This window comes from Equus przewalskii, chromosome 1 (genome assembly GCF_037783145.1).
Source record: "Equus przewalskii isolate Varuska chromosome 1, EquPr2, whole genome shotgun sequence".
In the NCBI taxonomy this organism is placed as follows: domain Eukaryota; kingdom Metazoa; phylum Chordata; class Mammalia; order Perissodactyla; family Equidae; genus Equus; species Equus przewalskii.
In genome coordinates this window covers 75741040-75885218 of record NC_091831.1, presented here as the reverse complement: position 1 = coordinate 75885218, position 144179 = coordinate 75741040, and the positions used below count along the sequence as shown (strand labels likewise).

The window sequence follows — 144179 nt, the reverse complement described above, 5'->3', positions numbered from 1 at the left end:
CTCATTCACTTTTGGATGCTGTTGATACTGACAAAGCCTCTTGGTAAGAGTCAAAACTCTCTCTGTCTCTGTGTCTCTATGTACACTTCACACACACCCCCCCCACCACACCATCGAGGGTTCTTTTGGTCTGACTCCCCCATAGGCATGTACCTGCTACTCTGAGAAGCTCTTCTGTTGGGGATGACGGGGTTCCCACGAGTCTGTGTGACCACCACCCCGGAGGAGAGAACAGGCACTCTGCTGTTCAAGGGCAGATAGGTTCAGTGGGCTATCTCTGACCACAGTTGTTTCCTTAGGGACATAAAAAGCTGAAGTTGGAAGTTATTTATGTATATACACATATCTATATGTTTATATATCGAGAGAGAAAGCCCTAACAACCTGGAAGTGAAAGTTTGACAAAAGTGATGACCAGCAAGCAGTGGTTGGGAAATTGAGGTCAAAGCTTCCACAGAAAGGGGAAAAGCTTAGAAAATCTGAAAACAGCTCTTGGAGCCCATCAACCAAAACTAGTTCAAACACTAGTCTGGACTAGGAACAGGTCATAGGAAAGCAAACTCAGGAATTCGGGCCTCTTTGACGCACCGACTTAGCTAACTGGGCTGTTTCCTGTTTCTCCTCAGAGCCTGGCTAGGCCAAAGGCTCAGCTTCCTGCCCAACCTGCTGGTGAGCAGTGGGGGGCGAGCTGGGTGGGCTGGCCTCAGGGAGGGGAGGGACTCAGATGTCCTGCAGAGGAGACGAAACTTTGAAAGGGAGTCTTCAGGTAACGAAATCCTCGGATCGCTTTAGCGTGGTTTAAGTTATTTTTAGGTGACTACCAGTGAAATGTGAAATGTCCTCTGGGCCTCGATCTAACACTATTTAGTTTAAATCTATCATTATATCCTTAGCTGTGCCTTGCCTCCACCTTGCCCATGAACTGTGGCCTCAACCTAGTCCAAATTCTCAAGATTTTCAAGGTGAACGATCAAATCCATGTAAACATCCAATCCACCCCAAAGTGCATTTATACATTTATGTCCAATGTACAATCACAACCCTTGTGTGTTATTGGACGGCCTGTGTTGAAAGAGAATGGTTTGTTGAGGAGGCTGAGTGCCCTGGAAGGAAGTTGCTCAAGCTAAGTGGAAACCAAACCCTAGCTTTGGTTTCCTCGGGAAATTTTGCAGTAACTGCTTTGCTATAATTAGTGAGCATGGGCTGGAGCAAGGCCTTAGCCTAGACCCACCCATGGCATGTATAGACATGAGTGGTACACAGACCTAGAGCCGTCAAACTGGTCATCTTTGCCACCCTAGAACCCCGGAGGTGTGTGAGTCTTGGAAGTTTGTCCTTTTTTTTTTTTTAAAGATTGGCACCTGAGCTAACATCTGTTGCCAATCTTCTTTCTTTTTCTTCTTCTCCCCAAAGCCCCCCAGTTCACAGTTGTATATTCTACTTGTGCTCCTTCTAGTTGTGCTATATGGGACGCCACCTCAGCATGGCCTGATGAGCGGTGCTAGGTCCGCACCCAGGATCCAAACCCTGGGCCACTGAAGTGGAGGACACAAACTTAACCACTTGGCCATGGGGCTGGCGCCGGAAGTTTACCTTTTAAGGGACCACCCAGTCTAGGGGTTTTCAAATTTGTTTCTAAGTCTGTTGTGGATGGAAGGGAAGGAGGAGGAGAAGGGAAGATGACGGTTTGGTCCACAGCAGCTTCTCTTTCATCTATTGCACATAAACAGGTCCGCATTTGAAAGGGGGTTCCAGTGCCTATAAAAAGTGAAAAGTATTTAGCAACCACAGATTAGTCCTTGCCATTTTGCTGATGAGGAAATGAGAACCCAGAGAGGTTATGACTGGCCGAAGGTTGTGAGTTTCCAGTAAAGGGCCAAGGCATCTGACTTCACGTCCAGGGCCCATTCTCACTGCCGCACACCACCCAGTAATGCTGAAGACAGCAGAGCTACGGTGCCGTGGATAAGCCTTCTGGTGGGCAGGTTGACAAGTGATCAATCAGTCAATGATCTATTGACTCCTACTGTGCAGGCAGCATTGTGCCGGCTTCCGTGAGTTACAGAAAAGTGTTTAAATCATGTCATCTCTCCCACAAAGAGCTCACTCTATACTTAAAAGACGTGACACGAGGTCAAAATGTGTAAATAACGGTGGAAAACAACGACGGTGGAGTGTGGAAATCAGTGCTATAGGAATCATGAGAGGGAGAGCACTCTTCGAGGAGCCTCCATGAGGAGGTCTCACAGAGGAGGTGAGCCTGACACTGACCCTTGGAGGATGCATTCCGGCCACACAGGTGGGAGGGCAGCCCCGGGGCCCCTGTGAGGACAGTGTCAGCTGCAGAAACAAATGGGTCCGTGAGGACGTAAGGGAGTATCCTGGCATTGCGGTGTGTTCACTAGGAAATCCTGGGAGAGAAGGCAAAGAGCCAGGAGCTGGGGGTTGAAGAGCACCCAGAAGCTGGTGCCAGCAGACAGAGGGCAGATGCTGGGAGATGGCTGCTCAAGACTGCCTGGACCCATTGGCCTTCCCCTGCCGACTGACCTGCAAGTCACAGCAACACAATATCCTGTCCACACCCACTGCTGGGTCCTTAGATCACACTTTCACCACCCCACCTGCGCCTGGCCTTCTCACCGCTCTTCTGGCCCTTGATCTGGCGTCCCTACCCTTCTTGCTAAAACACCAATGTTACCATGTCCTCACTCTGCTTTATGACTCAAGCAATGCGCTGTCTGTAGGATAATCCCACACTCTGCAGGGCAGTCCAGGCCCTTCCAAGTCTGACCACACCTACTTTGTGTCCCCTTCCCTCTGGCACCTTTGGCTCCAGGCTGGTGTCCTCACAGCCTCTTCATGTAAACAACATGCATTACCTTCCACAATTCTCTGAAACCTCCATGCCTATCTGGCAGAGTTCCTTGTTTGTAGAAAATCTGACTATATGTCTTCTAACTTTTCTTTGAGACTTGCCTCCAATGTATCACCTCCTCCAGGAAGCCTCCCCTCCTTGACGCTCAGGTTCCTAGCCCTGAGCTCCAAAATCATGTAATTGTTCCTGTTCTGTCCCCTTTTGTTTAAATATCTGTCTCCTCTACAAGCCAGAGCTGGAACCCTGGGCCTGATTCTCTTTCTGTTACGCTCAGGGCCCGATGTGGCTCATTTCTCACAGGAAGTTGCTTAATAAATATCTGACTAATGAATGAGTGGAAGAATAGGAGAGAGAGGAGTAAAAAATGAAGCCAAATTTTCAGGTCGTTGGGGCAAAATGAGTGACACCTTGGGCAGCTGTGGCTCCACAGAGAGGCTGACTCTGGCTCGAGTTGGCCCTTGCTGGGTCGTCCCCCCACCTCCTGACCCCCCCATCCTCTAAGACTGAGATTAGGTTTCCAGGAAGGGCCCAAGTTGATTGCACTGATCACAACAGCAGAGGTTTAACTTACTTTAAAAAACCTATTTTAATGTTAAAAGCCAAAAAGTAAAAAAGGAAGAAAAAATGAATTTAGCCAGAATCCCACAACCTCATTATAGTCAATTACCGTTATTTTTCAGTTTCCCTGCTAGTCATTTTCCTTACATCTTGTGATGGTTAATTTTATGTGTCACCTTGACAGGGCTGAGGGATGAACAGAGAGCTGGTGAAACCTTGCTCCAGGTGTGTCTGTTAGGGTGTTTCCGGAGAGAGATTAGCATGTGAATAGATAGACTGAGTGAAGGTCGCCCTCTCCAACGGAGGGGGCAGCATCCCATTGTTCAGGGCCTGAACAGAATAGGGGGCAGAAGAAGGTGAATTTTCTCTCTTTCCTCTCGAGCTGGGCCACGTTTTCTCTGGCCCTTGGACATCAGCGCTTCTGTGCTCAGGCCTCCGGCTTTGGACTCCAACTGCACTGCCAGCTTTCCTGGGCCTCCAGCTTGCAGGTGGCCCATTGTGGGACTTTCTAGGCCTCCATAATTGCTGAGTCAATCCCTCATAGTAAATCTCTTTCTCAGATCAGCACGTTATACACCTTAAACTTACACAATGTTATATGTCAATTATATCTCAGTAAAGCTAGAGGGAAAAACCCCTCTTTCTATGTATCTACGTATATCCCATTGGTTCTGTTTCTCTGGAGAACGCTGACTAATACATGTCTATAGTTGCTATTTTGGTTTTTTAAATATAACACATAAGCAGGAAATAGAAATTCCTGAGAAAACATCTTTTATTTGCCTCTCAATGTTTTGCATACGATGGGTACTTAATGAGTAATTTTAGGCAGACTGATGTGTCTCTTGACTGAAAGCTTTCCTCAAAGGCAGTGTCACCACCACAGCTACCTCTCCCGAAGGAAGCTAGTAATAATCTCTCTCCAGTACTTCCTGTCCTCTCTTTCTTGTCTGGAACACATTCTCCTCCCTGTAAATCGTATTTTTCATGCTTTCAATCAGTCATTCGGTCAACAAACATTTAGTGAGTGACAATTACAGAGTGGACCCTGGGCTAGGCCCTGTGCTGACTGCCCTGTGGCATTTACTGGCCTGCGGCCTGTGCGTCGACCCTCAGGAGAATCCTGCAGCCCCAGAGCCCCTTCGAGACCCTTTATTGGTGGCTCATGGTTCAGGACTTCTCTAGTTCAGATGAAAAGTCCGTGTGTCCCCAGGCCCCTCCTTTTGTGCATGCTGTGCCCAGAAGCAAAATAATTGTCCAGCTGTCCTGGGAACAGCCACCAGTTGAGACTGTCAGCAGCTCTTTGTTCAGTTCCCATAAAAGCAGGCCTATTAGGTAATAATCCATTCCAGACAGAAGGCCTGGAATTAACTCTTGCCACATCCTCCCTCAAGGCCACGAACAGTTCTTTCACTATGAAAGAACAAGCCTAACTAACCAGCAAGAGTCTCAAAATGTCTTCTCTAGCTTTACAAAAGAAAAAACTGGGGAATCTGGCCTCAGGGACACACACTGGGTGATAATGCAGGAGGCAGGCTCCCAGGGGCAGAGTCAAGCCAGGGAGCTGGCGCGAACACCACTGGCACTGTCCTCGAGGGGAAGCCACGTTGGTCAAGCCGTTCCTCTTCCACCACAGGGAACGTCAGCACGGGTGGGCTCGTGAAGGTGACATTGTCCCATGACGGCGCTTGAGGAAGGTGTGGCGTGGACAGAAGGCTAAACCGTGCACGAACTTGAGGAATTCATCTCAAATCTTGAGACCTGAAGAAGCGTGTTCACCTGTGACAGCTCGGAGCTCTTCAGCCTGGCCACAGACTCACAGACCGGGGATGAGGCGGGAAGGAGTCAGGTTCTTACACACCAGGGTTCCCACGGGACAGGCGGCTGGTCGGGGTGTCCCCGGAACTGCTGGGCTTTCTGCAAGTGCACACACACACGCTGTCACAGGCTGAATTGTGTCCCCGAATAGTCCCACGTTGATGTCTCACCCCCACTATCTCTGAATGTGACTGTATTTGGAGACAGAGCCTTTAAAGTGGGTTTAAGGTTAAATCTTTAACCTTAAAGATTAAGGTTAAATGAGGTCATTAGGGGGCCCTCATCCACTATGAGTGGTCTTCTTACAAGAAGAGGAGATTCAGACACAGACACACACAGAGAGAAGGCCACATGAGGAGGCAGGGGGAAGACGGCCACCGACAAGCTAAGGAGAGAGGCCTCAGAAGAAGCCAACCCTGCTGAAAGGCAGCAGAATATCCACCCCAAAATGTGCCACTCTGGCATGTGGATTATTTTGAGCTGAGGCGATCAAGACCCACAGATTCAGGAAAAACTTTTCTCTCTCCCTTAGCTGCCTAAAAGAATTAACAAAGGGGCCTGGCCCAGAAAGAGAGCAATTACCAGAGCTAATTTTCTCTCTTTTTTTTAATTGACGTCACATTGGTTTACAACATTATATAAATTTCAGATGTGCATTATTATATTTTGACTTCTGTATAGACTGCATCGTGTCCACCACCACAAGTCTAGTTGCCATCTGCCACCATATACATGTGCCCCTTTACGCCTTTTGCCCTCCCCCCACCCCCTTCCCTCTGGTAACCGCCAATCTGTTCTGCTATTTATGTGTTTGTTTATTTTTCTTCCACATATGAGTGAAATCGTACAGTATTTGACTCTCTCTGTCTGACTTAGTTTGCTTAGCACAATAACCTTAAGGTTTATCCATGTTGTAAATGGCAAGATTTCATCTTTTTTATGGCTGAGTAGTATTCCATTGTACATAGACCACATCTTCTGTACCCATTCCACCACTGATGGGCACTTAGGTTGCTTCCAAGACTTGGCTATGTGAATAATACTGCAATGAACATAGAGGGGCGTATATCTTTTCAAATTAATGTGTTCTTGTTTGGGGGATAAATACTAAGAAGTGAAATTGCTGGATCATATGGTGTATCTATTTGTAATTTTTTGAGGAACTTCCATACTGTTTTCCATAGTGGCTGCACCAACTTACATTCCCACTAGCAGTGTACAAGTGTTCCCTTTTCTCCACATCCTCTCCAACACTTATTATTTCTCGTCTTGTTAATTATAGACATTCTGATGGGCCTGAGGTGATATCTCATTGTAGTTTTGATTTGCATTTCCCTAATAATTAGTGATGCTGAACATCTTTTCCTGTGCCTGGTGGCCATCTGTATACCTTCTTTGGAAAAATGTCTCTTCAGATCCTCTGCCCATTTTTTCATTGGGTTGTTTATTCTTTTGTTCTTGAGTTATATGAGGTTTTTTGTTTGTTTGTTTGTTTTAATATATTTCGGATATTAACCCCTTATCAGATACATGATTTGGAAATATTTTCTTTCAATTAGTAGGTTGTCTTTTCGTTTTGTTGATGGCTTCCTTTGCTATGCAGAAGCTATTTAGTTTGTTGTAGTTTCGTTTGTCTAATTTTTTTTTTGTTTCCCTAAAGGTTACTTTGTTATCTGAAAGACGTGCCTGCATGGCTGGGTGAACATTTGAACCCCCAGGCCCCATCCCATTCCTTCACTCAGGACAGCACATAAGCCTCAATTGCCTGACTGCCTTTGGGTCTGACTTTTTTATGAGGCTCCTGTAAGTATGACATTAAATTTATTTTTCCCCTGTCAATCTGTCTTACGTCAATTTAATTATTAGACTAGCCCAAGAACCTAGAAAGGTAGAGAAAAATTTTTCCTTCCCTACACTGCCAATACCTTGCTCTTGGATTCCCAGCCTCCAGATCTGTGAGAAGACTAATTTCCGCTGTTTAAGCCACTCAGTCTGCGGAACTTTGCTATGGCGGCCTGAGCAGACTAATGCACCCGCTCACACAAAGTCACACACTCACACACACACATAAAAACACTTTCACACTCACTCACACACACGCTCTCACACAAAAATCACTCATACACATAGACACACAGACACACACACTTACACCCTGTCCACACAGACTTACACACCCAAACATCTCACTCACACTCATCCACAGACACACCCACAAACACTCATCTCCTATACCCAGCACCACCTATGCACTACTTGCTCTGCTCACACACCCACATCACCCACACACACACTTACTCCCCTCACACGTACTTCCTGAGCCCAGAGACCTGGGCTGCCGTGGTGACTCAGGCCGGCACTGAGGCCAGTTCCCCTCCTCGTGTAGTGGAGCTCTGCTCCCTGTGAAGCTCATTCCTCTCGCTAGAACCTTGGATCCGTCCTGGGCCCTCTGCCTGGAGTCTGACTTCCTGCGTCCTGATGGCCCCCGGGTGCTTCATTCTCCCGTCTCCCAACCTTGGCTGAGACAGGAGCTGGGAGGCCTAGATTCTACTGACCATGGGCAAGGAACAGACACCCTGAACCTCACAATTCTCCTCTCTAATATCACTAGTTCAAGCCAGCACAGTGATACTCAAAGCGTGTTCCCCACACCAGCCGCATCAGGACCACCTGGAACTTCTTAAAAACACACATTCTTGGGCCCCACCCAGACCTACTGAATCAGAACCTCTGGGGGTGGAGCCCAGAAGTCTGTTCTAACATGCCCTCTGGGTAGTTCTGATTCAGGCTAAGGTTTGAGAACCACTCAAAATCTCTAAAATTCCTGATAGGGAATAAACCTTCCAGACTTGCTGTAAGCATTATGTGCCTTCGATGTGCCTGGCCCTTTCCAAACATTATCTCTACAACAACCCTCTAAAGTAGATATCATTAAAAGTATTTTCCAGATGAGTGAAATGAGGCCCAGAGAGGTTAAGTAACTCACCAAGGGACACACAGCTGGAGATGAGCAGGAGGAGGATTTGAGCAGGGGCTACCTCACCATGCTATCTCCACTACCCCACATGGGCTACCTCAGTGACAAGCGCCTGCGCACAGTCAGCACTCAGTGAAGGTCATTTTCTGGTCCTAAACCTTTGGGTACCTGCCCCTCCCACCCTAACCAACTTCACAGCCTCCACCACTGCTCTACCTGCTCTACCTGCTCTCCCCCTCTCTGCAGTGCCTCCCAGCTCTCCCCTGCCCCCAGTCCAACGCCAAGCCCTGCTTTCCTCTGACTTCCACGGTAGTGAACAGCGCGGCATCACAACCGTTCCTCGGGTGATGCGACTATTGGAGCCAGCTTGGCTCCTGAAGGAAAGAGGTCAGTCCAAGTTCAAGACCCGTGATGGCCTGGAACATGCACGCGCACCCCTCACAACTTCCCCCTAAAAGGAAACCTCCTGCAGTGATGTTGAGACTTCAAGGCTTAGATCATCACAAAATGCAAACCCTGTGGGAGAAATGAAGCTTCTGCAGTGTTTCCAAGGATGGAGCCCGAGGCACAGATGCTGGGCGGAAGGAGAGTCCTCCACGGGACAGGTGTGAGGGGGACAGGGCCAGCCCAGGCACGCCCTGCCTCCTCCTGGTTTCAGAGACGTGGCCTGCCAGCCTCCCCAGTGCCATCACCCCGGTCTTGGCAGTGCACCGCTGGGCCGTTCCCACGAGGAAGAGGGAGATTCATCTTTTTCACTGCTATATGTGGTCCAGCACACAGGAAGTGCCTGATCAATGTTTGTTGATTGAATGAGTAAATTCTCATCCCATCTACCAGATTCTCTCTCAGGGTCGGCTGCACATACTCGCACGCATGCGCACACATGCTCCAGGCTGGTGGAGGAGAGGCTGAGAGGAGAACGTAAGGAGGTAGGAAGGAGGGAGGGTGGTAATGCTGCAAGAACAGAGCACAGACGGATTGACGGGGATGAGAACGGGTCTTCTCACAGCTGGGGCCTGTAAAAAAGAAACTGAGCTGAGGCTAAAAGAAAAGTATCGTCAACTGGAAATCAGGCCTGAGACATAAATAATTGATGTTTTCCAAACTATGGATAAGATGTGATTACAAAAATTATTATTTTTGTTGAGTGCACAAAGGTCGCTGACACGGCCAAAGATGGTCCCAAGCATGTGAATGTCCCTGTGAGTCCGGACTCAGCCCCAGGTGTCGGGCTGCCTTGTGGACAGGCTAGTTTGGCAGTGTGTGGAGGTATGCCAGGGGGCTTCTGTGGCTGGACCTTCACCCTAACTAGGTTTAGTTCCATTTTCCCTCTGCGGAGAAGTCCTTCATGGCTTTTCGTTTGGGGAAGTGTTTGGCATGATGTCACACAGTGCGCCTTGCACAAGATTTCATTGCAACGTGACCAGGCTGGGGACTCCAGGCCTCCTATGACCAGGTTAGGACTGAGTCCTCCTACTCCAGCCTCCTCCTCTTCACCTGGGCGTGGCCCCTCCATTTGAGTGCATCATCTGGTAGTTCCTGGTGATTCATGACTCAGGGCCCAGCGATTGGCCCCATGAGCTTGGCTCACCTTCGATTTCTGTGCTGCCCACTGTATTCTTCTTGGACGGTCTGCCATGTTGAATAGGTGTGTCACTACTGCCCGTTAGAGCCAGGTAATGGTTCCTGAGAGCAGCTCCCAGACAGTATCATTGCGGACAACACTTCAGTTAAGGCAGGCAGCAGAACACAGCGATCTGTAAGCTCCTTTGCAACGATAACCTTGCTTGTGAGGTTGACGAGCAGATGGTCATTGAGGGCCCACGTAGGCCCAGCCCTCGGCCAGCTGCCTCCCTCTGGGCAGGTCCAGCAGGGCTGTGGTTCACTGTTATAGAAGAAGCAGCTGAGACTTAGAGGGGGAGTGACACAGCCGGGAAAGAGGGAAAGCCAGGGCTTGAACCCACATCTTCTGACTCCAGAGCTGTGTTCTTTTGGCCATCCCCAAAAGCCCCAGTAATAAATGACAATGCATGGCTCCTGGACAAACTGCATGACTGGACTTCAGCCATGGAGAAGTGAGATTGTCCCACTGATGGATTTACTCGGTACTGGCAGAAGCCAGGTGACCAGGATGACCCAGGGTCGTGAACAGCCTTCCCCTTAGGGTTGTGCTCCCAGCGTAGGAGCATGTTTGGTGCCAGCAGAGGCTCCCCATTAAGCGCACCATGTAAACCTATAGACAGTAAACCCACAGGTGTCGGCTTCCTCCTGCTCAGCCAGCAAGGCGTGTGGATGCCTTCTTATCTTCTGGTAAAGCAAACAATACATTTTATTGGGAATTTAACAGCTGTGAAGGGGTGAAGGGGGTCAAAAAGTACAGATTGCCAGTTATAAATAAGTTCTGGGAGTGTAACGTACAGCATGGTGACTGTAGTTAATAATACTGTATTGCCTACTGTATTTGAAAGTTGGAAAGAAAGTACATCTTAAAAGTTAGCATCACGGGGCCGGCCCTGTGGCCGAGTGGTTAAGTTTGCGCGTTCCGCTGTGGCGGCCCAGGGTTCGGATCCTGGGTGCGGACATGGCGCCGCTTGTCAGGCCATGTTGAGGTGGCGTCCCATATGCCACAACTAAAAGGACCTGCAACTAAGATATACAACTATGTACCGGGGGGATTTGGGGAGATAAAGCAGGGGAAAAAAAATGTTACCATCACAAGGGGGAAAAAAAATTTAAAACTATGTGTGGTAATGGATTTTAACTAAACTTGTTGTGGTGATCATTTTGCAATACATGTAAATATCGAATCATTAAGTTGTATACCTGACACTAATATAATGTGATATGTCAGTTACATCTCAATAAAAAAATTTTTTTAAGCAGTCATGAAGTTTTGGCAGTAATATGTAACCACTGGGTGGATCTTTGAGTAGTAAATGAATAAAATAATAAGCCAATGGGATCTAATCACTAACTAAACCTGAGCCCAAATTCCTAATTGCCCGTGACGGTAGTCTTTCGCATTTTCAAAGGTCTTGTCAATGATGAGCTGATGATACACTGACCCGGGGGAGGAGGCCAGTCTCATCTTAGCTGAAACTCCAAATGTGAAAGGAAATTCTGTGATAACTAAATGTGTGACCAACAACTTGTAGCTCCTCCAAATAGAAGAATTCCTCAGTTGTATCACTGGGGTGTGTCAACGGCAGGCAGCACTTAGGAAGTGAAAACATTAAAGGACAAAGTTTGTAGCTGGGATGATCATAACGCCGGTGAAAGCATTGCTAAAATGTGGGCTCTAAACGGGGTGGCCAGCTTCTGGCCTTTGAAGGTGGCAGCTCAGTGATCTGACCTTCTTCCCAGAGCCGTGGGTCCCACGGGGGAGAGAGGCCAAGGCAGCCCTTTCCTCCCCAGCTCCTCAGGCACCCCAAGGCCTCTCTGAGACCGTTTACTTTGCTTAAGGCTGTTTTGTTTCATTTTCCTCTTTCCCTTTCAGGCCAAGGTCAAAGAACCTAGTATGAAAATGGTTACCAAGCCTTTGAATGAGGCATCCAGAACACAGAGCTCCTTAACATACGAAACCAATTTCCCTTAAGATACAGGCAGCTGTCTCAATTATTTTTTGGAGCGAGGTAAGGTATAAAATATTCATATTTATTAAATATAATTATTTGTCCTAAAATAGTATAAGTCAACTTACCTCTAGGCAGGAGGTCTCATTTGTAGATGAGCACACCCATCTGTTGACACTTAGGGCCACGGTGTCTGCCAAGCAAAATAATCCCCTCGGTGAACACAGGTCCAGTCACCCAAACAGAGTTCTCAACTCCCAACGGGCCCCCTGGCTTTCTTTTAGGTCTTCTGTTGCATTTTGTCTATTTAGCATCGTTCAGTGACAACATAGATGTGAGTCAGATACCGCTGGCACCACAGTGGACTCCCAATGCGCTGGGCAGGTACAGCCTAGAACGGTGGCCCATCTGTTTCCCATTTAGTGATGCCCTGTAAATAATGGCCAATAGCCCACCACTGGCACAGCAGCCAATAGTGCTCATGGCAGTGGTACTGTCATCCCATCCCCAAACCAGTCCTCAGCAGGACAAAGAAGGCTTATCCCTCTTGGTCTGGGGAGGGCCGGGGCGGTACAGCCCGCAGCTCTGCACCATCCCTGATGCAGACCAGGGGTTTTCTCAGAGACCTGCACCCGGCCCTGCACAGGCAAAGTGGCCTCTGCTACGATGGCCCTTGGGTGGCAGGTGTGGGTCCAGAGAATGACACTTATACTTCTTCCACTCATATAACCAATCCCCATCCATCTACAATTCAGTTAACTTACTTCAAACAACTTATTTACAGTGGCCAAACAGATTACCAGCCTCCCCAGAACTGCCACTGTGAGAAGCTTTAGAGTGCCGTCTGGGACACTGGCCACACTGGCTGATCACCCAGCCGCCCGCCACAGCCCCCGCTGCCCAGAGCAGCCATATTTTGTTATACTTGACCCTCCTCCTGTTCATTCCTGGACTCCAGCAGTTGCTGATCAGAGCAGGGGTGTGGGATGGCTGACCCAAAGGAGTAAGACAGAGTCATGGAGGCAGAAACCAGGTGGAAGCCCAGCACCAGCTGGAAGAGGGGAAGGGAGCGCTGAGTGGCCGCAGACCAAGTGAGCCTGGCTGAGAGCCAGGCGTTTTCTGAAACCATCCACCCTGGGCTCTGCTAATTTAACTTTCCTTGAGCACCAGGAGCCTTTTTCCTGAGGCGACTGAAGAATTTCTGTTCTCTTTGCATCGCTCAGGAGACGGGGGACCCAGCAGTTTCTTCACTGAAGAACCTCTCCCAGGGGCTGGTGTTATGAGTTGAACTGTGTCCCCCTAAATTCATCCGTTGAAGTTCTAACCCCCAGAATGTGACCTTATTTGGAGACATGGTCTTTTTAGAGGTCATCAAGTTAAAAGGAGGTCAATTAGGGTTGGCCCTAGGCCAATATATCTGGTGTCCGTATAAAAAGGGGACACAGACATGCACACAAGGAGAATGCCGTGTGAACACGAGGACGGCCATCTACCAGCCAAGGAGAGAGGCCTGGGACAGACATTTCCCTCACAGCCCTTGGAAGAAGCCATCCTGCCAACACCTTGATCTCACACATCTAGACTCCAGAACTGAGAGAAAATAAACTTCTGTTGTTAAAACTGCCCTGTTTGTGGTGCTTTGTTATGGCAGCCCCAGGACACTGACACAGGCGATGTGGTCCTCTGCCTGGCCCCGGGGCATCCTCCCTACCAGCACAATCCCACAGCTTCAACAACAATCCCACCACTTTAACCTCCAGTCCCAAAATGAAACCTTTGACCTTGTGTTTTATTTTACTTCGTTTTAAATACTTCAGGACAGTCATGTGCATAGTTTAAAAGTCAGTGCAGATAGAAAGGTTCATGCAAAAAAGGCAGCAGCTTCTGGTCTCTGGCCTCCCCAGCCCCGTCCCACTGCCCAGAGGCAAAGGTTTGCATCGTTCCTGTATTCAGCTCTTCAGGGGCCTGCACATCTGAGCACACGCAAAGGTCTCAGAGCAGAGCACTGACTTGCTCTCTGTCCCAGGAGCTCCCTCACCCAGAGCATCCCTGGAAACCCCAGGGAAGGTGAAAGGTGAAAGAGACGTATTCACAGGGAAGCAGGGCGGCTCACCAGCCCCCTGGTTTGCTAAAGGGGGTTCAAGAACTTTAGAACGGGACTGCTCAGTCCACAGCGTTCCTGTGGTTCCCCGTCACAGAGCAAGGGCAGGACCCAGAGCCTACCCTGAGCTGGCCAGACTGGAGATCGCAGGGCAGAAGTGACCATCCTGAAGATTGTCCTGCTGCACCTCTGTGCTACGTCCACTAGTGTGGCCTCGGGCCCAGAGAAGACCCGCGATTTGTAAGTATTTGATGCTAATGGTTGTAGCATCGAGAAGTTATTGTGGCGACCCTGACGCTTCCACGCACCAAACAAGTAGTTGGCAGGGGCTGCCCTCTTTCGCTCTTTTTTTTTCAGTGGACTTTATTTTCGTGAGCTGTTTTATGTTTATAAAAAAAATTGAGCAAAAACTACATAGTTCTCATATACCACCCCCCGCCCCGAGTTTCCCCTGTTATTAACATCTTGCATCAGTGTGGTACAGCTGTTACAATGGATGAGCCAATATGGAAACATTCTTCTTAACTAAAGTCCATAGTTTACATTACGGTTCGCTCCTGGTGTTGTACATTCTGTGGGTGTGTCCAGTGTGTAATGACATACATCCACCATTACAATATCACTCACAACAGTTTCCCAGCTCTGAAACCCTCTATTCATCCCCCGTCCCCCCAACCCCGAAACCAGAGATCTCGTTACTGTCCCTATAGTTTTGCCTTTTCCAGAATGTCATATAGTAAGAATCACACAGTATGTAGTCTTTTCAAATTAACCTCTTTCACTTAGTGATATGCATTTAAGGCTCCTCTGTGTCTTTTCATAGCTTGATAGCTTATTTCTTTTTAGCACTGAATAATATTCCGTTATCTGAATGTACCACAGTTTGTTTATCCATTCACCTGCTGAAGGACATCTTTGTTGCTTCTAAGTTTTGGCAATTATGAATAGGTGGGCACAAGCGTTCAACTCTTTTGAGTAAATACCAAGGAGTGTGATTACTGGATCCTATGGCAAGAGTAAGTCTAGTTTTGTAAGAAACTGCCAAACTGTCTTCCAAAGGGTCTATACTGTTTTGCATTCCCACCAGCAATGAATGAGAGTTCCTGTTGCTCCGCATCCTTGCCAGCATTTGGTGTTGTCAGTGTACTGGATTTGGGCCATTCTAGTAGGCGTTTAGCGGTATCTCATCATTGTTTTAATTTATAATTCCCTAATTATATATGATGTTCATATATAGGATCTTTTCATATGCTATTTGCCATTTGCATATCTTCTTGGTGAGATATCTGTTCAAATCTTTTGCCCATTTGTGTCCTTATTGTTGAGTTCTAAGAGTTCTTTGTGGAGCCAGACCTGATGGCCTAGTGGTTAAAGTTCAGTTCACTCCACTTCAGCGGCCCAGGTTTGGTTCCCAGGCGCAGAACCACACCACTCGTCTGGCAGTAGCCATGCTGTGGCAGCGGCTTACATAGAAGAAATAGAAGGACTCACAACTGAAATATACAACTATGTAGTGGGGCTTTGGGGAGAGGAAAAAAAAAAGAGAGAGGAAGATTGGCAACAGATGTCAGCTCAGAGTGAATCTTTCCCAGCAAAAAAAAAAAAAAAGATTTATCTTTTTTTAAAAAAAGAGAGTTCTTTGTGTATTTTGGATATAAGTCCTTTATCAGATGTGTGTTTTGCAAATATTTTCTTCACGTCTGTGGCTTCTCTCCTTCTTCTTGTAAGTGGCTCTCTTTTCAGCCACTCAGGAGGGCCAGGAAGGACAGACAGCGTCTCCCAGGGTATGCTGTGTGTGTACAGTGAGACACACCTCTTCTGGCCCACACTCACTGGGCAGCAGGCTGACCTTGGGGCCACATCGAGGCAGTGGGAGAGAGTTTGTGCTGGAGGAACATTTATTTTGGGTGGGAATATGTCAGCTTCCATTGCGTTAGCTCCATCCATCTGTCCATCCATCTGACATTTTAGGGGTATCTGCTATGTACCCTGAATGATAAAAACTCACAGGCCAGGCTGAGAAGTGGCCAAGAAAGTAGGTCATTTCAGTGCAATGTGAGAAGTGCACTGGCGGGAGGGTGGGTGCTGTGGGGGGGGGGGTTGGGAGGGGGGAGGCTGCTGGATGGGGGCAATGACGGAAGGGAGAAGGAAAATCAGAGTGAGGGTCTCCTCTGCTCTGTAGTCTCCAGGAACCCCCAAGGCAGCACAAGGGAATGCCCCTGTCCTGCTGAACCTTTTGCAGGGGTGCCCAGGTGCATGCCATCCCCAGAGGACAAAGGGCAGGTGGCCCTCCGCATACCCTACTCTCATTGTCACAGCCACAGCTTCCTCTTTGTCACTTTTACATGGTACCTTCATCCCCAGACAGGAACTGCTGCAAAGTCCGCAGCAGCATGGGTCTAACAGCCCTGGCGATGGGGTAAGTGGCCTGCGCACCCTGGAGGGACAACCTACAGCCTGGTCCTGAGAGCAGCTGCTTCAACTATGCTCACAGTCAGCTGAGCAGAGGACCCTGGAGGGTGACAGGTAGAGGCTTGTTCCCTCAGGTGTGTGGGTGTGTGCATCTTCCTCCCCCACCGTCACGCCTGCAAGGTACAGCCTGTACCAGTGGCCTTCAGAAGGATGGAATTACTCCACGGTCACTACAGTTGTGAAGGGGAACAAGGAAGTTCCCATTTTCAAGGTTCTGCAAATGGCAATGTGGGGAAAATGTTTCCCCATCTCTCTCAACCAGAAATTCTTTTCATTGTAAGGGGAATGCACGCTTCTAGCAAAACATTCTAATGACAACAGAGGAGAGGATAGACAAAAAGTTAAAATCCTGCTCCCCAACCCCACCACCACCCTCCTTCTCCCCAGGGAGAGCCGCTGTTGAGAATCTCTTCCCTAAGTGCAAACACACATGTCTTTGTGCAAAAAATAGGTTGTAGGATCCACAGTGTTCTGTGACTTCCCTATTCACTCATTTCTACGCTTTGCACATATTTTCATGTGACGATAGATAACCTGATCTTCCTTTTGTTTTTATCAATCCCTCTCTCTTTTTTCAGGCAACTGATTACACAAATGAAATGCCCTAAGCCAGAACTGGCTGGGTGGAGTGGGGTGGGGTGGGGAAGGGGGCTGTCAGCCACCTTAACAGTGAGAAGAGGCAACAGAATGAAGTGGAAACAGCGCAAGACAGATCAAGCCCGGAATTCCAGTGTGCTCGCTGTGTCATCTTCATGGGTTTCTTAACCTCTCTGGGCTCAGATGCCATATCAGGAAAACGCAGATTCTACACGATTTAGGGGAAGGGCCAGAGTGTAATAGTTGCTCAGGAATTTAGCTCTTCTTATATAAGTAGAGAGACATTCCATGTTGACGGAGTAGAAGCCTCAACATTATTAAGGTGGCAATTCTCCCCAAATTGATCGATAGGTGCAACTCAATCCCTATCAAAATCCCGTCAGGTTTTTATTCCCATAAACTTTTTCAGTGGTTCTCACCTTGCTGCACATTGGAATCACTCAACGAGAACACTGGTGCCTGATCCCACCTCAGCGGCTCTGATTTAAAACAGGGCTGCCACTGTCTAACTCACAGGGGAGGTCCCGAGTTCTGGATGACCTGAAGGACGTGAAAGTTCCTAGTTCGGGGCCCCGCACATTTCCAGTTAATGTTGGTTTCCTTTCTGAAACCCACATGTTCTTTGATTCCCGGGAACTCCCACATTGGTAAGAATCGAGAGAGAGCATGTCACACGTGTGTTAGTGAACAGATGGCAGGTGGATTAGTTCTTAGGGCTGCCTAACAAAGTCCCACTGACTGAGTGGCCTAAACCACAGACATGGATGGTCTCACAGTGCTGGAGTGGGGAGGTCCAAGATCAGGGCGTTGGCGGCGTTGGGGCCTTCTGAGGCTATGAGAAGGAATCTGTTCTTAGCTTCTGGTGGGTTGGTGGCAATCCTTGGCTTTCTTGGACTTGTAGACAGATCACCTCAATCTCTGCCTCCATTTCACATGGCGTTCTCCCAGTATGTGTGTCTGTCTCTGTGTCCATATGTCTCTTTTTTATAAAGATGTCAGATCATATTGGATCAAGGCCCACTGTAACGACCTTACCTGAGCCTAATACCTCTGTCCGGACCCTATCTCCAAACAAGGTCACATTCTGACGTACTGGGGGTTAGGACATCAACATATCTTTTTGAGGGGACAATTCAACCCATAACAGATGGTAAAGGAGTTAAAATGATGCTTCACATTTAAAACTTTACTGAGTGTAAAGCAAAATTTGTGCAGATTTTTAAAGACAAATTGGGAAGTGTCTCAGGAAGATCTAGGTTTCAGTAAGCAGCTCCTTCCACAGGCCGCCCCCAACCTCCTCACCACCAGCCTCCCCCAGGGGGTGCAACTCAGCCCTTTAGTCCTAAAGAGCATTTTTTTTTTTTAAAGATTGACACCTGAGCTAACATCTGTTGCCAATCTTCTTTTCTTCTTCTTCTTCTTCCTCTTCCCAACTCCCCCCGGTACATAGTTGTATATTCTAGTTGCAGGTCCTTCTAGTTGTGGCATGTAGGATGCCGCCTCAGCATGGCCTGATGAGCAGTGCCATGTCCACACCCAGGATCCGAACCGGTGAACCCTGGGCCGCCAAAGCAGAGCGCGTGAACTTAACCACCTGGCCACAGGGCCGGCCTCCTAAAGAGAATGTTGATGCCAAAGCCGGGTAAGGAAATTGAGGCCAGAAGAAGGGGCCAGGTGATGACTACCCCACAGTGGGCCCTCAAAAGGCATTTGTTCTCCTTTATTTTGCTTGACCAAAGCCATGAACAGAGCATAGCCCCAGGTCTCTAAGAGCTGATCACACCTAGCTTCTTCACTAAATGCCTCCCCATTCCCTCAACACCCCATCAAATGTGAACAAAACAGGATATATTAATACAGGTGACATCTAAGGCCTATAACCCTTCCATCTGTTTGACCCTTGGCCCTTTGCCTTATTTGGAAAAGTAAGGTTACGGTTATCAGCTGCCACCAAGTGTGTCTGGTGCCATGTCCCCAAAGGCTCCTTTGTGCCCCTCAGCGATGGCTTCTCGGGGGGCCAGAGGGCCAGTGTGGCAGCCCAGTGGTCTCCGCTGCTCTTGTTAGTAACCACACTGGGAAAAGCCCCAAAGATTCAGATGTAACTTCATTGCTGATAATCTGTTTCTCCCCAAAATTCTTGTTCACTGTCAAAAGTGACTCTACAGTGATATTCATTTTGGGAAAATTCACCCTTCTGACCTGTGCACTTTCAGTGTATATGTTACCCCTCGGGAGGACGTTTTCTTAAAAAACAACCTTATAACAGACAGGCCGTCATTACCACTGATGATCAGAGGATGGGCATTATTTTAGGGGACTGGGGTTAGCGATGACTTTTTTTCCTTGTGTCTAATTTCCAAATGTTCCGTAACATCATGAAATAACTTTTACTTAAAAATTGAAATGCTGGGGCCGGCCCCGTGGCCGAGTGGTTAAGTTCACGTACTCTACTTCGGCGGCCCAGGGTTTTGCTGGTTCGGATCCTGGGCCCGGACATGGCACCACTCGTCAGGCCATGCTGAGGTTGCATCCCACATGCCACAACCAGAGGCACTCACAACTACAATATACAACTATGTACTGTGGAACTTTGGGGAGAAGAAAAAAGAAAAAAGATTGGCAATAGATGTTAGCTCAAGTGCCAATCTTAAAAAAAAAAAATTAAAATGTTTTATCCTAGATGGAAATACCTATTTGTATCTGTGTCCTCAATTTGTCACAGGTGGGGCATGCATTTGAAAATGAGAGGGAAGTCTTACTTTAGGAAATTATCTAATGATGTATACATCCTTCTATTCCAATTGGCTAATGATGTGATCTCATATTCCAAGATTTTTTGTGACTTAAGAAAACTAATGTATTTTATTTTGCCTTCCACAAATCCTTGCTTCTGTAGCATGTAGATTTCAGCTGATATCTATGGACTCAGGACTTAGAACTCTGGGTTTCTATATTTGATCTTTAAAAAGGCTCTGGGATCATTGATGTTAATGGAGGTGAGGATAAATTTCAGAACTTCCCAGTTACTTCTGTTTTATGGTTGTGGGTGTGCTTTCTGGACCTTTGAGGCAGGAGCCACACTATGCACCTGGGTTTGGGCACCAAGAAAGGAAGGTGGGAACCCCAGAAGGCCAGGAGAAGCTACTGGCTCCGTACTGAGAACATCTCAGGGCTGTGCCCTCGGAGGGCTGGAGAAGTCCCCATGAGAGTCGTGACTGGATACCAGTCACTCTGGGAGGGAAGGACAGAGATGGCATGGCCTTTGGCACTGGAGAAAGGTAGTTTGAGTCCCAGAGCTGAAATTCACTAACTGTGAGACCTTAAGCAAGCGACTCCACCTTCCTGGGCCTCAGGGTCATCGCCCAGGAACCGGACAGCCGGATTTACCCTGCTTTCCCCACAGGCTTAATGAAGTGAAAGCATTTTGTGAATTTTTAAGTGCTGTACAATTGTAAGAAATAGCCATTTGCTGTGTTCTTGCTGTAGGCCAGGCACTTTCATTTGCCGTAAGACAGCGTAAGATGCAGCCCCACAGCGACTATGAGATGGACACTAATACCCTAATTCTGCAGAGAAGAACAAGATGGTTCAGAGAGGAGAAGGGCACACGTGGCGGACCCAGGACTCCCGCACGCGTCCCTGTCACTCCTACAGCGCACACGGGCTTGAGGCAACGCAGAAGGACCCCAAATAGCTCCTCCCAGTTCACCGTAACTGAAGGGCTGGCAAAGCAACGCTCACTTACGAATTGCTCAAGCCGTAACCCGATGGAACATCTAAACACACCAAATGTTGCTGTTTGTCTCAAACTTCACCAGTCGCTTTCTTTTTCCTCCTCTGAAGGATGCTACTCGTGTCTCAACACCTCGCAGGCGTTTCCTGCTCCAATCGGGTTATTTCCCAATAGGACCGAGTGAAGCAGGGCACAAGGCCGTTTCCAATCCGCTCACCTGCTAAGATGAATTCCATGACTGAGTAGAGACCAGGTGACTGCTCTTCCCCTCCTTCTGGTTTTTCCTGTTGAGCAGATGGAATCAAAGTTGTTTCTCAAGAGAGAAGAGGCCATATGTTGCTTACAAGTCACAGAGAAGATCCACTCTGTGTGTTAGCCGGCAGCGGCAGGATCAGGGTTAAAGTTCTGTGGCTGCGACTGGCTGCCCAGAGAGAGACCCTGCTCGTTTTGTCTACTCACATTTTCCAAATAAGAAAACTGAGTAAGGGCCAGGGAGATGTGTGGTTTCCGGGCATTTAATATCAATTGTCTCCAGCAAATGCCAGTTAGCCATGGCTGTGTAACAAACTATCCCCAAACACAGGACTGGAAACAACAACCATCCTTCGATTCTTTTCTCTCTCAGTCCTGGGCCTTGACAAGGGTCACCTGGGCTGTCCTTATGGGGTTGCCGTCAGACAGTGACCAGGCTGGAGTCACTGGGGGGTCTTCTTACCTGCGTGTCTGGTAGTTGATGTCTGCTGCAGGCCGGGACCTCAGTGGGGGCTCCCCAGGCAGCCTCCCCATGTGGCCTGAGCTTCCTCACATCATGGAGGGTGGGTTCCTAGAGAGAGAATCCCAAGAGGGCCAGGTGGCACTGTTTCACCTTGCATGGCCCTGCCTCAGAAGTCACACGGGAGCCCCTCTGTGGTCACAGGCCCCCCCTAGATCCAAAGAGAGGGAACAGAGGCCCTACTTCTCAATGGGAGGAATGTCAACATCACGTCTGCACAACATTGTAAGAATGTGGAATGGGAGACCAGGTGGAGGCCATCTTGGAAAATACGATCTGCCACAGGGTGGAACCTAGATGGGCCTGGCCTTCTAGGCCAGGGCTTTCATTCTGGGTCACGCTGCTTAGAGAGGCACATGACACAGCAGAAGCAGCAGGAACTGATGACATGTAGATTAAAACCTTCTGTATGATAAAGAAACCCAAAAAACAACTTCAAAAATCTCTAGGATGGGGCTGGCTTGTGGCTGAGTGGTTAAGTTTGCACACTCTGCTTTGGTGGCCCGGGGTTTGCAGGTTCAGATCCTGGGCGTGGACCTACGCACCACTTATCAGGCCATGCTGTGGCAGCATTCTGCATAGAAGAACTAGAATGACCTACAACTAGGATATACAACTACGTACTGGGGCTTTGGGGAGAGAAAAAAAAGAGGAAGATTGGCAACAGATGTTAACTCAGGGCCAATCTTCCTCACCAAAGAAAAAAAAAAAACCAAAAAACCCTGGGATATAATATTTGCAGCATATATGACAAAAGGCTAAATAACTTTAAAATGTATAGGGCTCTATACAATCAATAAGCCAATCAATAATATGGTCCTAATTAAAAAAAAAGAACTAAGGACTTGAAGAGGCAATTGACAAAAGAAATTAAAATGACAAGTATACATTTTAAAAGTTTAACTCAATTAAAAGGATGTGGGGGCCGGCCCCGTGGCCGAGTGGTTAAGTTCGTGCACTCCACTGTGGTGGTCCAGGGTTTCGCTGGTTCGGATCCTGGGCGTGGACATGGCACCACTTGTCAGGCCACGTTGAGGTGGCTTCCCACGTCCCACAACTAGAAGGACCCAAAACTAAAACATACAACTATGTACTGGGGGGATTTGGGGAGAAAAAGCAGGAAAAAAAAAAGGATGTGATGTAAGTTTTAATAAACAAACCCCACCTCCCACGTTTATCTTTCCAACTGGCAAAAGATGAAAATAACTGAACCATCCAAAGGCAAAAACACAGAGAGTGGGCACTCTCCAGCCCTCCTGCCGGTGGGAGTATCAATCGGGACAAACTTTCTGTAGGGCAGATGGGCCGTATCTACCAGAGCCTTAAAATGTTGAACACTAGTGAATAGAAACTTATCCTAGAGAGATGAATAAGGACATTTTGACATAAGTACGAGGGAGTTGATTAAGCGTTATTTACCACAGCCAAAAAAAGAAGAAAAAGAAAAGAAACATCCTAAATGTTCTTCACGAAGAGTTGGTGGGTTTATTGTCCATTCATATACTAGAATACAATACTATGCAGTCATTAAAAGTGATGTTCATATGCACATTTATTTCAATGGAAAACAAAAATACCAAAAAGTATGTTCAGCAGGATCCCATTTTTAGGGATAGATTTTCTATGTGTGTGTATTTACAACATTTCTGGGATAAGATATCAATGTATTAATGAGATGATTGCTGAATAATGAGATTTCTAGTGATTTCATTTCCTCGTATCTTACCTTTATTTTCCAGATTGCTAAATGCAAATGTGTTAAATACAAAGAAATAATAAAGTAATATAAAATAAAAGCACGATTCTATTTTAAGTGTTTTGTAGAAAGGGAGGTGGGAAGGCGTGTCAAGCTCGGCCTGTAGAGCAGGTCATGTCTGGAGCTGGACTCTGCTCTGACGCTCACTGCGTGACATCTGCCAATTTACTTCACTTTGGGCCATAGTTTCCTGATTTGCACAAGGGGCACAATAAATTCTGCTTCCCCTGTACGTTCGGCAAATGAGAGCTTCTCTCTCTGGGATCCCTACTGAGCCCTCTCCCCTCGCTCATCTCTTAAAGTCCTTAATATTGGAACCAGTCACTTAGCACCACCTGGCATTAAAATCTACTAAGCATCCAGAGTGAGGACCATGTCTTATTTGCAAAGGGGCTGCATTTTCTGGAATTAGCCTTGTGTTCTGCGTCATTCTCCACTTAGATACACTCAGAACCTGGTCCCTGAAGAGATGAGAACACACTTGGGTGTACACAGAAGTACACTTGGGAATACTTCTGTGTATTCCTCATAACGCTGGTCACACTGCTGTGGCCAGAGTGCCACCGATGTCTGTAAGTGTTTATTGAGTCAGAGATGACTTCGGAGGAAAAGCGCTGGGCTATTGGGGGAAATCTGCCTTAAAATGAAGAGGCTAGAACACTTTTGGGAAACTGTAACATTGGACTTCCTTTGGTAGCAGGTTAGGTAACCGACCAATATTAAGAAAGTTCTTGAGCAGGATGACGGGAAGGCCTGAACCCAGCTTCTTTTGGGGAAGTTGTCTGGGCAGCCAGGCCTGGGAGCCTCAACCTCCACCCTCACCCCTCCCACACCCCCCCTCCGGCCCCCGCCCCGCCCCAGCAGGCATTGAGAGGCTTTTCCTGCCCTCTAGTGGTCACTTCTGGAACTGCCTCTGAGCCCCAGAGTAAAACCTTGAATCACCCCCACTGGAACTTACAGCAAGCAGGAAGCCAATCTTAGAGCCCGTTTTTAAACCCTTTTGGCCCTTCCATCTCTTAACTCTGTGTTGTTTTAAAGGGACTCTAATCCTCTGGACGGCAGCTGCAGGCAGTGTCCCAAATCCTGACTCAAGCCGGGGCTGGGGGCGGTGGGGGGAGGCGGGTGGTGCGGGGTGCAGCCAGTGCTTGTGCTTGACTTCAGAGCCACAGCCCAGCAGTGATGGTTCAGCTAGGGAGGGCTCCTAGCCATCTCCTCCTCTTTCCACGTCCTAACCGTGCTTGCTCGAGTACCCACTAAAGGAATTTTGCAAAACCACGTTTCCTCTTACATATTTTATCGTCTTTGAAACATTTTTCATCACTGGTTTGCTTAGTTACAAAGAGATGTAACTTCAAGTGTACTGTCGGAATTGGCATTTAAAAAATAAAACTGTTCCATCACTCTTACAAGTGCATCCAGCGGAGCCCAAATACAATAGTGATTTCATACCCACCATCAGCTGTTTGAGACACGAATAATATCATCCTTTTTCTCTTTGTCATTCTATTCCATTCCCTATAAAATGTTCTCATAACCTGATATGTTTTTGTCTTTGAAAGTCTTTTGTTGACCAGCCTGGACTGAATAACCCAGACTTGAGGGAAAGGAATGGATCCTGGAGGGAGGTGCCCTGTGGGGGGAAGGGCAGAGGAGCCCCATCAGGGGTGGGGACTGAAGAGCAGGGTGCAGACAGGGCTGCAGGGCAGGCAGGTTTGGGGGCAGAGGAGCAAGGATGGGGGATGTGCAGGCTGCCTTCATAGGGACTACCTACCCTTGTTCCCAGTTCCCCTGCTTGCTTCAGGAGGGCCTGTCACCCTCATGCAGTACTGGGGGCGGTGCCGTGAAAAGAAGTAAGGGGATCAGGGAGGTGACATCTGCCCTGTGCTATGTCATCTCTTTGGAAGCCCTTCAGGTGCACGATGGCAGCTGAGGGCCCAGGGGGCTGCAGCTTACATGTGGGTGTCAGCACCAAGGACACTGGAGGCCCCTGTGGAGCAGTGAGGAGCACAGACCCACAGGATCAGCAGCTGGAGGACAACTTGGCACAGACGTGAGCCACCCTCCCTCCCCTGGGGTTGGAGATGCCAGAATCAGGGACTGTATTGGCACTTGCAGCAGCCCCTTCTCAGCACCGCGCTGGGCACCCGGAGGACTCAGCTCCTGAGAGAATGCGGGTGAACGGCCCTTACCTGCTTCTCTCGGGTCTGAGATGAAGACAGACTCCACATCTCTACCGTAACCTCCTGCCCTCCCATTCTTCAGAGGCTGCTGCAGCGGCCGCCACACGTTCTCTCTGTTTTACAGCACTGAACTTATCCAGGCCGCACACAGACCCTCTCATCCTCAGAAGGGGAAGTCTGTGTCTGCTCATTTCGTGCCTCTTGTAGTGGCAGAAATTCTACGTGTTAACGTTTAGGTTTTTTGAGTTGGGGAGCTCAGTGCATGGTGGTTGTTTTTTAAACTAAATCCGCGAGCGGATAAATGAAAGAGTGGCAGCCCTCCAGGGATTGATAATCAGATCCCAAAACTTTATTCCTCAGGTAAGGACATTTAGTTGCTGTAAGTATTGAAGTGAAATGGCGTAAGTAATAGACAAGGAGATTCATTTGGCTTTGGGACTGCTGATGGAAGCAAATACATTTGCACAACGTGTCCGTCTTTTAAAACACCCAACATCTCATTCTTTCTGAGAAGCTTTTTTAGAACAGTTATGCCCTTATTCTTTCTTTATTGGACTCTGTGTGTGTATGTGTGTGAAACTGACCATTTGAGGCATCAATCTATGGGGTGTCCTTTCTCTCTACACCCCGACCCGGGGATCTGCCTTTGGGACTACACCACCGGGCCTCCACCTGCTCCCAGGGGGACTGTTGTTGGAATGGCAGTGAACAAGGTGTGAGACAGAAAAGACTCACTGGGCCATGCGTGCAGGCAGGGGAGGCCCCCACCCCTCACTGCCCTGTAAGAGCTCAGAGCAGAGGAGGCCGGCAGAGGGGAGAAGGGAGGAAGGCAGGGGCTGTGGGGTCAGCCTGCTCTTGAATTCAGGGGGAGTGGAGGCTGCAGGTGGGGTGGAGGCTCCCCATCCCTGCATGGACCTCTGCAGGGGCAGCCCCCAAGAAAGGGGAGCGAGAGAGGGGGGCAGCCCACCGACGCCCATATCCCTCCGGGGAGGAAGGACGGCTGGACCCTGCCCTGACCCAGATCCGCTGGAGAAGGGCTGAAGGAGACGACGCGGTCCAGCTGGGCCAGGAGGCCGGGATGAGGAGGCTGTAGAGTGAGCTGTGAGAATAGGACATCAAGGACCCCGAGACCCGCGGAGGGAGACCCCCGTGGCGACAGAGCCATGAGTGCAGGCACCACCTTTGGCGGGTCGCTTGGAGTGGAAGGTCAGCCAGAGACGGGTGGAGCTGGGCTGGAAGGGTCCAAAGCAGCAGCACCACAAGCTCCAGGGAGTTTAGATTCGGGTCTGGAGGAGAACCCAAGGGAGGGCAGGGCAAGGCAATGACACACCTGAATACAATTGAGTTCGAACCCTGTGGGGACTGAGAAATCGCTGTATTGAACTAGAAATCCCCTAGTGTGAGCAGATTTAGTTGTCTGCCATTACAGGGCTCCGAGTCTGACAATCAAAAGGAGCTGTCAAAACAAACAGGACTTTTTGGATATATTTTTGTGTACGTCTCTATAATTTATACCTGCTAATTGTACTGTAATGAGCATGTATCCTAATTGGACATGAGTATATGTGAGATGTGATTGTAAGATAACTTTTTAATGTTTTTTTTTAAACTAAACTACAGACATTTTCAAACACACTCAGAAGTAGACATCATAGGGTTAGTAACTCCTGTGCCAGTTAAGTCTCAACAAAAAACAGAGGTAGTCACACTGGGTAATTTGAGGGAGGTTTAAAGTTATGGCTAGGGTGTGGGGAACCTCAGAGAAACAGAGCAGTCCTAGGGCAGAGTGCCGGGGGCTGTTACCTCCCTGAGGTCCACAGAGACTAGGGGATGGAATGGTTCCGGGGACCCTGGCAGAGAGAGTAGGCTAGGGGACACCTGGAGAGGGGCTGTGTCTTTCCGTCAAGGGGTACAGCCAGCCCTCTGCAACTCGGCAGAGAGGGAGTAGGGGGTAAACAGCTGGTCTCACTCTTCTTTCTCCCTCCATCGCCTCCTAGGAAGCTAAGGGGGCAAGGGAGACACAGATGTGCTCCATATGGATTGGCCTTTTGGGGTCCAGATCAGGATGGGAAGAGGAGATGGGTAAATGGAAAGTATCCAGCATAATCCCGTATACCAACATCCAGCTGCAACAAGTTTATTAGGTTTCTATTGCTGCTGTGAGAAATTAACACAAATTATGCAGCTTAAAATAACGCCCATTGATTACCTCCTAGTTCTGTAGGTAAGGTGGGCTCACACACAGTGTGGCTCAGCTGGGTCCTCTGCTCAGGGTGTCACAGGCCAAAATCAAGGCGTCAGCAGGCTGCGTCCCTTTCTGGAGGCTCTGGGAAAGAATCCACTTCCAGGCCCATTCAGGTTGTGGCAGAATCCGGTTCCTTGTGGTTGTAGGACTGAGGTCCCCATTCGCTGGTTGTCAGCCAGGACATGTTCCTCAGCTTCTAGAGGTGACCTTATTCTTAGGCTCATGACTTCTTCCTCTGTCTTCAAAGACAGCAATGGCTGGGTGAGTCCTTTTTACCCTTCATCTTCATCTTGTCTGCTTTTTTTTTTTGCCTTCTCTCTCTGACCCTTCTGCTTTCCTCTTTTGTTTTGAAGGGCCCACTTGGACAGTCCAGGATAAAGAATCTCCCTGTTTAAAGATGAGCTAATTAATAATAATCTTAATTCCATTTGCGAAGTCCCTTCATGGAAATACCTAGATTAGAATCTTGGAATCTTTAGAATTCAGCTGACTACAACAAACATCAGCATTTTGCCAATCTTAGGTAACAAGCTTCTTTTTTAAAAATTACAGTGATTTTTTAAAAAAAGCTTTATTGTGATATAACTCACATGCCATACAATCCACCCATTTAAAGTGCACATTCAATGGTTTTTAGTATATTACATTACTAATTTTTAAAAATTGTGGTAAAATAAATATAAAATTTGCCATTTTAACCATTTTTTTTAAAGATGGCACCTGAGCTAACATCTGTTGCCAATCTTCTTTTTTTTTCTTTCTTCTTCTTCTCCCCAAAGCTCCCGCCAGTACATAACTGTATATTCTAGTTGTAGGTCGTTCTGGTTGTGCTATTTTAACTTTTTTTTCTTTGAGGAAGATTAGCCCTGGGCTAACATCTGCTGCCAGTCCTCCTCTTTTCGCTGAGGAAGACTGGCCCTGAGCAAACATCCGTGCCCATCTTCCTCTACTTTATATGTGGGATGCCTACCACAGCATGGCTTGCCAAGCAGTGCCGTGTCTGCACCAGGGATCTGAACTGGTGAACCCTGGGACGCCGAAGCAGAATGTGCAAACTTAACCGCTGTGCCACCAGGCCAGCCCCCTATTTTAACTATTTTTAAGTGTACAATTCAGTGGCATTAAGTAGATTCGTAATGTTGTGCAACCATCACCACTATTTATATCCAAAACTTTTTCATTACCCTAAACAAAAACTCTGAAACTGTTAACTAATAATTCCCCATTTCCCCTGCCCTGGTCCCTGGTAACCTCTAACCCACTTTCAGTCTCTATAAATTTGCTTATTCTAGGTACCTCATATAAGTGGAATCATATAATATTTGTTCCTTTGTCTCTGGCTTATTTCACTTAGCATAATGTCTTCAAAGTTTATCCACATTGTAGCATATGTCAGAATGTCATTCTTTTTTATGGCTGAATAATAGTCCATCGTGTGTGTGTACCACATTTTGCTCATCCTTCCATCTGTTAATGGAAAATTTGGGTTGTTTTAACCTTTTGGCTATTATGAACAATGCTGCCAGGACCACTGGTGTACAGGTATCTGTTTGAGCCCCTGCTTTCAATTCCTTTGGGTATATTATGCCTAGGAGTTGAATTGCTGGATCATATGGTAATTCTATATTTAACTTTTTGAGGAACCACAAAACTGACTTTCATGGTGGCTGTCCCATCTTACACTCCCACCAGCAATGCATAAGTGTTCCAATTCTCCACATCCTCCTCAACACTTGTTATTTTCTGGGTTTTATCTTTTTTTTTTTTTTTAAAGATTTTATTTTTTCCTTTTTCTCCCCAAAGCCCCCCGGTAGATAGTTGTGTATTCTTCGTTGTGGGTTCCTCTAGTTGTGGCATGTGGGACGCTGCCTCAGCGTGGTCTGACAAGCAGTGCCATGTCCGCGCCCAGGATTCGAACCGACGAAACACTGGGCCGCCTGCAGCGGAGCGCGCGAACTTAACCACTCGGCCACGGGGCCAGCCCCTGGGTTTTATCTTTTTGATAGCCATCCTAATGGGTATGAAGTGACATCTAACTGTGGTTTTGATTTGCCTTTCCCTAATGATTAATGATCTTGAGCATCTTTTCATGTGCTTATTGGCCATTTGTATATATATCTTTTTTGCAGAAATCAAAATCCTTTTTTCAAATCCTTTATTCAAATCCTTTGCTCACTTCAGAATTGGGTTGTTTTTGTTATTGTTATTGTTAAATTGTAGTTCTTTATATATTCTGGATATTAACCCTTATCAGATACAAGATTTGCAAATATTTTCTCCCTTCCCATGGATTGGTTATCTTTTCATTCTCTTGATAGTGTCCTGTGGTGCACAAAAGTTTTTAATTCTGATGAAGACCAATTTGTCTATTTTTTTCTTTTGTTGCTGTGCACTTAGTATCATACGCAAGAAATCATTGCCAAATTCATTGGCATGAAGATTTTTTCCTATGTGCTGCCCCCCAACGATTAAAAGCAGCAATCAGCAATCAGAACCCACAAGACTGATTTTTGGAGAAGAAGGTCCTTACTGCCCAGCCTAGCTCCAGCAAGCCACACTAGGAACATGGGGGGCTGTCCTGATAGCTGACTGCATGGGGCTGGGGTCTCATAGCCACTCCCAAGGGAAAGCTGCAATTGACCGAAACTTACCAACCTCTACATTCAGCTCTCTCCCCGGTGCTCCAAGTGTCTACTAGACCTGGAGATCCAAAATGGCTTATTCAGACAGCTGCTGCCAGTTCAGTCACTGGTTTGATGGAGGGATAGATCCCTGGAGCATCCTACGTATGCCATCATCATCCCTGATATCAGCTTTAGGTAACTAAGTTTTAACCAAAACGCTGTAAGTTTTAGCCCTAATACAAGTTGTCCCCTTCAAGAAATTCACACTGGCAGGCTGTAACTGATTCCACTGATGGTGCCACTTCAAAGGAGGCCCTTATCACCAATTCCCTTCTCTACAACTGCAGCTCTGGGCACCTCATTCCTGCAACTCCTGAGCCCCCTTTACTCTGTCCAAGTCAGAGGCCCTTTCTCGTCCCGCCCAGGGGCCAGCATGGGTGGCACTGCCCACTGGCGGCAGCTTAGGACAGACCAGGGATCTCACTCCACGGCCAGTGTCAGGGACGTGTCTTTGTTCTTTCTAAAGGTGAGGAGGGGAAATAAACATAGCTCATCTTCAGAACTGAATCAGGAAACTCTCTCTATTGCCTGCAGCTAAGACACGTTTTTCTAAAAAATGAAAACAATGTCCAAAAGGGTGGTTTGGGGCCTCTGATAGCATTAATTTTTAAATCAATTGCAAGCCCCTAAGTCTTTCATGGACTCACTTGGGAAACAAACCACCCCTCCTTGTAATGCTGGGGGTTCCACAGATTCTTTTTTTTAATAAAGATCGGCACCTGACCTTACAACTGTTGCCAATCTTTTTTTTTTTCCTGCTTTATCTCCCCAAATTCCCCCGGTACATAGTTGTATATCTTAGTTGCAGGTCCTTTTAGTTGTGGCATGTGGCACGTCGCCTCAATGTGGCCTGACGAGTGGTGCCATGTCCAGGCCCAGGATCCGAACCGGCAAAACCCTGGGCCACCGCAGCAGAGCACGCAAACTTAACCACTCGGCCAGGGGGCCAGCCCCTGCAGATTCTTAAATGGCTATCTTTCCATTGTGAGTCAGCCTCCCGACAGTAACTCTTTTCATTCAAACAAGATAGAGGAAGATTTTCTTAACGAACAAAAAAATTTTTATTTTCTGTTCTAATATTTATACAGCTGTAAACTCAAGGAATCACCCAATACTTGTATAAATCTGGGAGAACAGTTAATAAGCACCTTCAGTGGTTTCCACAGTTTAAGGATTTACCATTTAAAAAATTTTAGAATGAATCTAGTAAAATGAATAAAGTAGTTATAAAAATTATACAAAACATGACAAATATTTGATATAAAAGGCTTGATATGGAATGATAAATATAAAAAGAAAGTGAAATTGACTTATGGGGTTGGGCTATATAAAAGACCCATGTGTTCCCCAAACCTTGTGTTCTTGGGGCTATATTTGCCTCTCAAAACAAACTCTAATTATTCAAGGAAAAGCTCTCTCCCGATTCAGGTTCCAGTGGGCTGGAGGGCTAAGTGTACTGAGGCTTGCAGGGGAGGGATCTCTCCCCTAAGGAGAAAGTCAGACAAATTCTTCCATGTCCTCAAGTATAACGGTTCTTTAGCAACATGGGCCATTTTCTCTTTGGAGTTATTTAAAAGTTTTTCTTATTGCTACTGTTAACCCTCCTCTAGCCTCTCTTCTTGGGTTTTCCATTCCTGCTCTTGATTAATCTCTTCGTGATGCTTTTCATTGACTCTTCTCTACCTTCTTACCCCAGTCTTCACTCACTCAAAATCCTTGTGCTCAGCTTTCAATCCAAAATTTCTATGTGTTAGGACTCCGGGAAGCAGTTGGTAAAAAGATAATACTAGCTATTCATATGGTCAGGAGATGTTTTCTAAACAAATGGTAGAAACATAAACATGAAATGTGGCCAATGGTCCCTTTAATCACACCAGTGAGCACACAAGGGTCTGGATCACGAGTGTAAGTCTTCAATTTGGCCCTCCTGGATTGTGTCTTCGGATGAGAATATAGCCAGCAAGGGCCACGGATAGAGGGAGAAACAAAGGAGAGGCAAGCTCATGGTTGACTGTAGACTGGCTCTCATGAGTGATCGCCAGAGGTGAGGGACTAGACGGGGGTCATCACTGGTACCATTCCCTGCCTGTGTCTCAGACGGGTCTTCATGAGGAGGCTGGACATGGGTGCCAGCAGTGGGGCCATGCTGCCCAGGAGACCAGATGCTGGGATCCAGGTGCTTTGGGGAAGAGGAATAACTTGGTAATCTTTGGCATAATTTAAGGCACATCAAAAGAATCCCTACCCTCAAACATCTGACTCTACACCTTGAGAGTCCTACCACTGGATACTCCTTCGATTGAAGCCTTTGACTACCAAAGGCTACAGCTGAAATGCCAATAAATCATTTGGGAGGGGCTACTCATTCTCATCTACCACACACCCATATGCCCCTAGGACGGGATGGATTGTGATCAAAAGGCAAGGCGCGCTTACTATAATGGGGACCTCGAGCAGGATGCAGGTGGTATGGAACTTGGGGGTAAAGAGCTACGGAAATCAGAGCACCAAGAGAAAAAGTGTGGGAGGGCTAACTCCCTCCTTCACTCACAGCCTTGCCTGGGTGGCCCTGGCTGGTGCGTTGAGCAGCTGACAGGACGGTAGCTCAGAGTGAGGCTGAGCTCATAAGGCCACAGAAGGGGGCAACTCAGGCCTGGGGGGGTTCTGCTCACCACTGGGGTGCTAAGGTTGGGGAAAGGTTCCAGAGCTCTGGGATGGGGCATATAACCCTCACTCGGGCTCTATAAGCTTATCTGAGAGCTGGGGTCAAGGGAGTTTTCTGTCTTTGTGTATGGGTAGAGACTCCCATTCCAGAAGCCCAGGGCATATGTTCTGGGGAACAGTGAGGGGAACGTTGTCGGGGCTCAAGCTGGGTTGACCAGGGCCTGGTGGCCACTCAGCCACCAGGTCAGACCGTTTTCAGTCTGGACCCTTTCAAGTAGGTGTTGCTGTGAAATACTTGGAGAGGGAACAAGGCACTTTTGTCTTCACTTCCGCTCGATACAGTCAACTCCCAGGGTGTTGTCAGGGCAACGGCAGGTCCTGCTTCCTGGGGTGGCCAAGCAGAGGTGGGTGCAGCCACCATTGTTCACTGAGCAGTAGTTGTGACCTGGAAAAGGCAGAAATCAGCTCAACAGCCATCTAAGTGTGTGGCCTCTGTATTAGCCCCCTTTTTGGTTTCTGTGAGGCCAGGCTTGTGAGGGCTCCAGGGGAGCAGGGAAGGCTGTACTAGGCACTCAGCTAAGCTTATCTACTGGCTGTTTCCTCGTCATTAAGGATTTGCCAGGTGGACAAAAACACTGATTTGGGGGCTATGCAGATTTACCACAAACACGACTAAACAGATCACAGGGAGGGCTGTCCAGCTCTGCTTCTAACAGCGAGGTGGAATTTTAAAGCACAAAGTACTCTCTATTTAGCTTGCCCACCTGGCTTCACACTTGACTTGGGGAGGAGGGAAGCCAAGAAGGGGAGCAGGTGGGAGGAGCGGTCTTGGAGAGGGAGCACACCACAGACTCCAGAGGCAGCTGCCCAGCTTCCCTCCGGCTCTGCCCCCACCAGCTGTATGACTTTGGGCAAGTGGCTTCAGTTTCCTTATTTATAAAATGAGCATAATAATGGCACCTACCTCCTAGGGTTGCCATGAGGATTAAATGAACTAACGAATACAAAGCTCTTAGTTAGTTAGCATAGGAGTTACCAGCTCACAGTAAGCACCCCATCCATGTTTGCAATTACTATTATTATTAATTATTGTTGTTGCTGTTAGGCCAAATGGATGGACTTTTAAAGTAGCAGAGATCCTGACACTGATGTCCCTATTTGGAACCTGAAGACCACATTCTTCTGGAATCAGCCCAAGAGTCAATCCTTTTCCTCTCTCATCCACCCACTTTCCACTTCATTCCCTAATGTCTTCTATTGAGTTATCTGGCTCGCCCACTAAATAATGAACACCCTGATGGAAGGGACTGTGTCTCACCTGCCATGTGATCAGCACTACTACAGGCTGTGGAGGTAGCAGCCTGGGTGTGGGCTCCGAGCCCCAGGGTGCCCTCAGCCCCTACCCAGGAAGAGCCTGGGTGAGTTACCTTGGGGACACTGAGACAGCGCGGTGGTGACGCCATACAGCCGGGTCTGCTTTTGGGGGTGGAAGGTATCCGTCTCTTTGGAAATAGCGAGATCTACAGCAACCACAGAATTCCTACAAAGCACCAAGGGGCAGAAGGTAAAAACACGTGTGATGCTTGGACTTTTCTCCCCAGGGCAGCCTCCTTTGTGGTTTTGGGGATAAACTGGAGGCCCTAAACAGATACACTGGCCTTGCTTCCTAGACACCCCTCCTGCCTCCCGGGCTGGATCAAGCCTGCATTTCTCTGGCTTCTTAAAAAAGGACAAAGATCAGCTAGCTCTCCCTGCCGGCTCGAAATTCCAAGCTGGGAAACCTGCCTTCTATACAGATGCCCCTGGCCACAGCTCTTGCTCGGTTTAACCACCCCCCGCCCCCCACCAGCCTGCACCTTTTGCAAGAAGGGGTGGGCAAGAAGGGGCTGTGGGAATATTGCAGTTTAAGAAATATAATGAAGTAGGGGCATGGAGAAGGCATGGAGCACACAGCCAAATGGCCCTGGGCCAGCTCCTGGGCGAAGAACAGATATGCTCAGGAAGTCCAACTTCACAGACTTGAAGCTGCCCATCTGGAAGCATCCAGATGATAGACGGCACCTCTGCTCCCCTGGGGGCCCTGCCCTCCCTCTCCTTCACCCTTGTCTCCCGTCTCCTGACAACCAGCAGGGTGAGGCAGACGGGGCATCTCTGGAGGTTGGAAGGTCAAGCCAAGAGGCCAGATGGGAAGGGCTCGGCCTCCAGAGACAGGGCGGCAGGGCGGGCCCCGGCCCCCACACTGCAGCAGCGAACGTACGTCTTCCAGTCTGTGTAATACAGATTCTTCCCATAGCTCGTAACAGCAAAAGGATACTGGAGCCCTTCAAGAACCTTGCGTCTGCTGGGCTGACTGGGACTCAGGCATTCCGCCCGATTGGTGCCTATGTGGAGAGAAAACAAGTCACTCATTGTTCATACAAGAAATGGCCCCTTTGTATCAAAAAACAAGAGTGACGAGGACGAGAATGAGAGAAATTCAGCGTTACAATGACAGATCCTAGAGAACACATGAGACTTGCTCTTCAAAATCCAAAAGTTGTCTCCTCATCCTCTCTTGCCCCTGTCACTGGTCACAGTCACCTCGGTTCAGGCACACACACCTGATTGTGAAGGGGAGGCGTGAACTAAGGCAGAGGAACCTCACGTCGCTTCACCCATTCCCGGGCCAGCGGGGGACTTAGTAGGAACTGCGTCGTCTTCCAGCTCTTGCTCAAGTCCCCGTTCCCTGAAGCTCCAGACCCTCCCTCCCAGAATTGAGAGCCCTTAAGAAGTGCTAAACTGCACCCCTGGTCTAGCAGCTGTGCACAGCCTCGCATCAATGCCTGCACTATGACTACCGTAAGACCTGTGTTTTCATTTAACTGTGCGCGCTCTACTCCTTGTCCTCCCCAAGGGTGAGATGCAGTCCCTGCATCCTGCAAGGGACCTGACAGTGACTGGAACAGAGCAGGTACTCAATAGAGACTTGACGGATGTGTGACGTTCCTCCGCGACTGAGCATCCTGCCCACATTCCTGGCCAAGGGATACCCCAAATCTGCCAGGGCAAGGGCACACATCAGGACTGCATTACTTTATCTTCTTTTGCTTCAAGTCCTGCTAAGCCCTAGGGGATAAGCGGGAGCTGCAGGAATGTAAGCCATGAATTGCTTAATAGGGTATCAGGATGAGGACAGGCTCTAGGGGTCAGCAAACTTTGCCTTAAAGGGTCAGATAGCAATTATTTTAGGTTTTGTGAGCCAAAAGACAAAATCAAGGACATTATGTAGGCATTAATACTACCTTTTAAAATGTGATATTTAAAAATGTAAAAGCCGTATATAGCTGCTGGGTTATACCAAAACCGACTGGGCAGCTTGGATGTGGCCCACGGGCTGTTGTCTGCTGACCCCTGACTTAGAAGATTGAGAACTCTCCCTGGACAGCATCAAGCCTACAGAAACAATACATTTCAGAGCAAAAATATGCAGCTATTTTTGTACAAGGAAGAAAAACAGTTGTCTTATGCCCTCTTCCCCGTAACAGATACGCCAGACATATAGGTTGGCGTAGCTCACAGTGGGTAACAATAATTGTTTGGTAAAAAAAAAAAAAAAAGCACTGCTCCAACCCCAGGAGTCAGGCCCGGGGCTCTGCGTCACCTGCATCCACCCAGCAGAGCTGAGACGAGTAGGCGTCAAAGGTCAGCCCGTTGGGCAAGCCCAGGTCATCCTGTACAAGAATCCTCCGGTTTGTGCCGTCCATGTAGGAAGTTTCAATTTTGGGGCTATCTCTGTTCCAATCTGTCCAATAAAGGTTCCTGGAGGAGGAAAAGGAAGGAAAAGAAGAAGAGAAATGATGAAGATGCATGAGAAAAAGTTCATTAAAAAAACACTTAAAAGAACCTGCAATGAAGACGTTAGCAGACACCGAAACAGAATGCTTAAAAAGGATCCGGAGGTGATAAGACACATTTTCCTTTACTAAGACACTTGAGTTTGGTTCTTCATTTGAATTTGTTTGTTCTGTTACTAATGAATTCACTCCCTTTAAACATAACTGACATATGATGTCTCCCCAAAGCTGTTAAAAAACCAAACAAAACAGAACAACACAACTGATATAAACACATGGGAACTCCCATATGCTGTCACCATACAGGGAGGCACAGCAGACCCAGGGGCTGAGGCACAGAAGGGGATGCTGGCAGAGGTGGTGGTCACAGTGCCTGCCCTCAGGGAGGTGGCCAAGTGGCCACAGAACAAGGGATGTGGTCTCAAAGGGAAGGAATCCAAGTGTCAAGGAGCCAAGGGCCTGGTGTGTACGATTTAGAGCTTGCAGTAAGGGAAAGAGAGAGAAAGCGTTGATGTGCTGACAAAACCCACAGGAAGGGGTCTCCAAGGTGTTCACACTGGGTTGGCCCCGAGGAAGAGTCCCAGGGGTACATTTGTGCTACTCTGATGATCTTCCAGGGTTGATACAACTTGGGTGTTGATTTCCATTCAACCCAATGGAAATACCCAATTTCTGAGCTGTCAACTAACAAAGTCTCTTGGTAAAAGATCTGAAAGTGGACCACGGCATGGACCAAGTCCATGATCACAGGGTATTATAATAAATGTTCTGGCATTTCACTGTGGATATCTATAAGCCACCAGCTGTAGATTCATTTATCCTGGACTCACTCATTTCAGGAGAGCAATGCCGGAGTTAGAACCTAACATTTGAGACTATCCAAACGGGCAGATGCAAACAGAGAAGATGCACACACAGATTTACACAAAGATACCCTCTCACGGAATCCGTTACGATGCCTCTGGGATTCACCAAATCAGTCTCAAACAGCACCCGGCGCTGGGTGCCATCCAGCTTTGCAACTTCTATTCGATCCAGGTAAGAATCTGTCCAGAAGATGTTGCGGCCAAGATGGTCAAGGGCAATGCCTTCTGGGCTTCCAAGATCTAGAAGCAAACACAGAACACTTCCATTTTTCAAGCAGGCAAGACTAGGTTTTTCTGATTACTTAGTGCTACTTCACATGGAGCCCAATCCTTGCACTTTGAGAAAACAAATGGGAATGTGAAATGCTTGTTGTCTATAAGAAAAGCAACACTCAAAGTGACAAATTAACCATCACCACTCATTCACTTGGTGGGCATCCACCTGTTCACCACATTGGGAACCAGGCCCATAACGGGGCCTAAGCTGTGGCCCCGCCTTCAACGAGTCCACAGCCAACCACAGTTCAGACTGAGTTCTGGGTTCTGTGGGAGCCTGGAGACGGGACACTGGACTCAGCCTGGGCAGACCAGGGAAGGATTCCTGGGGGAGGTGATACCTCGTGCAAGTGACTCCTGATGGACCAAGCAGAGTGTGTCAGGCAAAGATCGGATGAGAGTTTTCCAGGCAGTGAAACAAGCACATACGTATAAAGGAGGAGTGAACATGGCTTGAAGTGAACTGTATGTAATTCTGTATGGCTGGAGACCACGAAGGTGGGGGAGTGGCCAGAGATGAAGCTAGGATGCCCGTGTTAATGAGCTTTGAGTTTATCCCACAGGCAAAGAGGAGGCATAGGAAGATCTTAAGACAGGAAATGGAACAAATAGATTTACCCTATTTATTAATTATTGGGGAAAAAAGGTCATTTCAGAGAAATAATATATGCAAGAAATCATAGCTGTTATAACTTTTATACAAGTATTAAGTGTACAAAGAAAGGGTGTCAGTGATCACAAATAACACTCCCAGAAGTCTTTACTGGTTATAAGTAACTGATTGTCAAGCCAGGAGGGGTTGCCACAGGGTAAGCTGACTATGGTATGAACCTTCAGGGCCCAACTAACCTAGTGAGAAGTTCGAGATTGCAATGGTTTCTTGACTATAAATAAAATCAAATTAAAAATTAAAACCCCACCAGGGTTTTACTCTTGTCACTTGGGATTCTTTCCTCTCCACTGATTAGAGAACTGAAGGCCATTTAGCATGGCTGGAAGTGTAACTGGAAGGGGAGGAGGCTGAGGAGGAAGCTGCCCTGCCTGGGGGATCTGGGAAGGAGGAAATCATCCCAACACGTATACACAAGCAATTCAGGCCCTCAGCCTCCTTTCGCTATACTCCTAATACATCGTCACTGTGGATGCTGGAAATGTCAAAGTCCCCCCCGAAAGGACCCCCACGAGACGAAGCTTATTAAGGATTAGGAACAGCAGTTGAACAAAGTCCTTATTATTCAAACCAAAGTAGAGATTTATAAAGTATTAAAATATTTCCCATGTCCCTCGAGGTGAAGAGATGGCAAGACTGGCCTCCGAAGGCCCCTTCCAACTTTCTGACAAAGCCAGAATAAATCCGGCCGGCGTCTGTTTGGACACACACGGAAGAGGGGAGGAAGGGCTGTTCAGTGAGTCTCTTTACAAGACCCCAGGGGAACCCTGGAAGGAACTCCACGTCATGCTGTCTCCTGACAAATAGCCCTGGTCCCGACTTCAAACCCCAGAGCAACCAAACTTCTCCCCCAACCAGGAAAACGCTTCTCTGCGGGTGACGGGACCAAAGGAAGGGCCTGGGGAACTTCATCCTTTCCTGCACAGTCGGGGCAAGACGGGAAGATGGCAGGCACTATAGCCCATCCTGCTTATGTCGAAAGGCAATGGATTATGACGCTTTAAATTAAAGACACTTGGTTAGGACTTTAACTCAAGGAAAGAAAGAGAAGCCCAGGATTCAGACTGTACGAAACAAGGAAGAAAAGAAAAAGACGAGATAACTACTGCCGTTTTCTCTCACTAAGGGTGTCCCAACCTGTACCCTGATGAAGACTTAAGTGGAAGTTTCTTTCTCTCTTTTTAAATAAAAAAATTGACTCCCAGGGCTGACCCAGTGGCATAGTGGTTAAGTTCATGTACTCTGCTTCAGCAGCCCAGGGTTCAATCCCAGGCATGGACCTACACATCACTCATCAAGCCATGCTGTGATGGCATCTTACATACAAAAAATAGAGGAAGACTGACATGATGTTAGCTCAGGGCCAATCTTCCTCACCAAAAAAAAAAAAAAAAAGATTCCCAGTGATCTTTCTTCTACAAAGATCACATTCTGGTTTAATTCTGTGTTTTCACAGCAGGCTTTTGCCTGGAATGTTTCTTACTGTGCTTAAAGCTTTCTTGGATGGTTATCAGTGCCAAAAGCAACAGGAAATAGCAAACAGTGACCTACTCCCCTCTTCCACTGGATTTTGAAGTCAAATCATAGATAATAGCAACAACACTTTTAACAGAGAGAGAGAGGATGCGAAAAGATATTTTCAAACTTCTGTTCATTAAACCAAACCATGAGAACTAGCAGACATTATTTAAATAGCACACTGGCTTCTGGAAAAGGATTTGGGGTCTATGTCCAAAAGCAGACATATTTAACTCAACCTCAGTTTAATTCTTGCTGCATCATCCCTTGTGAAGGAGCCAAGGAAGGAAAAAAATGCCCCAGGGGCTGCTCCACAGGCACAGGGACCCTTTCAAAACATCACTTGTTAGGGAAACATTAAATTGGAAACTAGAAAAGCTACATTCAGCCCCAAGTGAAAAGAAACACCAAACAAGGCTCCTATATTTTAAAGATGAATCTTTGATTTGAGTATTTTGCAGAGGAAGCAAGATGATTTTACACAATAAATGTCATTGGCATGACAATATCTTTTGACTGAAAATATTTGCAAGTCAGCTGATGAGTCACTGAATAAGCAACATGTAATATTCGACCTTTTCTGTGCGAGGAATTTTCACAGGCCCTTGGATTTTGGTTGTAATGGTCTTTAATCTTGATCAAACGTAACCACATAAAACAGTCTTGACTTGTTGAATGCAGGCATTAAAATAACGTGGAGAGTCCTTGACTTAAATTGGCATCCAAAAATTAAGGAACTGAGGCTAAATGTTGAGGGGTAGGCTGTGCCAAAGTATCACGCACTTTGTCATCCGTAATGCAAGAAAATACTGAGAAATGTCTGTGAAAGTTCATCCTGATTTTCCGTGCTCCTCTGGCACAGGCAGTCTGAGCAAGTGCCAGTGGGGGTGAGGTAGAAAAGAGGAGACCCCTCCCACCACGATGTTACAGGTTGAAGTGACAACCCTTTAACTTGAAAGCTGTCTTGGGCATGGACTCAACTCTCAGGGACAATATTTGCCAATATGCTTGTGACCCTCCCAACTTTAGACTCACCTGCCGGTTGCCTTTGGGAAGACCCTAATGGAGCACACCGTGGGGCAGACACTCTGAGGGTCAATTCTAGGCTCAGCAGCCGGAGGGACAAATGTGTATCCAGACTGGATGGTTGAGTCTGGCTTTTACTGTTCATTAAAACCGACCACATAAGCTGTTAGAGAAAGGCATGGGCGCCTAACTCGTTTTAATTTTATCCTTCTTAAGCTAGCAACAATTCCCAGCTGGAGTGTTCATGATTTAATGATGAGTCCTAGGAAGACTCTTCAGAGAAGGTGGGAAAGGGCAGTGTCGGAGGCTGAGGACCAGCCTCTCTCAAATCACCACATCCTGTAAGCAACCATACACTCCGCTCCTTGGCTCTTCCCCAAGAGCCACTTGGCTGCTAGAAGCAAAATCAAAAAGGAAGAATGATATTGGCTTGCCCACCTTGTCGAATGATGGTGGTCGGCTCTCCACCATGCAGACTGGCTCTCCCAATGGACGGCTCACTGATGTCGGTCCAGTAAACCATCTTGTCCACACAGTCGAAGGCCAGTCCAATGATGACTTTATCCTGAAAGTTCAGACCAGTGGTGAGAGTGGTCCACCCACTAGCATCTGAGTAACTGACGATAGTGGACTCTTTCATGCGCTTACAGCCATTTGGATACCTTTTGTTATGAGGTGCCTTCAAGTCTTTTGTTCATTTTAAAATGTTTATAGTTGAGTTGTAGGAGGTTTTATATATTTCAGATAAAAATCTTTCGTCATATACGTATACATAGATATGTGTCTGTGGGTCTGTACGTTTATGTATATTTCCTCTCAGCGTGTAGCTTGCTTTTTCATTTCCTTCATGATGTTTTTGAAGAGCAAAAGTTTTTAATTTTTATTAAGCCCAATTTATTAGTTTTCCTCTTATGGCTAATCCTTTTTGCATATTGTCTAAGAAATCTTTGTCTACCTGAAGATCATAAAAAAAGAAATAAAAGACATAAATATTGGAAAGAATGAGATAAAATCACTCTATTCTAAGACAATATGATTGTTTATGTAGAAAATCCTGGGGAATCTATAAAACTATTATAACTAATAATTGAATCTAGCAAGGTTGCAGCATACAAGGTCAATATGAGATTGCATTTCGACATACTGGCAAAAAATAAAAAATTAAAACAATAAAGTTTATAATAGCATCAAAAACAAAGTATTTAAAGTAAATATTTTTAAATGTGCAAGATTCTACACTGCATACTGCAAAACATTGCAGAGTGAAATTAAAGAAGACCCAAATAAATGAAGAGATAAATTAGTTTAATAGATTGTAAGATTTAATATTGCTAAGATATTAATTCTCCCTGAATAGAGTTAAAGATTCAATGTCATCTATATAAAAATCCCAGCAGGCTTTTTTGGGGTTTTTTTTTGGCAGACACTTACAAGATTACTGTAAAATGTATGTGGAAGTGCAAATTGAGGCTCTGGGGACCATAGAAGTAGAGGACCAGGATGGTCTTTCACTGGGAAAATCAGGCTATCAGCAGACACTTCCCCCTCAAGAAGTCACAAAAGGACACAGAGATCCTTACCTCACACCATAGGCAAAAATTAACTCAAAATGAATCAAAGATCTAAATGTAAGAGCTAAAACTAAAAAACTCTTAGAAGAAAACATAGGGGAAGCCTGATAACATCAGATTTGGCAATGATTTCTTGGACATGACATCAAAAGCAAAAATAGATAAATTTGACTTTATCAAAATCAAAAACTTTTGTGCATAAAAGGACACAATCAACAGAGTGAAAGGCAACCCATGGAAGGGTAAAAAATATTTTGAAATCATCTATTTGATACGGGGTTAATATCCAGAATATATAAAGAACCCCTACAACTCAATAACAAGAACGAAAAACAATCTAATTGCAGAATGGGCAAAGGATATGAATAGACATTTTTCCAAAGAAGATATATAAATGGTCTACAAGTGCATGAGAAGATGCTAGCGTCACTAATCATTAGAGAAACACACATCAAAACCATAATGCGATACTACTTTACACATATTAGGATGGCTATTATTAAAAAAACAGAAAATAGTAAGTGTTGACAAGGTGGCAGAGAAATTGGAATGTTTGTGCTGTAATGGTAGAAATTTAAAATGGTGCAGCTGCTAAGGAAAACAGTATGGCAGTTCCTGAAAAAATTAAAAATAGAATTACCATATGATGCAGCAATTCCAGGTCTGGTTTCTATCCCAAAGAAGTGAAAGCAGGGACTCAAACAGATATTTTTACACCGATGTTCACAGGAGCGTTACACACAACAGCCAAAAGGTGGAAGCAATCCAAGTGTCCATTAATGGAAGAATGGATAAGGGAAATGTGGTCTATCCATACAATGGAATATTATTCAGCCTTAAAAAGGAAGGAAATTCTGACACATGCTACAACATGCATGAACCTTGAGGACATTATGCTAAGTGAAGTAATTCAGTTACAAAGGCCAAATACTGTATGATTCCGCTTATATGAGGTACCATATTAAATTCATGGAGATAGAAAGTAGAATGGAGGTTGCTAAGGGCTGCGGGGAGGGAGTTATTACTTAAGGGGTAGAGTTTCAGTTTGGGGTGATGAAAAAAGTTCTAGAGATGGATGGTGATGATGGTTGCACAACATGGTGAATGTACTTAATGCCACCGAATTGTACACTTAAAAATAGTTAAAATGGTAAAAATGAGTAAAGAAGTAAAAAGGACACAGTGAATATTTATCCTGTTGTTTCAGCACCCTCCCCTCCACCCATCCGCCCTCAATATTCCGCTTTCCATTGCCTCTCCTGACAGTTAGCCTTTCCCCTGGGTCTCGGGGGAAAATTACTTTCACAGGGAATGTAATTCATTGCCACTACCTGAGCGTGCGTGCTGGGGGACACAAAGGAGGAATGAGGATTGCTCTCTGAGGGCTTTATGTTTCCATGAGGCAACAGGAGAACACAAAGATCACTTATGCATTTGTTCAGCAAATAGTTTTTGAGTGCCAAGCACCATTTTGGGTCTAGGAACAGCACTGTGAAACAAACACCTCCATGAAATAGATGGGCAGTTTCTGGTCTTGTGGTGTGCTCATATTCTCGGAGGGAAGATATAATCAGATACAGGACATATACATTGATATACAATGTATCAAGGAGTGTTGAGTGCTGTGATGAAAGATGAGGAGCAGGATGAGGAGGCAGAGAGCAGTAGAGGTTGCCATCTGGACAGCGGGGCCGGGACTGGCCTCTCTGAGGCAGATGTACCAGCAGAAATGTTAATGAAGTGAGGCAGTGAAATGTGCAAGTGTCTGGGAGTAAGAGATAGCCAGGAAGGGGGGATAGCATGTGCAAAGGCCCTGAGGTGGAAACATGCATGGCATGTTGAGGACCAGCCAGACAGCCAGAGGGCTGAAGCCGGGGAGGGCAGGGGATGGTGGTAGGGAACAAGATGGGAGAGGTAGCCGGAGGTCACGGAAGGAACTAGATTTTATTCTGAGTGAAGGGGGAGCACATTGGAGGGTTGTGTGCAGGGAAAGAACATGAATCCAATCATGGTTGCTTTGCAAGAAGCTTTTGAAAAGCAATTTTATTTTGAAGATTCTTTTCTTCCTGTTTCCTCTCTGGTCACAAATAAGAAGGAGGTGTGGCGGTCTGTGTGTCTGTGATGTGGAAATCAGTGGAGGAAGAGAAAAATACGGCAAGTAGGAAGGACAGTGGAGTAGAGAAAGGAGGAAGGGAAGAAGAACTGGATGCTGGGTTTGTGGCAGAGAGGAAGGCACAAGCAGCATTTTTACCCCCAATTTTTAAGCAGGCTTTGCTACCAGCACTGATGAATGATAAGGATTTCTGCTAGACACTCCTCCACAAGAGCTCATGGGCCTGGCTCTCTGCTCCTTTGTCACTCCTTAGGGGACCCTGACGACGCCCCACTGCGGCAATCCTGACCGAATCCCGCAGCGGGGAGCCCCCAGGTCTCAGGTTTGGTTTCTTGGCAGAAGGTCAGGATTGCAGATAAAACAGAACGGCTTTTCAGAAGCGTCCAACCTCTATCTAATGGACAAAAATTCCCCAGCTCCCAGAATGCATCTCTGAAGCTTTGAAAAGCTCTAAGCCAAAGCTTGTTAACTGCCTCTGGGCAGATACGAGGCTTGAGTGGAGCAGCTGCCGAAAGATGAGTCACTACACTAATTTAGCAGGAACGGCAAGATCAAAGCCAGCAGATGCTCGCAGACGAGATACCAAACGCACATGACACCCCCACCCAAGGAGTCGGCTACCAAAGTGGACTCTGAAAGGCCTTACTGATTCTGCTCCCGTCCTCCTCGAGCTGCACAGGCAGCTCAGGAATCCAGGGGCCCCATCTAGAGATGGACCCTGGGGTCACACAGAACGAAGAGGCCCCTGGTTCCAGGGGTCAAGCCCTGGTCCCTGGTCTGACTATGCTCTGCTTGTTTCTCCAGGTCTTCGAAGCAGAAGTTGTCACCAAGTGCAGTAAGCCACCACTCACCGGGGCATGAAGCAATGCCTTGGCTTCTGTCTTCTTCATGGTGCTTCCCTCCAGGGGCAGGTGCTCTATCTTCCCAGTCTGGGCAAAGAGTAAGTGGGTCCCGGGTGGCAGGGGGATCACAGAGGTGGGAACTGAGGGTCCGTGGTCAATCGGGGGAGCCACTGTACTCAGACCTAGGGGGCAGGAGACGTCGGTGAGCAAGGCCTGCGTGCAGCAGGAAGGCACAAATGCATGCATGTGGGTGCACGCACACACACACATGCACATGCACCCACACACCAGGTCTCGTCACCTTCATGGCACCACAAACCGCACAGGCACATGATGCCCATTTTATATCTGAAAGCACGAGGAGCAGAAAGGCCTCAGTCAATAAAGGGAATGTGTGAAGAAGATAATGCAGGGCATGAGTTTAACATTAAAGGGCAAGTGAAAATAAAGGGTTAGCCTCCCCCGTAATAGAAATAGAAATAACCTAGCTATTTCTGCCCTGCTTGGACGTGGAGACAGCAGTGAACCAAAACACCAACTGCGGCAACCCTGAAGTGGCTCACGTGCCCGTGGAAAGGTGCTGAACTTTTCAGCACCAGAGGAGACAGTGAGAGCAGACTTGCCCCACATGCCCTGTCCCAGGGGGTGGGCGAGCCTCAGACCCCGACAAGCAGGAACAGGCCCCTTCCGGGCTTTCAAGAACAAAATGATGCTCAGGCTCATTCTCCCTCCGATTCAGCCTGGTCTCCTAACTGCTGGCCGTGACGCCTGGCACGGCTCCCTGGCTCACCTGGCAGGAGAATGTCCCAGGAGGCAGCCTGTACTGCAGGGTAAGGAGCGCAGAATGGGTGTCAGCAAACCTGGGTCCCAGAATAACCAATTTATGAATTAACGAAGTGTGTGAGTGACCACTTCTTACTCACTTAGCAGCTTTGGGAAAATATCTGGTAGGGATCAGTCTATGACTATGGGCTAAATTGAGAATGGAGATTCAAGGACTCATTGCATTAGATTTTGGTAACTTGTGACAATTACCATTTTCAACATTTATGACAGAAGCAGGATTTTAGAGCTGAGAACCATCCTAGAGATTACTTTGCTCATGTCTTATTGAGGCTGAGGAAGCTGAGACTGAGGAAAGTCTCTGTCCAGAGCCACACAGCCCGGCTGGGCCTCAGACAGGATGCCCAGCACGGCCCCTCCCCACGACCATGGCTGTCACAGACCAGCTCGCAGAAACCTTGGTGGCTGTTTGCTCCTTGCATTCTAAACGGACCTAAAACCTAAAAGTGCGAGGGCATGGCTGTGATGGAAGTAAGTATGCAAGGATGAGGACAGGCTCCACCGCCAGAGTAAACGAGACCTGGGGAAGGGTTTCCGTTGGTCTCCACCATCCCTGCAATGTCCCAGCACACAGACGTTCGAAGGCCAGGTGGCCCACTGCAGAGAGTTTACCCTGGGGACCCAGAGCACACACACCTCTCTGCTACTAACTGCAGGATTGGTGCAGCAGGTCGCACTGGTCATTTGCACAGAACAGGTCTGCACAGAAAAGGAAGAGAAGAGGGTAAGAGGAGAAAGAAGGTGAGGGGGGAGAGAGATGAGAGGAGTGGGGTGAATGATGAGGGAGACAGAGAAGAGAGAGGCAGGGGGAGAAGGGAACAGAGAAGGGGCTTTGAACCAGTGCAGCAGCTCAGGATGCAGGCACAAAGTACTACTGTGTCCTTGGTTGGGCCCCCAGCCTGGCTGGTGAGCATGGTCCTGGGATTCTGGTCCCTGAGGCCTTTCTCAGGCAGGAGCCCAAGCATGGCGCTGCCCTCTCACTTACAGGGGGGCCTCATCCCGGGCCTGGTCCTGGTGCCCTCCACCTCACGGCCGTCGCGATCCACGCACCAGCAGTAGCCAGTGCTGCCGTGGCACTGGGTGGGCGTGTAGTGCCCGTGCTCGTCACACTCGGGGACAAACAGCCCTGGTGGCCGGGGCCGCTGTGGGTCTGCTGCCCCAGCCGCTCCCAGGATGTGTTCTCGCTCATGCTGGCATCGGGTTTTCTCCGCTTCTACAGGAGAGACAAGCAAAAGGAGAGACCGTCAGCTGTGTCATCCCCCAGTGTTCGCTGGCTGTGGCTGCAGAAGTCCCCACACCTGACTCAGAACCCCAACAGGGGTTTTGTTTTATTAATTTTTTAAAATTTAAAACATCGTTACTATTTAACGGATTTGATGGTCAAGAAGATTATATTACACCATTTTCTTCTTTCTCCTAGGCAATTTTTTTTCAGTTTTTAAAAATTCAGACCAAACTGACAACATAAAATTAACCATTTTAAAGTGAATAATTCAGTGGCATTTGGTACAGTCACAATGCTGTGGGACCACTGCCTCTATCCAGTTCCAACACACGTTCCTCCCCGCAAAGGGAAAGCCCGGACCCTTTAAGTACTTGCCCCCACGTCCCCTCTTCCCAGTCCTGGCAACCACCAAGCCGCATTCTATCCCTACGGATCTACCTTTTCTGGTTATTTCATATCATCGTAATGATACAATGTGTGACCTTTTGCCTGTGGCTGCTTTCACTCAGAATGTTTTCAAGGTTCATCCACATTGTAGCATGTGCCAGCACTTCATTCCTTTCTATGGCTGAATAATACTCTATCGTATGGCTGCATCACATTTTGTTTATCCATTCATCAGTTGACGGACAGTTTGGAAATTTGTTTTAAGAAATTTTAAGTTTTTCTTAAACTTGTCCTTTTTATCATCTCCAGCTTCTTGATTATCCACATCGAGTCAAAGTCAATGATTTGGGGGACCAAAGCCCACAGGGCACATTTACCAACATTTGTGTGTTCCCCTTTAATTACGTGCTAGTGTTTGGCATGAAAAGTGGCCTCTTAACGGTGCAACTCAAAAAGCAGGGAAATACTGCTGTGTCCGTGGAGAATTGCTGATAAGAAGCTGCGGCCTGGGATAAACAGCTCCCAAAAATGCAGAGTTGTAGCCAGTTCCACACTAGCTGGAGTCCAGCCAGCATGGCATCCAGCCAGGCCAGTGTGGCTGTCACCTCTGCATTCATCTCCCACACAAGCGATGCCCAGACCCCGGCGGGAACCACACTGGCTGCGGAAAGCTCCACGCCAGCCAAACTGAATCACGTTGGCTGGCGCTCTCTTCCTGGCCTTTCCACTTGCTGCTCATTATGTGACCCCCTCCTCCTCTCCAGTTAATCCTTCAAGAATGAGCTCAGGCATTTCCTCTGCTCAGGAAGTCCTTCTGGGCCCTCCAAGGCCAGGCCTGGTGTGCCTCCCTGAGCTCCCAGGGCACTCTGGGCTCGGCCGCCCCATCACTCTTGTCACACAGATGCTCAGATTCTAAGGGGCTCTTCCTTGCCTGTCTCCCTGAGGAGAGTCAAGGCTCTGAAGGGCAAGGAGTGACTGCATCTCCTTAACCTTGACTTAGGAAGCAACTACTGGGTGGGAATGGGGATACACAAGGGAATAACGCACGGGGCCTGCCCTCAAAACGCTCCCAGTCTGGAGGGAAGGGAACGAGTAAGCACAGTTACAATCCAGTCAGGGAGTTGACAAAGGAGCCCAGGATACAGGAGACACATAGAAGAGAGCCCCTCCTTAGAGCTCGGAGAGCAGAGGAGCGCCAAGCGCTTCTTTTGACCTTCGCTGGAAGACTGTGTTTAGGTGGATCTAGGGTGGGGCTCCACCGACTTTTTGTTAAGGTGCAAAGAGTAAATATTTTTGGTTTTGTGGGCCACACGATCTCTGTCACAACTAATCAACTCTGCAGTTGTGGCACGAAAGCAACCAAGTTCGATGCATCAGTGAGTGAGTGTTCCAATAAGCTTTACTTACAAAAACAGGCCGTGGGCCAGCGCTGGCCTGTGGGGGCTGTAGTTGTCAGTCCCCGCTCTAGGAAAATTTTACATAAATTTGCTAATTAATGTATTAATATATGTCAATTAATATATTAATGTGTTCACAATAATATATATTGTAATGATAGAATGGATAATATATATTTCACAGAATTTTGTGTCTGAAAGTGTTTTTGATCCTCCGTTCCACTGCCTCTGGTGTTATCTCGGGCACGTCAACAATGCTGATGAAGCTGCACCCCTGAGCTGTGGAACGGTGCAGGCAGCAGCAGCTAATCTCAGCGCTATTTTGAGGAGAGAGCGGAATGTGAGGAGACAGTGCACACAGAGGGAGATTTCAGTTCTGCACTCAGGGTTCATCCGTGGCCGCATGTGCACACGGCCTCCGCCGTGACAGTCAGTGCATGCGCTGCTGGTTCTCGCATTAGCTGTTAGATGTGGCTGCTTCCTGATCAGAAGCAGTTAGCAGGCCAGGAAAGGGTCTGTCAAACCTGTCAAGGGAAAAGTGTGTGCTTTTTCTTTTGTCCCAGAGGCTAATATTAAAAAAACAAAACATTTGATTTAGGAAGAGCCAAACAAAGATACAAATAAGCCATCTGGTGCAGAATAAAAATGTTGGGCTGTGTTCACTCTTGGATGTAGAACTTGTTTACTTCCTTAATGTCTGACATTTGTACAGGATTTCAGAGTTTCTACATAAGCTGTCTCCATTCAGATGTTTCATTTAATTCTCACTATAATCCTATGCAACAGGCAGGCAACTCTGCTTTTTACATCAAACGAGAGAACGGAAGCTCAGATTGGTGAAGGGGCTCCCTCAGGCCACAGCACTTGAACGTGGTTCAGCTCAAGCTAGAACCTGGGTCTCTGGATTCCTAGCATGGCCCCTGCTCCTCTGCACCCACAGGCCCAGTGCCCAGGATGGCTCACACACACCGGACCTGTTACATCAACGGTGACATACACACAGTAGCATAACACATGCACCGAAATTATGTGTGGCCCACAGACTCATTTTCCTTCCATCAATGTCTGTATACAGTGCTGCCTTTCCAACTAGAAAACAGGCCTGGTATTCTGTGTACTGACAACTAAACCAAACTTTTAAGGGAAGAGGGGTGGCTCTGTTTTACGTGGCTGGAAGGGTTTTGTGTTGACATAGTATTTGGCCAATATACAAAATCTCAAGTGATCTAGAATTTACAGTGAAGCTTTTGGTTTTTGTCAAAGAGAGCCTTTCTTTTCTTTTCTATTCTTTGGTGAGGAAGATTGGCCCTGAGCTAACATCTGTTGCCAATCTTCCTCTTTTTTTCTTTTCTTTTTTTTCTCCCCAAAGCCCCAGTACATAGTTGTATATCCTAGTTGTAGGTCATTCTAGTTCTTCTATGTGGGATGCTGCCACAGCATGGCCTGATGAGTGGTGCATATGTCTGCGCCCAGGACCCAAACCGGCGAACCCTGGGCCACTCAAGCATAGCATGCAAACTTAACCACTATGCCACTGGGCTGGCCCCTACAGTGGAACTTTTAAGTGCTATGTCTTGAACTTACAAAAATGAGAGGAAACCTCAATTGTGACTCAGAAAATGGAATTTCAAGTGTGTTTATGGAAAGCTGTGTTATCATTGGATTTTTGGGATGGTTTCTTAGCCTGGCCAGCAGGCAGTGGGAGCAGTTCCAGTGGGAGCCCCTGCTGAGGGCCCCAGGCCCCCACAGGGCATTTTCCACTGTGGGTGGGGTGAGGATGGGGTAATAAAGACATATTTCCTGGCCTTGCTTCTGGTTGATAAAATGATAACTCAAGCAAAATTATTTTACTCATTCTAGTTTGATCTTCTCTGGGAAGGAAGCATTCAAGACCTGATTCTTATCTGGGGAACAGCAGGATGTCTGGAGTGACTTTTCTCGAGGTTGAGGACAAAGAGAATGAAAGAAAAATGAAACAGAGGGAGAAGTGAGAGAAAAACACACATTTTTTATCTCTTGATTTCCATTCTATCCCTTGTCTGATTAATCTCTCTCTGTGTTAATTTAAATAAACAACGATCGTAACCTCTGATATACTCAGTGGGATGGAGGAATGAGTTTGGGGAGGCGCCATTTATTCAACCTCTTCCTGCACAGTCCACCCCTAGTAGGGGCTGGCTGCCCCAAGTGGCACTTCCACACACACACATCTCAGGACGAGCTAAGACGGGTGTGGTGGACGATGCCTGGTCTCTGCTGGGTTTGACACTTTCTGGCTCATAGCCTGGCCTCATTAGCTGCCAAATGGACACTTGTTGGTCTGAGAATGCCATATTTCCAAGAATGAGAATCTACAAGTAAAGGAGACAATGTCATTCTGATGTGGTCTCTATCCTTGTGTTCCTAGGCGTTTATAAGAACACCACCACCACTAATAATAATGATAGTGATGACGAGGAGGAGGATAAAGATCTCTCTACTTATGAACTCTCTTCAAGTCCCTTCCCAGCATTTTTACCCCAGTCCTTACAGGACTGGAAAGGAAGGAGAATGCCCAGAGACGGGGAAATGAACTAGCAATTAAAAAGGGCAAAATGGGAGGGGAAAGCAGAAAGGTCATAAAACAGCAGGAAGAGAAAATGCATCTCCAGTCTGTGTCATCTCATGGTGTGAAACTGCCTCTTTGAGTTTCACTTGTCCCTGTCACCTAGAGCATCTCTCTGTGTCTGTCCTCTCTCAGTATCCTACTAGTATAGGCTTTTAAAATCACTGTATTTATTATATTTCTTCGATCAGGAACCCCATGGAGCCTTGAATCATTTATGGGTTTGGGTTATAAGCATTTACTGACACCTGCCGTGAGCCAGGGGCCCTGCCAGCAGTAGGGATCAGAGCTAAGTGAGAGGGCCCTGGGAGTTCACAGGACTCATCAGGCTGATGCAGTGTGAGTAGTGGCTGGCAGTGGGTCTGAAGAGGCTGCTGGGGAGCTGAGAGGAGGAGCGCCTAGTCCGTCTCAGTCAAGGGCTGCGCGACACCCAGTGTGATAAATCTACGGTGTCCCCAGTATGCACAGCGCATGGCTGAGCCCAGCAGCCTGGGTGTCGAGCTGACCGACCGCAGGCTGGATGTGTTCAGGCTGTGAGTGGAGGAAGGAAAAGAAGCCAAGAAATTCAGGGTCTTGGTGAGGGTGGTTGGCACGATGCTCCCTGGAGTTTAGGTGAGAAGACTGAGAAAAAGGAGGGATGAGGAGCCACAAGGCTCCGCGACGGCTCTGCTGATTTTGAAATGAGGCCACGAGAGAGCTACAAGGGGGGAGATGGAGGTCAGAGGGGACCATGGCCTCAAGACTAGGGGGGTTCTCAAGCCTCTGGGGGGCCTGGTTTTCGGGATCTGCCACTCCCCAACCTCACCTTAACTGCCTGACCACGTCTCCTCCTCATTATTTCCACCACTCCCTTCCCAGCCTGTCTCCTCACACTTCCCCTAACTTCTCTACCCACCCGGATCTCCAGCTGCTAGTTACCACTTACGGCTTCACTAGTACTTTCAAAGGGTCCCTTTTCCTGCCCAGTTACAGTGTAAACTCCTCCAGAGCGCAGGCGTTATTGTTCATGTGCCGAGCACAGTGGCGGGCACAGAGTAGGTGCTTAAGACACAAGTAGCGATTGATCCCAGCTATGCTACTAGTCATCCCGGTGCCCTGGGCAAGTTAGGTAGTCTCCCTAAGCTCTCATCCATTGAATGAGGCCAATCGTACCACCTGTGACACGGACCAGCCAGTGATGTAGAAAAGCAAGAGGTGTGGTGTCCTGGACATCAAATGATGACAGTGTTTCAGGCGGGAAGGCGAGACCAACTGTACCCGGCGATACAAGAAAGGCGATGCCTGAGTTCTCAGAGTGAGGGTCACTGTGCGCTTTGACAGGAGCAGGTCCGGGCTGGGGGTGTAGGGCAAGGGCTGAAAGTGTAGTTTGAGAGGGAATGGGGGACTCTGGGAAGAAGGAAACAGCCCAGTTTAGAATCTAATTACAGAGAGAGAAACAAGATAGCAAACCCCGAAATCCATGGATAACAGTTACAATGAAATGAGGTGACGAGTTAGTCCTGTGAAGAAGCCCCGAGACAAGCAGATGAGGACACACTGCCAGGGCCACAAGGCGCACCTGGAATCCGTGTCTGTGGGGAAAGGCGAGGGAAGCACAGGGCACGCAGCAGTCCTGGGAACAGGAGAACCCCAAAGAGCTGACAGGCTCTCGCTAGAAAGCACAGTGGGCCAATTTGCAAACAGCAGCTGAAACTGGGGGGGAGGTTTTCCTACTCCACACTGGGATGGATGCAAAGCCTAAGGGGGTGGAAGATCCAGCCCCTAGGAATTCTCAAAACTGACATGGCTGGCCGGACCCCACGCTGGGGAGAAAGTGCTGGGAACAGAATTAAAATGAAGCAGGATGGAGACGATAGAGACAAGGAAAGGGAAGGTCCAGATAAAGTAGGGGAGGGGAGCAGGCCAGGAAATCTCAAAGTAAGCTGAGATATTTTTATACACTTCACCAAAAGAATGGAAGAGGAAGCTCTGTGTAGTCAGAAAAGCTATCTGTACCAGGCCTCCTTCTGAAAGTTCAGGAAAACTAAAACACACATCAAAACAAGCGACAGGAAAGTACGGAGGTGGACCCCAATACCAAGTTGCTATAGAAGGGCTAACTGGAGTGGACAACAGCCCTGCAGACAGTGCAGGCTTGCCCGAAAGACGCACTAACGGAACAGATCACACTGGAATCTTCCATTTCAAAATAAGCAAAAAGACAATAACAAATGATACAACATAAAATAACAAAATGAATCAGAGTTCAAAAAACTCAGAAATGAGACAACAGAATTCAGGAAAGAAGTAGAAATCAAAGAAAAAAGTCATTTCAGAAATGAAGACTAAACTGGAAGGAACACAAAAGTGAATAAACAGAACAGATTACGGTTTAGGAGAAACAGAAGGTGGGGATGGCGAACTGTTTAAAGCCAAAAAGAAAGAAGACAAGTGGATTTGAGAGAAAGGGACAAACACTGGAGACGGGCAAAGAAGATTCGATATGTAAAATGGGAGCCCCTGAAGAAATAAACCAAAGCAAGGAAAGAGGACAAATACCAAAACTATAATTCAAGATAATTGTCCTGAAATTAAAAAAAAAAGATTTGAAATAATAAACTGAAAAAGCACACCATGTAGCTAAGACTATGGACCCAGAGCAACCAACACCAAGACAATTCTGGTAAAACTATTGGGCTTTTGAAGGGAACTATGGAAGAGAAAGAAAAAATCTTTTGGGCATCTAGGTAAAAAGGGGAAATCATCTTCAGATTATCATTTGCATTTCTGACAGCCATGCTTTATGTCAGAAGAATATTTGAGACAGTGAAGGAAAGAAAACGAGCCAAGGAATTTGTTTCCGTGAACCATTCCTTAGGAATCTGCTAAAGAACAAGCTTCTGGCAACCAAATAACTAGAGAAACTGACATACGGACTGGTAGCAAGTGATAAATATACAGATACTCCCGGAGCTAAGAATAAATGAGGGCAGAAAGGGAGAGAAGATACTATGTGACGATTACAAGTCAGGCAATGTACATACAACTAGAAAAATGGGGGAAGATGTGGAAAGCATAAGCCAAAAAATGTTTTAATTGTTCTCAGAAATTATATCGGTGGTGGTATTATTATTCTCAGCCTGTTATGTGTAACATGGGATAAAGCAAATAAGGAATTAGGGTCTATTCTAATTCTTATCATCACTGTGCCCTTGAGAACCAGTATCTTAGTGTGGAAGAAAGGAGATATGGAAATAATTTAGAAAAGGTTAAGGAAAATTCCAATCGTCATGAATTTGAATTGGGAATATTCCTATGAACTCAGAAGGCATTCCTAGCTCTGTGTGAGCATCCCAAGGACTTGGACTGTGGTCCTGAAACATTCATCTCCCACTAAAAGAAATCAGGCTTCGTGGAGAAATGGCTGGTTCTAGTTCTGAGGCAGGAAATATACACGGACTTAAAACATCTTGTCATACCAGAGAGCAAGGAAACTATTAAAGACTATGTACTAGGATCATGTCAAAAGGACCTGGGGCCAACTTGAAGAGGTTCCCACGGGCCAAAGATGGGACTCTCAGCTACAATAAGAAAAATAACTACAACCAATTGACGTCCACTAGTTTATAATGATATTAAAAATTAAAAATTAATTAGTCATCTTCAGTGGCTGATAAGGAATTAATCTGTTATCTTGTCAACTAGTAAATAAGGGAAAGATCCAAGCATTTATCCTGCCTTTCCTTTATGAAATGTACCACTGGGCATCCAAAGAGTAGATAAGGGGAAGCATTTCTTTGTAAGTATTCCGACCAAGAAATGAAAAAAAATACTATAATAGAATAGACTATCACCATTTTGCTTCCCACTATAAATTAAAGGACCCAAGCAATGAGCATCAATTCCAACTAATAAGTGAGAAAGAAATAACAGAGCTAGAATCTCACCATTTCCACTCCCTAGAAGTTAACAGATCTAGGCCATAATCATTAATGGCTCCTAACACCACCAAGAATGAGACAAGCAGACTTTATGTGTCCCTGATATAAGGTAATACCACCACCTATTGTCTTGCCAAAAGGATGAACCTGAGTCTGATCAAGCCTCTGGACCCAGCAACCGGTTTGCTGACAATACAGAGGACAGAGGAGCATGTTGAGTTGCACCATGAGTGCACAGTCAGCAAAATCCAGACCGTGGGAAACGCTACAGCTCAAAGTCTCGGGTTCTTTATAGTCAAACTACAAGGAAAAGCAAGGGATGGAAGAGGGAACTACAGACAGAAAAATGAGCAACACTGAATCTACAGTGTCTAGGAATGCACACGCGATGAAACTGTGAAGAAATGCAAGGAAGTGACTACTGTAAGGGTCAAGTTGGGGGCTGCTTTTGGGGAGAGGGAGGAGGCTATGACAGGGACAGGGCAGTGGAGGGGCTTCTGAGGCGGCTGGCAAAGTTCTACTTTCCATCTGGGTGGTAGTTACAAGGGGGTTCATCTTAGACTGACTCCTTGAGCTATACCTTTGTTCTACATGACTTTCTGTGTCTGTTTTATTTTATAATAAAAACGTAGGAAAGAAAGAGAGAATGGGAGAAGAGGAAGTGGAAGCATCACTCCAGACAGCCTTTATGAAGAATTAAACTGTAAGAGAGAGGAGGGAAATGGGACAGCAGCGAGAGAGGGTGTAGGCTCCAGGGAAGTCTTCACTTCTGTCTTTCAGATGAGAAATGTCACAGCTTCTCTGCAGGTCGATTGGAATTATCCAGTAAGACAGAAAGGGTGACCATGGCAGGGCGGGGGTGGGGGGCAACCATAGGAATGGCAATTTCATCTCAGACAAACAACATTCTGGCACATTAAATTGATGTTAATAGGAAATTTATGATTTATAATTTTATTTGTATTTAATTTGCAAATGTGTTTTAATTTTCTAGCTATAGAAGAAGTTGGTACCTAGATTTATCTATAGTAAAAATAATCTAAACCAACACTGGAGGCTTTAAGAATCTTTTTCTTTTGAAAGGAGTCTTACTCAATTTGGGGGAAAATTGCTATAGAAAATTCTTTTATATAAAGAGTTCAAGGAACATTTTTGTAAACCAAGAAATTATTCAGGGCTCATGTTCCTTATTTATAAAACAAAGGAGATGAATTACAGAATTTCTAGAGCCCCTTCCAGCTCCAACTGGGAAATTCAAGTTTTCTAACATTGGGTTTGTTTGAATCAAGGTGCAAGCTGCAACACAGACACAATAACAACAAGCGGACATTAAACTGTTCCTCAGTTTTCTTTCCTTTGGGTTGTATTTTCCAAACGTTTTCATCTCTCCTTGCAGCCCTACTTTCTGAACTCTTTAATTAACTTTCTCTCTAGAGATGTGCGGTGTGCATCTAGATGCAGGATGCTGGTGTGACTGGCGCCAAGCGTAATGGGAAATGATCAAACATCCGTAGGCTTGGTATTTGCCCTTAAGGACCAGGGTTTACATCTCCAGCCCAGGACTTTTTATACGCCTCTTTGATCCTCTAATAAGCTCTCTTATGTTCCAAAAATCTAGCCAGTTATATTCCCCCAGACATGGTCCAGGCAAGGCCAGCGGCTGCGGTGGCTGGCCTCCAAGATGGCTCCCAATCTCCCACCTCCTGGGAGTCTCACATGTACATACTTCCTTTTCAAGAGCTTGGCCTGTGACTAACAGTACCAGCAGAAGTGACAGCATTATCACTTCCAAGATTAGGTTAAAAAAGACTGTGCCACCTTCCATCGTGGGGGCTCTCTCTCTCTCACCACTTGCTCTGGAGGCAGCCAGCTGCCAGATCTTGAAGACACTTAGGCAGCCCTGGGGAGAGACCCATGCTGTGGGGAACTGAGGCCTGCCAACAACCATGTGGATTCTTCAACCCCAGATGAACCTCAGGGAAGACTGTAGCCTTGGCTAATGTCTTGACAACTACCTCATGGTCTCTGAACCAAGACCACCCGGCTAAGCTGCTCCTGAGTTCCTGACCCACAGAAACTGTGAGATAATAAGTGTATTGTTTTAAGCTGCTAACTTTGGGGATAATTAGTTACATAACAATAGATAACTAATTTGGTGGCTTTCAAATTTTCTCACTGTGAACCACAGAAATCCGTTTCACGCAGCAATTCAGTACAGATGCGCACACTTACGCACACACACTCATCCATGCACATATATTGTATGTGTACACAAGCATGTATACAAGTATTATTCATGAAACAATACTCACTCCTACTCCATATATTGTACATACTTCGATATTTTTTTCTATGACCTTAACTGACTCACCCTCAGCACAGCTCAGTTTTATTTTTTAAACTCGTCCCCTCTGATTAGAGCAGGGACCAAATAAGTGCCGACTGCTTGATTCCTGCCCTTCATTACGTTGGGCAAGAGGAGTCCAGATGACACTACGCGTTTTCTGTTAATATTTCATAAACTATTTTAGTCATACAAAATTTAGAAAAATATAATGAAAACCTCTGTGTTCATATTCTGACTGAAAAAAGAAAACATTAGAAATACAAATGCAGCCTTTGTGTGCCCTCCCTCCCACCAGAGAGGTAAGCTTTACCCTGCAGTTTTTGTTTCTCATTCCCATGCATGCATTGTATAGTTTTCTTGCATATGTACATGCATATGTAGCTTTATTTTCACGCAGGGTTATATTTTATATAAATGGGATCATACCATAGATATCTTTTCATGCCTTTTTTTTTGCTCAACATGTGTTTGAGATTTATCCATGAACTCTGGTTCCCCCATTCTAACTGCTGTATATTATTTCATTGTACAAATTGTACCAAAATTCATTTGTGCATTCCTCCTGTTGATAGCCATTTAGATTTTTTTCTGTTACAAACAATACTTAACGAACATTCTTATATATTTCTCGTGCACATTCTCTCTTGAGTATATCACTAGATGTTGAATTTCATTAGGGAATAGAATTAAACATATAAACTATCCTAGCAAATAGCTCTTATTGGTTTTATCCTTGTCTCATCTTCTTACCCCAGCCTACAAGTCTGGATTTGTTTCTGTTTAGTCAATAGCCTTTACAGAGAGGGCAAGGAGTCAGGTTAAAAAAAAAACCAAAATAATGAAACATCTGCTTCTTTTTGAACTGGAGTTGTGAAGCAAGCCTAAGGAAATAATGAATGTTAGTCATTTTTAATAGCTGCTGGAATGTCTTGACTCAAATTATCATGAACTTTTCTCTGCGTAACCTGCCTCTCAGAATCTATGGACAGTGCTACAGTTTTGACCCATAATTTCAGGAACAAAAAGTTGGCCCTGCCTGAGTTGATCTAGGCTGGAGCTTGGCAAAATTTTCGGTCAAGGGCCAGGTACTACATATTTTAGGCTTTGCGGGCCTTATGGTCTCTGCCACAACGACTGAACTCTAACTTAGCAGAAGGAAAGCAGCCATGGACTATATGTAAATTAACAAGCATGGTTATGTTCCAATAAAACTTTATTTACAAAAATAGACAGTGGGCCAGATTTGACCTGTGAGTTGTAGTTTGCTGACCCCTGTGCTAAGCAGAAGAAAACAATTTAGACCAGCAACATATAGTGTTATATATCAAAATGTAAACTTTAATTTGATATTTTTCTCCTTTTAGATGGGCAACTAGCCTACAATTGGTCACACTCAGTCCTGCTGAGTGTGGGTAAATAAACACTTCTATCTACTGCTGGTAGGAGTCGAAACTGGTGCATTCATTTATTTCTTCGACAACTATAAATAGTTGTGAGCCCCACCATGGGCCACATACTCCACTAGATACTGGGGACATAAAAATGAGATACACATGCAGCCTGTCCTCAAGGCACTCACAGGCTAGTGAAGGAGACAGATAGAAACACTGCTGTAAAAAGTGATGAAACAGAAATTTTCACTTCTCTCTTCTTGAAACATTTATAGTGGCATAAGTATATCTGGCCAACAACAACAGCAGTAATTAAAAACAAATATGACTGGCTAACTCCAGTCTGAGGTGTCAAATATATTCTTAATCTCATGACAGATACCATGTGGTTTAGATGACTGAATCCAGATTGGAGTCCATCCAACAGACCTGGGTTTGAGTCTTAGTTCTAGTACTTCCTACCCGTGGGAGCCTGATTGTGCCTTTATCTTGTTAAGTTACAGCATCCTCCGTGTAAATAGAGATTGTAAGTGACAGCACTCACTCTAAAAAGACGATGACGAACCTTCAATGAAATAGTGCAGGTCAAGCACCTAGCGCATAGTAGGTTCTATACAAGTGGCAGCCAATTATACTTACGCACTCACCAGCATTTGTTGAGAGACTCCTAAGTTCCTGGGCTCATTCCAGGTACTGACCTGGGGCTGGCATTATCCTTACGATCTAACGAGATGCCACTCAAGTGTCAGGTCAGCAGGCAGCTCTAGCAGCTGCACAGTCCAAGTATAATAGGTAATATGGACACTTCCGTGGTGTCCTCAGCCTGCATCTGTCCCCAGCCAGTGGTCTTTCACCTGCCACCCTCACCCTAGCTCTATTCCCCATGACTTTTAGGAAGCTGTGATGGTTAATTTTATGTATCAACTTGACTAGGCCACAGGGTGCCAAGATATTTGGTCAAACATTACTCTGGGTATTTCTGTGAAGGTGTGTGGGATGGGATTAAACTTTAGCTCCATAAACTGAGTAGAGCAGATTGCCCTCCCTAATGTGGGTGGGCCTCATCCAATCAGTGGAAGGCCAGAATAGAACAAAAGGTTGACCCTTCCCAGAGTAAGAGAGAATTCTTCCTTCTTGAAAACCTATGAACTGGATCCTGGGCTTTTTCCTGCCTTGGACTTGAATGGAAACATTGGCTCTTCCTAGGTCTCAAGCCTGCTGGCATTCAGACTAAAATGACACCATCGTCTCTCCTGGGTCTCCAGCTTGTGACTGCAGATCTGGGGACTTGCCAACCTCTATAATCGCATGAGCCAATTCCTTACAGTAAATCTCTTTATAGATAAATACATATATATACACACACACACATATCTTATTAGTTCTGTTTCTCTGGAGAACCCTGACTAATACAGACCAGGCTCTATAATCATGTGAGCCAATTCCTTATAGTAAACCTCTTTAAATATAAATATATATATGTATTTACACACATTTCTCTCTCTCTCTTCTCTCTCTCTCTCTCTCTCTCTCTATATATATATATATCTCCTATTGGTTCTGTTTCTCTGGTGAACTCTGACTAAAATAGACCAGCTCGTACCCTGCACGGCTTGCTCACATTACAAGGATGACCAGACTCCAGGCTGCCAGCACAGCTATGGTCCATGTGTGGCAACCCCCGGAATTGTGCATTGCACAACCTGCGTGACTTTACGCTGCCACCTGAGCTCTCATCTCCCAGCTCAACAACCTTTAGGACTGTCCATGGAGCCCCCCACTTCCCCACCTCACCTTCTCTCCGAGGGCCATGTCCTCAGTACTCACAGATATGGCAATGACCTACCAACTCCAAGTGTCCCCAACATCTTACCCCCAGGCACACAGTGGAAGCCGTCTCCCTGATATCCAGGTTTGCACTGGCAAGTGAAGGAACCTGGAGTGTTGTAGCAGAAGGCGTCAGGGTGACATCGGCTTGGCTGGCATTCGTCCACGTCTGCAAAACAGCCACCAAGCCCAGGGACAATGAGATTTCCTCTGGAGTTCATAGTTTACACAATAATTTAAGCCACTTGCTCAATGCTGTGGGACAGTGTTTCTGATCTTGGAACAGTGATTTAGAACTCACTAAACCTTAATTATCAAAATATTAACTCACTTCTTAATTTCTACCTCGTGCATTTACAAATGTGTTTCACTTTGATAATAATGTTCTCATAAAAAATCAAGCTTGCAAAAGGAAAACAGGATTCTTTTGCATCATAAAATGACCCTTCTCAGCATAAATGAGAGCTTTAAAATTGTCTGAGAGTTTGGAGACAGATTATTAACAGCTTGTCAGAAAAACCTCAGCGACAAGAGAAAATTCACATGTTCAGCAATGAAGACAAAGTATCAGAAATTATAATCTATCTTAGAAAAGCTTGGACTTTTCAGAAACAATCTATGGTATAATGTGAAGTAATTTTGCAAACCAAGGGACTGTGATACTGTGTTCACAGTTATCTTACCTAAAATCATTGTTAAGATCCTCCTGGCAGCCAATGATGGGCTGATCTCAGGCCTGGAAGAATTCTGTGGGCTCATTTATTCTCTGACTCTGCAATCACTTATTCACTAAGAGGACTTCACTTCTCTTGCAGCAGGTTAGAGCAGGCCAGGTGAATGACTAGATACACATATCTTGTTAAATAAAAGCCTGGACTTCAACCTTCATATATGCAAGGATCATTTGTCTTTTTGTGAAAATAGACACAAAAAGACAAATAGTCTCCTTGGTTCCCAGCAGACAGCTGGTGTTTAATTGTTGCTTGTATAAGCAAGTCACACGGCATCAAATAGTAGGGGGAGGCCAAGTGTCTTCCCCAATGAGAACAGCCCCCCAAAGGAAACCCAAAGTTCAAACTACTAGAGAGATACAAAATGCAGCCCCTTTACCCCGTAGAGTTGAGAGAATAATTCTCTTAAATTCGGTGGTGAGTGGGTAACATGCACGTGATAAGTACCACCTAGGGAATTTTTTCAGGCTACACAGAGAACACCCAGAGCAACTTCGCACCTTGGCAGGCTCGGCCATCCCCAGAGAAGCCTGGCAAACAGGAACAGGTGTAGGAGGAGCCGCCCGTGTAGATACACTGGGCCCGCTGGGGTATGTCACAGTCGTGGAGGCCACTCGCGCAGTAGTTGATGGGGCGTTCGTCCACGACAGCTTCAAACAAGAGAGTGACACAGTGTTTGGAAGGGAGTCCCCTGAACGGCCCCGGTGCCCTTCCAAACTCCCGCCACACCAGCAGTGTGGTCCACTGGGGCGACTGTACCTGGACCCCAACCTCCAGGCATCTCTTCAGGCTTCACCCCTGCTCCCCACTGGGCTGTACCCCAGGCTCCCCTCCCGTTTCCTCCCACCCAGATTCTGCCTCTGCATAGTCTCCACAGACTCACACCCGGTCGGTCATCCAGCCTGGCTTTCCACCTCAGTTTCACCCCAGGGCTCTGTCTCAGCCACTCTCCATACCAGGTCCCCATAACCCAACCGTCCCTTCATCTGCATGTGGATGTGGACCATCTGAAAGTGGACGTGCTTCCTACGGCAACTCTGTTGGTGGAGCGTTTGGAGCTAAGAATCTGAGACCTCTGCGGTGTCTTTAACCTTGGCCCACTGGGAAGGTGGAACAGCCACTACAAATGGCAAAGTCAAAGTCACCCACTTCCCACCAAAGAAGGAGAAATAAACCTTTCCAGGTCAATGAGACAGGCTTGGTAGAAAGGCTGTGGGCCTTTGGGGTAGGAAGCCCTGGGTTTCTACCAGGTATACGTGTCCCCCACGTGGCTTTGGGTAAATCATATAACTTCTTGGAGCCTCTCTGGAGAGTAAGAATTACTTCCAGCATGCCAAGCACAGGCAGGCCCAGTAAATGGGACTATTATTTTCTAAAGGGTCCTGATGATAGAATTCATGGAGTGAGGGCTTATGAAGCGGGGGAGTGACAGAGCTAGTCAATAATACCCCATCTTCTGCTTCAAGATGGAAGCCAAGGGCTGAAGTCTAGGAGGTGATTTCCAATGGCTGGTTCAGTTTCTCTGGGGTTCCAAGGTAGAACTCAACTGTTTGGAGTTGCAAAGGTGACTTTTAAAGCTTCTTTAAGAAGAAAATCATTTTGGCATGGAAAATGGTCTTATATAAGAAAAAGCATGGGGCTGGCCCTGTGGCTGAGTGCTTAAGTTCACACGCTCCACTTCAGTGGCCCAGGAATGGAGGGGCAAGTTTTGGAAAGGAGAGAAAACTGGGCTCAAAATACGAAGTAAAAATTAATGGGGGCAGTACTGTGGCCTATTGGTTAAATTTAGTGCACTCCATTTCAGTGGCCCAGGTTTGGCTCCCGGGCACAGACCGGGAGTCAGTGGCCATGCTGTGGTGGTGACCCACATACAAAATAGAGGAAGATCAGCACAGATGTTAGCTCAGGACCAATCTTCCTCAGGAAAAAAAAATCAATTACAATTACAATTAAATTGTAAGTTGGGGTTGCACTTTTCTAGCTCCTTCCCTTCTGAAGAGAACCTTGAAAAAGGATGGTGCCCTGAGCCAGAATGAGCAGAGCAGGGTGGCCAGCTCTGAGATGCTGCCACCCACCTGACGGTGGTCCCTGAGAGACACCTGTAGGCTGACTGGGCCAGGAAATGAGGCAACAAGGGAGAAGGAAGGAGATGTCAAGAGGGAAGGACAAACCAAGGGAGTGAAGTCACGCATCATAGGGAGAGAAGCGGGCAGGGAATAAAGAGTCGAGTGGTTTCATACAGCCTCTAATTACTTTAAGTTCTGAGAATAAGATCACAAAAATGAATGCTTTACAATGATTTCTCCTAACATTGTGACAGGCAAGGGAGGGGGAATGGGAACACTGGGGGAGGCACGACTAAAGCCTAGGCCCAGCCCTGTTCCTGCCCTGACAGATGGGCAGGTGCACGGTGTGTGCGCTGCACAAGGATGCCCATGTGAGGACTCAGTGGGATCTCAAATTTCCCCACGCTCCATCCACCAGGCCACGTATCATAGGGCCGTGTCCACTCAGAGAGAGTGTCTACGTCTTCACATAAAGGTGATTTACGGGCAAGCCGAGGCCGACTTTCCTTGGTGTAAACACACTTCGCACATTCCGATTAGCTGTAAAAGTTTCACCCAGTGGAAAAGAGAAAGTCACAGGCTTACAGAAAATGCCAAATATGGAAGTCCACAAAGCAGAGTTGGATATGTAGAAAACGAAAGGTGGGAGGTCGGGACAGAGGACAAGAGTCTGCCCACGTCTCCCTAATGTCCTCATTGGCAGTTCCTGAGGCATCTCCATGGGACACAGTAAACCCATGATCCAGTCTAATCACCCCATTTACAGGCGAGGAACTGAGGCCAGAGAGGTTAAGTGTCTTCCTCAAAATCAAATGCCTAGGAGTAGACATTTGCACACCACTTGTCTTGCACCCCACTCTGCCCCTCCAGTGAGTGTGGACATCAGGAATGGTTGGATACAGAAGCCCAGGACATCATGCCTCACACACATCTGACCCAGGACTGCACATTTCACCACCCAAAGGGTAAAGGATCCATTACCCAAATTTGAGCTGAAATGTAATGTAAATGGTGCTGCCCTGAAAAATAAACCTTTGAATCTCCTTCATCTCAAAAAGTAAAGAACACAGAAATTGTTATTCTCTACTAAAAAAAAAAAGGTAGGAGTAACTTTAGCAGAGCTGAAATCTCGACTCTGTGCAAAGGGGACTGGCTTCGCTAAATTCACAGATGTTTGGGTCATACTCAAAATATGAGAACTGCTTGTTCCCTCCCGCCCTCAAGGCACCACCTCACCCTGGGACCTCGGCGGCCTCATCTGAGCAAACAGATAGATGGAGCAAACAGAAAGTATGCTAGGGTTTAGTAAACAGCAAGGAAGGGGCAAGGAGACGGTTCACTATGCAGTAAAACAGGAATCTGATTGAAATTGGGAAGAAATGTGGAGTTCAGATGGCCCATTCAGCACGCTGCCCTCTAGACCTGGAAATCCACAAGAATCTTTGCACTTAAAACTCTTGCAACTAACAGGTCAAAGTGCAGCACTAGGAAAAAGTGGAAAAATTTAAACCATCTGGCTCTTTGTGGTTGGCCCGACATCATCACCACAAAAAGCATCATCATCCTAAAGCATAATTAGCCAATTTAATAGCCTCAACTCACTTAACTCCGGTAAGGCCAGGAAGTTATGCTGCTACTCGTGGCTTCTAAAATTGAAATCCATAAACAGAATGGACCAAAATGGAAATTTACATATAAATCAACAAAATTTTACTCTAAAGCAGGTAATGAGACAAGCGCATATAAGGTGGTTCCTCCACATGAACCCCAAGGCCACCAGCTATAAAGAGAAACAAGTCTAATTGTTTTAATAGCTATTAAAAGAATAACGAAAAGAATTAAAAAGTTTCATAAGAAGGAGATGTAATGCAAAAGCTCGTAATAGGCGAGGTGACGGTCTTACTAGTGTAGACGACGACATTCCTTATTCCTTGTCCATGTGACTTTCCAGGTAGTTGGAGGGAAGGAACAAAATCTGATTCATCTTGGTAAAGTGCCCTGCCCCACACAGAAGCCGGCACCTTCCATTGAAGCCAGGACAATCACCTGGGCAATGCCTTTTATACAGGCACTGACATGCACCCTGTGAATAAACGCTTTGAAAGGTCACCCAGAGAACTTACCCACACAGGTTCCCTCCTCTGAAAACCGATGGCCCTCCACACACTCACAGCGGAAGGTTCCCGGGTGGTTATTGCAGATCGCGTGGCTCCCACACACCGAGGGCTGTTCTAAACACTCATCGATATCTACAGCAAGTTTTCAAAAGATGCAGACTTTTAAAAAAACTTCTTCAAACATCACTAAGTAAAATAAAATAGAAAGCATTTTGGCCTGTGGATGGACACTTTTAAAACAAATGTTTCTATATTCCAAAAGTCGTGTTAAATAAGATTTTCTTTCTGTGCCTCACTTTAGAGAGTGGTCCCAGGCCCTCCTCCTAAGTACCCGTGTGCTCCCCCACCTCTCCCGGAGCCAGCTGCTGAGCCTGGGGCCCCCTAACATCCGACTGGCAAATACTTGTTAGGAAGATGTACAGACAAGTGTCCAGACTCTGAATAAGGTTCCGAAACTACACAGCATATTTAAACATGCCTTGTTCAGAAATATTACCTTTCTCCAATGACAGTTACAAAGAAAAGCTGAACAATTTAAAGCCTAAGTGTGAATTTTGGAATATCTGGAGCTGACTGCACTAAAAGGAAAGCCATTGAATCATAAGATTGTAAATGAGCTAGTGGGGTGATGTCCCCTCACAGAACAACACTACAGCCCCTATATGGGATATTATGGAACCCAAAAACCTATGCTTTGGAGCTGGACATAGCTAAATTCAAATCCTGCCTCCTTTAGTTACAGCTCGTGTGGTCTTGGGCAAGTTACCTAACTATTCAGCCTCAGTTTCCCTGTTGGTAAATACACATAATACTATTCATCTTGAGAGGTTCTTCTAAGGGTTACAAAATGGATGTAAGCCAGAGGAACACCTAGCATGCTCAAAAAATGTAGCTATTATTATAATTTTTAGGGATTCATCCTACACCACAAGCCATGGGGACAGATTTGGCCAATTCTAGAAACATGGCCCTCAGATGGCCACTAGGCATTGGGGCCAGTCTGTGGCTACCACTACAGGAAGGCTGGTGGCCCAGACAAGAAACCAAGCTAACCTGTCATTACCCTGGTTACCTGACCACTGATGGATGGTAAGTTGGTAAGGTCCTTCCTTGCCAAGCTTATTCTCAGAGTGTACACAGTTACTTCTGTCATTTCTAGAACTCTAAGACGCCGATAAGGAGGAGTTCATAATGGCTGAGACCACACAACTCCTCTCCCCATCTCAACCACCCCTCCTTAATGCCCTAATGGGAATCTTTCACATTCGGGAGACAAAAGCTCACGCGTACGCCTCCGATGGGCAATCTAGCCAGTCTCTCCACCGGTGAGACAAATGCCCTGCTGGCTTATTGGACAACACTGCACAAGACAAGCATTTTTGCCACACCAGCTGCATGGTTTGACCTATAGCCAGGCAAAACCCAAACCCAATGGTATCCAGCTTCTTGAAAATATACTGCAATGTACGTTTCTGTGAAATGTTTAAGATACAAGATCTCGCACAAGGAGACTGCTCCAGGCACAGCTGTAAGGTTATGGAACAAAGCCCTCCCAAGGCAGCCTCTTCCATGGGCTGGCGCTGCGGTGGGTGTGGGGGCTATTCAGCAAGCGTGGACTTTACACTCCATCCACCAGCTGCTGCTCCAACAGCATGCGAGAAAAAGATCATCTGGCTTCCACTGTCTCTGCGCCACAACTCTCAGAAGACACTCCCGGCACAGATGTCTGGACACGCCATGCAGACTGCAGGGCTCCACGGCTCACACTCAAGTGCCAGAGCACAGAGCACAGAGCAACAGTTTTCAGTCAAAGGGACAGAACAAAATCACCAGGGGAACTTTTCCGAATTCCATTCCCCCCGGAAGGTTTATGGAAAGGGAAGCTGTGTGTTTCAAAAAAGCTTCTTAGGTGACTAGAAGGGTGCGTGGCCCTCACACCCTACCTGGAGAGCCACTGGAAAATAGGACCTGGGGGCCCACGGGATCAGGGAGCGGATGGTCCCCTACCACAACCTCCACCTCCATGCAGGTCTACACATATAATCCAAGCTGGGCGACCCCTTTTCTTCAGAGCTAGACCTAGCAATTTCCCCGCTAAGATCTCATCGTGCTTACAGTTTGGAAATTCTTCCTAATGTCTTATTTAAATCCTCCCTTCCGTAAACTGAGGATAAGACTTTAATCCTTTCTTTGGTGGAAGTAGTGAATTGGTGATAACTGTTCCTCATAAAATATCACAATATCTGTTTGAAGATTATTGTTCTTATTATTCAACATCGAGTCAACCTCTTCTCTGGGGAGAGATTTCCTTTCATATAAATCATTCTCTACCCCAATAGGAAAATCCTGGATTATTCTTGTAATTACTGCTTCCTTTCTGATTGTTTTCCAGAGTGGCTACTTTTCACATATTTCCAACAACTCTTAAGTTTCTCCAATTTGTCCCTTTTCTAAAGATCAGGCTCTTTAAGAAGGAGAGTCTCATGGCTGAGTTGTTAAATGCCTTGTGTGTACTCAAAATTACTCAGCGAGAGATTATCCAAAACTCTCTCCACAGACTCCCAACTGAGAAATCTACGAAGCCATTCTGCCAGGCTCCAGAGCTCTGTGAGCCACCCGGAAGTCTTCTCCTAATTACCCTGGAGGCTCGCTCTGCGGTGTCTAACCAACACCGGCCTTGTTTGGGATGTCATCTATCATTATATCAGCGTCATGCACACTGAATTACAAAGGCTCATCCTCATTCTCTTCTAAGGCACTTTCCAGGTCAAAATAATACATGAAGTGATCTGCTTAATGCAATTTCCTATCATCAGCCTAGTGTCTCAATGCATTAACACTTTGGAGCACGTTCTAGTGACCCGGAACAAAACGTAGCCTGACTGGGAATATACCCACATTCCATGGCGCTAATCTGCCGGAACGAGGACTAACCATAGGACAAAGGCAAGTCCACACACGACCACCTGTCTTCCCGGGTGAGGACCTCAGAGGGTTTTCTCTGATAGCAACAGATTACAGAAAGCATGACTGGTCATGCTTTGTGAAGGGAAGCAAGCACTCCCACTATGACAAGCTCCGACCCCAAGAGTGGACTTAGCCAGGGTGGGGTTCAGCAGCAGCGCACTGCGGTAGCTCCATGTTGGACTAAGCTTCGATTGGCTTAGGAAATTGACACAGGGCTACATAAAGGCTAAGGAGGTGCAGGCTTCTGCTGGAGAAATGAGGGAGCCCCATCCTTGCCTGGTGTGCATCGCATCTTCATGGCCCAGGGAGGGCTCCGCTCACACACACAAAGTATCATGCTGCTTCAAACTGGCCTCAGCCAATTCAGCCATTTGAGGCCGTTGGGCTCTTTGGGGAAATCTGGGGAACTCTGATGATCAGAGGTGAGTGGGAACTATGTCCCCTCCCCAGTGGTATGGTACAAGGAAAGTGAGTCTCGGATTGAATTCTAGCACATGTACAAAGTTATCAGTAAGCTGGCTAAGCAACGGTGCAGCCTGCTCCTGTAAGCGAAGTCCCTGCTCTCCATCAGGTCAGACGTTCCAGTGAGCATCTCATCTGAAGTTTCACCCTGAAGCAATTACAGCAACACCCCACAGCAGGATCTGCTAACCTTCACGGTAAATCAGCACACCAAATCTGCCATTAATTGGAGGCACTGGATTCCAGACCCAAGGCATCCTTCCCAAATTCAAGGCTGCTGGGCTCCCTAGATTCTTACCCCAGGCCTTAAAGGGGGCTGCTCATCTTTCTGGCCAAACATATGTGCGGACACACGTCACGAGGGAATCTTACTTCTGGCATTCCTTACATTCATCAGTGAGCCGTCTGCTGCAGATTTAGGACATTCGTGCACTAGTGGCCTCTGCTGTCTGGACTCTTCACTGAGTCAGGAGTCAACTAACTGCCCCTTGGTAGTGGGTTAAAATTTAGTAAGAAACATATAAATATCAAGCCATCTATGTGAAATTATTTAAAGTTAAACTATAAGTAATAAAATCAGTGCCATGAGAAAGCACAGTAATATACTGGCTTGAGTCAGAGACTCAAATTGCAATGTTTCAACGTCACTGGCTCACTTTAATGAGCCTCAATTTTCTCATCTGTAAATATAGGAATGAACTTCCTACCCATTAGGATGGCCACTATCAAAAAAACCCCAAAAAAACAAGTGTTGGCATGGAAAAGGAGAAATTGCAACCTTTGTGTAATGGCGGTGGGAATGTAAAATGGTGCAGTCACTATGGAAGACAGAGTGGCAGGTCCTCAAAAAATCAAATATAGCATTACCATAGGATCCAGCAATTCCACTTCTTGTAATATACCGAAAAGAACTGAAAGCAAGGACTCAAACATTGATATTCGTGCACCCATGTTCATAGCAGCATTATTCACAATAGCCAAAGAATTGAATCAGCCCAAGTGTCCATAGACAGATGAATGGATTGAAAAAAATGGAGTATACACATGCAATGGACTATTATTCAGCCTTAAAAAGGAAGGAAATTGTGACACATGCTACAACGTGGACGAACCGTGAGGACATTATGCTGAGTGAAATAAGCCAGTCACAAAAGGACAAATACGTATGATTCCACACATACAAGGTACCCAGAGTAGTCAAATTCAGAGACAGAAAATAGAAAGGTGGTTACCAGGGGCTGGGGGGAAGGCAAATGGGAAGCTGCTGCTTAACGGGAATAGAGTTTCAGTTCTGCAAGAGGAAAAGAGTTCTGGAGATGGATGGTGGTGACGGTTGCATGACAATGCAAATGAACTCGATGTTGCTGAACTGTACACTTAAAATGGTTAAAATGTTAAACTTTATGTTATATGTATTTTACCACAATTAAAAATAATTTTAAAAAGACAGAATTGAAAGAACCTATCTCATCAGAGATGGTTCAACTCAACTTGATTCAATTCAAATTAAATGAGACGGTGTTTGTGAAGTGCTTAACAGACAGCGCCTGGGTCCGTGACAGTTACCGTCATCTTGTTAGTGTTATAAACAGTGCTGACTTTAGCTTCCCTGTAAACCTGTGTGTTCTTAAGGTGAAGTGGAGTGTGGCCTTATACATCCTACTCTGTTGCTCAGAGTCAGTGCATCTGATCAGATGAAAGAAAAGGGCAGGAACCCACATTACCAAGGGAACACCGAGTGCGGAGCTTAAACAGCCCGGGCATGGCCTGCCCACCAGGATGTACCTCACCCGTGCTTCCTCGCCTCACCCAGCTCTCTGCTTTACAGAGTCTGGATAATTCCTCCTAGGCTGTTTCCCCCAGCCCCTACAAGTCACAACTGATGGCCATACCAGAGCAGGTCCGCCCGTCTCCTCGGAAGCCGATGGAGCACTCGCAGGTGAACTGTGTCCCGGGGCCGGGGCGGCAGGCCGCGTTGGTGTCACAGCCATGAGTGCCGATGTAGCAAGGATTCTGAAGCGCATCAGGGGAGCCATCTGTGAAGGCAGAGCCATTGAAACCAAGTGAGTATTCAGAAAGTCTTGCAGGTTTCCTCCTTCCACAGAAAGTAAGGCATAGCTGATGACCAGGAGAGCAGCAGGGGTCCTGGAACAGGAAACCAGCCGACTCCTGTGTCACCCTGGGGCAGGATCAGCAAACTACATCCCTCTAGACTGATGCCTGTTTTTGTTAATAAAGTTTTACTGGAAACCAGCCACACCTACTCACTTGCATACGGTCTGTGGCCACTTTTGTGCTACCATGGCAGAACTGAGATCTTGTGGCAGACACTGTATAGCTAGCAAAATCTAAAATATTTACTCTATGGCCTTTTAAGCAAAAGATGCGCCAACCTCTGCTGCCTAGAGCTACAGTTGTCAAAGGAGGGAGAAAGGCACCTGCCCTCCTTCTGCTTTTTGGAGTCAAGCAAGGACAACCTTGGGCAGCTGGAGAAGCGACCTGGATATGGAAGGAGAACCATAAATAACTGAAAAAGAGAAAGATCTTAACATCCAGACTCAAAATACACAGAACCCCTGGGGCTTTAAGATTTGGATGACGTGAAATCTGAGACAGATGTCATGCTAGCTCCCAAAATGCCAGCTCCTTCCATGCAGCCAGAAGCACCGAGAGACCAGACCTCAGCACTGCGATGTGCTGTCACACGGCAGAGAGCACACGTTCCTTTCAAGGCTGAGTATCAGAGTGTTTGAAGTGCCTTGCCAAAACCAGCTGTCGCCTTTGGATGGTCCACTCTGTAACTCAACGAGTTAGCACTCTTTGCTCTAGCCCAAATCGGATAATGAAGAAGCCTTAGGTTAGCAGAACAGAGACAGGTAGTTTTCTAAGAATCATAGATGGCAAGACATTTATTTCTGCCAGGAGATATTTTAGCATAATTTTCTTCTTCCCGAGAGATGAAAAACAACACGTCAAAGGGCACAGAGACAGATGTGCCGGCACATACATGATGCCCAATCTGAGCTGCCATCTCTTACCCCTCACAGGACCGATGGAGTTGCTTAGAGCATAGCGCAAGATCCTCTCTTCCTGGTTGTACAGGACAAACACGCTGTCCACCGAGAGCTGCTGGGTGCTGGGCAGGGCCAGCTGGGAGTCGTCGTGGGTGCACTCCTGGAAGGTGATGGTCTGGCGCCACTGGTAAGTGTGGACGTGTGAAGGGGCAGCGCCATCTCGCTCGGGCTCCGTCACGGTGTATTCCCGGGTGGAGGAGGATGTGATCACTGGGATGGGGAAGAAGGAGGGAGACGAGGCGGGGAGACAAAGGAGAGATCTTAAGGATGCAAGGGGCTTAATCAAGGGCTTTAAAACCAGCCGCAGTATTCCCTGCCCACAATGCTACCAGACGAGGGATCAGATGGAATGGGTCAAATAAGGCCATTTATCTCTGTGTTGGGACTCACTCCACTCATAGATTTCCCATGCTATTCTTGGTGTTACTCGCATTAGTAATACTTATTGCTTTTTCTCATCAGGTGCTTCTCTGTAAGTTCCTAAGCCACCCAGAATCAACCCAGAGATTAAGGTCTGGTGGAAAGAGCACATACGTGGCAGGAGATACACCTGAATTCAGGCGGCACCATCACTCACAAGCTGTGTGATCACAGGGCCGGTGACTAACTTCTTTAGCCTCAATTTCTTTTACAACATGGATGGGGTGAGGATAAGATAATGTAAGTAAAACTTCTGGAATCAAGCAGGCTAATACTATCATTAAGATAAACTATCGTTTATGAAGCATTTACCACATGACTAGCAGAGCGCTAACTGCTTTATGTAGGCTATCTCACTTAGGATTCAAGAAATAGTGGTGGCTATGTATAACCCTAGATTAAGTAGTTTTCTGATATTAAAAAGTGAGACATTAAATGGGTTTCAGTAGCCAGTTTCTGGAAAATTACTACTGTGAGCAAACCTCAGTAGGGGAGAAGAGAGGCGGTCTGCCCCACTTAGCCATACGACAAAACTCTCAGCTTCCTATTTTTAAAAAAAGGATGAAAGACTCTTTATATTTGTGTGCTCTGCTGTAGTTCATAATAAAAGCCAGAGGATAAATAAAAGATTAGTGTAAGCTGCCTCTTGTCCAGCTCCCACGTGCTGGGCTGCCAGAAACACCATCTGGTCGCAGGCTGACTGCAGACTGGGGTCCCGTCCATTCCATCTCCGATGCACTCACTCTCCTCCCCCACAGTTAAGCCATGAAGCCTTGGTAATTGGTACAAACTTTCTAGACGGCAATTTAAAAAGAGCCTTTAAAAAGTTCCTACTGTTTGACTCAGCACTTCTTTTTCTAGGAATTAAGTCAGAAAAGAATCAGAGATTTGGTCAAGATTTATGACAAACATGGTCATTTCAACTCATTAAGAGGACAAATTGGAAATAACCTAAGCTTTAAAAACAGAGTAGTTTAACTTAATAGCCACACAATAGAATTGTATGGATTCATTTAAAAGTGTTTTCAAAGCCTACCTAATGAAATATAAAATATTCATGATTTGTCTTTAATTGGAAAAGTGAAGATATAATAATGTGGTATGATTGCAATTTTATTTAAATAAAAACTATGCACCTGACTGGACATTATATAATAGTATCGCATCAATGTTAAATTTCCTGATTTCGATCATCGTACTGTGGCCATGTAAGAGAATGTTTTGTACTTAGGAAAAACATGTCAAGTATTTAGAGGGTGAACGATCATGATGTCTACAACTTACTCTTAAATATACATATATATGTATATATGAGTGAGAAAGAATGATACAGTAAATGTGGCAAAATGTTAACAATTGTTGAACCTGGGTAAATGGTGCTAAAATTGTGCTATTTTCAACTTTTCTGTAAGTTTGAAATTATTTAAAATAAAAAGTTAACTATATATACATGTATATTATAACAAAATTATATTACTTGATTTTGAAATTACATAATATGTTGAGATATTTATATTGGGATATTATATATATGTTGGGATATTTTATACATATATACAGAGAAAAGGCTGAAAGGAAATACATTTAAAGTGAACAATAATGTCCTGATTTTACGACTGTAAGTTACACTTATTCTCTCTTTGGCACTAAATTCTCTCTGATGAGTGTGCACTGTCTATAATCAGTGGAAAGGTGACACTAATAAGGTCTCATCCATGTATTTCCCTCTGGAAGCCCAGGTGAGTGCACCCGTCCCGGCCGCGGCAGGCTCACCCCCGCGGGAGTAGTGGTAGAGCTCTGTGTAGGGCTCGATGTGCACCGAGGAGCCGAACGGGATCTGCGGCACGTGGCCCTCCAGCTCCGTGTCGATGGTCAGGTGTCCGTGCTCGTCGATGCCGCTGAACTGCTGCTTAATCACCAGCTTGCCCGGGTGCCCCACAAAGGTCACCTCGGCCTGGCGGGTGAACTCGCCCCCTGGAAAGCAAGGTCAGTCCGTCACTTTGGGGTCAGAGAAGATGCCCTCATGCCTGCCCTGGACTCACAGTGCTGCACCATGAAGTGGGGGTGGGCCCACACCTCCTCTGCAGATGCTTCAGTGTGATTGATAGAAATGGGGCTGGTGACACTGAGGACAGAGCTGGGATATCCATGTGGCCCAACTGAGTCATGCACAGAGGAGAGAAGCTGCTTCCCAGCTACACAGCAGCATCTGAGATGGGCTGGCTCAGGCGTAGTGTTGGGAAAAGCAGGGGCCTGGGGTTTGACTCCAACTGTGCCCAGTACTGCTTGGGTGAACTTGAACAAGCTACTTAACCCCACTGAGCCTCCATTTCCTGATGATAAAAAATGGGATACAATCTATCTTGTGGGAATTAGATGAGATAAAGTATGCTAAAAAGTGCTCTGCCAAATGTGAATGGCTCCCAGATGTCATTTAAGGTGATGACTGTTATAACAGCTAAGCCCTGCTCAGGATTGGTGAGTTCAAGGCAAACCGTCACCAGAACCAGAAACCACCCTGGGAGCAGGAATTCCCTGTGCTCTGTGCAGAGCAGCAGCCCCAGACAGGCAGAAAAAATATTTCCCCCTTCTTCCAGCTTCTTCCCTTTCCCATGTTTGCACGCTCCCATTACAACAGGGGCTGGCAAACTAGGGCCCCAGGGCTAAATCTGGTCAGCAGCCCTGGAGCCAAGAATAGTCTTTACATTTTACAATTTTTTTTAAAAAAGTCAAAAGAATATTTCATGATAGGTGAAAATGATATGAAATTTAAATTTCAGTGCCCGTTAACAAAGTTTCATTGATGACAGTCACGCTCATTCTTTTGCCTATTATCTCTGTTGAGCAGTTGCAACATAGATGGTATAGCCTAAAATGTTTAGACAAAGCTTAAAATATGTACTATCTGGCCCTTTGCAGAAGAAGTTTGACAACTCCTGCTTTACAGTATGCAAGTTCCAGGCAGATACCCAACTGATAACACAAGTCCTGAGGCAGTTAAAAAGGACTGTGGTAGAAACAAAGAGGCGCTATGCAGGCAATTTGTAAAGACTCTCTCAGCCCTGCTGAAGTTGATGTATGTTACAAAGTATCACCAAGGCAAATTAACCCACATACAAGGCAACACGCATGTAAAAAGCTATGGAGGGAAGGAGTAGGGTAGGTGGGTCTGACTGCAAAGTTCAACTATGTCAGCAAAGGAAAGAGCGTGTTTGCACTAGAACATGAACATGGTTATAATACGCAGGATATATATGCCTGAGGGATACGGAGAAAAAACATTAGGCCATAAATTAGCATATCTTACGGGTAAGTTCACCCTTTTTCAAATATATAGCCCCTCCTTTCTTAAAATGGCCACGCTTCAGGAAGTCGTGCATTTACGTGCTATAACTTTTGGAGGGTTACCCGTGTAAAGCCTGCAGACCCTGCTTTCAGCAGTGTTTCCACAAAAGCCGTGGCTGAGGCTCCAGCGAGGCTGCTGGTGGTGGAGAAGGCAGATCCCGGTGGTCGGAGGCAGGGCTATGTACCTGCCTCCCAGCATAACAGACTCCAGGTCCTGGAAGTGGTTGGAGGTGAAGGACACAAGCTCCTCCACCCGAGCTGCCCCCAGGAAAGGGCCTCGAGCACGCACAGGTGGACTGGCCTCGGCAGAGCATGCGGGAGGCCACGCTACTCAGGGAAATGTCCCCCGACCATCTGCCTGCACGTCCACTAAAGACTGAACAGGACACAGTCTCTAAGAAGCTCCAAGAAAACTCAGGTTTCCTAAGACTCATGGGGATTATGTTTATCAGGCTTAATTTAGCTAGAAATGACAGGTTCTTTTTCTCCGAGCAGATACTGAAGAAATGTCAAATATCACTTTCAGACTGGTTTGGAATTTGGAGGCAGGCTTGATAAACAGAAGGAGGGAAGCTGTGAGCCGCACACTTTGGGTTGTAAGGATATGAGACGACATCATTTGCTCTGCCGGAGACTTCTAAATCTCCACCATGAAATTGCTCCCTGATCAAAACGCAATTCTAGACAGTCTTAGCTCACATATATTAGTGAAAAAATTATTGATAATTTTACCTCAACATCTTACTTCTGTAGCCAAAAAATACTTATCAGTAAGTTGCCTGCAGACATGGAGTTCCCTTTCATTTACTCCCGGGTCCCCCAGGCACCACTGTGTGGCCCATTAATGTTAATGTCTGACATAAACTACCTGTGATGCTGAACCCATTCTTGAATCCATCTTGCTCCACTGCAAACATCCATCCAATGATGCCTCCAACAGGGGCCAGAGGAAGCAGAGAATACCCAACAGTCTCGGGAATGGTGCTGATGGCTGTGTAGGAGCGCCCGTGGTTCATCACCACATAGGAGTGGAGGTCGGTGTTCTCGAAGACGATGGGGACCTGGCTGTTCCCCACGAAGATCCTTCCTTTCACCTTGCCATTAACTCGCTGGGGGGAACCTGAGCAGGGAACAAAGAAAGAAGCCAGCCTTTCAAAAAAGAATAACATGTCTGATAGGAGCTGTACCTATAAAGCAAAGAGGCCAAACAGCGCTGGGGTAAAGAGTTTGGGGATAAGCGAAAGTGGTTGTTCTTCCCAAGAAGACAGTACCTACAACTGTGGCCATGAGCCTTAGAAATTTCAACGTCCTGTCCCTCTTCCATGCTGATTGACAATGGACAGCATGAAAGCAGCTCCAGTGGGAGCCATCGTGTGATGGAGGAACTTCAGGGGAAATAAAATAATCTCAGGAGAAGAACAGCATCACTGGTCATCTAGAACTAGGTGATTATATATTTGACAGCTTTTGAGAGTATAAAGGACAGCACGAGTAATTTCATTGGGACAACGGGGCTAAACTGGATGGTCCCGGAAATCGGGGACATTTGGTTGACTAATCTAAAATACATCTTAATAAGCATCTCTGGCTCCAATATAGTCCTATTACCCAGGGTTGGGACGCCAGTCTGAGTCCTGGAGCTTCATCCAGCCCAAGCCAGAGCAGGCCCGGGCATGGAAGACATCATAGGCCACACAACATGCCCTCTGACCCAGGACCAGCTTGTGGACTGGAGTGTTTGTTGTGGATTGTTTCATTTAGACAACTGGGAAAGATGTGAAACCTACTGTGGCAAATTTAAAGGCTTTCTTCATAAATTGCCAGATAATATATGTAGGATACTGTTTTTGTTTTTAAAATTACCTTAATAATAAATGTCAGCTTATACCTATGGGAAAATATCTGAAGAGATGTACAGAAAATTGTTAACAGTGGTTCAGTCAGGGCAATTTGGTGAACTTTCATTTTCTATACTATACATACTCCAACTCTTAGGTATATAACCAAAAGAATAGAAAATATGCGTCTGTAAAAAAACATGTACATGAATGTTATTAGCAGAATTATTCATAACAGCCAAAATGGGAAACCACACAAATGTCCACCAATTGATGAATGGAACACAATGTGGTATATCCATGCAATGGAATATTATTTAGCTAGAAAAAAGGAGTGAAGTACTGATACATGTTAAAACATAGACAAACCTTGAAAACATTAAGTGAAAGAAATCAAACACAAAAGGCCACAAATTGCACAGTTCCATTTATATGAATTGTCCAGAATAGGAATACCCATATTGACAGAAAGTAGATTAGCTATGGACAGGGGCCGAGGGACTCCGGGGGAAGTGAGAGTGCTAATGGATATAGGGTTTCTTTCTGGAGCGATGGAAATATTTTAAAATTAGATAGAGGTGATAGCTGCACATCTTAGTGAAAATACTAAAAACCACCAAATGGTATACTTTAAACAAGTGTGTTAGTTCTATCTTTAAAAAAAACTGAAGGAAGAGGTAAATGTCACCTTGGACTGCTCAGGTTTGATGCAGAATTAAATTCTATCAGTTATTGATTGTATACATCTTGTTTTTCTTCCTAGATGACAAATTACTAGGGACAGGACTTTCACACCCAACTCCCTCGCTCAGTCTCAGCAAGTTCTCAGGAAAGTTTGTTGAATAACCCTGGACAGACAGGCTCACACCTGGGCGCCATCACCCACGTTCTGAAGAGCTTTGCCGCGTTCGATGTGTCCAAGCTGCTGAACAGGGTCATGGAGAAGCCAAGGCATGCTCAACACACAGAATATTTCTGCTCTCAAACTGTGTCATTACACTGGGGAATGCTGTGAAGTTAGAAGACTAATATCGAAAAAATGCATCTCCCAAACAATTGCAGAAACAAGCAGGAAAGCCAAGTTAAGGAAAGCAAACACATTTTTTTCTCCCAAACTTTGACCTATAAAAATGTTTCAAAAGCAGCAAGAATCCAACAAATACTTAAACCACAAAACTATTACGGGGCGTGTATATAATATCATTACGTAGCAGAAAAGCTTGGCACATCTGAGCTTGCCACCAAACCCAAACGTCTCAGCATTTCCAGCTCTGATATTTGACGTGGAAAGAGCTAATGAGGTTGCTCTTGAGAAGAAGCTTTCATTGTAGATTTTGGAAGCTTCTCCCTGGGTGAGAAAAGTAGAAAAGCCCAATCTAAAACAAAGGAGCAAAGGCACACCCCCTGGGGTGGTGGGATTGAGAAGAAAACAGAAAACACATAAACATCCTCAAAAATTAAAAGTATAAAAAGTACACAAAATTTCCTTTCATTGCTGAAGATAATATTTAACAAAACTCACTTTATCTAATTGTGGCCCAGAAAGAAACTATTTTTTTTTCTAGCAAATTAAAATAACTGATTTAACTATAGCTATGGCAAGGGATCTGAAAAACAGAAAACATTCCTCCAACGCAGTCTTATTTATTAGGCAAATTCTGCAAAGCAACTGCGGCTCTTCATTAAACACAGAAGGAAAACGACTGGTGAGAAGTGAGGTGACTTGGCGTCTGAAGGAACACAGGTTCAGTACGGTGGGGTTCTTGTTGTTTTTATTTTAATTCCAGTTTATGGCCCTGGACTCCCACTGGTCTCACTCTCTGAGTAAACCAATATCCTGACCACCTAGACTTTCACTGAGAAGATTCTTCTGACCTCTGAGGACATCAAGCCTCGCTGGTCCTTTGGGGGCAGAACTCAGAACTGATGTCAGCCCACAGCTGCATCCGTGTTGGACTTGGCCCCACAATGGGTTTGGTGCTCTAAAATTAACTGTGGTGCCCCCCTTATGCTCTGCCATTACCATGCTGTGATTTCAGGGCCAGAGGAAAGGAAAACCCGAGGGAAAGGGGGACTGGAACAGATTCCACCCACTACAAACTTTGGTCTACACCAGCCCACAGTGGCCCTGCTGAGGCTAATAACCAGTAGGATAGTCAAGTCTGTGAGTGAGACCAAATAAGAGGTTTGAAAGAAACTGAGGACAATGAGAGGCGTTAACAATTCCTGGTCCAGGCTGCATCAGTTCAACACTTCAGCCTTTGTCTCAGGCGAGGGGCACTCGTGAAGATGGGCTCCCAATGGCAGTCATCTCAGAGATGGAGAAACAGCACAGGAAAGAAGGAGACCTCGCCTTATTAGAAAATGGGCATTCTCTGAGGAACGCCCATTGGAGAAGTATGAGGAAGAATAGAGAATGAGAGAATCAGTATCCTCATCCCACTAAAAACACTCCCCACCTTTAGAGATCCGGGTAAGGCAACCTTTGCAAACAAGTACCCAGACAAAAAGTCCACTCCTCCTCCTTCTCCCCACGGAAACTGAACACATCGAAGCAAGTACCTTCTGCAACACACTGCCGGCCATTCCCCGTGTAGCCTGCAACACAGCTGCAGCAGAAGCCCGTAGTGAAGTCCCTGCATTCTGCATGCACGGAGCACTGGTGTCGGTTGTTGGCACATGTCTGGCGGGAATGCGTGTTGTAGCTGAAAACTGCCCAGAGAAAACACAGCACACCTGTAAATGCTTCACAGGACTGGGGACCAGGGGCTTCAACACATTGTGCATCCAAAGCCTTGCAGGAATTCCCATCTGCTTAGGCAGTTCAGGGGCACGACTCACAACCTGAGGCTACTTATATACAGTCATGCATCACTTCATGAGGGGGATATGTTCTGAGAAATGTGCCGTTAAGCGATTTCCTCGTTGTGCGAACATCCTAGAGTGCACTAACACAGACCTAGATGGTACAGCCTACTGCACACCTTGGCTACATGTACTAACATGGGACCACCGTCATATGTGCGGGCCGTCTGTTGTTGACCAACACGTCCCTATGTGGCACATGACTATAGTGTGGTGGCTCCATGACTCAAATCACCAAGGCAAATGGGTCTAAAAGGAGCTTGAGAAATCATAATGGTGAATTACTTAAAAATGCTATAATCCAAGGTAGTCAGTGTCACTGAGTCCATATTAGGTTACAGCCATGCAAAATCAATCTTAATATGATGTCCATCTAATATAGTCAGAAAGATCAGCTTCACATTTTGGGGGGACCTTAAAATATTTTTTTTTACTCTTTTTTTATTGTGGTAAAATATATATATAACATAAAATTTGCCATTTTAATGACCTTAAAATATTTTAAAACCCATTTGCCCCTTTCTTCTCCCTGGAGTATAACACAGAAGCTCTTACGCTGAAAAGCTGATTAGAAATAATTCCTAAGTAACACCTAGTCTAAAAGCCTTTGACACAAGAAACAAAAAGAATTTCTCCCTATTTCAAATTTCTACTGCCCAGGTTCATTTTATAAAAATTATGAACTAGCTCATTAACCTTAATCCAGAGCAAATTAATTTGGAATGAAGTTCAAAAGCACAGAGGGGATGCATTTTTAGAGGAGATAATGATCCAATTTATAATTGACTGTTATGGGCGAAGATAAAAGTAAAGTTTAGCTCAGATAGATTCAATTAGTCCTACATATGCAGAATTTCCAGTGGGCATAAAGATGGCGTTTGGAGCCAAGAACACTTGGGCCTTGAGCTGAACACATGTGACCCCACGGATTGCTTCATCCCAGCTGTGGGCCCAGCCCCAGTGGGTCCCTTATGGCCTGTGTATCTGTGGGTGACTGCTCACATAACACCAGGAATGCATTGCTGGCTACAGAAGACACTGACCTTTCTAATAAAAACAGTGAAATAACTAGGATAAGAGGGACATAAAAACATCTGTTTAAGACACATTTTGGGTTCAAATTTAGGCTTTTCTCAGTACCAAGTCATACACCACCATAAGCTGTTGGGGCCAGATATGATCCCATTTCAAAGTGATGGCTTCACGAATGAGAATTTCAGAGACAGGGTAAAAAGCAGGATGCGATTCAAATCTCAACACCTGCAAGTAAACCTACCCCACACAGCTGGGGGAGATCACTCAGAAACCCAGCTATAAGAGCAGAGTGCCACGCGCTAAGAGACGTCAGCATCACCCCAGGAAATCCAGGGTGCGGTGTGTGTAGGGGAGCCCTGAGACATGAGCCCTGTCCGCATCGCGCCACTAAAGCGAATCTTCTCCATTTCTGTGCCACAGAAGTGAGTAAGCAGACTACCCCGGCCACGAGATCCTGTCCATGCTTTGGGATACTCAATAAGAACAAACATTTATGCCTATTGCTATGAGACAGATCAGAACAAGTAAGGAGAAATAAAAATGAGTGAATAATGTAGAATGGAGTAGATTTTTCTGAAGGCCTTATGATAATTTCATAGGAGAAGCAGTAAAGAGTCATAGTAAACATCTTCAAAGGCTTGGCCCATCCCATTTATATGGATCTCAGTGGATTATATGTCAACCAGAAGAGCAAAAAATAACGAACACTGTTTAGTTTGAATGTCTTTCATAAGACAAATCAAAGCATGCTGGGGTTCAAATGGTTTTCCCTCAAAATGTAGCAAAAATCTGATATAATATGGTTGACTAGAAGATATTGTACTTTAAACTTATCTTTAAAAAGGGGATCTACTTATTTTGTATTTTTAAATCTTCACAAAGCAACTCTGAAACTGACAGGACCTGGGAGGAAAAATAATCAACCATTCTCCTTCCAAAACCAAGAGGAAATACAAGTCAAAGATAAACTGCGTAAATAGCCAAAGGAACTTCTAAAATGTTTTTTCAGGTGGGTGAATAGATTTCTGATCTCAGAAGTCACAAATAAGAAAATCTGACTTTCAAAATAATTCTAAAGCACTTTTCTCTCTAAAACAGACAAAAAGGAATAATAGGAAACTTGAAAGAGGACACACTCCACAGTTTCCATAACTACAGCCCTAGTCCCAAAAGACCACCACTTGGAGTCTCTGAGGCCATTGGGCCCAGCCACCAACGTTCTGAAGCTGGGAGGTCCCACCCCCATTTCTCTGGGCTCTCATCCTTACAAACCACCATGTAATACACACAACCAACACCCCTTCAGTCTCCTCCGTCTGGAAACCCGTGTCCAAGAGCACACCAACTGCAACTTAAACGGCCTTACCAACTCCTGTTTCCTCAACTTCATCCACATCTATGACCTGTGGGTGTTGCTGGGGAAATCTCTCCACCGGCAACTGGAAAGACCTGGTCCTCTCTGTGGGAGGCCCCGGGGGTCTCTCGGTAGCCAGGTGGCGGGGGGAGAGGACACTGGGCCTATTGTGTGTGCCAGTGTCTCCCCTTCTTGGAGTCTCATAGGGGAAGGATGTGGTGCCTACATCCTCCAGGCCCAGATGTGTCACTGAGTCATAATCTTCATCGTCATATTCTGTTCCATCATCAAGTCCGAGGTTCACGTCTGAAGATATCACGCCGCTGGCTGTGGCTGGACTTCCAATCTCAAACACCCAGACACCCTGCTGCCCAGAGTTGCTGCTCCTACAAGGAAGGACAGACTTCTTAGAAACAGGCCAGCAACCCACAAACAACCCCCACTAACCAAGCAGAAGGAGCCCTGGGGGTCTGTGTCAATTTGAAACCCATCGCCTGCTTCTGCCTACAGCCAAGGCTGGAGGGTGAGAGAGCAGACATGGTCATGTCTGGTCATCACAGAGCTGAGACCATCCAGTGAGGTTGTATCCGAATGAGTAGAACACTAGCAAAGGCTTACGCTCAGCCATTTGAGAGGTGCGTTCCAGGGACACTGCCAGGCCTTAAAATGTGACTTATACTAATCGCTGGTCATACGCCCTACCGTATGAGTAACCTGGTGACTGGAGTCATTCATATTCTCCGTTATTCTCTTTCCATGGCATGGTGTGATATAATAAGAAATGTATATTTGGTCTTTGTCTTGGGCACACAGCTCCTAAAATCCTTGTAATCTCTGGAACGATGAGTGTCTTTTTGTATGCTAATGAGATTACCGGTGGCTGGAGACTCTAGATAGCTTCAGGAGTGGGGCGGGTCACTAGAAAGACCAAGATGATTGGAGGGTTGGAATTTTCAGCCCCGTGCCCTGACTTCCAGGGAGGGAAGAGGGGTCAGAGACTGAGTTAATCACCAATGGCCAATGATTTAACCAATCACGTCTGCTTAATAAAAACCCCTAAACGATGAGGTTGGGAGAGGTTTTGGGTTGGTGAACGCATCGAGGCGCTGGGAGGGTAGTGCACCGCAGAGGGCATGGAAGCTCCGCGTCTGGATCCCTCCCATACCTTGCCCTATGCATCTCTTCTGTTCGGCTGTTCCTGAGCTGTATTCTTTATAATAAACTAGTAACAGTAAGTAAAGTGTTTTCCTGAGTTCTATAAGCCATCCTAGCAAATTATCAAACCTGAGCAGGGGGCCATGGGAACACCCAATTTACAGCTGGTTGATCAGAAGTACAGGTGGCAACCTGGGACTTGTGACTGGCATCTGAAGTAGGGGCACTCTGATGGGACTGAGCCCCTAACTTGTGGGGTCTGTGCTAACTCAAGGCAATTAGTGTCAGACTTAAATTGAATTGTAGGACACCCAGTTGGTGTCAGAAGTGTTCTAAGTGAAAACAGTACAGACATGGCTTATTAGAAATCGTAACTCTATTAACTATGACTCTTGGACAGGTCTCAGTTTACCTTTTTATGCTCAAGGGTGTAATGAAATGCAAATGAGATTCAGAATCTAAAGGCATTTTATTATTGTAAAATACAATAGAATAACCCTAACCTCTACTCTTTGCTCCCTTTTTACTATTATGTGTCTGTGTTCCTATCAGAAATTAAGTAAAATCACCAGATTACACGATAGAAAGAAAGGACATACATTACTCGGTGAAGATCACTGAGCGAAAAATTGGGGTGGGATGGGGGATGAGGAATCAAGAAAGTCCTGCAGAAACCGAATCTAATCGATCTGTCTGCCCGGGACCTCAGTGAAGGCAGTGGTGGGCAGAGCTTGCTTGCACCGGCTCATGAGAGCCGGTTGTTAAATTTTAGCAGTTTTGCAAGCCAGTTATTAAACACAGCCATTGTAAAAAGTTAAACTATATAAACTTACAGTTAACTAAATTATATTAAAAACAAAGGCAGTAAATACTCAAAACATCGCATCTGAATTCTTTTACTATTATCTATGCTTTTGAAGTTATTTGAGTCTACTGCATCTGTATGGTGAGAATACTATATAGTGGTTCATCTTTCCTCAACTCCACGTTGAGCAACATGACAAGAGTATCCGGAAACTGGCCATGGTAGGAGTATTTACACCATGGAAATAGGCAGATGCTGTAATGAGGGCTTCCGCCACCTCCGCAAAGCCAGTAGTTAAGCGTTTATGAGCCCACCGTTAAGTAAAGGGCAGAGGAGTTTTAGACTCAGTTTGACAACAGGAAATTGGGAGGAGGCTCTTTCTTTATTTTTAAAAGAATAATGGGAGAGGAAAGATTTTAATTTTAGAAAAGCAGTCTGAGCTTTCTCTCCTTTTGCCAAATTCTACAAAACTGCCTGTTTCTGTTGTAAGAATTTCTCCCCTGGTCAACGTGGGGGGAAAAGGGTTTTCTCAGCCTTGGGCTCATAGCAGGAGACAGGTTTAATAACTTTTATTTCTAATTTTGTACTTGTAGAAGAGATGCTAGAAACTGTTTCAAATGAGGATGATATCTAAAAAAATAGGATACATGTTCTTTCTAAGAGTATATGCCATTGAGTCCATTAGAAAAAAAGTACTACATAATATAAAAACTATATGTAAAATTTAAATCCGTGGGAACATTTTTAGGTAATGTTCTATAATGCCCATTACATTATCCTCAATAAAATAATAAAATGATAATCTTGTTAAGGGGAGAATCTAGTGAGGAACAAAGAAAGCATACTTGGCCAAATTTCCGATTGATTCTCTGTCGTTAGCAAATATGTTATAAGCTCCGTCGCTCTTCCACAGTAATCCCACTAAACCTTGACTGAATGCCACCAAAGCGGGAACTTGGTCCTCCTCCTTCTTTGAGAACGTCGTAGAGAACTGCAGACCATCTTCAGGATAAAGGAAAATGGCGTAGGAGCTGGAATCCGAGGAGGCCAGCACAGCCTGGAATGTGTTTCTCTGTGAAGATGAGTTCAACTTCAGTTACTCAGGAAAACATGTACAGATCTTAAAATGTGCTATTCACCCGACTATATATAAAAAAGTACAGAGATGGCAGTATTCTCATTTTATTCTAAAAGAAGTACTTTTGTAGTAAAGATCAAGTATTCCAGGATAGCTCCCCTTAAATCTCTCTAAGGCTATGTCAACATGAAATTTCCTAATTAATTAATGAATACCTTCTGCATACTGTGACTCTGAAGTCAACCAAAAATTATAGAGATGGTACCTGTAGATGGTGCCCTAAATCTCATGTAACTTAGCAAATTCTGACCTTTAGAATTTGTTTCCAGGCCATTAAACATATTCAACCACACTCATCATTTAGCATATATTCATTGGGCCCAAGCATCATACGGTAAGAAAGAACATGAGCTTTGGGCAAAACACATCTGGATCCAAATCCTTGCTCTACTCATCCTTGGTTATGGGATCTTGGGCATGTTACTTAAGCTCTCTAAGCCTCGACTCCTGAATCTGTAAGATGGAGATAAAAGCACCTATTGCAAAGAAATGGTAGGAGGACTCTGTGAGATAACATCTGAAGGGCCATGCTCCCTGCACTCGGGAATTTACAGTCTAGATGGGAAGACTAACACGTGAACAAAACATTGCAAGACCGGGGGATAGATTCTAAAATAGAGTCGTGTGCAAGTGCTATAGGAGCCATCAGAAGATGGCCGATGCTGCGAGGGGTGGGAGTGGAGGAGGCTGTCGAGTTTGAATGAACGAGCAGGAGTGAGGGTCAGGAGAGGAGGTCACAAGCAGAGAGGACAGCAAGTGCAGGATACTGTAGGTGGATAAACAAAGGAATAAATAAGTATGATTAGGGAATTGCAAATAATTTGATTCGGCTGCTGCAAAGGGTGTGCAGAGAGGTAAGGCAAAGGGAGATTGGGCCCGAGAGGCAGGCAAGGGCTCTGTATGAGGGGCTGGGTGTTCATCACTCAAGCGAAAGGGAGACACACTTGAGAAATTTAACGTTTGAAGCAGTTTTCAAGCACAGCACTCAGTCAGATATAGGTGGCAAAGCAAAATGTGTCATGCAGGCCCAGAACAGGCTTTCCCAAAGTGTGTTTTATGGGATGTGATGTGTCTTATTTGGGAGGGAAAAAAGGATATTGCCAAAATGTTTGGGGACTGCTAAATTAAACAAAACTAAGCAGGTTTCTTTATTGCAGGGCTTTTCAGAGTGAGTCACCAAGAGGGGGATATTAATTTTGGCATTTCCCAAACTTATTTGGCCAGAGAGGCCTTTTTCTCAAGGACTGTCTCGTAGGACTAGTATTCTGTGGTGCACACTTTGGGAACTACCAGCCTGGAACATCTCCCATTTAAGTGGTGTCTCTGGGACCTTTCAAGTTTCTCCCTACCCTGTAATCCTATAAAAATTAAATAATGGTGGAGCGAAACTGTTTTTCCAAGGAGAAATTGAGGCACGTCCCAAAGATTCACTTCAGATCTAGAGATGGCTTCTCAACCTACTCAAATATTCCCCTTCCTTCAAGGACAGTGCCAGCTCCCCACACCCTTACAGCCTTTCCTGACCACTGCGCCCACAGAGACGCCCACCCCTGGAGAACAATTACACTTGGTTCGGAACCACTCACATGGTGCAAATGGTTCTTGCCTCCCCAACTAGAGTGTGGGTCTTGTCTTTATTTCTCCACATTCCCCAGGACCACTTGGTTATTTTAACCTATCACTTCATATTAATAACTTCGCTATTTAACTAGAAATTACCTCCCACTATCCACCACCAAAGAAGCAGCTAGAGGATGCAGTTTATCAACCCTTTTCTTGCCATGTATCAGTCGTCTCAGGAATTGGCTTTCTTTACCTCTAATCATCATTAAAACACACAGTTATATAGCCTTGCAGATAAGGATTTGGAAGTTTCAGACCTGCAATAACCAGTCTATCGGATTTTGTTTTGGATGTCTTGTCTTTATCAATAGCACGAGAATGATGTACATCATAGCAGCACACCCAGAAGACCAAAGCGTGCAAAGCCAACCTGTCAGCCCCTCTGCACTTGTACCTGGGCGGTGCTTACCTTGCCTTCCTGGGCAGGGTCCTTGCTGGGCCCTTGGTAGGGGGCTACAGAGTCCCAGGTGACAACCACCACACTACTGGGCTGGAAAGAGACTTCCGGGAACCCTCTCTGAACACACTCTGCTGCCAGCTGAGTGACAGAAGGGGATAAGTCTTCTCGATAATAAACCTTCCCGAGGCCATCCGTCGTGTCCAAGTCCGCCAGGAAGGGCGCGACTGCTCCGAAGGTCGGTGGGAAGAGCCCAGGATGGGATTCTTTGGCTGGGGGTTCACTCGTGGCAATGATGCCATTTGTGGTGACCTGCGCAAAACCAGGGCAGAGTTAAAAGGCATGCAAAACAACTTCTTCCTCCGAGGGACTGAGCTCCCACTCATAGAAGGCTGACACAGATACCCCCAGTATGTCAAATACAACAGAACTGGAGAAAGACATGGTCTCAAATTGTAAAACTCAGCATCTTTTCCTAGGCAGGATGGCCTGGTGGGAGGAGCACAGGGAAAGAATCGCAGGACTTGACTCTGGCATAGACAGGTCACTGGACCTTGGGCAAGGGTCTTAAACTTCGAGTCTCAGGCTTCCTGTGTGTGTGTGCTTCGTATTCTGCAAAGCACCATTCAAACACGAGTCATTATTAACACCCTCATTAATTTACTCAACAAACCGAGTAATCACTACATACAGGGCTGTGCTCAGTGCTGTGGGTCCATAAGGGTAGTATGCAGTCTCCACCTTCAAGGAACCCACAATCCAGAAGGATACAGGAAGGATGGACACAAACAGAGAATGATACAAGAAGTAAAGTGTCAAGAAGTAAATCTGAATGGGGCATTAGGGTATCATGAATTATTTTGAATAGTTCGACGTGTTAGAATAATGGCTAACATTTATTGACTGTTTACCATGTTCCAGGCATCCTATTAACATCTAATCCTCAGAAGTACTCCATATAACTAAGGACTTCCATTATCCACATTTTTCTGATGGAGAAAATGAAGTAAGTGAACCAATTTTTCCCAAGTTACCAATAAGTGGTAGCCCTGGGATTTGAACCCAGGGACCCGACTCCAAAGTTGGTCCTCTTTCTCACTATGCGTACAGCCTTCTTGAAATCAGTTATAACTGCCTATAAAAAGATATCACTGTGCTTATCCAGCTAAAACCCACACTCCTTGGGAAAATGGGAAAGGGATAAACAGCCCCTTGGTGGCGGGGGTACCGGGTCTCCTGTGAGGCCAGGCTAAGAATGAGGCTTTGATCCCCCTCACTTTCTTGTTAGTGCACAGTCCACTGATGACATAGAACACCACTCCAGTGGTCCTTTTACTTTGAGAATCTGTGAATTAAAAAAAAAAAAAAAAACTAATTAAATGGGAGAGATGGTGCAAATGGCACCTTAGTTTGCATTTTAAGAGGCTGCAGACTGGAAAAACGTGAATCCCAAAAAGGGCCTTTCAACTGTTCAGGAGCTGATTAGGAGGCCTGTGGGTTTTCCAGGGCACTTATTTCCCTTCCTCCTCCTCCTCCTCCACGGTCGTATCCTTCAGTCCCTTCAGACCTTGTTACTAGAAGAGGGGGCAGGGGCGGAAAGAAAGGAGAGGAACTCGAGACCGAACCTTGCAATATGCCAAGAGCCGGATAAAAGGGTTCAATGTGGTGGAGCTGATTTGGGCCCCGGATGGGAAAAGAAGGAGAGTTTTGGGAGTTAAGTGTGGACTTAGCAAAACCCTCCCTTTTGACCCAATGTCATGGGCTGTTAACTGTGTCGGTGACATATTTTCCATCATCACTTGGCACCAGCAATGATTTTCTGGAAGGCAGTCAGGGAAGGAGCTTCGCCCAGCTGGTCTCTCACCCTCCTCTCCCCACTAACCCCCCAAACATCTCCCAGCACAAACATCCCGATTGGCTTTCCGTGTGGGAGCGTGGGAAACAGCTCACTTTCTCAAGCCGCCAGAAGTTGGCAGTTACCAGCTGCTAGTGGGAAGTGATCACATGGAGGCCACATACAGACAACTTCGTTTTAAAAAGCTGTCTTCCAGTGAAATTTAAGTCAGTCCTACAACTTTGAAAACACTCCCGGTGTCCTTTATTATTGAGAGTCTGGGCGCAGGAATGTTTCTATTTTCACAAGGAATGCTTTAGGAACTGATTTTTAGACAAGTATCATGAAGAACTGCAAATGCTTTGGACAAAGACCAGAGGATCTTCATTAGTCTTAGTGCTGGCAAATTGTTTCTCAGCCAATTTTACGGCACATTCGACTCAACTGTCTGTGATAATGGAGAAGGACGACATCAAAGATAAATGTCATGTACAGAGCATCATATACATCATATACAGAGCACACAGGAGTTTCATTTGATTCTTAGCTTTAAACTTCTCCCCAGTAAACATTTTTTTTTCAGATATACCAATTAGTGGCAGATGATGAACAATATTCCCTTCGTTTTGATACCAGTCTCACTTTACATATCTTTCAAGCACATGATGCCTCTCCTAGCCTTGTTCCTTTTCCCCATCTTTTTAAAGTGCCATCAAGCAATTCAACATAAAAGCAAGGAGACAAAGAGAAGGGCCTAAAAGTCACTTAACATAATGATCTCATTTACTGTGTGCCCGCTGGCTCCGGCTGTCTTCTCACCATGCAGTACTGTATCCCTCAGGGCTGGGACCCTGTCTGTCTTGGTCACCACTGTAGCTGCAGAGCTTATATGCTGCTGGCACGTGTTAGTCCCCTCCTCTCCTGACTTCCTCCAGGAAATGGGGCAGTAGTTTCATACAGGATAGGGCCCGTAAACCTGGGTTGTTTAGAAATAACGCCTGAAGGTGCACAAGCTCCGAGGGTGAGCCACATGAAGGGTCCCAGCACTATGTGCTACTGCAGCTCTTCCCACTGGAGTGGGACACCGGCTACAAAACAAAGGGTTTGCATAAATAGGAACTGATAACTCGAATCCAAGCAAGTCTCTAGATCTAACCACCAGTTTACAGGAAATATAGGGGACAGAAGAACTTGTTAAATGATACCATAGGAATGCCATCAGCACAATCCAGAAAACAGGACACTCTGAAGGACAAATACCCAGTTTCTTTAATAAACACATCACAAGAAAAAAGAGGCGAAGGACCTGCAGATTTAAGAAGTCCTAAGAAACATATCTACCAGATGCAACATGTGGTCTTTAGATTCTGATTTAAACTAATTAACTGAAAAGTAAAATGATACTTTTTATGAGCCTGTGTGGACATTGAATCATGTTAAAGAATTATTATTTTTTAATAATAAGTTGAAGTCACTTTTTAGAGATCATTCTGAAATATTTACAATGAAATTAACTGTTTGGGATTTGCTTAGAAACAATCCAGTTTAGATGAGGTGGGGAAGAGGAGGACTAGGTGCGGATAGAAATGGAACAAGATAAGCCATAACTTGATGCTTGTTGAAGCATTCATAGGAGTGCATTCTAATATTCTCTCTATTTTAGCATACATTTGAAATTTTCCATAATAAAACTTTAAAAAAAAAATAGATAATGAACATGATTGATCTATAAAGTTTACCAAAAGTGGGCAGCTGGTTTTTATAGATCAGCCAACACTAATGTTCTGTGGTTCCTTGTCTAAACTCCTCCCTTCCCCAGACTTGCCCACCCCTCCCCCTGTCGCAGCCCCTGCCCCTCCCCAACTAGGGATTTTCAGGAGTGTTAATTGCATGGGGCGGGCCAGACTGTGTTAATGAGCAGAAGGTGCTGGCAAAAGCAGATTACACAATTAAAGTTAATCAAAAGTTTCAGAGCCTTGAGGCACCGGGTGCAGCACCCTGAGTCCAGAAAGAAACAATTATTAAAACTGAGTATTACACAGCAGCCACCAGTCTTATTCTCTGTTCACCACATTTTTGCTAGTTAAAAAGTACATGGCTTATGGGACCAGAGTTTAGTTAAGATGCGAATATTGGTGACTAGAGGCTGGACTAGAAACACAAGTGCTGAAGAAAACTTTTAAATTACTTGCACTTCTCCAAACTCACCATGGTGTTTCGCCTACTTAATACTGCAGGCTTTTGCATCTGTGGTCCCCTCTGCCTCAAAGATCCTTACTCAGCTCGTGTCCTTGGCAAAGTCTCATTTCTCCTTGTGAAGCCTTCCTGACCTCCCCAGCAGAGTTTAACACTAGGTCCTTTATGTCTGCCCCTCTCTCTGTCTTTGCAATTAGCACCTTGGAGCCTTAACTCAGGTACCTTGACTCCCAATGGCACCAGCACATCCCTCGGTATAGATCACTCTGCAAAACCCTTGTGGATTGAATGTATTCCTAAGAAAGCCTGTCGGAGTTCATGAGAGAGCTAATAATAATAAGAATAATAATAATGTTATATTCTTTTCTTTTTTTTTTTTAGAGATTGGCACCTGAGCTAACAACTGTTGCCAATCTTCTTTTTTTTTTTTTCTGCTTTATCTTCCCAACCCCCCTATACATAGTTGTATATCTTAGTTGCAGGTCCTTCTAGTTGTGGGATGTGGGACGCCACCTCAACGTGGCCTGATGAGTGGTGCCATGTCCGTGCCCAGGATCCAAACCCTGGGCCACCGCAGCGGAGTGCACGAACTTAACCACTCGGCCACAGAACTGGCCCCAATATTACTTTCTTAAGGTAACTCACACTAACCAAATATTGCCTAGCTGAAGTTCTTGGTGGACTAAGTGAAACCAGTAAACAGTTAGCCATTGATAATTAGGTAGCTAGTAACTAAGGTTTTTTTGCAGTTATTAACTATAGCTTTTAGTTGTTTACCCACCCATTGTGAACTGTGCTGCTTAGGCAATATGCTATCTGACTCCCACTAGGTTCCTACAGATAACATCTCCCTGGTACCCGGGGTCACCAAGGTAATGGATATTTGAGCTGTTTTTCAGGAATTAGGACCCCTTGTCCAGTTCAGGCCAGTTGAAACCACCAGCCCATCAACTGGGCCCACACAGACGCCTGACAAGTGACCTTTTTGACATCAAGAGGCTGAAAACTCCACCCTCAGATCATGCTAAGACCACCATTCTGTGAACAGGCGTCTTATGAAGAGGCATGAAATCCGACTACGCTTGTGCACATCATCAATCACCTCATCTCTCCTCCCCTCCAATCATCTGTCTCCACACCCTGCCCTCTACCCCATAAATATCCCGGAGTCCCATTTTCGAGAGGTGGATTTGAGACTCATTCTCCCGCTTCCTCACTTGGCTGCCTTGTGATTCAAATCCTCTCTCTGCTGCGATCTCGTCGTGTCAGTGGCTGGTTTTCTGGGCGACAGGCAAAGATGAACCGGGTTCAGTAACGTAAGTAATACACCACTTTTTTTATTGAAAAACAGCTACTTCCTGCACGTTCACCAATGTAAATATAATCTCGTTATATTATATAATGTAAATGAAATCTTGTTTACAGTTTACACTGGGAAAAAGAAGTTCCTTTAGCAAAGTTAAACTTCAGCTCAGTGTGTTACTAGCACAATTTAACGCCCCTTTACAGAACATGTCTGTCCACTCACCACAAGGGACACAGCAAACAACAGGCTTAACCAGCTGCATGGGGAAGAACAGGTCCATTATATCACAAAACACCCCAGGGTGAAAATGCCAAGCACCACATGGCCAACAGCTGGAGCCACTTATGTACAACTGTTTCAACTCTGCTGACATTAAGAAGAGGATGGACAGAGCCACTAACTCATAACGGGAGAGTGTTCCCCATTTAAACGAGCACTTCCTGTCTCGTGTTCATCTTTAAAGTGAACTCACAGACAGCATGAAGCACTGGAGAAAGTCTAAATGCAGACAGTCAATAAATTAAAATTATATTCAAATGCACACTGAAGAAGTGAAACAATAAGCATCTTTTCAGGCTTACATGAGCCAGTAGCGGTCCCAAGGGCAGAAAGCTGCTGCAATAGTCGGGGAAAGCCTTCTTCAAAACAGATGTGGTTAGAGAATACTTGAGGTAGACACAAATAAGAAACAAATGGGGACATTTGAGAAATGCAAATAGCTGTGCTGAGAAGACAATGAAATTGCATGGAGTTGCAAAAGGAAACTCTCGGGTAGGAGGAAGCAGAGACTTAAAGTGAAATAATTTAGGGTAAAGACTGAAAAAGCAGCATTTACAGAGTGTCTGCTAAGTTTGAGGCTCTTTACTAAAACTGTTTGCATTTTAAAAAAATTTAATACAACCATCCTCTTTTCACATATTTGAAACAGACAAGGAAATGACAAGAGACTTAATTTAGCTTAATGTCATATAACCAGCAAGTGATGGAACCAGGATTTGAACCCACATCTGCTAGAGTCCATAACTTGTGTTCTTTCTGTTACTGTAGTCAGCTGCCTAGTTCAGAGATATTGGGAGCAAAAGTCATGGAAGTTGCAAAGCTTCATGACATGGCTTCACAGTTGGAAATTGGACAGCTAGACAAAGCTGGAAAACTACAAGGGCCAAAGAAAAGAAAAATCTAATAAAGAAGTCCAGGAAATAGCCAAATCCATGATAGAATCAAGGCAGAAGTTGACTTCAGCCTAGAGCCCAGAGGGGACCTGGGGCCTGACCCACTTGTGTGGTACTTAACAGTTTACAAAGCATTTTTACTCCAGTTGTCTCATTAAACCTAGTAAAGTAGGCAATAACATCATCTCCATTCTTCATCTGAGAAAAAATGAGTTTCAGTTTGTTTGACTTGCCTAAGATCACACAGTAGAGGTGCCAGAACACAACTCTGGAGTTCAAATTGCAATGTTTTTCCATTAACCCCACTGAGCCAGGGAAATGGCTCTGGCTTGAATTAGAAATAAAAACAAAAGGATTAGCAGATAAAAACAAGGGACAACCTATGGGTAATAGTTAAGAGATGAGTCGACATTTTCAGCTTAATCTAGTTAACGTCTAATGAGAGACTTTGGATCAGTTACCAATCTCTTCTGTAGGAAATTTCTACCTGGGGTTACCTTCCAACATTTGAAAATGGTTGGGGTCTTTAAATTTTAACTTCTGGTGTATGTATGGAACAAGAGGGAGTGGTGTCCTTCAGTATTCCAGAACAGGAGACTATCAGGGAAGGGAGGAATGGCCTCGCCCGAACCCTGAGCCCCTGGGGAGCAGTGTGTGCTCCTCCTTGACACCTTGGATGTAGGTATCAGAAATTTACCTGTGCCAACTGGAGCACAGTACTCCCCTAATTCAGATTATACCAATCCCTTAATTTGAACATCAAGAATTATAGGGAAAGAAGCATTCATCTGCCTTTCCAGAACGAACCATATGTCAGTGTAACCACAAGCCCAATTTGTGAGAGAAATACTTTACAGAAGTATGCTAGCTAATAAATGTAGAAAGATAGAAACAAGGAGACAACAAAACGAAATAAAACACCATTCAGCAACCTTTAGTTTAATAATTGACTCAGGTAAAAATCATCAATGGATGCTAAAAACATTAGGTAAAAGGTCAGTGGGCAAGGGGCAGCAGCATAAGGCCAAAGTGTCACCCCATAGCTTGCTTACTGTTCCAAAGGGGGAAAACGTAACTTTACAGACATGATCTAGCTGTCATCTCCTTATCACCAGCAGCTAGCAGAGCAATCACCGGACATCAGTTCCCTCCTAATGTTATACAATATGACACATAGAGCTTCATTCCTGAAGTATTCTTGTTAAATAATGTTACTACTCAACAATAAAATACAAATAACCCAATTAAAAAATGAGCAAAGGACTTGAATGAACATTTCTCCAAAGATACACAAATGGCCAATAAGCACGTGAAAGAATGCTCAACGTCATTAGCCACCAGGGAAATGCAAATTAAAACCACATGAAATACTACTTCACACCCACTAGGATGGCTAGAATCACAAAGACAGATAATAATAAGTGTTGACAAGGATGGAGAGGCATTGTAATCCTCATACATTGCTGGTGGGAATAGACAATGGTGCAGCCACTTTGGAAAACAGTTTGATAGTTCCTCAAAATGTTAAACATAGAGTTACCATATGTCCCAGCAATTCCGTTCCTAGGTATATACCCAGGCAAACTGAAAGCAGACATCCACCCAAAAACTTGTACACGAACATTCATAGCAGCAGTGTGAGTGGCATCATGCAGTGTGAGTGGCATCATGTGGTGTGAGTGGCATCACGTGGTGTGAGTGGTGTCATGTGGGTGAGTGACATCATGTAGTGGTGAGTGATGTCATGCAGTGTGAGTGATATCATGCAGTGTGAGTGGTGTCATGCAGTGGTGAGTGATGTCATGCAGTGTGAGTGGTGTCATGCAGTATGAGTGGTGTCATGTGGTATGAGTGGCATCACGTAGTGTGAGTGACATCATGTAGTGGTGAGTGGTGTCATGCAGTCTGAGTGGCGTCATGTAGTGGTGAGTGACATCATGTGGTGTGAGTGGCGTCGTGCAGGGAAATTTTCAAACACACACAGAAGAAAAGTACAACAAACACCCATATCCTCATCAATCTGCTCCCACGATCATGCTCCAGTTCTTGTTTCATCTTTTCCTTCCACACATGTGCATATGTACTTTTCTTTCTTGAAATATTTTTACTTCATCTCTTCTTGAAAGCAGTTTGTCTCAAAGATGTCCTTTTACCATCGCTTTGTTTCCATCAGGATCCAGCCAAGTCCTCATCTTGCATTTGGTTACTATGGCTCTTAAATCTCTTCTCATCTATACCAGTTCTCCCTCCTTCTTTTTCTTCCATGCCATTTATTTGTTGAAGAAGGGGAGTCTTTTAAAAATAAATCACATCACTCTTTGCTTAGAAATCACTAATGGCATCCCACTGCTTCACAGAATAAAGTAAAAAATACCTAGCATTCATTCATTCACTCATTGAACAAATCATGGCAGAACACCCGCCCTGTGCCATAGGCACTACTCCCAGTACCAGGGACAAGGTGTGAGTGCGGCAGACCAGGCTCTGCCCTCACAGGGCTCAGACTCTCATGGAAAAGACAGGCAACAACAGGTAAACAAACGAATAGGCTAATTTTTTAGGTAGCTTTATACACTGTGATGAAAATACGATAGACTGCAACCAACCATCACAAATGGGGGTCTGCGTGTGGGCCGAGACCTGAATGACAGCAAGATGCAGCCACTGGGAAATCAGGGCCATGAGTCCTGGGCAGAGGAAGAGAAGTGCTAAGAGCTGGATGGACAAGCTGGCTGTGGTCAAGGGAGAGAAAGAGAGCTGGTGTGGCTGGAGCCTGGCGTGTGAGGGGAACAGGGTAAGGGATGAGGTCAGAGAGACCAGCTAGGCTGGGCCACGGGGGGCTTTCTGGATGCATGGTGAGAAGTCTGGATGTCATTAAAAGCAAAGGAAAATCCCAGGAGGTTCTGAGCCAGAGTGGCCAGGTCTGATTCAGCTCTTGCACCACCGTCCTCACTCACATTGGCTTTCATTCCGCTCCCGTGACATGCCAGCTCCTCCTCTCCATACTCTCACGGTCTCATGTCCAGCAATGCTTCCTGCGTTTGAACCACCGTCTGGCCTCCTGTGCTCTTTCACACAGCTGACCTCTACTCATCCTTTGGTTCCAGCTAGGTTGGGAAGGTTCTGACCCCTCCAACTAGCTCAGGTTTCACCACAAGATATCCCCACTCTGAACTTCTCTCTCATAGCGCTCATCACAGTGGCAACTGGTCAATTATTGGTGTAATTATTGGCTTAATGTCTGTCTTCCTCAGTAAACTGTAAACTTTGCCAGAGCAGAAACAACACTGGTTTGGTTTCCGTCTGTATCTCCAAAGCCTAGCACTGTGCCTGGCATACTAGGCAACAGACTAAATATTTGTTGAAAGACTAGATGACGTGTCTTAACATTGTACTGCATTTTATGAGAAATAGTATCCAGTGTCCTGAAACAGTAAATGTACTTATTCAACATCTGGTCACTGAGTCAAAGAACATCAAAGATCCAAAATAAAATGGGCCTTAGAGATGATCTTGTCAAACCTCTTCATTTTATAAACAAAAGAGACCCGGAATAACACGAGGCTGAGATATGAAGTGCTTTGACCTCAATTATAAGCTGGTCAACACGATTAATCAATTCCATTTTAGCCTCCACTGGAAATTAACACTCTATTAAGTATTCTGTGATTCAACAGGGCCACTGATAGACCACAGGGTGCCTTTGGGCAAATTAGAAACGGGTGCCTTTTCTGAGGCTCAGGGCTCGCTGAGTGGCCCGTAGACTTTAGCTCTTGCTTGTCCCCTAGGCGAGAGGCCTTGTGCTGCAAACAACCTGCAGAACCACGGTGGCAGCCCTGGCCTGGATCGGCAGATCACAAACTCCCTAAATGTGACAGCTCTACGAAGGATGTTAAGAGGAATAAGATACCAGCTCTAGGAGCCAGGCCAGCCTGCAGCTCAGGACGAGGACAGGACCCCATGCACCCTTCCATCAAACCTGGGTATTGCCTCCCAAGATAGGTCACAGGACCACGTCAAACATGGAGAAACAGATATTTAACTTGAAGTTTGCTGTAAAAGAACTTAATAGGAATGCCAAAAAATATGAGAAAGAAGAAAAGGCTGAAAAGACCAAGATTGAAACGGCCATTCAGAAAAACAATACGGAAGTTTCAAGAATACACACCAGGGGCTGGCCCGGTGGCCAAGTGGTTAAGTTCCCGTGCTCCGCTGCGGCAGACCAGGGTTCGGATCCTGGGCACAGACACGGCACTGCTCGTCAGGTCACGTTGAGGCGGCATGCCACATGCCACAACTAGAAGGACCCACAACTAAGATATACAACTATGTACGGGGGGGTTTGGGGAGATAAAGCAGAAAAAAAAAAAAAAAGATTGGCATCTTTAAAAAAAAAAGAATACACACCAAAAATGCAATCTGCCAGAAGAACCAGGCAATTAAATCCTGAGTGTAAGTGCCAGGGTTGATGCTGGGGCAGCAGAAGATCGAACTATGAGCAAGGTAACAAAGTCCACGGCCGTGTGGTTAGGTCTATGGATGCTACAGGGAGGGGTAGGAACCTTGAAAAGATTTTGCCCTGACAGACCAATGTGGACACCAATCGGAAATGCTGGATGTTCAAACACAACAAATGGAAGACACAATGAGTAGCACTACAATGCCAACACCACCACAAAACCAAGTGGCCTCAAGAAACGTCTTGATCTCAATACAGAACTACCACAGTGTCGACAGGTCCTGTTGGCATGAGTGTTGCTTCGAAGGAACAGGATGAACTATCAGAGACTTGCTTGTCTATGCAATCAAGCATAATTTAAATTACTTTAAAGACTCATTTAAAGAACTGGTGCTTCTGTTTACTTTACTTGCTTCTGAAATATTTTGTGCGTACGTATAGATAAGTTGCACTCCAATTACACTAACACTATATATGTCAGAATGCTTAAACACTATTTGTATGCAATGCTTTCTTTTGCCTTGCTATACTTTCCAATACATTAAGAAATTCCAGGAAGCCTTCACCTTGACAGATTTTGTAGTTTGGTATATTAAGTGTAGAAATATGAGCAACATATTTTTGTAGATGTCTTTGGCAGAGCTAGCATTAGCTTGTTGCATATGGAACATCTTTCCCAAAAGTTACATCAATAATCTAATACCAAAGTACTACAGAGGAAAGTATAGAATAAAGAGATGAAGAAAGCCCACACTTTTGGAGCACATTACCACGCGGTGAGCTGTTTAAAGACATTAATTCAATGAATGTTCTCAACTCCATGAGGAAGGCAATGATGTCTCTGTTTTACAGATGAACAAACTAAGGCTTACAGAGGTTGGATAACTTATCCAAGATCACGCAACTAGTGTGGCAGAACAGAGATTCAAAATCACGTCTTTTGGGCTCCAAAGACCTCGCTCTTTCCATGCTACCTGCTGATAATCTAACTGAACAGTTAAAATTAAGATAGATGAACATTTGTTAATATATTAACCTCCAAATAAGACAATATTAGAGTTACAGAGCGTTCTAAGGACAGAGATCAATGTTGTCTGCTGGCCCTGGTCAGTTAGGAAGGAAGAAGGATTCGGGTTGGCCCTGGGAGAATGGGGGAGAATCTGAGGGGTAAGAGATGGAGGAAGGGGTAGAGTAAAAGAATGAGCAAAGAGTCAAAGTAAGACCTATTTTACTTTTCTGGGAAGTGTTATGGCGAAGCTGGAATAAAGCTGGAAAGGTAGGGCGAGGCCCTGAATCCAGGCCAAGGAGTCCACCTTCCTCTGAAGTTAGGATGGGGGAGGGCACTAAAGAAACTGAATGCAGTTGGAAAGTGTTATTTCCAAGGTGAAGAGAAAGATGCAGATGCAAGGGCCTGCTGTGAAGGTTAAGTGGAGAACTGGTGATTTGCCAAGATGACCACCATGTTACTCAACCCAGTGGTCAAGCCTCAGTGCTCATCTTTTTGGCCCATGAGCAGCATTTAACATGGTGGTTCACTCCCTCCTTCGTGATACACTTTCTTCACTTGGCTTCCGGGCCGCCCCCTTTCAGTCTCCATTGCTGGATCCTCCTCCTATCCCTGAGCTGTTAGAGGCTCCCTTGGACCCCTTTCTCTAGCTATACATACTCCCTTGGTGGAGTTCACTTAGTTCTCTTGTTTTAAACACTGCCATCTATGTGCCAACGGCTTCCAAATTTATATCCAAAGCCCAGCCTTGTCTTCCAAACTCCAGACTCACCCCAGACCCCTGATGTTGAGTAGTGTACCACCTACCAATATACTATACGGCCATGAGTCGCTTAATGACGGGGATATCTTCTGAGAAATGCGTCATTAGGCAGTTTTGTAATTGTGTGAACATAATAGAGCGTACTTACACAAAGCTGAAAGATATAGCTTACTACACACCTAGGTTGTATGATGCTAATGTTATGTGACCACCTTGTATGTATTGTCCGTTGTTGATCAAATCGTCCTTATGTGGCGCACAACAATAATTTACTTTATTTACTATGTTTGCTGTTTATTTTCCGGCTCCTGCTCCCCTGCTAGAATATAAACTCCTTGAAGACAGTGTTCTTTGTTTTGTTCACTTGTATCCTAAGTGACTAAAACAGTGCCTGGCACATAGTAGACCTGATAAGTATTTGTAGAATAAATGAATGAAGGGAAGGGGGCCAGGCAGCCTCAGGGCAATGTGAAAACCCTCATAGGGTACCATTAACAAGGAAAAGCAAGTGGCAGCGAAAAGCTGAGGGGAGGAGGGAGGTGAGTAATTCCCAGTCTGCCACGTGGAACCTGAAGTGACAGATGGGCATTTGGGTGGAAACATCTGGTATGATTTTGAAAATCTAGGACTAGTGCTCATGAAAGAGGTCACAGGCAGAGACACTGCCATGGAGCAGGCAGCGAAGCCATAGAGGTTGGCAAGATCTCTAGAGAAAGGAAAAATTGACAAAAGAAATACAAACTATACTCTATGACTCCAGAGGCTTCACGATCTATTTGTGGACAGGCAGCAGAGGAAACATTTGCCCTGATCACAGTATGGTATAGACTTACCTCTGGTCTACAGAGGGGTCAGGGAATGAACCCGGTTGCATGGAGTTCCTCATGGAGCCTCTGAGCTCCCCCAAGTTCTAGGGGTCGATCCTCTATCACGGTTCATAGTACAGGGCATTGGAATCAGCTGTTCATCTCTGGCTCCCTCACGGCACTGAGACGTCCTGCAGGGCACGGACCTGGTCATACTCAGTTGCTGTGTCTTGTACAGTTTATAGCCTCAGCACCAACACAGCCCTCTACACATACAAGAATCTCTTTATAAACATTGATGGAATGAATCAAGTTTTGAAGACAGTGAGTGGCCTGTATTGGCAGAGAAGTTAGGGTAAAAATAGAAAGTTAGAAGATCTTGAAGGATGAGTTAAATTTACCCTACTTAAGGAAAGATTCCTGTATGTAAGTGGTATGATGAAAATCTGTTTGTGGAAGGTGTGTGTGTGTGTGTCGGGGGGTGTGTGTGTGTGTGTGTGTGTGTGAAAGAGAGAGAGAGAATGAGAGAGACTAGAGGCAGGGAGATGAATCAAGATAGAATCTTTTTGCTATCAGGGATTTCCTTTTATTGTTTTTTTATAGCATGAAGGGTTTTATTTCCAAAACAAACTGAACTCATTAAATAATAACTAATTTATTTCTCCATTTTTATGAATCAAGACAAGTAATTTAATACGCAAGGAAACCATGTTCTAGAAATTCTTCTATTGGTCTGCAGAGCTGATCAGAGCTTCTGATCAGCATGAGATAACCAGGATTAGTAAATCAAGATGATAAAATTCCAGTCAAAGGAAGAAAATGTTTTTATTGTTCTGTGCAACCTCATTATGTAATTGAAGATTTCTTGCCCAGGGAGGTCAGTTCATCGGCCAAGGCAGCAGAGCTCATGTGACGTGTCCAATGGCTCAGGGGGCTGGATGAGAAGATTTACAGACTGGCCCATTCGGCACTCGTTACCCAGGATGGGGTTCAAAGAATGGCTGGCTTCATCGCTGGAACCATGCTGATTTACCACCCAAAAATAAGAGGTTGTCTCTTGAAGAGAATCAGACCTTATCACGTAGGAGGTCTGCCTTGGGCCACAGGAGGAAGTCTGGCAAACAAGATGGCTCCTCACCCATGCAGGGAACATTACCCCAGCAGTACCCTTCTCCCACCTTTGAACAGCTCTCAAATTAAGGCAGAGGTGTATAATGTCTAGATACCATTACATCAGAAGGTCGCAAACATTTTGGTCTCAGGACCCCTCTACACTCTTAAAAATTATTAAAGAACCCCCAAAAGTTTGTGTTTATACAGATTATACCAATCAATATTTATCATATCAGAATTAAAACTGAGAAAAATTTAAATATTTATAATGGTTAATAATGAACTCATTATACATGTTAACATAAATAACATTATTTTTTATGAAAATAAAACTTGAAAGAGCTTAGGGAGAGAAGTGTCATTGTTTCACATTTTTGCAAATCAATTTGATGCCCAGCTTAATGGAGGACAGTTGGATTCTCCTATCTTCTACATTTGATCTGTTGTGATAGATATTACACATCATGTAGCCTCTGGTGAACTCCACTGCATACACACGAGAGCATGGGAGTATAAAAAGCAAATAATATTTTAGTATTATCAGGAAAAGAGTTTTGACCTTGTGAATTTCTTGAAAAAGTCTCCAGGACACCCAGGAGACCCCAGACCACACTTTGAGAACTGCCATGTTAGGTCTTCACTAGTGGCATCCTTTCCAAGGGCTCTAAAGCCAGCTCTCAGCTCGTTTCTTCCTATCCTAGTTCCCCCCGTAAACCAGTGTCTCAAGGCTTCCACTTGCCTCCCCAGCCCGGTTGCTCCTTACAAGGCCTGCTGGCTACAGAGCATCTTCATGTTCTGGTCCCCTCGTTGGTCCCCAATGCCACAGCGTCAAATCTGGGCTGACACCTTTTCCCTCAAGTCAGCCCTCCCAGCCATCTCATCACTCTCTCACTCCTCAAGACTGAGAACCCCTCCCTCCTGCCTTCTCCCTCACTTCCCACAGGTGACTGGTCAGAAGTCCTATTGATGCCAATTAGATCACCTCTCAGGTTCCCCCTCTTCTCTCCTTGCCCATCTTTTTGTTAGCCCTCATCCTCACATGTCTGGATAAACCAGCAGCTTATGGAACTGGCTTCCTGCTCCCTGGCTCTCCCTGTTTGTCCACACTGTCTTGCAAACCGCTGCCAGACTTACCTTACTAGAGATGGGCATGCCTTGAGACCAGCTATAGACAGCTTAACCTGCCAACCACCGACCTTCTGGCCATCTTTCACGACCTTCCATGCAGTGTATTGCATCATTTGGCCCCACATCTTCACCTCTCCCTGTATCCATGCCTGTTGCCACTATGGGTAGGGTGACCTGCCTCACCGTGCCTCAGCTCGGCCATGTGACTTGCTTTAGTCCATGAGATGTTAGGAGATATGGTCCAAGCAGAGGCTAGAAAAAGCACTTGAGAGTGTTGAATATTTGAAATGTGGCTAGCGTGACTGAGAGGCTGAAATTTTAATATTATTTAATTATAACGAATTCCATTTTAAACAGCTACATATGGCTAATGGGCACCATATTAGACAAAATGGCTGTGGAGGGTGAGAGAACAGTGGAGCAGAACCAAATCGTCCCAACTGCCTCTGCTAAAGCCACCTGAGATCAGCCCACCACCTGCTGGTTCCAGACACAGGAGCAACAAATGCTTATTGCTATGTGCCGCTGAGGTTTTATGGTTGCCTGTTACACAGCAAAAGCACGCTGATACATTCTATCTCCTGACCCCCGCCTGCCTATCCAGACAGAAACCTCCTATTCCAGCAGAAACACTCTGCTCCAGTCCGATCAGACTCCTCCCTCTCCCAGCATTTGCTAAGCTTGTTCTCATCCTCCAGCACTTGCCCCTGCAGTACCTCCCACTGCACCTCCCAGCTGAAGCGCCCTCGCCACTCCCCCTCCACCTACTGAAATGGGACCTGTCTCTCAAGTCTTACATGTAACCTCCCCTGTGAAGGTCTCCCTCACTCCTCTAGCCCACAATAATCCTTCACGTTTATTGTCACGTTTGAAGCTTGATGCTTGAAAGCATTGAGTCAGACACCGGCTTGGGCTGGAATCCTAGTTTGGGCATTTAACTGGTGGTATGCCCTTGGGTAATAATAATAATAATAATAATTATTATTATTATTATTATTTCTTCATCTGAAAAAAGGGGCAAGTTGTTTTGAGGATTAAATAATGTAAAACTAGCAAGTCTCGGACACACGTAGACATACTCATCCATTGATTGTTTTCCTTCTTGGTGGGGGTTCCAGAACAGTAGAGACCACTTAGTTCATGCTCACACTCCCCATTAGTTCACCTTTTCACTCAGGGCCTTTGAGGGTTTCCCTCAGCTCCGAAGAGCATCCACACAGCCACAGACAATGACGGATGCTGTGATGTGTCACCAGATCCCTCTTCAGCTCCTGGGAATGCAGCCCTCAATTGTCAGCCTTCTTTGAAGATTGCCTCCCTGGAAAAGACTGCCTCACCCAGGGTCACACCTCCTTCTAGGGCAGCCGTCACCCAGTGACTGATTGCTGTGAGGGCCCAGAGGCCCAGCCCTCTCACACAGACTGGAGACAGCTCGGAAAGGCCATCCCACCTTTGAGGGCCTGGCTGAGACCTTTATTGGGACCCCATTGCAGCTCAGCTCCTCCCTCTGCTCAATCCTTCTTCATTCCCTCCCTTGTATAGGTGTGGATCTGAGGCGCTCACCCTAAACCTGCCTGCTAATCTGCATCTCAGAGGCAGCTTCCTGGAACCCAGCCTGTAGCATAGATATAAGACCCAAAGAGAGCTCTGGGATTCTTTCTCTCTGAAATGCAGATTCAACCCAAATAGACCCAGAAGGCATGGTTTGACAGGAATCAACTTTTAACAGTGGATTTCCTATGTCTTTAAAATGTAATATGGTTAGTCTGATGCCACAAGCAAAGGAGGGCAGGAGGCCCCAAATTTAACACAAGAGTTCTTAACTTGGGGTCCAATGACCCCCATAGGGGTTCAGGAATAGAATTCAGTGGGTCTGTTAACTGAGAGGGAAACAAGACATTTCATTTTTATTTTCAACAACCCCTAACTGATAATTAGCATTTCCTCCGATTATGAATATAAGCAACAAAGCACTTAATGACCTTGCCATTCTTCGAAGTCACCCAAATTCTCATATCACATTATAGCCACGGCAGTTCTCTCTGAGCGTTGTTTACAGCTCTCATGATCTTGAAAGTTCAGTAATTAGCTGACCCACCCCTGGGTTCACTGCTACACCTTGTTATTTAATGTGATTAAAAATAAATGCAAAAATTACTTCATACAATTTTTGTTTTAATATTTTGATCTGCATTTCAACCTAATTGATTTCCTTGGCAATCCTGTGGATTTTACTTTTTGCATTTAAAAACATTACTCTAAGAAGGGGTCTCATAAGCTTCACCAGACTGCCCACGCAAGTCTGGGCAGTCAACCACCAAGGGCGACACTCTCTGCGGGGGGACACTTTAAGGTCTCATTCTTCTTAGGCAAAGCCGAGAAGCTCCACGTGGGTGTTGTCCGGGCGCAGTCTGCCCCGGCCAGAAGAGGAGCACAGCCATTTCAAGGGCAGGACAGGCTCCAGCCGCTGTTTGTGGTGTTCCCCCCACTCCTGGAATGCGCACAGCTTTATATGAAATCCACATGGTGCGCGGCTGGGGAAGGCGGAGGCACGAAAAGACTACAAAGTTGACAGTGTCCCCGGGCCGGCCAGTTCCGAGAAGGCTCCAGAGAGCTAAAGGTCACCTGGCCCCGCTCCCCATTGGGGGCCCCCCACGGTGACAATGCTCGGCTACAGGAAATTGGATCACCGGGGCACCCTGCCTTCCCAGCCGTGAACTCTGGACTGAAACGAGTTCAACTCGAGAACAGAATCATTGCCAAGACATATCCAGAGTCCACACACACAAATGCAGGGGACTGTCGGCTAAATTCCCGGGGCCGAGAGGCCACTTGGGCGGTTTTTTCCTGCCTCCGCACCTACGGGAGTCCCGGGGCCCGCGCGCCGGCTGCGACCCAGCTCTGGCCTTTGCCCTGCCGAGGCTCCGCGCCCCGCCTGTGCCCATTTGGACCGAGTCCTGTGCCCAAGGGCACTGGACAATGGCGAGACGCAGATCGATTTCCCGGCGGCGCTGCCGTCCACAGCAACGGGAAAGGAAACTCTGCCTCGGGTCCCGGGTCCCGGGGTCCCTGAGTCGGGCGGCACGCGCGGGCCGCGCAGACGGGCGAGCTCCCCAGACCCGCGTACTCCTCGGGCGACAGTGACCAGGCGGGAGGGAGTCGTCGGCGGGCCGGGTGGAGGTGGGAGCCCCCTCGGGCTTGGAGACCAAGCGCCGCACCCGGAGCCCCCGCGGCCAGCGGGTCCCGGTCCCCGCCCACGACGCCCACGTCCATCCGGCTTCGCCGGCGCCCCCGGCCCGCCCCAGCCTTCCTTCCGACGCCCGCTCGGCCCCCACGCCCTCCCCAGAGTGCCGCCACCTCCTGCCCCGGGTCGCACTCACGTAGACCGAGTGGATGTCGGATTTGTCGAAGAAGCGGAGCGCCCCTTTCAGCTCCAGGGCTGGGGAGATGCGGTCGTCCCCGGCCTCCAGCTCCAGGTCCCCTTGTCCGGGGCCGAAGGGAAAGAGCTCCTGGCGGCTCAGGCAGCCCCCGGGCCCCGCCAGCAGCAGCTGCAGCAGCAACGCCCGCGTCCACGCAGGCCCGCTCCGGCGCATCGCAGCCAACATGTTCCCCAACTGCTGTCCCGCAAACCCAGCGGCTCGGCGGCCGGAGGCTGAAAAAGGCGGAGACGTAACCGGACGCCCCTCGGCAGCCCCTCCACGCCTCCCGCCTCCCGACGGTCCCACCCCGGGAAATAGGGGAGGGGAACCGAGGGGAGATGGGGAGGGCCCCGCCCCGTCCACAGGGCGCGCCGCGGAGGCTGCCCAATGGCCGCGAGGGGGACGGCGAGGGGCGACCCCAAATCCTCCACCCCTTCTGGCTGCGTCGACCTTGTCCCCGGCCGGGTGATGGGCGCTGGTGGTCGCAATCCCGAAACCAACCAAGTTCCCACCGAACAGCCCCTCAGGAGGTGGGAGAGGAGAGCAGGGCTCTGCACCATTGTCCTCGGGTCAGGGCTGAGTCGTGGAGAGCGGGCAACGTGGAAATGCCCTGGACTCAGGAGCACAGCCCGCCCCAGTGCTCCTCGGCGGCGCCCGGAGGTCGGGCTGATGTGGTCACACTCTGGTAGGAGGAGGGGTGGTGCTGGGAATTAGCAAAGAAGGGACTGGGCCAGGAGCATGTTGGTTTACTCATTGTCCGTTCTTTCAACTGTATTCAGTGCGGGATCCTGTGCTCGGTAGTGTGGAAGTTCGGCCAGAAATCGAGTCCCATCTTCCGAGACAAGGTCACAAGCGTATAACATAATTCAGTGTTAGGTGGGGTGAGGTCGCCATGTGATAAAGGAGGACAGGGCTGGAATAATTGGCCACGGAGAGCTTCGTGTGGGATGCAGGAGGCAAAGTGGGTCTTCGGAAGAGGTGGAATTTCATCGGGAGGCTGAAGAAGGGACGTTCTGGAAAGTGGGGGCGTGAGCTGTGGAGGGACTCAAGGCACCATCCCCCAAATGAGAATTTGGGAAAAGACTTTTCGACGTAAAACCTTTAATACCAAACCTAAGAATCTGAGCTCGCCCTAACACTCAGAGAACTACTGAGATTTCCTGACAAACGGAGATTAGCGATGTAAGCGGCATTCTGAATAATCAGTTGATCATTAATTTGGCCTTGGGTTAAAAGTAGAGGGAGGTCATCAGAGGACTGTTGAATAGAAAAAAAAAACGTAGAGATGGGGAAGGAAAAGTGGACGTTGAGAAGAAATGAATCTAAGAGGCATTACAATGAAAGCAGGAATAAGACCCGATTATAAATTTGATAAGCGGGGAGAAGGGAGGGAGAAAATAAGTAAAATTGGGTGCAAGGTTTTGAGCCCGGGGCATTGCAAAACCAGTGCTGCCTTTGAAGTCGGGGGAGAGAAGCTGAGACTGTGGGAGTTGGATAGTGTTTAACCTCAGACCTGTTAACCTGGAGGAGTGAACAGGGCATCCCTATTGCCTGTCACTAGCTAAAATTAAGGACCTGGGACCCAATTCGGAATAATCTCCCAATAAACAGCAAATTTTATGCAATATTTAGAGTCCTGAGTCAGTAGAAAACGTGAAGAAAAAAACAAATGAAACACACCCTCTGAACATAAAGTCTTTGATCTCCTCATGACACCTTTTCTTTTTCTTTTACATTCATTAGCCATCAGAGATAACATTTATCAAGTTTCTACAGGTTTTAATTCGTTTTGCAATCACATAACCCCAGGAAACAGAGACCATCCCCACTTTACAGAAGAGGGGCTTGGAGACCCAGAGAGGTTTAAATCACTTTGCTAAGGTCACACAGCTGGAAGTCTGCAGTGGACCCAAGGTGGTCGAACTCCAGGACGGCCTTGACCACTACATTAAGTGGCTCCGTATGGCTACATTTTTTTTTTCACGTTGTTAAAGAGTGACTAATGCTGCCTGCCATCTGTTGCCAAGTCCGGTGGCTTTTCCTTCAGCTCCCTCCCGGAATTGCCGCTCTCCGAACGCCCATCCCCCCGCCAGAAGCACTTCCTGGCTCAAGCTATGGCACCCACAGCTGCCACTGAGGCACCAACCATCTCTGGGCTTCTGGGCCCCAGCACTGCAGGTTCCAACGGCGGAGAATTCCGTATGGAGGCTCTTCTTTGTCCTCTGTGCTCACCTGCACACAGCGTGGCCATAGCTCCCAGCGTGCTCCGCCTCAGACCTCTCCTCCTTCAAAACCCCCATCCCACCTTCTGTCTCACATCAGAGCCGACTCTGAAGCCGTTGCCTGTGCCTGGAATGCTCTCACCCCTCTCACGAATTCTCTCCCTTTTTGGTACTCAGACAGCTTCTGAAACTCCTATTGGTCCGTGGAATTTTTCTCTGCTGATACAGGAGCAAGAGCTGTTCTCCACTTTGCCGATTCAGAGTAGCTCCTGGAGTCCTGCCTGGCTGAGGCTTGGGGTCCACCACTTACTAGCCCTATAAACTTGGGCAGGTTTCTAAGTCTCAATACCTCCTCATTGGCATGGGATATTCATACCTGCAGTCAAAGGATTGTTATGAGATTTAAATAACATAATCCATGAAACGCTCCTAGCACAGAGCTGGCACAAAGTTTAAGTACTCTGTTAATATTTGGCCATCATTATTATCTAAATGTATAGTTTTCATGATTCTTATTATTTAAACGTTTACTAAGAATCCATCATGAGTCAGACACTGTCCTTAGGAGCTGGAAATATCAAGACCATTAAGACATAATCCCTTTTGTGAGCAGCTCACAGTCTATTGGGGAAGACACACACAACAGCCACATAGCGGAATGCTTAACAGATACACGGAGAGCAGCGATGGATGCCACTTTACCACTTCTTGAACGCCTGCTTCTATTAGATGCTCTATAGAGCATCGAATTTAATACTAGTAACAATTGCACAAGCTAGTAGCCTCATAGTAGGTGTAGGGATGTGGGGATGTAAGGAAATGAGGTGTAGAGAAAATGAGATTTGCGGAAGTTAGATAATTGGCCCAGTTTCACACATTTAGTGGAAGATCCAGGATTTGAATCCCAGTGTGTCTGAAACCAAAGCTAATATTCTTTTTACCACACCTCCTGCCTTTCTGTAGAAGTTTCTCCCTCAATTTCCATTCACAAGGTATATTTACTCCGTTGTTTATACATACTGTTCATGCTCTATTTACATATGCTTCTGTTTCCTAATTTCATTGGTATCGTTTTGCTTAAGTCAGTCTAGTACATACTGTAAGCGATCTGTCATTTCCTATTCATAGCCTGTACTCAATGACATTGCCTGGTGCTTGGGGGACGTGACACCTGTGCTGTGTCTCTTACCAGGACAAAGTGGCTGGGTGCCGGCCACTCCTTTAGAATTTTTAGTTTCATATACATTTAGTGTATAATCATAATCTTCATCATAGAATACTTATTTTCATATTGTGCTCTGGTCATTTTCTAAGGGTACATAATAATTAGGTATTTTTCTCTAGTCACTTCGTGTGTTTTTTCCCCCAGATTTAAGCTCTTTGGGGCAAGGATCATGTGTTTTATTTGTTTTCTAAGGTACACAGAGCCTAGCCCAATGCTGTGTGCACATTAGTAAAAGTTAACAGTTTAAGAACTCGAGTACTTTTCAGAATCATTCGATATGTGCACCCACAATTACATAATACATCAGTTATGTTTTGTTTTTTAAAAAAAAAAACTATACCCTGCTCTTTTAAGACTTGTAATTTTTCATTGACTGCTGTCATTTAGATGAGTCAGGAAGACAAAATTTAAGAAACAGGCTATATCTATAAGAAGCAAAGGTAATTTTTCTATTTGGTTCATTCAGACAGAATTCCAGGCAATACAGATTTCACTGAAGGAGACATCCGTTCTAATCTCACTCTCCTGAGAGGTTTGGCCACTGACCACATATGGCCATGGAAGATTCCTTTATTTACCAGATGTCATGTAGAGTTAAGTATGTTCAATTCCAGAGGAATTCACTTAATTCATGAATAAGATGATCGCTGTTTTAAACAACTTAAGCTCAATTCTTATCTCAGATAAGGATAACGTAAATTAAATGACCGTCTTCTAACAAAAGACGAGAATCAGGAGGATTGGTACTCAACTTATTGTATTTTCAAAGAAGATTTGGATAAAAGGTACTTTGGGGAAACACAATTATGTCCATCTATGTGTTTGGTATGGAAGATGCTGAAGTTTTCAGGATAGAGTTTAATCCTTCTATTTCTACGTCCTGTTTTCCTCTGGATGTTTTGCTGTTCATTATCATCAGACCTCCAGCAGAAGCTGCCTAGGTTTCACTTGCCTTTTGTTGTTGTTTTAATATTTTGTCTTGATTTATGTAGTTTTCAGACTTACATAAAATTTGCAAGAATAACACAAAAAATTCTCATATACCCTTCCCCCAGATTTCCTCAAATGTTATATTTTACCACATTTGCTTTATTTCTCCCTGTCTCTCTCTTCTCTCTATACACACACACACACACACACACACCCCACACACACACGCACACACAAACACATACACATAGTTTTATCTAGACTATTTGAGGCTAAGTTTCGAACATGATGTCTCTTTACTTCTGAATATTTTAGCATATATTTCCTAAAAACTGGAACATTCTCCTACATAGCCACAATACAATGGCCAAAAAAGGGAAATTAACATTGATACAATTATATATTATATACAATCTATTATCTATAATCTAATTTACAGATCTTATTCAGAGTTCACCAAATGTCAGAAGGATGTCCTTTAATAGCGAAAGAATATCCCAGACTATAAATTCCTTTCAGTTGTCATTTTAGCCTTCTTTAATTTGAATAAGTTTCTCTGTCATTCTTTATCCTTCATGATCTTGACACTTTTTAAGAGTACACACCAGTTATTTTGTAGACTGTCTCTAAATTTGGATTTGTCTGACTTATCCTTTATAATTAGATCAGATTTTTGCATAAATTTTGCTGGAGTACCACAGAGGTCGTGGGTGTCCTTCTCAGCACATCTCGTATCAGGAGGCACATGAAATCAATTGGTCCTAATGCAGGTGGTGTTCATTTTCTTTTGTTATGGAATATTAGAATTTTTTTTTTTTAAAGATTGGCACCTGAGCTAACATCTGTTGCCAATCGCCAATCTTCCTCTTTTTTTCTTCTTCTCCCCAAGGTACCCCAACACATAGTTGTATATTCTAGTTGTGAGTGCCTCCGATTGTGCTATGTGGGACGCTGCCCCAGCATGACCTGATGAGCAGTGCCGTGTCCGTGCCCAGGATCTGAACCGTGAAACCCTGAAACACCAAAGCCGTGTACCCGAACTTAACCACTCCACCAGAGGGTAGGCCCCTGGTGGTGTTCATTTTGATCATGGAGTACATTCACATCTCCTAGATTTTTCCACTATAAAATTACTGTATTCTCCTTTGTAATTAATAAGTATGTTGTAGGGAGTAATTTGAGACTGTAAATATCCTGTTTTTCATCAAGCTTTTACCCTTTAATTTAAACTCCATTGATGATTCTTGCAGAATCAATTATTATTGTGATGGTTGCCAAATGCTTTTTCTTCCTATGGTCTTTTTTACAAATTATTCAAAATCATGGTAAAATACACATAACATAATATTTACCATCTTAACCATTCTTAAGTGTACAGTTCGGTGGTATTAAAGGTCATTGATATTGTTATGCAATCATCACCACTATTCATCTCCAGAACTCTTTTCATCTTACAAAACCAAAACTCTGTATCTATTAAACAAATAACTCCCCATTTCCCCCTCCCCCCAGCCCCTGGCATCCATTATTCTACTGTTTGTCTCTATTAATTTGACTACTTTAGGTACCTCATGTGAGTGGAATCATGTAGCATTTGCCCTTCTGTGACTGGCTTATTTCACTTAGCATAGTGTCCTCAAGGTTCATCCATATTGTAGCATGTGTCAGAATGTCCTTCCTTTTTAAGGCTGAATAATACTGTATGTATATACCACATTTTGCTTATCCAATCGTCCTTCAACAAACGCTTGGGTTGCTTCCATGTTTCAGCTATTGCCAGTAATGCTACTATGAACATGAATGTGTGAGTATCTGTTGGAGCCTCTCCTTTCAATTCTCTTGGATATATACCAAGAAATGCAATTGCTGGATCATATGGTAATTCTATTTTTTAATTTTTTGAGGAACCACCATACTGTTTTCCATAGCAGCTGCACCATTTTACATTCCCAAGGGTTCCAATTTCTCCACATCCTCACCAACAGCTGTTATTTTCTGTTTTGTTTTTATGTTTTTTTAAGAGTAGCTATCGTCATGGCTGTGAGGTGGTGTCTCCTTGTGGTTTTGATTTGCACTTCCCTGTTGATTAGCGATCTTGAGCATCTTTTTATGTGCTTATTGGGCATTTGTATATCTTCTTTGGCAAACTGCCTATTCAAGTTGTTTGCACATTTTGACTTGGGTTGCTTGGGTTTTTTGTTGTTGGTAGTCTTTTTTTTAAAGTTCTTTATTATGAAAAATTTCGAAACTTGAGAAAATTTGTTAGAGAGTGCATCCACAGGCACCATTTGTTAACATTTTGCCACATTTGCTTTATCTCTTTCAATCTCTCTTTGTATATTATTGTTATTGTTATTTGCATAACCATTTGCGAGTAAATTACAGGTATCATGACCTTTCAGGCCTACACAGTTGAGCATCTCTCTCCTAAAAACAAAGTACTATAATGATAGTTAGGAAATTTAACACTGACAAAATTCCCTTGTCTAAATATACAATTCATATTCAAATTTTACCAATTGTCCCAATAACGTTCTTTGTAGTAAATTTTTTTTATGATCCAGGACCTAATCCAAGATCATGCATTGTATTCAGTTATCCTGTCTGTTTAGTCTTCTTTTATCTGGAATAGGGCCTCAGCCTTTCTTTGTCTTGCATGTTATTGGCATTTGCTAAAAGAACAGGGCAATAGCTTCATGGACTGTCTCTCAAGTTAGGTTTTTCTGATTGTTTTCTCATGATTAGAGTAAGGCTGTGCAATCTGGCAGGAATACAGTGGAACTGACATGGTGTCCTTCTCTGTGCAATACATCACGAGGCACATGATGTCATTTTTGTCCCATTATTGGTGATGTTAACTTTGATCAGTTGACTAAGGTGGTGTCTGCCAGATTTCTCCACTTAATTTTTTTAGAAAGTAAAATTACTCAGTAATGTTTCCCTAAGCACCAGAATTATTACTATTATTATTAACAAAGACTTATTATCTTTCACGTTTTCAGAATTTGTAAAGCATCTGCATATATTTTCAATTCCATTTCCAATCACTATTTTTCAAATTTTTCATGTAATATCAATTTTCTTCTCTATTTTTTCCTCTCCAACATCATTTGTGAGAATATTTTTATAGCTATGTTATGTTCCGAGACAATGTTCATCCCAAGACAAGATGTTATAGGAAATAGTTACAGGAAACTATTAGAGGATTAATCTAAAAAGCTTATATTTATAGCTTCTCAGCTCCTGTTCTTAATTTTCTTACTCCAACAATGGATTCTCATATGTTAATTTAATCACCTAATAACCTCACTCATCATTCCTTCATCAGTTAATGTTTATTGAGCATCTGCTATGGACCTGACAATGTTCTAGCCATTGGGGCACACTCGAGAACAAAATATCTTAGTAGGGGAAGGTGGGCAGTAAAGGAATGAATAAGCAATTATATATTGTCGGATTGTGATGAGTGAAAGTGCTATAAATAAAAATAAATTAGGAAAAAAAAACTTAGGGTTAGGGTTTACAAAGTGATGTGGGTGGGTATAAAAGGGACAGTTTTATTTAGGAAGACCAGGGAAGTCCCCTTCAAGAAAGTACCTTTGCAGTAGAGACCCGAAGAAGTGAGGGAGTGAGCCACATGTGTGTCAGGCAAAGGAGCATTCCAGGCAGAGGTCTGGATGGGGCCGTATTTGGGCCCCGAGACTGCAGCTGTAAAGTTCCTTAGCAAGAATGGGTTCTCTCTGTTCCGAGAATGGCCAGCGGTCCAGGTGGGTGGAGCTGGGTGAGCAAGGGGTAAACCCAATAAGGACTTTTGCCAGTTAGCAAGTACCTGAAAATAGTTCAGTAGGCAATATCAAAACCAGAAGGATCAACCAAATGACCGGAATATGTATTTTCACGACAGAGTTAAATGGCTGCCTCTGGTTATGGAAAACGTGGGAGATAATCTGTACAAATCTAGTAGAAGAGAGTCAAGAGGAGAAACGACTGCAGCATGAGACTAAATCAGACATTGTCATTGGAAAGGCAGAAATACCAAAAGCAAAATTCTATTGTCTTCTTCTCGAATTCAAGTACAGTCAGTTCTGCTATAATACTTGTTTCAAAAATGTAAATCTCTTCCAACATGAAAGCTATATTAGGAAACCATTTCAGCATAATGTGTTTTTGCATTTGCTTATGCAAAGTTTTGTCTAAGAGAACTATCACATGAACACAGAAAACTGCACCTAGTTGAACTGAGCTCTCTAGGAACATGTAAAACGCACACATGCATGGCTCTCCCTAAGACGAGGGGCCACACCCATCCCCATCTGGGTTACAACTTTGTGTCAGATCTCAGATACTCTTCCTTCCACCCCTTCACACTGACTCACAAGCAGCCACCTTTGCAAAGGCCATCCTGGCCCTGTGGCCCTAGCCAACCTCTCTCTTTAATTCCTGCTCAGCCTACTTCGTATTTTTTTTTTTTTTCCTTTTTCTCCCCAAAGCCCCCTGGTACATAGTTGTATATTCTTCGTTGTGGGTCCTTCTAGTTGTGGCATGTGGCACGCTGCCTCAGCGTAGTTTGATGAGCAGTGCCAAGTCCGCGCCCAGGATTCGAACCAACGAAACACTGGGCCACTTGCAGTGGAGCGCGTGAACTTAACCGCTCGGCCACAGGGCCAGCCCCCCTACTTCGTATTTTTGCTCTCTGTTCTCACTTCTTTTTCTCCCTTTATCTCTCCTTTCTCTCTATTTTGTTCTCATCCTCTCGCACACAGGTGGCGGGCCTGGGAACTGGGTGCACACTCTCACAAGTGAACTTCAGGTCTTTTTCAAGGTAAAAAGCCATAGTTGTTGTAGTATGTGTGCATTTGTTAACCATCCAACATGTATTAACCTTTTCTACCATTTTCATTTGGTGCCTGTGGTGTTGTTTTTAAATTTCACAGCTGAAGCTTTGGCATGTTGTGCCCCTAACCCCCTTTTCCCCATAAGCCCTATGGTTTTCATTTCTGCTGAGATTTTCAGGGATGCATGCGCTGCAATCTAGCAGAACCTGTCACATTTCAGCGACAGATATCAACGCAACAGAAGTAACATGCAGTGTTTAAGTTCCCACGCTCCACTTTGGCGGCCCTGGGTTTCACTGGTTCGGTTCCTGGGCGTGGACCCAGCACCGCTCATCAAGCCACACTGAGGGCGCGTCCCACGTTTCAGAACTAAAAGGACCTACAACTAGAATATACAGCTACGTACCAGGGGGCTTTGGAGAGAAGAAGAAGGAAACAAAAAAGATTGGCAACAGATGTTAGCTCAAGGCCAATCTTAAAAAAAAGTAATATACAGATTTCCTTGGATCTACCTGTTTCTCTCCAGTGTCATTCACATTAGGAAAAATTGATCTGCCAATGCCATCCTTGAGAGTGATGACATTTAGGCCACTGTAGGACTGAAGGGTACCTGGCTGATTTCTTCCCTTTGGGCTAACTTTGTCTCCCCACAGAAGGCCAGGGATTTCCTCTTCCAGATCTTTCTAAAGCATCATGCCTATTCCATATCTCCTCTCAGAGTTGCTCCAGCCGTTGGCTTCTTGCCCACTGGAAACCACACACAGTCATCCATTTAGATGGCAAATAGTGAGCCGGGAACTCATTAGAAAGGAGGGGTAACCGGAAGTCATCAAGTGGAAACAAGGTTGGAGATGAAATTAAGGATAAACTCGACAGAACTGTGACTGTCCAAAGGGACAGGTGGGAGGCCTGCCTACAGTGAGGTTTTTGACATGGAAACCTTATACAAGTTAGAGCTGACTGGAATAAGCTCTAAGAGGAATCTTTGGGGGCATGATTGGCTGAGGAATATTCTGGAGCAGGACTTCCCAAGGCTCCCCCCGCCTCAAGGAAAACTACTTGCGCTGGTGGCAATGGTTTTCTGCCTGTCCAAGCGAAATGCTGCTGGGTTGCAGAAAACGCCAAGTGGGGGCTTATTAAGCCTCTTATACCCCCAGTCACATTTCCTGAAATTCCACTGGGTTGCAAAAGCAAACTGTGTGCCCTGGACATAAAATCCAGGGTCCATATACAATTTCTGACTATGTAACCGACTTTCTGTGTTTTCCACAGGTGAAATAGTAATTACGCGAACAGTCGCATTGCAGCTATATAACGATGATCAGTCCATAGACGTGGAAAGTCAGGTTAAGGCGTAGAGGGGGCTGGAAAGACAGGCCTGGCCCAGCCTATCTCACCAGGTTAGAGACATGACATGATGTATTCTTAGGCAATGAGAAGCCACTGAAAGTGTTTGAGTGGTGACGTAAGCTGAGTTGTGTTCTGTGAAGGTTACTCTGTCAGTTTGGTTTAGGTGGAATTAGTCAAGAAATTGCATGAAAATGGAAGTATCAGGGACAGTGGAGAAGGTATCCATATATTACAGAGGTGGAATCGATAAAGAGAAAAAGAGGAAGGAAATGTGGTAGCCATGAAAATGTCGTAGGCCGGATCCAGTGAGCATAGTTGACATACAGCCCCTGCTGCTGGCCCTCTGCACCCACCACCACATCACGCCGAGGCCTCACTTTCCTGAGCCCAGAGAGCCACTGCACAGGTCCATTCCTGCAGCATGCAGGCTCCTCCATCAGGTAACTTTGCCAAGGAGTCCCCACTGGCCTGGCCAAAATTCACGTTGCTGCCTGAGTGTCTTTCTACCCATCCTCCTTTCTCTCTCTCTTTTCACAGGCATTAGGACTGATGACTCACCCTCCCTGCTCCTGCTCCCTCCCTTTATCCTTCACAGGTCCAAGAAAATGGATGAGGTTTTGGGACTGACTCCCTCACTGCCCAAGAGGCAAAGAGGATGGTCACATCTGTACCACTTACAAAGTATGTGATCACATAGGTGATGTCGTCTAATTATCACAGCAGCCCTGTGGGGTAAGTATGATAGTCTCCACTTGACTGGTGAGGAAACTGAGGCTGAAAGTATTTAAATGTTTGCCCAAGGTCTCAACAGCTAATAAATGGCATAGCTCAGGCTAAAGTGAGATCTTCTGACTCCAAACACAATACTCTTTCTGCCAATGTAACGATAGTCAGGTGTTGATTTAAAAAATTTTAAACCAACATAAGATTATTACCCAAACACAAGTATTTTTCTTTTTTGTATTTTAATCTGTTCTAATATGCAAATATCTTATACAGGGTTGCCACTATTGTATCCATACACCATTTTGTATTCACTTTCTTTCAGTTAGCATGACAGTGTAATTATTTTTCATGTTGTGACATAGCTTTCATTATTATTTTACATACGTGGCGTGTATTAGAGCATAATTAATCTGATCATTTTGCTACTGTTAGCATCTAGGCTGTTTCCAGTTTTGGGGCTCTTATTAAGAAACATCTGCAGGGAATGTTGCTCTTTCTCTCTGGGGATTTGTTCCTCAAATCCTCTTCCCCAGAGTGGGATTACTGGGTCAAAGGATGTGAACATTTTTTGTCCCTTGATATATGCTGCCTCTGTTGTGAGTGCGGGCAAGGGGAGTTGAGACAGATAGGACATGGACGAAATCACCACCCACTGGGGAAAAAAGACACGTAGATCGTAGATCCAGCTCTCATCTATCTTATGTGAAAATCCTTCCCAGATCCCCCAGGAGAATTCAACTCTCCCTTTCCTACACCCTATTATATCAGTGATTATGACAACGCCTCATCTCGGCTGAGAACTCTTTAGTTTACAAAGTACATCTACAACCCCATTTAATCTGCAGTATTTTTATCTCAATTTTATAGATGAGGAAACTGAGACTCAGAGTAAATGCCTTGCCCAAGGACACTCAATTAGCAGGAGACAATGCCAAGTCTTCAAACACAGGGTTCATTCCATTACACAGCTAAAAATGGACAACTCATATCACTAGTGAAATTTTTGTCTTTGTCCGAAGAGGTTGCTGTCCCGAGAGTTGGAGACATTGGCTTTTGAAATAATGCTGACTTCTCCGCATGGCCAGGCAACCTCTTCAGCTTTCAGAAACTCCACCAGGTTCAAGAGAGCACATCCAGCTGTGTTCCAGAACAGTGATTCCCACCAGGGTGGACTGAGAGGTGGGAGGGGAGGAAGCGGGCAGAAGAACCAGAATGACCTTCCCTGGGTTCCAATAAGCCTGGGGGTGTGCCAGGATCTGGGGAGGGGGTGGGAAGGCAAGTGCAGTTTGAAAGTTGAAACAGAATCCAGAAAGTACCCCTGATGGAGAGTCACTGATCAAAGCTGAGGATCTGCTGATGTCAGGATTGGACTTTCTCTCCTGGTTCCGTTTGGGATAATTCCTATCACAAGGGGATTTCCTGTATACAGCTCATTTGATTCTGATTACAAACTATCCATTCCTTAGGCACAAAGGTAGGAGAATAAAGAAAATTTAAACCTAGATGATGGAAGTGGATAAGAGAAGGACATTTCAGGCTGGAGAGCCAAGATGGCGCCGTGAGTAGTCCTCTTTGTCTCTCGCCCTTCGAGTCTACAATTATCTGGACACTTATCGCTTGACAAAGGATATCCAGACAGCATCTCAGGACGTCTGAGACACCCACGCGACTATACATCGGAAGGCGGATGGACTTTCCTCCGGGAGGATGTGGAAATAGGTGAAAACTCTCCGACCCCGACGGGCAGCCTAGTACCCGCAAGTGGCTTTCTTCCAACGGATGCCCCCAGAGGATCCACACACATCTAGGGCAGGAGCGACAGCACAACAGAGGAGCGACGGTGGAAACAGGTGACCAGAACCCTACCTAAACCCCCCGCAATTACTCCTAAACGCAGAGGGAAACTTTGGAGTTGCACACCTGAGCCCGCGGGGAGAGTCTCTCCCCGCCATTGGCGGGGAGACCCAGCCTGGTGCTCGGGGCGCCCGGAGGGTCCCAGAGAGAGACACGGAGGGCACGGAGGTCTCCCAGCTGCCGTTGCCCGCCCCGTGGGACTAGGGATTGCCGGAGATCTCGGAGAGGACCGGGGCTGGGGGAACTTTCAAAGGCCGGTTCTGCGACCCGGACGGGAAGCGCCGGAGCTCCGCCAGGCAGCAGACAAAACTCTCTGTCTGCCATTAGCAGAGGGGCCACGCCCAGCATTCAGGGCTCCCGGCAGAGGCCCGGAGAGAAGCCCAGAGGGTGGGGCGACCCCCAGCTGCCGTTGCCCGCCCTGTGGGACTAGGGATTGCCGGAGATCTCGGAGAGGAGAGGACCGGGGCTGGGGGAACTTTCAAAGGCCGGTTCTGCGACCCGGAGGGGAAGCGCCGGAGCTCCGCCCGGGCAGCAGACAAAACTCTCTGTGTGCCGTTAGCAGAGGGGCCACGCTGAGCATTCACGGCTCCGGGAGAGGCCTGGAGAGAATCCCAGAGGGCGGGGCGACCCCCAGCTGCCGTTGCCCACCCCGTGAGGCTAGGGATTGCCGGAGATCTCGGAGAGGACTGGGGCTGGAGAGAGTTCCAGAGACCCAGCTTACTAGCCTAGGGGGAAACCCTACAGGCTCACAGCAGCCTTAGGGAAAGCCTCTGCACAGCACCAGTAGAAGGCACCCAGCCGCCAGCCACAAGGCTGGAAGACCCCAGGGCAAAAGCAGCATAGCTAGGTGTACTAACCACAGACTGTAGAAGATGCCAATAGCTCTCCTGCGACCCATAGAGGACAAGTGAGATTTGGTGGGTGCCGACAGCAACGGAGCGACAAATATAAGTGATCCCACCCCTGGCCGCTGGAAAAGCCCATAACACCGTTGCAGACCCCAAGGAGAGAGCACATCTAGGTGGGCAACAACAGTAGGCACCTGCAGCCTGAAGCCCCCCTGTGACGGCCCCCACGGCAGAGGAGGGAATCCAAAGGGCCACTGTGGCTACGAAGAGGGGCCCAGGCCCAGTTAGCAACTACGGACAGGGTTCCTGGTTGGTGAAGTATAAACAGCTGCTCCCCCCACCGCAGCAGCTGAAACAAGTGAAAGGAGCAACTAAACTCTATCTCCATGCGGAGGCACAAATCAACAACATCAAGCAATATGAAAAAATACATTAAATCTCCAGAACAGAAAGAAAGCAACAAATACACAGAAAACAATCCCAAAGAAAATGAGATATATAACCTAAATGATGATGACTTCAAAACAGCCATCATTAAGATTCTCAATGAGTTAAGAGAGAATTCTGACCGACAACTCAACGAGTTCAGGAGCTATGTCACAAAAGAGTTTGATACGATAAAGAAGAACCAAACAGAAATATTGGAAATGAAGAACACAATAGAGGAGATTAAGAAAAATCTAGATGCTCTGAACAGTAGGGCCGATAATATGGAGGAAAGAATTAGCAATTTGGAAGATGGCAATATAGAATTGTTGCAGGCAGAGGAGGAGAGAGAAGCAAGACATAAAAGAAATGAAGAAACTCTCCGAGAATTATCAGACACAATTAGGAGATGCAACGTAAGGATTATAGGTATACCAGAGGGAGAAGAGAAGGAGAAAGGGGCAGAAAACCTATTCAAAGAAATAATGGCTGAGAACTTCCCAAATCTGGTGAGGGAGATGGATCTTCAGGTGACAGAAGCCAATAGATCTCCAAACTTTATCAATGCAAGAAGACCAACTCCACGACATATAGTAGTGAAGCTAGCAAAAGTCAACGACAAGGAGAAAATATTAAGGACAGCCAGGCAAAAGAAACTAACCTACAAAGGAACCCCCATCAGGCTATCAGCAGATTTCTCAGCAGAAACTTTACAGGCTAGAAGAGAGTGGAATGATATATTCAAAAATCTGAAGGACAAAAATCTACAGCCGAGAATTCTCTACCCAGCGAAAATATCCTTCAAATACGATGGAGAAATAAAAACTTTCCCAGATAAACAAAAATTAAGGGAGTTCATTGCCACAAAACCTCCTCTTCAGGAAATCCTCAGGAAAACCCTCATTCCTGAAAAATCCAAAAAAGGAAAGGGGCTACAAAACCAAGAGCAGAGGAGATAAGTAGAAGGACGACAACAGAGAGTAGCAGCTCTACATCAGAACAGATTAAACCATGGGACGAGAAACAAAGGAAACTGAAGAAAACCGGAAAACAAGACACAAAATGGTAGTGGTAGGCCCCCACGTCTCAATAATCACTCTAAATGTAAATGGATTGAACTCCCCAATCAAAAGACACAGAGTGGCAGGATGGATCAAAGAACAAGATCCAACAATATGCTGCCTCCAGGAAACACACCTCAGCCCCAAAGACAAACACAGACTCAGAGTGAAGGGATGGAGAACAATACTCCAAGCTAATAATGAACAAAAGAAAGCAGGTGTCGCTATACTAATATCAGACAAGGTAGATTTCAAAGCAAAACAGATAAAGAAAGATAAAGAGGGACAGTATAGGGGCTGGCCCCGTGGCCGAGTGGTTAAGTTCGCGTGCTCCGCTGCAGGCGGCCCAGTGTTTCGTTGGTTCGAATCCTGGGTGTGGACATGGCACTGCTCACCAAACCACGCTGAGGCAGCATCCCACATGCCACAACTAGAAGGACCCACAACGAAGAATATACAACTATGTACTGGGGGGCTTTGGGGAGAAAAAGGAAAAAAATAAAATCTTTGAAAAAAAAAAAAAAGAGGGACAGTATATAATGATAAAAGGGACTCTCCACCAAGAAGACATAACACTTATAAATATATACGCACCCAACACAGGAGCACCAAAATTTGTAAAGCAACTCTTAATAGAACTAAAAGAAGACATCAACAACAATACAATAATAGTAGGGGACCTCAACACACCATTAACACCAATGGACAGAACATCCAGACAGAAAATCAACAAGGAAATAATAGAATTAAATGAAAAATTAGACCAGATGGACTTAATAGATATATATAGAACACTTCATCCAAAAACAGCAGGTTACACATTCTTCTCAAGTGCACATGGAACATTCTCAAGGATTGACCATATTTTGGGAACCAAAGCAAACATCAATAAATACAAGAGAGTTGAAATAATATCAAGCATCTTTTCTGATCATAACGCTATTAAACTAGAAATCAACTACAAGAAAAAAGCAGAGAAAGGTGCAAAAATGTGGAGACTAAACAACACGCTTCTCAACAAACAATGGATCATTGAAGAAATTAAAGAAGAAATCAAATATTATCTGGAGACAAATGAAAATGAGAACACGACATACCAAATCATTTGGGATGCAGCAAAAGCAGTCCTAAGAGGGAAATTCATCGCAATACAGGCTCACCTCACTAAACAAGAAAAAGCTCACGTAAGCAACCTCAAACGACACCTAACAGAACTAGAAAAAGAAGAACAAACAAAGCCCAGAGTCAGTAGAAGGAGGGAAATAATAAAAATAAGAGCAGAAATAAACGATATTGAAACAAAAAAGACAATAGAAAGGATCAATGAAACAAAGAGTTGGTTCTTCGAAAGAATTAACAAAATTGACAAACCCCTAGCCAGACTCACCAAGAAAAGAAGAGAGAAATCGCAAATTAATAAAATCAGGAATGACAGAGGAGAAATCACAACAGATACCAATGAAATACAAGAGATCATAAGAGAATACTATGAAAAACTATATGCCAACAAATTGAACAACCTGGAAGAAATGGACAAATTCCTAGACTCCTACAATCTCCCCAAACTGAATCAGGAAGAAATGAAGAATCTGAATAGACCAATCACAAGTAAGGAAATAGAAACGGTAATCAAAAACCTCCCCAAAAACAAGAGTCCAGGACCAGACGGCTTCTCTGGAGAATTCTACCAAACATTCAAAGAAGACTTAATACCTATTCTCCTCAAACTGTTCCAGAAAATTGAGAAAGATGGAGAACTCCCTAACACATTCTATGAAGCCAACATCACTCTGATCCCCAAACCTGACAAGGACAACACAAAGAAGGAGAACTACAGGCCGATATCACTGATGAACATAGATGCAAAAATCCTCAACAAAATTTTGGCAAACCGATTACAGCAATACATCAAAAAGATTATACACCATGATCAAGTGGGATTTATACCAGGGACACAGGGATGGTTCAACATCCGCAAGTCAATCAACGTGATACACTACATCAACAAAATGAAAAACAAAAACCACATGATCATCTCAATAGATGCAGAGAAAGCATTCGACAAGATCCAACACCCATTTATGATAAAAACCCTCAGTAAAATGGGTATAGAAGGAAAGTACCTCAACATAATAAAGGCCGTATATGATAGACCCACAGCCAACATCATACTCAATGGACAAAAGCTGAAAGCCATCCCTCTGAGGACAGGAACAAGACAAGGGTGCCCACTTTCACCACTCCTATTCAACATAGTACTGGAGGTGCTGGCCAGAGCAATTCGGCAGGAAAAAGAAATAAAAGGAATCCAAATAGGTAACGAAGAAGTAAAACTCTCGTTGTTTGCAGACGCCATGATCTTATACATAGAAAACCCCAAAGAATCCACAGAAAAACTATTAGAAATAATCAACAACTACAGCAAAGTAGCAGGGTATAAAATTAACGTGCATAAATCAGTAGCATTTCTATACACTAACAATAACAGAAAAAGAACTCAAGAACTCTATCCCATTCACAATCGCAACGAAAAGAATAAAATACCTTGGGATAAACTTAACCAAGGAAGTGAAGGATCTATACAATGAAAACTACAAGACTTTCTTGAAAGAAATAGGCGATGACATAAAGAGATGGAAAAACATTCCTTGTACATGGATTGGAAGAATAAACATAGTTAAAATGTCCATACTACCTAAAGCAATATACAGATTCAATGCTATCCCAATCAGAATCCCAAGAACATTCTTCACAGAAATTGAACAAACAATCCTAAAATTCATATGGGGGAACAAAAGACCGCGAATTGCTAAAGCAATCCTGAGCAAGAAAAACAAAGCCGGCGGAATCACAATCCCCGATTTCAAAACATACTACAAAGCTACAGTGATCAAAACAGCATGGTACTGGTACAAAAACAGGTCCACAGATCAATGGAACAGAATTGAAAGCCCAGAGATAAAACCACACATCTATGGACAGCTAATCTTCGACAAAGGAGCAGAGGGCCTACAATGGAGAAAAGAAAGTCTCTTCAACAAATGGTGCTGGGAAAACTGGACAGCCACATGCAAAAGATTGAAAATTGACCATTCTTTTTCACCACACACCAAAATAAACTCAAAATGGATCAAAGACCTAAAGATTAGGCCTGAGACAATAAGTCTTTTGGAAGAGAATATAGGCAGTACACTCTTTGACATCAGTTTCAAAAGAATCTTTTCGGACACTGTAACTCCTCAGTTGAGGGAAACAATAGAAAGAATAAACAAATGGGACTTCATCAGACTAAAGAGCTTCTTCAAGGCAAGGGAAAACAGAATTGAAACAAAAAAACAGCTCACTAATTGGGAAAAAATATTTACAAGCCACTTATCCGACAAAGGGTTAATCTCCATAATATACAAAGAACTCACACTGCTTAACAACAAAAAAACAAACAACCCGATCAAAAAATGGGCAGAGGACATGAACAGACATTTCTCAAAAGAAGATATGAATATGGCCAATAGACACATGAAAAGATGTTCATCATCGCTAATCATCAGGGAAATGCAAATCAAAACTACACTAAGATATCACCTTACACCCGTTAGATTGGCAAAAACATCCAAAACCAAGAACGACAAATGTTGGAGAGGTTGTGGAGAAAGAGGAACCCTCATACACTGTTGGTGGGAATGCAAACTGGTACAGCCACTATGGAAAACAGTATGGAGATTTCTCAAAAAGTTAAAAATAGAAATACCCTATGACCCAGCCATCCCATTACTGGGTATCTATCCTAAGAACCTGATAACAGATATCTCAAGAGTCCGTTGCACCCCTATGTTCATCGCAGCATTATTTACAATAGCCAAGACGTGGAACCAGCCTACATGCCCAGAAACTGATGATTGGATAAAGAAGATGTGGTATATATACACAATGGAATACTACTCAGCCATAAAAAAAGACGAAATTGGCCCATTCACAACAACGTGGATGGACCTCGAGGGCATTATGTTAAGCGAAATAAGTCAGTCAGAGAAAGACGATCTCTATATGACTCCACTCATAGGTGGAAATTAGTATATTGAGAAGGAGATCTGATCGGTGGTTACCAGGGAAAAGGGGGGGTGGGGGGAGGGTACGGAGGGGGAAGTGGTGTACCCACAACATGACTAACAAAAATGTACAACTGAAATCTCACAAGCTTGTAATCTATCATAACATTAATAAAAAATAAATAAATAAAAAAAAAAAAAAAGAGAAGGACATTTCAATGCTCTCTTCATTCTAATCCTGAGAAGAAATATACAGCAGTTCGACCCACGTCCTACTAATGTCTGAGTGGCCCAGTGGGAAAAGACCCGGCCTAGAAACCATATGTGCCAATGAACTCACAAACCAAGGGGTGCTTTGAAGTGAATGGTTTTGTTAAAAGTATCCTCCATATTTCCCTAGTTAGGGACTTCTGGGAAGCCCCTCTTAATTCCTGTGTCTATTGTCTGGGATGCAGGTGTGTTAACTGGAGCTCAGCAGTCTACCTGAACCGTGGGGCACACCGAGGGAGGATGCTGCAGTGAGTTGCAAGGGTCCCCAATGGCTGCGTGGAGCCGCCCCCTTGCCTGAACTGCTGCCCTCCAGACTTCCACCCTGTGAGAGAGGAATCATGCTGAAGGGTAAAGCACGACACCTTCAGGGCACCCATTCCAGAAAGAGAGACCCTCTCTACAGAGTATGAGAACCCCAACCCCTCACGTAGCTGATGGCACAAGCTTCCCCTTCAGGACACATTCTGCTTCTCTGCTTTCCCGGTGCCTGCAGGTTGAATCTGGACTTTGCTCGGACAGGATCCAGTCCAGATGAGGACATGGCAGCCTCTGGGGAGAGCAGCATCTACGCCTACTCCTTGACTGATAGACTAGTGCAGGTGCCTGCCTGGAGGCGTGCTTCTCAATCTACCCATGGGGAAGGACCAGCTTTCAAAGGTCCAACCTGTTGTAGGCTGATACTTTAGTAAAATACAATTAAAATGAAATTTTAAAAAAGACATGAATCTCATATTTTTAATTATTAGATTGAACAAACATAAAATAACTCTGTCAAATGGCTATAAAATTTCTCATCACAGTTGCTCTCAGGTTCTGTACTTGCCTCATTGAGGAGTGGTAACAATCCACAGACCAGCACTGGTCTGTTGACCACACTTTGGGTAGTATGGACCTTTTAACCTATACCCAAAAGGAATATTATATGCGTGGCATGTATATTTATAAAAATGTTTAGATAAAGTAACTCTGTATTAGAAAATTTTTATTTTGAACAATCCTATAACAAATAAAAGCAATTTGGAAAGGTTACTACTGGTCAGTTTCCACTAATTTGTTGGAAGCAGTGAAGCGAGTATAAGGCAGTTCATTGAAGATCTTAGACCCCTATAGCTTGTTGGGCCACTGAATCAACCAGCCCTACCTCTGGATTTCTCATTATGTGAGATAATATAAATTACGTTGTGGCTCAAGCCATTCTGAGTAGGGATTTCAGTTACTCATAGGCAAAAACATCCTAAAAGTTCTGGATGCTGACCCTCAATCCATAGGATTATGGAACTAATTAAAGAACGTGGCTCTATCCTTAATGGGTAGCTCTCAAGGGCTGCTTATAGTCTCTCCTAAAGATTGGTTTTCTGGTTAACAGTCAGCAAAAGCCTGGTTGAAAGTTATGGTTTTAAGGCTGGTTGTGTGAAACATTCAGTCTACTCATCCTTCTGATGACCCTGGAACATTCTGGAACATCAGAAAGCTGTATACCTTGACCAGGTTATTGGCCCCATTCAGAGTTACTCACACTGTGTTGTATCTTGGCTCACATAAAGTTGCCCTTGGCTCACCAAAGGAGATTCTGGAAGAGAAAGTTGTAAGGAACACTCTCATTTATCATCTGTGGATTGTTGAGGACATTGCTTACAATATTACCCAGAGCATTAGATTGTCATCAAATCCAAATGCCAGGAAAAGTTTCACCCTCCCTAAGGTACTATAGGTTTCCCCCTAAAAATTTAACTGACTGACTGTCCACTCATGGAGCTATCAGAGCAAAATATAAAGTTCACCTTTAAAACTGTGCAGACCCGATGGGCTGTATTAGCTCCCTTATCATTTCCCCTCATCTTGATCTTCCGTCCCCATTTATATGATCCTCATTCTCAATTTTTTGAATTTGTAATAATTTTCATTGTAAGTCTCCTCAAATCCTTTATGGAAGGATATAGGAGGGTGTGAGATCAACACATTCCTGTTAACCCCCTTTTCAATATTTGATTACAGATTAAATCAGATTAATATGAAACTTAAGAGCAGGCTTGAAAGAAAAAGTAATTCATAAGCACAAGTCAGCCTGAAGTGTGTGGGGAAAGGCAAAGGATAATTTTTGGTGATGGGCGGGGGGACGGAAAATAGATGTCAGGTGACAATTTGAGTAGGTCCTCTGTCAAAGAATTGCAAACCATCTGATGCACAAATGAATTTGTTACCTGTAATTAAACTCGCAGACTTTCTCAACACCACACCAGGATTTTGAATTATTTCTTTATTTGGAGCCCAGAAGGTGTTCACACCCCAAGTCAATGCACCACAGCAAGATTTGGCATGGGTGAAGACAATGACTTTCTTTTGTAAAGTGAGAAGTGGGTAATTTTGAAAAAAATGCTAGAAATGGGAAACTAGTGTGTGTGGGCTGAATTGTGTCTCTCCCAAAATTCATACCTTGAAGTTCTAACCCCTAGTATCTCAGAATGTGACTGTATTTGGAGACAGCGCCTTTAAAGAGAAAATTAAGTGAAAATTAGGCCATTAGGATAGGCCCTAATCCAATATGAGCAGTGTCCTTATAAGAAGAAGAGATTTGGAGACAAAGGAGATACAAGGGGTGCACACACATGGAGGAAAGACCATGTGAAAGGGCATCAAGGCAGCAGCCATCTTTAAGCCAAGGAGAGCAGCCTCATGGGAAACTAACCCTGCTGATGCCTTGACTTGGACTTCCAGCCTCAAGTACTGTGAGATACAAACGTCTGTTGTTTAAGCTGCCCAGTGTGTGGCATGCTTCTATGGTGGCCCCAGCAAACTAAGACACAGTGTGACACCTCAACTTTTCAAGTATTCTCAGGCAGATTTTTTTTAAGTCTGTGCATTATGTTTATGACTATGTAAGAACATATACCCAGGTGAAAAAGACTAGAAGGAAATCAGCAACATGCTAATAATTTATGTATTTGGGTGATTCTATTATAAATGGTTTTTATCTCCTCTACTTAAAAAATATACAACATAGTTGTATTATTTTTCCCATTTTTAAAATAATCTTTTATTTTGAAATAGCTTAAGACTCACAAGAAGTAGGTGGATCTTTTTTAAGAAGGAATGCAATGGAACTTGAGGATCTAGAAACAAATTCCTTTGAAACTACCCAAGTTTGTGCAACCCTTGGAGGGTGTACCCGATACAAACCCCAGTTGGAAGCCCTGCAAATTATGTAACTCTTATTTGACCCATTTATTCATTATATTGCATTCTGTATCTGTCTGATAATAATAATAACTTGCACTGCTTGTCTACTCTTCTCTCGGCTTTTGTTGAGCTCTTCCTCATTCTTCTGGGTCTGGATCAAATGTTCTGAACCCCGGTGAGCCTTTCCTCATTCCCCCATGACTATGAATTCCTCCCTGTGTCTGTATCTCCTTTATAGCAGGATTACTCTGCTTTGTGTTATATTTGTTCTGCGTTTGTGTGCCCTCCTCATTGCATAAATATTTACTGAGTGGCTACTATATGTCAGGCACAGTTCTGCGGAAACAGTAGGAGACAAAATAAAGTCCCTCCTCTCATGATGCTTCCTAAAAGTGGGGAGATGGATAATAAACAGGCCCCTACAGTGTCTGGTGCTGATGGGAGCTGGGAAGAAAATGGGGCAGAGTGAGGGGATGGAGAGAAGGAGCTGCGGGTAAGGAGATGGGGCATGCTACCTGGAGAGGGGCATCTAGGAAGACCTCTGGGAGGGGACACTAGCCAGTGGTTCCCAAATGTGGCACCAGCAGCAAGAGCAGCTGCTGGATCATTCCACCTGATTCTCTCAAGTCCCTGCCGGGCTCGACCCAGGCCTGTCACTCGCTCTTCCTGACCCATGGGGAAGAGCCAGAGGTGGGAATACAAGCTGATTAGGGGGCCTCAGTTTTAAGGGAGAGCTGAAAACTCTACTAGAACATTCAGGTAACTGCTCAGATTTGAAATGAAGGGAAAAAATAAAGGATTTCCTATTAGAGATGAAAGGCTCAGGCTTTGAAAGGACCGAATGGGAAAGGGTTGGATGTTTTTAGTGGTTGTTTATCTGGATCTTTACTGGAGGAGGAAAAATGAACCATTTCCTGAAAAAGGAAAGACCCCACCTCCCCCTTCCACCCCTAGTCAATGCATATCAAGAGGCGGGGGATGCAGATGGCTCTCTCTGTTTGGGGGCATCTCCAGCAACTCTAGGACAGCTGTGACTTGGGTTGCCTGAATTCAGGCTTAAGAGGGAGATTTCTACGCTGAGCGATTTCTACGCTGAGATATAAACAGAAATGGGCCTTGGGAGTTGGAACCCTCATGAACTATTGTCCTGATCCTCAGTGGTCTCCGGTTGGCCTGCACCCACCCATCCTCCCTACCACCGCCAGCCTGAGCTCTCATAAAGGACAGTTCAAACCCGCAGTCCTTCAGCTGTCCCCTGTTTTCCCTTTGAGTGACTCCCAGAACTGTGGAACCCCTAGGCCTATGAAGTTTTAAGTGAAAATTGAGGGGACCAACATAGAATCACCCCCTTTTTGTTGTTGCCACATCTTGATTAATGACAGGACATTTTCACACCAAAATATAGGAATGACACAGTGTCAAAATAAAAGAGTCCATTTAATTGAATATAGTTAACTATGAAAAATTCACTTTATATGAAGTATATATGTATGTATGTATAATTATATAGGTGTGATTATATATATAATATGTAGTTATAATACATGGAACTTTTAACAATTTCACCATAGACTAATGAATGCTCTGTCACAGAACAATTCTGGTCCCAGGTCTGTGCTCAGGCACCATGGCTGTGGAGGAAGCCCAGGCTCTGCAATGGGGCCCACAAGGCCCTCCCAGCCCCCGACCTCACCCTCCAGCCATTCTGCACCCCTTGCTGCTTCCTGAGCCTCACCCCCTTCTCCTCCTCTTAGCTGCTGTGTGACCCCTGACTCATCTCTCAATTGTTACCTCCTCAAGTTTTCTTTCTCCTTTTCTTGCCCCTTAGAAGACAGACTGCATCACTCATGCCTTAGAATAGTTTCACTTTTATACTTCTGTCATCATGGTGGTGAAAAATCGTCCTTCTTCCTTACTGGACGCTGCATTCTTTGTCTCTCTCTCTGTCCTGCCACAGGAGGGAGCACAGAGAAGGTGCTCATGAAATCCTTACCTCACTGAACGGAGTTGGAGCAGAAACTATCCTGTTCAAAGCAAAGTGTCCTCAACAAGAATGACTCAGACATAAGCCAACTAGATAACAAAGCCACCTCCATGGGGTGTTGACATCAAACACTAAGTGGGAGACCAAGTCATTGGTCTGTGTTCAGAAAGATCCTGAGGGAGAGAAGATATTTGCAGGTATGTGTTTAAAACAAATATAACTCAAAATCGTTACCCTCAAAGTGGAGTCTTCATTTGTCCACATAACATTCCACAGATAATATTAAGGAGAAAAACACAGCTGATTATTACATCGTTAAAAACAATGAGTAAAACAACGGTTATGGAGCTCTTACTAACATATCATCTTTAAAAAAAGCAGGACACATTGTATTGTGGGTGGATTTTTTTTAACCTAAAACTTGTTCAGATATTATTTTCTACAAGTAGTCTAACTGAGATGTAAAATGCCCTTTGCACTTAAAACTTGCGGGCTTGCGGCTTATGCGGCAGTCTGTGTAATGTGCATGCATTTCCTCTCTGCCACGAAACTGCAGAGAAACAGACTGGCAGAAACCCCTGAGTCCATTCATTCTTGCGGACCTGGTAACTGTATGGACCTAACATCCTTCGTTCCAGTTAGAAGATCTGAAACAAAAACAACCAGCAGTCCACTCATTTCAGTCCAAATATGGTGCGACATTTCGGCTCAGAACACCCTCTCCGCGGGGCTGTCACGCAGGACAGGAAGGTTTACGAAAGTTGAGCGCTTTTCTTCTTCCAGGAACCAGAGTGGTAAATATTTACGAATGTAAAGAGGACTGTATGCCTGAGACCCTCTCTGGGGAGGAGTGGTTGACTGAGAGGGGTTTTTTCTTTTCTGGGTTTACATTGAAGATATATTATGGCAAAACAAATGATGAAAAATGAGAAATGCGTTCAACGGTTGTTTGGACAACACGGCATCAGCTGGCTGGTTTGGCCCGTCTGCCGAGCATTTTCGGGCCCGTTCCGCTCGTCTCGGCATCCAATCCATCCCGCACTGCCGTCTTGTAATATCACAAGAGAAGCTTTCCTGCTCTCTCTGAGGCCGAGGGAGCAATTAAGCTTTATAAGTGGATTTTTTTCTTGTTTCAGTTGTATTTTAAGTTAACGTTACCTCTCTCCGTTGTGTTTATTTTTCACTAAAATATTTAGACTTTACAAATGTCTTCCCCTTTCTAGATTATAAAAATAAGGCACGACTGTTACGAAAAATTCAAACATTCAGAAATGTACAACGTAAAAAGGAAGATTTCTCCTTTCGCCTCCCTGTATCCCACACTCCAGAAGTAATTTGGGATTTCTCTTAGGAACATAGCCTCTGAGTTGGACTGCCTAGGGGCATGGCCCGGCTCTGCCTCTCTCCTTGGAAGACCTTGGGCAGGTTGCTTGACCTCCTTGAACTCCAGTTTCTCATCTGTAAAATGGGGACAATTACGGTAACCACCTCATAGAGTTGTTGTAAGGATTAAGTGAGTTATTCCATGTAAAGGGCCTGGAACCGTGCTTGGCGCATCATAAGCATTAGATGTGCGCTGGTCATCATTAGTAGTAGTGGTAATACTGTAAACGCACACTGTATTACTTAGGACACAGGATCAGCTGCTGTAACAGAGACCCCAAACTACAGTAGCTCAAACAAGACAGACATTTCTTTCCCTTTCTGGAAACGGTTGGAGGAGTGGGACTGAGCCCGTAGCTGCCTCTGTTCCATGAAGTTTCATCCCCTAGCAGGGTCCTTGTCTGCCTCAAAGTGCTATCTCTGGGGTCCAGCTGCAGGGAGGGGACAGAGGAAGGGAATAACAACTGGCTTCCTTTGGAAGGATGTGACCATTTGGTTGCACATATCACTTCTGCTCACGTCCCATTGGCCAGAATTTAGGCCCGCTGCCAAACCTGGCTAAAAGGAAGCTTTTGTGTATACCTTACATGTAGGATCCAGCTCCACCACCCCCTGCAATCTTCACACCCACCGAAGCTCATGCAGTCTTTAGCTGCCCACTTAAAATGGACAGGGGTGGGAGGAGGCCAGAATTCTATTGCTAAGTGAAGTAAAGAAGGGATGCTGAGAAACAGCCAGCACTCTTTGCCCCCGACACATTGTCTTTAACGGTATCATTTTGTACATATTGCTCTACAAGTGGATTTTTCATTTAGCAATATCTTGAGTTGGTCTCCCTGGGTCAGTACATACAGATTACTTTATGTTGTCCGCCAGCTCATTGTATTCCAAGGAATAGAGGTCCCTTAACTCACCGACCCAAGTCTTATTGATGGAGCTTGAGTTGTTTTTGATTTTTGCTTTTATAAACAAAACTGCAATGTGCATCCTTCTACGTGGATATTTTTTGCAATTTTTTGCTAGCATTGGATTGCTAAGGAAAAGGGCATGTGCATTTAATATTTTGTTAATATTTGGAAATTCCACTCTGAAAATATTGTATCAATTTGTGCTCCCCTTATAATACACAGGAGTTTTCGTGTCTTTTTATCTGCGGGGGAGAAATCGCCCCTTTGGGGAGAACTATTTCTATCTGACGACCTTGAGGAAAGAGGCTGTAGCAACAAGCCCCATCCCACTGCTAGATGATCGTCTAGATTTATAGCCAGCCTAGTCTGATGGTACCGAAAAAGGAAAAAAGAAAGGAAAGGAGGCAGAAACCGAACATTTACTGAGGCCTAGGCATTATCATCCTTACTTTATGCGTGTGGAAATAGCAGCACTGAGCAGTTACACGTTGCCTAGTTCACCTAGCTGGTAAGGCTTTGCTCTCTCTCTTTTCTGCTTCTTTGTGAAAGCTTTCCTTATTCGTTCTTCTCTTAAATCAGCCTTATTGAGGTACTATTTACGTACAATTCACCAACATTACGTACGCAATTGGCAAGTGTTAACAAATGCATACAGCTGTGTAACCACCATCACAATCATGATAGGAAACATTTTCATCACTCCAAAAGGATCCCTTGTGTTTCTTTATGGTCAATCCATTTCCTCCACCCAGCCCTGGCAACCACTGATCTGCTTTCTGTTGCTATAATTTTGTTTCTAGAATTTCACAAAAATGGAATTATGTAGTACGTGATCTTTCGTGTCTGGCATCTTTCCCTTAGTATACTGCTTTTGATATTCATCCATGTTGTTGCATATATTTGTAGTTTTGTCACCAACTAGTGACCCCAAGGCACTCAAGGGTGGGTTTGGATATTTTAACTTTTTCCAAATTGTTCTTTTTCCTTTTGTTATGTCAGGGAGATTCAATCACCATGCTCCCTGAACCAGACCAAGCCTCCCCACCAGAGCTCTGCCTCTGACCTTTGCCTTATTTTCCATGCTAAGATCTCTCCAGGAGGACCTTAGGTCTTATTACCATAACCTGCAGTGCATGCGGAGGCGTGTTTTCCAACTGAGCCTGTGCAAGCGAATACCCACCTCTGCCTTTTGAATATTCACCCCCCATCAGAAATAAAAGGTCCCTGCTTCCCTTTGTTCAGGGAACCATGACTCTGGAAATGATTCCTCATGGTCTCCTATTTGCCACAAATATACTTTACTTCGTGAGACAACTACTTCTGGTGCAGAGTCTGGTTTAACTCACCAGGAGGGAACCCACTTTGGTTTGGTAACAGTTTCTTCTTCTTTTTTTTAAATTGCTGAGTCTTATTCTACTGTATAGATATACAAAAATTTGTTTATCCATTCATCTACTAGTGGACGTTTGGGTTGTTTCCAGTTTTTAGCTATTACAAATAAAGCTGCTGTGAACGTTTGCATACAAGTTTTATGTGAATATAGGTTTTAATTTCTCCTGGGCAAATACCCAGGAGTAGGGGTGCTGGGCTGTATGATAGGTGTGTATTGAACTTCATAAGAAACTGCCAAACTGTTTTCCAAAGAGGGGTTACCATTGTGCATTCCCACCAGCAACATATGAGAGTTCCAGTTGTTCTCATGCTCGCCAGCGCTTGATATTATTGGTCTTTTTCATTTTAGCCATTCTGGGCCAATTTCAATGGCTTTCCAACCTGTCCTTGGTCTCCTTGACTCCCCTCCAACCCAGGCAGATGGCTTCTCTGCCTTTCCTTCTGGAGGATGGTCTTGGATGCAGCCCTCCTCACCCTGATGGAAACAGAAGGGACAGTCCAAGTGAAGTGAGTGAGAAGCGACCTGCCAGGAGCAGGGACTTCTGAAAGAAGCACCCAGGGAGCTCTGAGGCCCTAGGGAGAGAAGGGCACCAAGGTTGACTGAAGGGGGGAACTAGAGCAAGCTAATTCTCAGAAAGAAGTAAATATGGGAATAGGACAGGATAAAAGAGATTTCAGTTTTAAAAAAAGCTGTGCAAAGCTAATCGAGACATATAAGATTATGCAGAGATACAGCAACTAAAAAGTCTGAGAGTATGGACTCTGAGGCAGGCTGTCTGGGTTCAAATCCTGGCTCTACCACTTACCTGCTGTGCAATCTTGGGCAAGCTACTTAACTTCTCTGTCTCAGTTTCCCTATATATCGAGTTTGGTAATAATAGCACCCACCTCATATGATTGTTGTCAGGATCAAGTTATCGCATGTAAAGTGTGTAAAACAATGTCTGGTCCATTAAGCCCTAGGGATGTATTTGCCATTCTTTTGCCATCATCCTCATCACTCATCACTATGTACCTATCCGCTAACTAAACTGGATTTCACTGGCACGCCAAGATTTCCTTGCACTGTAACAAAAATAACTGTTCAGATTGTTCTCAGAATCTGCGCACCCTCAGCAGGGGGTAGGGGGGTGGGCAAGAGCCATCATAGCAAGCACCCCAGTCTTTGATTCTAGGACAGAGCTGTCCAATTCATAGAGCGAGCTCAGGACCATCTTTTGCAGATTGGCATCGGGGTACCCTTTCGTCCTGGTGGGGGGAGAATTTGCCAGGCAATGAGGCTGGAGAGCTACAGTTCCCAATAACCTGCTGGGGTGTAAACAAATATTGAGGGTTCCCACCCATGAGTTCCCACTCAGTCAGTCTCCTAACACATGGTTATATTTAATCAGTCGAATTGCATAAAGATAGCTTCTTGCCTGCCCCAGGCATGTATGGCATCGTTGCAAAACTAGACATGCTTTAAAGTTAATTTGAAATGCATGTATCTTTTGCAATGCCAAAGATTGTAAAGCAGCTGCCTTATGTTCCCACAGACTTCCAACACTTCCTTTCTTCCTGGCCAGAGTATTTAACTCACTTCTCAAAGTACTGACTGTCTGGGGCCGTGTGCCACAGTGGCTGGGAGGAAGCTCTGCAGAGCTGGAAGGCAACACAGGACATCTGGTCCACCCACGTAACGCATTCAGCAGACCTGCCCTCTCTACAAGGGCTGAGGCCGTGGGTTCACACAGCCACTAACCTATAAGCAAAGACAGAGATGGGCAGCAAAACTGCAAGTGAAGTTTATTTATTCATAAGGAGGAGAGAAGAAAGAAAAGAGACAACTAACAGAATTGCAGCCCATTAAAGTGAGGTTCTTGGAGCTCCTGGAGCTTCTTGTAAGCTTCTGGAGGGCCAGGCTGGTGTCTTACCTATCTTAGTGAGCTGCTCAGCAGAACGCAGGCACACAGTGGGTTCTGAGTGAGTTCTCTTCCTCCTCGGCTGCATGGCTTCTGGAGGTCCTCCTTCCTCCATCTGCGACAATCCCCAGCATCGTGTTGGGCGCCCTTCTTCCTGCCCCCTCTGCATGCGGGTGTCCTCTTCCTAATTGAAGGTCCCTTTCCAAATGATGTCATGTCCTCCACTGGCTTAAACTTTCTCTTTTGTGCTGTGAATCCCCCAGATGTCCAACGCCAGCCCAGATCTCTCCACTGACTGCCTAATGGACATTTGCATTGATGTCTCATAGGCATCTTAAATCAACACTTCCAAAACTGGAACTCCAATGATCTCCCTCAAGAGTGCTCTTCCACCTGGCTTCCTCATCTAGGTCTGTGACATCATCTTTTGCCTGCTTGCTCCATCTACAAATCTGAGTCTTCTTCGACTTCTCCCTTTCCATCTTCCCCCCATGCCTAGTCAGTAGTAATAATTATAGCCAATATTTATTGAGGGCATCCTATGTGCCAGACATCATAGTAATCCTTAACATTTTAATTTAATACACCAATTATATGCGGTAGGTACTCTTATTAGCAACGTTTTGTAGATGAGGAAACTGAGGCACAGAGAGCTTGCTCAAGGTCACAGAGCTAATAGACAGATAGCTGGACTGAAACTTGGGTCTGTTTAATTCCAGAGGTCGAGCTCTTCATCACTGCCCTGCACCACCCTCTCACCTCTGCATCCTTCTCTCCATCTCCCAGGTCATCCCTTTTTGTACTTGCATCATTTCTCACATGGACCAATGCCACTGCTTATTGATGTCTCCAGCTTCCAGCCTGCACCTCCACGTTGCTAGCACAGTGAGGTCTAAAACTTTCAATGGTTTGGCGTTGCCTATAGGAGAAACCCTGACCTCTTAAGCATAGCAAAAGGAAAACAAATTCCTTTGCTCAGATATTTTGCACCATCTCTCTGCTTGCCCACACATGTCCTGTATTGTCATCTACTCGGTGATGGGTCATGATCTTTCACTTTTAGGGATTTTGCCCATGCTGTTCTCTCTGTGGGACTGGCCTTTCTATCTTACCCATCTGTGAATTCTACTTGTCCCTTAAAACTCAGCTCAAAGGGCAGCTTCCCTATGAAGACATTGGTAATGTTGTGATTTATAACAAGAAATATATATTTGGTCTTTGTCCAGTTCCTGGCACAAAACTCCTAAAACCCTTGGAATTTCCTCAGTGAGCATTAAGGTGAAAGCAGTGTTTTTGCTGTTCATCAAAAGCCCCTTTCAACAACTCCTGAGTTCACGTTAAAGAGGTGATTTTTGGAAAGCCCTGAAGGATGGAGGCTGGCTGCCAGGGGAACCAACCCTTTGCTTAGACGGTTGGAACTTTCAGCCCCAGATCTCCAGGGAGAGAAGAGGCTGGAAGTTGAATCAATCACCAGTTGTCCGAGATTTAATCAAGCATGTCTACGTGATGAAGCCTCCATAAAAATCCCTAAAGTCGGGGTTTGGAGAGCTTCTGGGTTGGTGGACAGGTGGCGGTGCTGGGACGGTGGTGCTCCCAGAGAGGGCGTGGATGCTCTGCGCCCCTTCCCCATACCTTGCCCTATGCATCTCTTTCATCTGACTATTCTTGAGTTGTATCCTTTTATAATAAACCAGTAATCTAGTAAGTAAACTGTTTTCCTGAGTTCCATGAGCCACTCTAGCAAATTATTGAGCCCAAGGAGAGGGATATAGGAACCCCGATTTATAGTTGGTCAGAAGCACAGGTAACAACTTGGACTTGTGATTAGCGGCTGAAGTGGGGGGTGGGGCTCAGTCTTGTGGGACTGAACCCTTAACTTGTGGGATCTGCTGCTATTTCCAGTAGACAGTGTCAGAACTGAGTTGGACTGTAGGACTCCCAGGGGGTGTTGGGTGATTGCTTAGTGTGCTAATAACCTCCACACACTTGGTGGCCGGAAGTGTTGAGAGTAGACTGGTGAGTAAGGAGAAACACTGAGTTTTTTCCTTTCAACATCCCAGCACTCCTAGGCAGAATTAAATGTTCTCACCCCATGCCTACATTACTTTTATTTTATTTCTTTAATAAGCAATAGCAATAATTCCTTTATGTGCGTGTTACCACAGAGTCCTTGCTGATGACATGCTATGCCTTTCCTCCTCTGACATGGACACGTTGCCATTGTTACAAGTAGATTCTTAATCACTGGCCATTTCTTCATTCAACAATCTCTTACTGAACTCCTTCACTTAAATCTCAGACACTGTACTCAGTGCAACAGGTGGAAAATGAGTAAGACAGGGACCCGGGCACTGAAGAGCTGGGAGTCCACGTTAAATACACTTTTATTATCGTGTAGCTTATCTCATAGAGTGTGGACACGTTCTAATCATATATGTATTTCCAATGCTTAATATAAGGTGTGCTCAGGGCAAGTATTAAATAATTGTCAAATGAATGAATGAACCTGAATTCTACTTCTGATCCAATTTATGCATTGAAAATAGGAGAAGTGAGGAGGGAGGATAAAATTCCTACCGTGAGCCTGACCTCCTGCTCTCCAACTAACATCCACAGAGAATTCCCAGAAAATTCCAAAGCACGCTTTCCGAACTTGCGCTCCAAGGGCAGTGATGGGACCCCACAGAATCTATTTGGGGACCCCTGGCTTGAAGTCCAGATAAAATCATTGTGGTCATGGTGTCAATGGATAGGACTTTTATAGGCTGTGGAAGGGCAAGGTTTTGCTTTCTCCTCCCAATAGAACATATTGGTAACCTCAGTGAAGCCTTTAACATCACAATGGGACCTGCGGTTCACTTCTGAACACCTGAAATTACTTCCTTGGTTCTCATGTTCAAAAAACTCAAAAGGAATTCCTCACTAGTATTTGTGGGAAGGCTCCACCGAGCTTGTTGAGCCGCTCTTAGCGGGGGGAGGAGGAAGAAGCAGGGAGTGTGAGGATGACGGGATGGGTCACAGGTGGGGTGTCCTCTGGGCTGAACTGGGAGGAGAGTTTCTGCCATTGAGATGTACAAGCTCCACCATGGGACAGTTTCCCTGACTGCTGTCCCATCTCCGGGAAGGTTGGGAGGCCCCAGGAAACATAGAAATAGCTCCCAGGCCTGTAATTCACCACCAGCCCCTTGGTTCCAGAAACAAGTCAAAGCTGCCACATTGACCCAAGCCAATGACATCGCATGGCTCTGGGCTTCCCACAGCCTGGGCCCAGCAAAGCTGAAACCAAGCCTAGAGTGTGGGCAAGTGGGAGGAGACGGCCCTTTGTCGTCCCTCAGTTTTGGAGAAAACCTTCATGAATTTCAGCATCATCAGGACCTGTGTGACCTGCTCCTCAGGATTTCAGGGGGAAGTGGGACCCTGGGGCAGCCCTGGAAGCTGGGGGTGGAGAGGGCCTGGGGTCTCCCTCTGTTAATGTGCATGTGACTGTGGGAGTGAGAGTGTGTGAGAGTACTGTGTGTGTGAGTGAGAGTGTGAGTGAGTGTGACTGTTTCTGATCTCAAACCATCCCTCACAGCTACTCTCCCATTTAAAGGCCCCGCTGCAGGCCACCTGAGCACTCCCGTCCCTCCCCACCAGCGGAAGGGACACCTCTCCTTGGGGTCTCCTAGCACAGTCTAGCTTACCATACGACCATTTCCTGCTTTGTATTGTAGTCATTTACACCTGTCTTGTCTGCCTGACTGGACTGAAAGTCCCCTGAGGACCACACAGGACTCAGTCTGGCTTCGGGTTCCTGCCCGGCACATAGTGGGTGCTGGACATTCGTCGCCTGCTGGGAGTCCCCCGTGCTCCGCTCCAAGATCTGTGGAGGCCCTGGCGTGTCTTCTCTCTCTACATTGCTCCCCTTAGCTCCACAGAGCACGGCTCAGGCTGCCTGGGGTGGGGGTGGTGACAGCCACTCACCCAGCTTTGGTGAGGGTGACCTGCGGCCACTCCACATGACGGAAGCCCCACCTGGTCCCTGGGTCCCTCCATGGCACAGGGGTGTGACTGGAAGCTGGGCCCGGGAGCTGGAGGGGCTGGTCTGAGGGGTCCGGACAACACACTCAGGCTTCTCAGAGCCTCAGTGTCTCATTATTGGCACTAGGAGCAGCACCTTCCTAACCACCTCACAGGCTGTTGTGAGGTGACAGCCATGACAGCCTTTGAAAAGCATCAAATCATGTGCACGTACTAAGTCATATTTCTGTGAAAATAGGTCTAGTCTTTTTGGGGAGAGAAAAAATTGTTTATCAATGGCCTACAAATAAACATTGAAAACGAATTTGAAGGAAGTAAAACTCAAAAGAGGAAGAGGGGCAAAGCACCCTGAGCTTTCCTGAAGCTGTTCCCTGGTGTGGAGACAGAGCCATGGGGCCTGGCACCGCGGATCAGACTCTGAGGTGTAACCTGCCCGGGGCAGTGGTGAAGGCTTCTGCCCCCACCCAGGAGGTCCCGGCTCTGGCCCCAGACTGCAGCTGCAGGAAGCTCCACAGCAGAGCCGTGCTAGGTGTGTGGCTTGTTGGTGCGTGTGGTGTCACATCTTTTCTCGTTTCCATTTTGCTGTGGTGACCTGACTTTAGAAGGTGCTGGAAGTACATTTCTCTCTCTCCTCAGAGACAGGGCTGGGTGGGCTTACGCATAGAAGCCCTTCTCAGTTTCTCCAGACCAAGGACCTTTCCCAGCCTTTGCCTTTCTCATCGTCCCTTCTCCAGTCTTCAGCTTTTCTACTGGGTCTTAGTATTTGAAGGGAGGTCAGGTTGGAGGGGGAAATAAGTGGAGTTAGAATTCAATCTGATAGCAGATTTGATAAATGTTTTAGTAGGGGAGAAGCCAGCATTTAACTAATGCATTATTAAACTTATGTTTTCCACGTTTCTTCTCATAAGAGATTTTCAAAATCAACCATGTATTGGAGAATAGAATACATTTCTATTTTGTCAATTCTATTCAATTCATACATGCATGTAAAAACAGAAGCTTCCAGAAGATGGCACCAAAGTCTGTCTTTTCTCCACCTTCCTGTTCGGTCACTCTTTACTGTTTAACTGGTAGTACATTTCACCTTCAATAAAATGGGATTTCTTTATCAGCACAGACCAATTTTAGTTAAGATCCATAGCAGAAAATCCCCAGTAAGATATTTAGCAGAAAAAGCCCCAAGAGTTGTAGCCTTGGTTGGTATAATTAGCAACTTCCAGACTTCCAAATTGTTTATGGATTTTGAGCAAGTGCAGTTCTGAAGAAATGTCCCAGGAGGTGAAGGTCAGCCTCACCTCCCACCTGTCACCTCCACCTTCCACTGACTCCCATCTAAGCAACAGTCCAGAAGTTGGGGAAACAGCGA

The 144179-nt window shown here is 45.5% G+C and overlaps 1 protein-coding gene across 2 annotated transcripts; it reads right to left on the bottom strand.

Annotated features, from left to right (window-relative positions):
• Positions 1-31377: 31377 nt before the first annotated feature.
• NID1 (nidogen 1) lies at positions 31378-108901 on the bottom strand. Of its 2 annotated transcripts, XM_070614577.1 has the most exons (21): positions 108757-108901; positions 108217-108488; positions 89066-89365; positions 86741-86967; positions 83948-84321; positions 81244-81393; positions 77712-77963; positions 75272-75472; positions 73043-73288; positions 71897-72040; positions 66582-66707; positions 62893-63042; positions 61708-61830; positions 47548-47775; positions 45729-45901; positions 41632-41758; positions 37772-37943; positions 36645-36802; positions 35262-35385; positions 34432-34544; positions 31378-33449 (listed from the first exon to the last, which is right to left on the bottom strand). In XM_070614577.1, exons 2-21 carry the CDS (start codon positions 108439-108441, stop codon positions 33328-33330), a joined length of 3735 nt encoding a protein of 1244 aa, XP_070470678.1. In that variant the 5' UTR covers positions 108442-108488; positions 108757-108901; the 3' UTR covers positions 31378-33327. The 2 variants fall into 2 exon arrangements, with proteins under 2 accessions (XP_070470678.1, XP_008513252.1); XM_008515030.2 differs by lacking the exon at positions 108757-108901 and having other exon boundaries at positions 108217-108755.
• Between the last annotated feature and the right edge of the window lie 35278 nt (positions 108902-144179).

Coding starts and splice junctions, on each gene's coding strand:
- NID1 (XM_070614577.1), bottom strand. CDS start 108,441: ATGTTGGCTGCGATGCGCCGGAGCGGGCCTGCGTGGACGCGGGCGTTG. Junction 77,964..81,243: donor CCGGCAGTGTGTTGCAGAAG/GTACTTGCTTCG, acceptor TTCCCTGCTCAG/GTTCCCCCCAGCGAGTTAAT. Junction 36,803..37,771: donor GTAACGGATTCCGTGAGAGG/GTATCTTTGTGT, acceptor TTCCTCCTCCAG/GAACCTTTATTGGACAGATT.